The sequence below is a fragment of the Amblyomma maculatum genome, chromosome 6, assembly GCF_055883805.1.
Source record: "Amblyomma maculatum isolate TAMU_Amacu chromosome 6, ASM5588380v1, whole genome shotgun sequence".
Lineage (NCBI taxonomy): Eukaryota > Metazoa > Arthropoda > Arachnida > Ixodida > Ixodidae > Amblyomma > Amblyomma maculatum.
Window position 1 is genome coordinate 78554037 of NC_139349.1, and position 144179 is coordinate 78698215.

At 45.0% G+C, this 144179-nt stretch overlaps 2 protein-coding genes across 2 annotated transcripts in view; both read right to left on the minus strand.

Moving 5' to 3' along the window:
- The window catches only part of LOC146186073 (uncharacterized), a 5560-nt gene extending 1380 nt beyond the window's left edge, over window positions 1-4180 (minus strand). Inside the window, exon 1 of the mRNA XM_084606992.1 lies at window positions 4020-4180. Within this exon, the coding sequence (XP_084463118.1) occupies window positions 4020-4039 (20 nt within the window). The 5' untranslated portion in view covers window positions 4040-4180. The remainder of the gene's footprint in view (window positions 1-4019) is intronic.
- Window positions 4181-38799: 34619 nt separating this feature from the next.
- On the minus strand, window positions 38800-113952 carry LOC146186074 (uncharacterized). The gene is made up of 10 exons (XM_084605622.1): window positions 113861-113952; window positions 78736-78794; window positions 77164-77256; window positions 60781-61064; window positions 59652-59744; window positions 54078-54215; window positions 44663-45239; window positions 43225-43326; window positions 40480-40656; window positions 38800-38861 (listed from the first exon to the last, which is right to left on the minus strand). Exons 1-10 carry the CDS (start codon window positions 113950-113952, stop codon window positions 38800-38802), a joined length of 1677 nt encoding a protein of 558 aa, XP_084461748.1.
- Between the last annotated feature and the right edge of the window lie 30227 nt (window positions 113953-144179).

Consider the following 144179-nt stretch of genomic DNA (forward strand, 5'->3'; position numbering starts at 1 on the left):
ATGATCTATATACCTTCATGGCGAGAGTGCGTTAAGAAAATAAGTGGAAGGCAAGTAGAAAACGTTGGTGTGTATAATTTATGAATGCGGGCATAGAAATAAAACATAAAAATCGATAAGAGAGAAAACTGCAGATCACTGACAGCAAAGTTGTCAATGGCAGATATGAACAAAATAGTGTCGGTGACAGTGCCAACTGAAGTGTGCAGGTGGTTTTATTCGTGCAATGCCTGTCTTGTGAATAAATGAGTAAAAATAGACAATACTTCAACAAAATAGAAGGCCTACATTGTACAGGTGGTTTCTACGGTGTCATGCATTGTAATTTAGATAAAAAGATTTGATTCAGACGGCGACTATAATTTCAAGTTTTGTGAACAAGTTTTAATCGAGGCATATATTGCTTCGTAATAAAAATAATGGGAGGTTAAAAGTAGCATTCATTATTACCACTCTGGATACATGATAATCGTCATGAAGTACGTATCTTGATTCAGATGGTGGCACTAATTTCAGGTTTTGGGAAAGAGTTTTAATCGAGGCATATTGCTTCGTAAGAAAAGTAGTGAAAGGTTAACAGTAGCATTTATTATTGGCACACTGGATAAACGATAATATTTATGAAATACGAATCTTGAGGGGTGATTTTTGCCCTGACTCTAAAGTCTAATGAGGCAATGAAAGCTATGATTCCACACCCAGCATGCATATTTTAATTCTGGCGGGGGAGTGATTTACAAAGTAACGGTTCAAAAAAAAAAACAAAAAAAGAAATAGGCCAGAGAGAAATAAAGGCTCATATCAAAGCATGCAATTGGCATTGCTGACCATGAAGTTTATAAGTCTTCGCCCGGACATGTTATAGGTTATGTGTAGACATATTTATGATGTTACGTGCTCTATAGTGACGGCACGGTGTTTATACATTTCATTAAAGGAACACCACTTGTATTACTTTTTCGTCTTAATTAGTAGAAGTATATAAAATGCAATAGCCATGATTGTGAAAGAAATATTCCGGTCACATACTCAAATTGTTTTCTATTGCTATAGAAAAGAAGAAGCTTAAATCTTGTGTTCGCACAAAGATCATTTTGAAAGAATCCCCTAGCAACTACGAAAGTTAACAGTACTCTCTTTAATGCAATCAAATTCATAATGCCTCCTTTTTGTGGATTATTAATATAATGAATATAAAATGAATGATGAACTGTAGTTTTTATTCGAAATGAATTGCCGGCAATTTTCTAACCTGAATTTTTCAATAACCACTAGAAGAGCCTATAGCATCGATGAAATAAACACAAGATTAAGTAAATGTTTCCTATATTATACCCTATGCATATTAACAATACATTGCTGTATAAATGCGACATTTTCTTAATAGGACACTAATATGTTCTTGAGTTCACTTTTTTTTTTATAGATATTTATTGCCTCAGGGCATCAGTAGGGTACGAGATGAAGGACTTGTTTTGCGTTTTGTTTGGAGAGGCCTTCCTGTAAACGAAAATTTTGTCCAAACTTTTAATGCTCGCTTGCGATCGAATTTAGCTTAAATTTTAATTCAAGAAAGCTCACAAATGTCTTCAACATGTCCGGCGCTGTACGGTTGCTTAATCTCGCTTTGTGCCAGGTCTGTTCTAGTTGTTATTAAATACTTTCGTGGCCATGAAGAAAATCTAGATGCAAAATTAAAGCCTGTTAAAAACAATATTTTCGAAACTGTTATCATAGCACAAACTACATATGAGGTTCTTCATTCTAAGGTCGAACACAACGTTTTTCCTTATTCATGACAGGGAAGAACATTAAGTAAGCAAATGGTTGGATCCCATTTTAAATCCGACTTCTTGAAACAGATGCCGTATTTAACGTGGTGGGTATATTATAACAATGCTAAAGCGCTTTCTACATTTTCGAGGGTTACTGGGGAAATCTTCAACCTGCTTCAACAGTGGCGTGGCTTCACGTTAGCGTAGTTCTCACATGACGACTCGCAGCAATTACTCTATCACTGTTAATTTAAAGTTTCACCAACCTTTATGTAACAGTAGGCATTGTTATTTCTCTGCGGTGTTGCCGTTTTAAATTCCGAACAGCCTCTCTGATGCGCTCAGTGCCTTCGCAGTTATCGCAAAAAGGTAGGCAGGCCTCTCTATAATACGGAAACACTCCGCATGCCGTTGCTAATTTCGCGAAAATAAAAGTAACCAGTACAAAATTAGGCTGAAAAGGGTGATTTCTGGACATTTAGGACGTACTGCCTGCTATTAATTCATTGCTAAAAAAAAATCTTATTCGAAGCCAAATAATATGTTATGGCTGGCTCCTTTGATCTTAAAATAACATGGCATATCACTTTTAAAAACCCATTATGTGCCATGTCTTCAAGCTATAAACAACCTTAAGATGCTAAATTTCTAACTTCAAAGAAAAAAAAAATGGGAACCTTCGAAGGGCCTTCGAAGCAAACTGGGAAGTAAATAGTGGTTTCAAAGAATAAATTACACTCTCCGACTTATGAATCTAATAGCCGCTGCTTACTAAAATATAATATAGATTCCGTCACGCAATCTATTGTCACGAGGAAAGCTATTACTCTAAGATTAAAAATACTACATAATTTCGCTGTACCAGATTTCCTTTGCGCAGTACAGTGTGCTCGTATAAGAGTGTACGAGCATAGTCACTGTAAAGTGTGCAAGACAACAACACAGAGAAAAAAAAATGGTTCTTCTTTGTGAAACATTTGCAGCGGCTAATATTTCGCGCTACTTCCCATACATGTTCAGTGCTACATTTACAAGGCCGGATAGCACATAGCCAAGGCTCCGCTTTTCTTTTTTTCTCAACCGGTGATGCTCATAAAAACGCCCTTGTGATCACCTCTCCCATGAAGGAGGTCCACGGCAGCTGCGCATCTGCGCATGCGCTGAACTGTTTCGCGACTCCTCCGTGCTATAGATCGATTGTCATAGATTTAAAACTAAATTTTTTACTCATAAAATGTAGCGGTGGCGTACATGGTGTAGGTAAAAAGCTTGAATCTGGTTTTTATCTACCGAATAAACATTGAGGATTTTCCTCTACTCTCTTTTCTCTCCCAATCCTTTCTGCCTGAGCAGAAAAAAAATAAACACATAAACGTCTATTTTAAAACATGAAAAGGTCAACACTCAACGTATTCCAATTTTACTTAGTATGATTTGATTTGATGTTTCGTTTAGTTTGTCGAGTTTAACGACCAAAGGGGCCATCTAGGAGGTATGCCGTGTTAAAACTCTCAGGATAATTTTGGACCGCCGGAGGCGCTTTAACGAGCTCTGATATCGTAGAGTACACGGGCGCCTTGCATTTCACCTCCATCTAAAGACGGCCGACACGGCCAGGGTCAAACTGGACTCAGTAGTCGAGAGCTCTGACAGCTGAGCCACCTCGGTGGGTTCTGGTTTTGTTCACTGACAATTTGGCTTCAGAGAATCAGTCGCAGAAGTAATTGCTTTTTTCTTATTCCAGGAACGTATTTCTGCTGACAGGGTCTTAATTAGCCGTCTGGATTTATTACTTTTGACAAGAAAACACAACAAAGCTTCCTAAAGGGAATCGCGTTGGCTTTCTCCTTACGACTGACTTGAATACTGCACGTGCGACCTGAACGAATACATCAGCCCAGTTAGGCGAGCTTAATTGACCAGCCAATGGCCCTTTATATTTCTTCTTGCCCCAGGAGCATACTATTTCCAGTTTGTGGTTAACATCTCACCTGAGTGTCAACCTATTGCACATTAAAGTAGGAACGATGTGGTCTGTTAGTATGCAAACACACACAATTCCCCACGAATGCTCATAGGGTCAGAAACAGACGCAGAATCCAGACAGCACATGCACACTCCGAATACAGGTTTAAGGCTGTCTTCACTTTTGGTTGCCCCCTTGACATTAAGTGCTTTTTTTCTGCACCCCTACGAAAGTCCAAGGACCAACCGCCATAGATGACCCAAGCGAATCCCACTTACCAGTCGCTCGTTGCCGCCATATTTGTGCCAGTTCGGGAGCAAATATCCTCGGCGTTAACACCGCCTCAGCTACGCCATGCCTTTTTTGCAAAGCGCATCTATCTGCCGCGTCGGGCTTCGCAACTACGCCAGTGCAGCGTTTTGTTCACGTGCGCAGCCGACGTGGAAAGGGAAAGAGCAAAAGAGAAAGAAAAGCATCGAACAACGCAGCCTGGTTTCGCAGCTGGAGCGCATCTTTATCAGCGCAGCAGCGGAGGGCACGCGAACGAGGGACCGAGTGAAGAAGCGGGGAAAAGGACGACGGCACTGCCGCACCTTTGTAAACACGCGGTTGCATGGCGGCGCGAGCGAGTGGCAGACCCGGTGGTCTGCACAGCTGGCGAGCTAGAGTCTCGGCTGCCATTGTTGCCTTGTCAGAGGGAATTTCTCCCTTCCTGAGGATCTGTACATACAAACCGAGCGGCCATTGCTGCCTTGCCATTGCATGTCATTGAACGGTCATTTCATATTAGACTATACATCAGGAGCGGCGCGCGGTTGTGTGGCAGATCCGGAAATGCATCTAAAAAAAAAAAAAAAGACCTCGAAAACTCTAGTTTGATGTAAAGGTCATTCACTAAGCGTCGGCTACAGCGAACGAAAAAGCTTTATCTTGTGCTGTGAATGCATCGTCGCATCCTGCCTCTGTTATTGAGTATATGAGTAGTTGAGGGAGGCTGAATTGTATGTCGATGTTGTGATCCCGTTAGGGTTGACTACATTTGGAGGGACTTGATGTATAAAATGTCTGGGAACTTAGGATTCAGAGCACAGCAAGCAAAGGGCCCAGGTTATCGACATTTCCCATGGTGCCTACCACGGAGGCGCGCCGTTAATGTTTCTTTGCCACTGTACAATGCATCTCTTGTTCGCACAGCTTAGCGTTTGGTCGTCGTGCCTTAATTTTGTATAGTTATATCTCGGTTATGAACAAACACAATAAGCCCCGCTGCTATAGCTAAGTGGTTAGGGCGCTTGACTGTTGAACTAAAGGACGCCGGATCGAATTCTGGCCTTGGCGGTCACTTTCGATGGAAGGTAAAAGCAATGCGCCCGTGTACGGTGCGATCTCACCGCACGTTAAAGAACCCCGATGGTCTACATTTCCGGAATCCTTTTCTATGGTACCTGTCATAGTTTGATTTGCTTTGGAACGTTGAACGCTGTAAACAAAACTAAACACAATATTTTCAGTAAAGCGGTAACACACCCGGCGGCAGATGTCAGGTATCTCTCCCCAAATACAGCGCTCCTATGATTGTGTATGCGCGCCCTGTCTGGTACCAATTCGATACCGAACTCATTCATCCCCGTGGTCTTACTGATTGGTGTTCTGTTGCGCTTTCTACCGAGTTTCTATCACTTATTTCATGAAGACACCCATTTGTGGTCTGTACGAGGAAGGCAACAATCAATTCGTGCATGGCGTAGCGTTGTCTCCTGCATGCAGCACTTGAACCGTTATCGCTTCCTAGCAGGCTTTTGTGTCAGAGATAACGTCCGTGCCCTGGTATATTTGGCCTTGCTAGAAAAGAAAAAAAAAAGAGGGACAGGCGCTTCTAAAGTGTGCGGGGTGTCGAGTACAGGGCGTATTGTGCTATATATGCTTCTCGACCTTCTTGCTTTGTGTTGTCGTTTATTTCAACAGTAGGCTTGTTGTAGCCCATGTCAAAAAAGGACGTCTTTCACTGGCCTCCGGGTATTCTCTCCACCAACAGCTGCTAGAAAACACTCAAATCTCATCCGCCCTCCCGACTCTCAGCGTGAACCTACTCTGTAAGCAAAATCAAGCCGTTAAAAGTGTGGGCTTTCCTCTCTATAACTCACATCCTATACAAAGTGTGCAATGGGGTACTGGTGTATTCTTTTAAACGGTGCAGTACTACTCACTGCATCCGCTTAAGGGTGCATTAGTACTTCAATGCACCCTTTCTGGAGAATGTTTCTTATATGCGCGGAAAAGGTGCGATTTTGTATATGGTGTACTGCGTCTACCCTCTGTTAAAAGCCATTCCCCGGCCTACAAGGACAAGTTAACTTTTCTCTCCTTGTATGCCATGCACTCTTTGTCCTTGATTTCAGCTTTATAACTCGGCCATGTAACCTGACCTTGTGAGGTCACACAACCAAGCGCGCAATCAGTGTCAGGCCATGTCACCTGCCAGCAACCCACTTACCGTGTCATATCCGTTATGTTGCGTTGCATTACATGACCGACCCATGCCCACTTCTTGATTTCCGATAAAATATCACTAACTCGCGTTCGTCTCCTGACCTATTTGTCACAGGTCATTTCTGTTATTGCTACATCTATAATATTTCTTTTCCTTAGCTTTCTTCATGGTGATCTGTTTAGGTTGCACTCTTTTCGTTAGCCTCAACTTTTCGGCTCCATAGATGAGTAGTGGTAAGATATAAAGCTATTATATATTCTTTTGAGGGATACTGATAAATTTTTGTTCCTTATCTCATAATAATTTTCGAATGCGCCTCAGCCTAATTTGAGCCTTCTAATTATTTTGTTTTCGCGTTCCGGATCTGTCCTCCGTGATCTGCTTCCGGAGCTCTGTCCTAAGTAGACATATGACATTATAGAGTTGCATCATGGCCCGGCCGCAGAAGACAACGGCAGTCCGAGCACGCCTGCCAAGCACGCGCAGATTGCATTTCGTGGTTTCTCAACTGAATGTCGGTTGCGCGCTGTCCCCTTCCCTCCTGGCTGAGCGGGTCCTGCCAGGTATATTTGTTGCAGACCCCACAATGAATTGCGTCTTTGATTCATCTCCACAACCTCGCTACTTTCAGCGCCTTGCTGCCTATCGCGAAGTGCTGTTTTCTTCCGGAGCTGTTGAGCTTTACTCTGTAGTTTTCTGCACATTTATTTTAAGTATATCTCTATACTTTACCTGTCTATGTCCTTAACCATCCCTTCAAGGTCCTCACCTGAGCTGAATCACCAGAAGCTCAGATTGCTGATGCTTTCTTTATTACCTATTATTCGTAACTGTTCCTAGTCCAGCACTCTCAATACCCCCTCTAAGCAAGCGGTGAACAGTGCTGAAATGGTTGTGTCCCCTTGCCTAGCCCGCTTCCTTATTGGAAGCTAATTACTTCATTTATAGAAGAGCAGAGCTGCTGTGTAGCTGCTATAGATATCTTCCAATAATTGCGCATATGGCTCTACACCCTGATTTCGCATTACCTGCATCACTGCTGAGGTTTGAAGTGAGTTAAATGCTTTTCATAATAAATGAATGCTCTATATAGTGTTTTTTCATGTTCACTTCCGGATTTTTCATTTGCTGGTGAAACTATTGATGATTCCTAAAGTATTGCGTTTGATGAGCTCAATAACTCTCCTCTGATATTTCCAGAGCATATGCCATATTCGCTCACTGCCTCGTCTCCAGTCTGCTTTTGCCTATAACTTGACGCTGAAGTCGACCATCAGTATGGTACACTACGTTTTTACATTCCCAATTGCTGACCTTTCATCATCATGTAAGTTTTGCGCTATCTGGCCATCATAACTTCATGCAAGCACGTAGGTCTGTAAAAGCTTCAGTTTACACAGCCTATTACCTATGATGCCTGTCACCCTCTCATTAATGCTATAGACCTTCCAGTACGTTATCAGCTATGCGATTATTGACAAGGGACCCTACGACTACACTCTTAATCTGGTTTCACGTACTATGTGCCAAAAAAGCGCCAGTTATAACTTTCACTTTGATAAATGGAAGTACCACTTAACACTGGGGCCTTTTAGCGCATATTGGAACCAGATTAAGAGTTTAGTTATCCTAGGTCTGTTAAACCTCGATAGCATAGTACATACCTGCCTTTAAGTGCCGTATATGCTTAGTTTATCCACCTAACCTCACAACGCTCTATGATATCCCATTTAGTGCCCGCAAGTTCCTAGAACAGCCCGGCTAGTCTAGCCTCACTAGATAGTGTTCTCGCGTTAAACGTTACCGGGTCCAGATTAAAATGCCGGCCTGTCCAGAGTCAGATTATTAGCACCTTCCGCTGCGTAACTGGTCGACTTATGGTGATCACTTCCCTCAGCAGCCACTGGGGACAAAGGACTGGCTGTTCATTGGAGTATTCATGTAGGACGTGGTGGTCAATTACAAAACCCCGGTGTCCCAATCCTGTTTAAGTGATGGAGTGCCGCACCAAGAGCTAATTGTGCAATTTGATCGGTACGCGGATTTTAATTTATACCGGGTGAGGATTGCGCGGCACAGCCCCTTGCACGCGAGGCGGATGTTCTATACCTCCACACCACCACGGCACCTGCTAGCTCTGTTACCGCTCATGAAAAACCATCTCGATGGTTTAGTTCATGCCATAACTTGAAACAGGCATTGTTCTTTACAAAACTCGCTAATAAGATTTCAAAAAATGTTTTAGAAATAATAATGTCGCTTTCTTTTGTCAAATATCCATGTTATGCCGAAGCAATACTAAATCAGATGGCACATCTTACGTGCTGAGCTGGTTAACTAAACTCTTCTATTTACGTCTCAGTTACTACTAGGTGGGCAGCGTTTTTTAATTATAGAGCTGTAACTGGCTTTTACAAGAGCCGTATCAACATTCTAGTTTTATCCGTCAGCGTATACAGCTCGTTCGGTCAAAAAAGCGTCGCCCGGCCTTGTTTCGAGAAAAACGTCGGAAAAAAATTATGCTTATGGTATCGTATCAAATTATTTACTCAACCGTTCCTTGTGCAGCGTTCAGCGTTTAGAAAGATTGTTTTTCTTTTCTGTTTTTACACGCCCACACCATGTGGAAAATGTCCGAGGACTTTTCCTCACAGTGCGGGCGTTTCCTCGTGCAAGCAGGGAAAATTATTTTAATACTGCCTTGCATTGTAAAGTTTTGGTGTAAAGTCGAACGAGAATACGCTCCTCCGCCTTTGTGATGCCTTTACAGGGGTTAGGACAGATTGCATAGCTCTATTGATACAATCAAATTATTTCTATGAAAGTGTAGGAGGGATTAGGTTCGGATTCCGGAGCGGTGGGAGACAAGGTTGGTTCCCGGAAAGTGAGCGCGCAGGCTGCGGCATCGGCCGTTTCGTTTCCCTCGAGGCCAGTGTGAGTCCAGATAATCGTTCGATGCGCGGGGGCACCGAGATATCGCTGTTTTGTAAAATTTTGCTGGCAAAGTACGATATATACCCCTACTCGATATTGCGGCAGGCACCCCTCGAGTCGGTTATAGTGACCCGTGAGTCCTGATCATGCGCCGGCTAGCGCGATGACAACCTCTTCCGCGTGTGTTATGATATGTGCACGGAAAGTGGTTTGGTTTGGTTTGTGGGGTTTAACGTCCCAAAGCAACTCAGGCTATGAGAGACGCCGTAGTGGAGGACTCCGGAAATTTCGACCACCTGGGGTTCTTTAACGTGCACTGACATCGCACAGCACACGGGCGCGTTGCTTTTCGCCTCCATCGAAAAGCTGCCGCCGAGGCCGGGATTCGATCCCGCGTCCTTGGGAACAGTAGTCGAGCGCCGTAACCACTGCGCCACCCCGCGGGAAAGTGACTCCGTTTATTACAGTGTTTTGATGGACGACTGCTGCCGTGTACCAGCTCCCATAGAGCAGGCCGGAGGCGTTCACTTAGAAGACTCCATGTTTGTGTCCGTACAGCAGCGAGCCAAGGCTTCCGCCCGCGCGAGACGTCTGCCACTGTGGTCCTCTGATGGAATAGTAAGCGCTATTCCGAATGCGTTGAGTGGTGGACGTGGAGTCAGGCAAGAAGGCGGCGACGCGACAGCGTTTTAGACAGTCCTGTGTATTGGTTCACCAGGTGTGCCTCTCATAATTCGTTAATGGTGTTCACCATCTCCAGGCCGCGTTGGAGGTGTTGACCGGGAGATCGAAGGCACGCGTATAGCTATCGTGCCTTCCTTTCCCCCAAACACCAACCAAACCAAGGGTTTTCAACACTTTGCCAGACTATGTTGTCTCTGCACGCCTAACTACTGCGAAATTAAAATGCGGTGTCTAGGGCGCTGACGCGCCTACTCTTGAGGTGAAGCGTAACCATTCTCATAGTTTTCAAAAACCTGTCGCTCGCCGAATATATATATATATATATATATATATATATATATATATATATATATATATATATATATATATATATTTAAATTTGGTTCAGAGGCCGACAACACCTGAACCGCGCTGTAAAGGAAGGGAGGGAGCGGAGCCGTAGTGGAAGGCTCTGTAGTAATTTCGACCACCTGGGGATTTTTCACATGCGCTGACTCCCCTGATGGGGCTTGGACAGGTGGGTCACCACCGCTTGCGGCGGGGGCTGGCCTGCCACCGAATGTTTATCTGTTGTGGACCGTCATTGCGCCCGCCACCGCTTCGGTGGTGGACGACGGCTGTTGCGGCGTGCGTCCTTCTCTCTCTCTTCCTTTTCTTCGCTATTTTCTCTTCTGTCTGCACGACGCAGCGGAGGTGGTTCAGCTACAGAGCCAGTAGCAGGCCCGTGCATTTTCTTTTCCTTCTTCCTACAGCCACAACAAGAACAACAACAACATGGATGGGATGGGAGGATGGCTGCTCCTGGCCCTGATGGGGCTGGGACAGTTAGGTCATCGCCGCTTGCGTCGTTGTTGTTGTTGTTGTGGCTGGAGGAAAATGGAAAAGAAAACGCATGGGCCAGCCACTGGCTCTGTAGTTGAGCCACCTCCACTGCCTCTTGCAGAAAGTAGAGAAGAGAGAAAAAGAAGAGGTAGAGAAAGACGCACATCGCAACAGCCGTCGTCCACCACCTAAGCGGTGGCGGGCGCTACGACGGCCTAAAACAAATAAACATTCTGTGGCTGGCTAGCCTCCACTGCAAGCGGCGTTGACCTACCGTCCCAGCCCCGTAGAGCCAGGAACAGCCACCCTTCACCACCTCTCTTGCAGCGGGGCTAGCCTGCCACCGACTGCTTATCGGTTGTAGGCCGTCGTTGCACCCGCCGCCGCTTCGGCGGTGGACAATGGCTGTTGCGGCGCGCGTCTTTCCCTCCCTTTTCTTTTTCTTTTACCTCTATTTTCTCTTTTGTCTTCACGAGGCAGCGGAGGTGGCTCAGTTACAGAGCCAGTAGCAGGCCCGTGCATTTCTTTTCCTTCTTCCTACAGCCACAACAACAACAGCACTGACATCGCACAGCACATGGACGCCTGTTTGTTTCGCCTTCACCGAAACGCAGCCGCCGGTGGTCGGGAGCGAACTCGGGATTTCCGGCACAGTAATCGGGCTTCTTACCACTACTTCACCGCGGTGGTATGATTCTTCCACGTTTTACGTAATTTTAAAGCCGCGTGCTGGCTGTGTGCTCACTCAGACATCTTCCAAAACGCGGCAATCCGCGGCGCTCTAAAGCCCCTCAATAACAGTGCTCCTGCCTGCAGCGCTGCTCGCAGCAGCTCACAGAATCCACCGGAGGGGAACGCAAGAACACGTGGCACGTAATATTCAGTGGGAGCCGCCTTTTGTACAATGCGGGAGCGCGAGAAATGGGTGAAACGTGTTAAGCAAAGCACTCAGATAATGGCATTTTGAAAATTCTAAACCCTTTCATGAGCATTATTAAAGGTCAGCTATAAATCTCTGATTGCAGCAGTTCCCTACCACTTACATTTGAAATTAGAATTTCGCTACCCAGCTTGCTGAATAACTGGATTGACTTGTTGCTATTAGTTTGTAGAAAAAGCATAATTTCACCTCATATAGCCCATCATTATTAACTAGTGGCGTGCTGGCCTGAAACACCTCCGACAGATATGTAGTGCGAGTACATTTTTAGTATGCTGCCAAATTTTCGCAGAGGTTCGTGTTTTGGCTACAGCTATGAATTTTGAGTTCCTGAAATTAAGACACAAAAGGCAAACAGCCAACAAGCCGAACGAAGAGGCGTCCGCGTGCTGTGATCCCCAGGTGGTCGAAAAAACTGCGTAGCCCTCCACTACGCGTCTCCTTTTTCTCTCTTTCCACTTTCAGTCCCACCTTCCTCCCTTTCCTTACGGTGCAGTTCAGGTGTCCACAGAAGCAAGTGTGACAGATATTGGCCTTTCCCTTCCTGTGAACCAATAATTATTACTCAGTACCTGTTTTTTTGCGGTGACTCGTTAACCACTAGCGAGGCCGTTGACTTATTGAAGCATGCTCGGGGTCTGGCTTGCATGGGACTTCCGACAGGGTTGGGCGACTTCATAAACTATTCCCGTAGCTCATAACACATGCCGTGGAACATATTTCACTGCCTTTCTTTTATCTTCACTGATCTTCACTGGAAATATATGATCTCAGTCGTGTAACCCTCTCCAGAGAACGCAGAAGTGACAGACGCACCCTACTTGTCGACCACATTCTCGGGGCTGTGGAAACATTGGAAAAACATTCGCTCGGTTATTGGCAGAAATTGGTAGGGGCAGGGGCAGGTCACCATCGCGTCAAGCACAGACAGTTATGTTGGATATTGGAGAAGTTAAGTTGGTAAGAGGGGAACTTTGGAAATGATCATGGCAAATTTTAGATGTAATTCTATCATGCCGGGCATGTTCAAATCTGCTTGGACATCGATGGTGGTGAAAATTGGTCTAAATAAAATTTCGGATGTGAGCGAACCAAATTTGGAGCTCACCATCGTGTTCATCATAGCCGAATATCCTGAACATAAATGTTGATCCAAATCGGCCGAGTAAAACTTTAGGGCTGGGTGGCCCACATTTTAGGACCTCCGGGTACATTTTGAAGGTCTCTTTCGTGTTCGCCATCAGAGGTGGGCATTTGACCTCAAAAAGTGCAACCTCACCTCAACCTCAATAAAAATTTCCTGACCTCACTCAACCTCAACCTCACGCTTTGAGGTTGAGGTTTGACCAGGTGACCTCACCTCAATTTTTTTTATGCAACCACCGACCTCACTCAACCTCACCTCAAACTCAAACTGTGAGTTTGAGGTCGGTTGCTCGACCTCAAAAGTAAAAAAAAAATAGAAAAGCTTTTTCACTTGAGAACACTAACTATAAAACGTCATGGCACAAGTCCTGTGTGGTGACACGCCAGAATGACGACATAAATTTTAAACAACATTGAATATTGTGGGATTCGGGCTTGCTGCGGCTGCCCTTTGCGCGGCCGCCGCCCGCTTCCCAGTTGTTCTCCCCGTTCCCTTTCTCCCGCCTGAGGCGGCGGAGAGGGGCTCGAGCGACTTGTCACTGTCGTTCGGGCCACAGCTCCGCCCTGGCGTCCCAGTGACTGTTCTCATTGGCGCCTTTTGGCGGGAACACGGCACCGCTTCGACAGCCGCGCTCGCGCGACTGTCCGAGCGGAGCTCAGAGAGGGAGACTCCTCCGAGACATCGCAAGGTGCGTACGCTACTGTTTTTGTCTGCCGGCCTTTGTCCGCGCAGACCAGTGTGTACTCGAGTTCGTCTGCTCCGGGTCTTACCTGAGAGCGAAGCTCGAGCCTGTCGATGGTGATCCAACGATCCGCGACAGGCGTACCTTGCGGTGGTTGCCCACACTCTCTCAAAGGAACCCTTTGGTCACTGCGAGAGAGATCACAGCACGCCCTTGCGTGCTTGCGGCGCGCACTCCGTGTCACTTCGTGCGCGCAGGGGAGCCTAGCTCCTCGCGCGCTCCCTTGACACGGTGACTGCGTATGTGTGTGTATGTGCGTTTGTAAATATGTGTATATGTGTGCGTATGTGCGTTTGTAAATATGTGTATGTGTGTGCGTATGTGTGTGTGTGCCGCTGGAGGATGGCGTTTCAATAAACGTCTCCTTTGTGAACTCGGAGGTTTGTGTCCTTGCAGCGAAGTGCTCTCCTCCCGATGGAGGTTGAGTGCGCGCTGCAGTGTTTCAGTGTGCGCGTGGTGACGGCTGATCGGGGCTTCGGCTCGCGCGACGCTCGAACCCGCGGTGGTTCGTGGCCTATGTCCAAGTAGAAACCACAATATGATGAGGCTTACTTGTAAAGTAAAAAAATTGGAACATTTGCCAGCAGAGCTACTGATTCATAGCAGGCTAACCTAATAACGGCAGTACAGTTGGTCAGTTTCAGCTCTTCAAATTTTATTTTTATAATTTGTTTTGATATGGTAACTTTTGACCTAATTCCCGCTGTAATGCTTGTGTGTCCTTGGCGCTGCTGGATGCGAACCCCGAAGGCCTGCAGTGAAACGCCGCACATATCTGTGACCGTGAAATAGTGTTTCCTCTATGACAAGCAAGTAATAATTTCTTGATGAAAACATTTTCCTGCGATTTGAAATCGAATCAGATGACAAAATCACAAACAATCTAATGTTTCTTCAGTGCTACGTCTCTGTTACAAAAAACAAAAACAAAAAAACATAGATCGGCCACTTACGTATATATGGAAGTTGTAGTACCATAACATTCTTTTATAAAATTGGCTTCTGACGTGGGACTTATCACAAGAGGCGGACAGAACAAAATGTTGCCATATGCAGAGACGCTTAGTTGCGAAAAGGTAGAGCGTGCTTGACTTTTGACATTGCGCTACTTTCGGTAATCCTGACGAGTGGGTTGTGCTGTATGGAACAAACGCCGTGACAAATTATTGGAAAAATTGCCCTCCCTTCTACTTATAATAACTAACGGTGAATTTGCAGCCCCAAAACAGTCCTTTTATCATTGATGTAAATTAAAGAAATAATACGTAGGATTAGAGATAATTCGCACATTACCTTGAGATGCCGAGAGAAGCTCAACTGCTGGTTTTCTTGTCCGCACGGCTTGTCGCAGTGAATGCATTCCGAGTTTACAGTGCTTTTCGTTTCTTTTGCGTGGCTATTGTAACGGAAATGGCCTTCGATGTCTTTGTAATTCGACAACTGCGCGCGCACACATCATTATCGGCATATTTAGATTTTTTCGCTATATCTGCCATAACCACACCTGCCATAACCGCAACCATGTCATGCCCCCTCGACGCCACCGAACTCAACAATGCGATAGACCTCAAAGTGCAAACCTCAGCTGGAAAGGGCGGAAACTTCCGTCATAAATTACAGCAAGTCGTCGACCACGGCCATGGCTGCGTCTCTTCGCTTGAAAAAGACGGCCACGGCAAATGGCGAAGAACATAGCATGTTGTTTAGATGCTGCTTTTTTTTTTTTTTTTTTGCCGTTTCGGGCGGCTCACCGACGCTGTTTGGGGGCGACTTCCAAGCAGACGTTCCAGGAACGATTGGTGTCTGTGAGAACGTGGGGCTGAGACACCAGCTTCTAGTCGCGAAGGGAGAACCACGCCCACTGGAAGAATGAAGCGCGAACACTTAACCCATGGAGAATTGTTTCGTTTTTCTTCGACTGCATAACATCCGCCAAGAGAGGAAGACCAGCGGGTGATGAGCAGGGTGGCGACGCGTCTACACGGAGGAAGAGCAGAGTTTGAACACTGACTAGCGTGTCCCTCCTGCGAAACGATGAGATGTCTGCATGGTCGTCAAGCGACAGAAGTCCGCGCAGCCGCCGCGGCGTTCCGAGAAGCGAGAAGGGCCTGTCTTTATATTTCTTTAGACTAACAGGAATACGCCAGTCGGAGGTAACGCACAACCAAAAGCCAAAGAAGCAAAAAAAAAAAAAAGAATGTTGCGAGAGGAAGAATCTGAATTGTCTCTTCTGATTTTTTTTCTTAGGGGGAGGGGGTGACGATTGGCCGTACCGCAGAAAAGCTGCCGGTTGTGAGTAAACGGGTGCACAAACGCGAGAGGGGGCACTGGTAAGTGACTACACAAAACGAAAATAAGAAGTGAGGAAAAATAAGAGTAGTGCAAGTGTACTGAAAAACTAAAGAGAAGAGGAGACGCAGATCTTCACTCGCGCATTCACACGCTCGAGCACCGCGCACACATCTCGCTCTCTCGCCCACACTGCCACTGTCCTTGTAACTCTCGGCCCCGTTGACAGAAACGCACTTAAAAATACCTAAAACTCACAAACTCCCAGAAGGAACCCCAAAACACAGACTGAGGCGCGCGTATGTGCAGTGGCTTACTTTCCAAGAAATGCGGAGGGGTTCCCGGGTCCGCGCTTTGTCCGCTAGTTGAGATCGGACACCGGCTGCGGAGCCGAACGAGCAGAAGCCAGCTTACGAACAAAAGGCGCGCCCGCCAGTTTGGCTCCAAGCTGTAAAACGGAGGGGAGGCCTTCGATAAACAAACATGTAAATGAAAAAGGCGCAAGCTCCCGTAGGGTATGAGAAAGGGATGACTGCAAGCAGTCGTCAGTCACCTGTCTGTTCTTCAATGATTCTTCGAGAAGGGCACATTAAATCCATCATTTTATGTGAGGGTTAGTTTAATGTCTAATGACTAATAATAATAATAATAATAATAATAATAATAATAATAATAATAATAATAATAATAATAATAATAATAATAATAATAATAATAATAAAAGAGTGGATTGCACTGATACAACTACGATCTACCGTCCTATTGCTTTCTTTCGTTTTAACTCGTACCATATACAATAGCAAGAGCAGATTTTATTTACTAAAATACAGTCTTCGTGGGGTGACTTCTCGTCAAGCAATTTATCTCTCGTCTCTTCTGCATCCTTGTTCTTTCCATATGCCTCTCTGAAACCTCCTCTCTCGTGCCATCCTCCCCAAGCAATTCCTTGATTGCTGGATCTTGCGCTTCCCTCTTTTCTACTATTCTAGCTTTTTTTTTTTTTTTTTCGAGAAGCCGACACACCCACGTAGGTCTGGAAACCCTTCGAGTTTGCGCTGACTTTCTTTACTTCCCAAACTCGCTCGGAATGGTGGCGGGATCTTGTTTCACCTTCTTTCGAGTTTGCAGCCGTCGTCCGACCCCACTCGTTTGCCGCGCTGCACTTTACGCCCCCCCCCCCCCCCCTCTCCTTTTTTTTTTTCGTGTCGAACGCAAACGCACAGACGCAAACTGTTCGTTATGTGCGCGTTGGTAGCCAAAAGAGTACACAGGACAGGCATTATGAAAGGTGTTTTGCCGGCTATTTTATCGCTGTGGGAAACAATAATTTCGACCTCACAAGCCGACCTCACTAAGTTACGACCTCACTCAACCTCAAACTCACGCATGAGGTTGAGGTCTCATTTGCTGACCTCACTCAAAAATATTTCAGGTGTTGCCGACCTCACCTCAACCTCACCTCACTCCGTGAGGTTGAGGTCATTTTGAGGTTGAGGTTGACCTCATGAGGTTGCCCACCTCTGTTCGCCATAGTTATGTAAGGTTGTACATCGAGTTTAGTCCAAATCAAGTATACTTAATACAATGTCTTGAGTCTTACTGAACCGCGCTGCAGGCTTCATCAATCGCGATTATAACCAGGATACCAACGTGACTACCATCAAGTTATCGCTATCTCTTCCGTCTTTAGAATGACTTCGAACAGTCGCATTTTTCCGCATATTTCATAAATGGTGTTGTCCTCGTAGAAATACTTTGTATTTGTGGGAGCCATGCCGTACATCTAGATCATTACCTTCACAATCACAATAGCTTCACGCCCATTTTTGGCCGTGCCAAAGCATTTACCTTGTCTGCCCTTCCACGTTTCCATAAGCCATTGGAGCAACCTTTCTTACGATGTTACTAATATCAGTGATACTGAAGCGTTAAGATATGTGTAAACCGACATGGTTGCTTAATCTCTTGCACCTATACTCTCTTAGGAAACATAACGTTTGACATTAAGTAAAATGCACATAAGTGCCGTCTCGTTAGCTTCAATTCATATTTGTGTTCTGTTTCCATGTTGCATTATTCCAAACTTTGCGTAGAACGTTTGACATTAAGTAAAATGCACATAAGTGCCGTCTTGTTAGCTTCAATTCATATTTGTGTTCTGTTTCCATGTTGCATTATTCTAAACTTTGCGTAGATGTTTCTTTTCAAACTAGTGTTTTGTGCTCGATACTTCCTGGTAACAATAGTGTAGCATGTTCCAATTTATTGTATTTGCTCTTACGTTTTGATACTTCAAATGTATGTCCCACTCACACAATACTGCTATGTAAAAGAAGAGCATGAGTTTTATGAATAAAAAGAATGTTAAATTTCAGGTCTAGATGAAGAAACGTTGGGGGTGCCCCGGGCCGAAATTGGAGGTCACCGTCGTGTTCGCCATAGTCAAATAACGTTGGACATCGATATTGGTTTCAATCAGCGAAAGCCAAATTTCGGGGCACTGCATTGGAGCCAATAAATCAGGCTGTGTTTGACCTATCACCTCAAGTCAACGTGATTGTGACCTCCTAAAACAGGTTAGCCAATCAGAGTGACAGACCAAGAACGATCGGACAGACAAGATTTTTGGCCGGTGGTGGTGAGTGCTTTCGCACCAATAAAGCGTGACTTCAGACTCATTGGTCATATTGGCGAAGCATGAACTTCAAAAAAAGACAGGAACGTGAAAGATATACAGAACAAATCGCTTTGTCCTCCGCCTGTCTTACGTCCCTGTCTTTCTTGAGCTTCAGGCTTCTTCAAAATGAACAAAATTCACCAACCAGCCCAAGAAACAGCCCTTCAGACTCACTGCTTGTCTTCGCCCGCTGTTCCTATCGTCGTGGTGCACTTCACAGCATAGAAAAATGGATAAGGTAAAACCAATGACCAAGACAAAGGGAACAAATGAATTGGGAAGCATAAAATGGGCAAGATGAGCGTTCCAGTCAGCTGCCTTGCAGTAGAGAAAGGGAAAGATGCAGTTAAACGGAGGAGGCAATGAAGGCGCATGAAAGACTTCCAGGGCACACGGGGCCACATCCCAAAGACTTCCTTTTTGGCTTCAATCAGGAGCGTGGCTTCAAAATCATCCTTCAGTAGCCAGACCTACTGCATTACTGTACATTATGGCAGACCTCCAGCAGGTGACCCTCAAAATAAAGTTATTTTCGGATACAGCTAAATATTCTGAGGTACTGCTTTCACTCTTTTACAATTTGCATCGTAAGCCAGACACATTCTCGGGGTGAAGAATGTCACAGCTTCCATGCTTTAACCAGATGTTTTGTTCACATGACACTCACCTATATCCCCACTTCGAATTCAAACAAACCTGAAGTACCTAATCTCATCCCTTTACAAGCAACAAACTAAAATGTTTAGCCACTAAGTTGTACGCTTTACGAACTGCTAGAGCTCGTACGTTGCCTCCAGAAGCGGCGTCCATTTCCCGTCCATGTTTATCTGTCTGAAGGTCGCAAAAACCAGCTCACTGTCTTTCCTTTCAAGTTGCGCTGCGGTCGTTGCTTTCAAGTAGAGATGGGTTGCTCCTGAGCGAGCCGGATCTTCGGAGCCGCTCCTTTTAAAGAGCGGGTGAGCCATTTGGCTCCGCAAAGTCGGAGCCGGATCCGCCGGATTCGCAGCGGCCGGAGCCATCGGAGCCGTCGGATCTTTCGGAGAGCTGGTTGCTGGTTCTCTCGTTCAGTGAATCTTTCCGTCACAGGTGGGTGCGACTTCCGCGCCATCTATTAGCGATACGAGAAAGCAACCTCCTCCCCTTTCTCGCAAGATTCGCAATAATAGGTCTCTTCGATTTGCCTGCACCAGCTGCACTAGTTCAAGTAGTGCGGCACTGCCGTCCTCGTTTTGCCAGTGCCGCGCGCGCCGTCTGCACTTCTCTCCTCGTTTTGTCAAGGTGCAAAGGCTAGTTCTGCACGAGTTCTCGCTCACTCTGCACTCGCTCCAGAAGAGGTGCAGAAAAAAGTACAGCATGGCATACCGCTTGGCCAAGAGCAGACGACGCTGCGCATCGTTCTGCATAGCTTTTGTAAAGTCCGTCTCCTTCAGAACCCGGACGGTTCGCTGCTAACGGATCGGCAAATGGTTGCGTATACAAGGTAGTTGGGCTGCATGCTGGTGATTGGCATTTTGTTGATGGAGGAGCGGTATTATATGTAGTTGTGGCCACATATGTAGTGGTACGTGGCCGCGATACGGCACCTTCGCGCGCGTTGTCCTATGCAGTTTTTTTTTTTTTATATCGCGTTGTGACCTCGGAAGACGGGTGGATGCGAACAGAAATCAGTTGCGATCGATCGAGTTTCTGTCGTGTCAAGTGTGTGTGCCACAAGACAGCTTGCGCAGCGACTATGCGACACTTGTCGCCCACGGAGCACATAGAATGTCTGAGAGCGCAATGAGGTACAAACATACGTGCGTCAGCTGCTTTTGGACAGAAGTAAGTTCGTGGAAACCAATCAAGCGTCTTGTTAGGCAGTCTTAATTATTTAAACTAGTACTCGTGGGAACTGCTTACGTTAATTCTCTCGTACCCAGGCGCATGAATGACACCTTCGCAGACCGTCCGATATAACGATCGTGCGCAGTCGCACGTATTTGGTCAATTGGTGTCACTGTTAGTCGTCGTCACTTTCCGATCGAGCGCTGTAGGCCTACGGCAGCTGGCTTCGAAACTGGACGTGATCATGTTACAGTACGCGATGCATGATGCGCGTACGCGTCTGCTAGGTTGCTGAGTCCTACACTTGCGTACTCGTTTTGGCAGCTGCCGCCGAAAGCCAGTGTCGGAACTGGCACTGCACGCTCACGTGACCACCTGGCACCGCTGCAGCACTTTTCAGAACTAGTGCAGCCAGTGCAAGCCAAATCGAAGAGACCTAATGTCTTCGTCCTCGGCTGTATTTTCAGCTGAGTGCGCCGTTCCTTTGGAGAGCGAGTGAGGTAGTTATTTTGCATTTGTTCTGTGGATGCAGATCCGCTAGATGGCTAGAACGCGGTTCTTTTGAAAAGCCGGTTCTCTCTCGTTCAGTGAGCCTTGTCTGTCGGAGTCGGGTGAGAGTTTTCAAAACGCAAAGCGAAAAGCAACTATACCGCCCTTGCTTGTCAGTGTCACAACCAACCCATTGCCTTCGGATCTTGCGGTGGGTACCGCGGGCGCACTGTTGCTGGGGCCCGCACTTCTTTTTTTGTCTTGCAGTTTTGTGGTTTCGTCCCCTGCTGACGAGTGGGGACCAGTACTCGTACTCGTCCGCTGTGTAAAGTGGTCCGCGGCAATCCCTTTGGCTCTGTCTTCATGAGCAGCAGAAGCCCCGACGACTTAGATTTGATGGGGCGGTTCGGGGCCATCCTTCCCGGACGCCCTCGAAGCCGGGCGTCGGGGGATCGACAATATTGTCGTACTCAAAGCGTGCTTGGTACGCGGTGATTTTTCAGTGTCCGGAGCGGAACCATGCTCTGAAGAGGAGAAAACCAGAGCGAAGTGGTCCGAATGTTCCGCATTCTTTTGTAGCGCCTACCTCAGTCGTCTCAACAGGCAGAAACCGCAATTTCAATTACAACCGCAGGCAGAAAGTGATGCTAAATGCCACCGCTTGCTGCGTCACATGAGGACCAAAATTGATGTTTACTTTTTATTACAATAATATATATATATATATATATATATATATATATATATATATATATATATATATATATATATATATAGCCTAAGTAAATAGACGTACTTGGCTACTAGAGGTTACACACAAGTGAAAAATTGCTTCATACTGTTTCCAAGTTTATTTGTAGTCGACGTTTCGGCAGGAGCCCTGCCTTTCTCAAGACTGAGGGTACATGATTCCTGTTCGTCTTCTTATAGGGTTGGCAAAAGGTGATACAAACAGAATATGGGCACATACAGGTGAATCAGCTGGACACGCACAACACACACATACACACACAGGTGCGGAGAGCAGGCTAGGCCCAAAGGGTCATCAACCCAAGGCACCGGCCGCCGGGAGTCATTTGTATACAATACACAATACAGGCAACCGCGGAACAACCTTGAAAAAAGAAAAAAAGGAGAAGAAGAAGAAAACAGGTGGGGATGGTGGTTGCTGCAGATGGTGAGAAAATTATTTTTCTTGTTCTCACTAAAAGATGGGAGCGCCCAGCGTGATGAAAGAACCAGGTGGACATTGCTGGTTAGAAGAACCTGACAGCGGCGAGTAAAGTTCGAGCAACTCGCGACGAGAGATGAACCTCAAAGAAAGAATAAGAAAAAAAAAGAGAACATATGGGACAGTAGAATGGTGAAATACTTTGAGGTTTTCGCTAAAGGATGTGAGCGCCATGCATGAAGAAGGTTTTTACAAGAAGTGGGATGTGGAGGGTATCAAAGAAGCGGGAAAAAAAGAAGGGAGGGGAGGGGGGGTGGGAAGAGGAGAAGGAAAAAAAAAGCAGCAGAAGAAGAAAACAAGTGGGGGAACATGTTTGCTGCAGGTGGAGAGAAAATTATTTTTCTTGTTCTCACTAAAAGATGGGAGCGCCCAGTGTGATGAAAGAACCAGGTGGACATTGCTGGTTAGAAGAACCTGACAGCGGCGAGTAAAGTTCGAGCAACTCGCGAGGAGAGATGAACTTCAAAGAAAGAATAAGGAAAAAAAATATAAAAAATAATAAGAAGAAAAAAAAGAACATGTGGGACAGTAGAATGATGAATTTCACCATTCTACTGTCCCACATATTCTTTTTTTTTTTCTTATTCTTGCTTTGAGGTTCATCTCTCGTCGCGAATTGCTCGAACTTTACTCGCCGCTGTCAGGTTCTTCTAACCAGCAATGTCCACCTGGTTCTTTCATCACACTGGGCGCTCCCATCTTTTAGTGAGAACAAGAAAAATAATTTTCTCCCCACCTGCAGCAAACATGTTCCCCCACCTGTTTTCTTCTGCTGCTCCTTTTTTTCTTTTTTTCAAGGTTGTTCCGCGGTTGCCTGTATTGTGTATTGTATACAAATGACTCCCGGCGGCCGGTGCCTTGAGTTGATGACCCATTGGGCCTAGCCTGCTCTCCGCACCTGTGTGTGTATGTGTGTGTTGTGCGTGTCCAGCTGATTCTCCTGTATGTGCCCATATTCTGTTTGTATCACCTCTTGCCAACCCTATAAGAAGAGGAACAAGAATCATGTACCCTCAGTCTTGAGAAAGGCAGGGCTCCTGCCGAAACGTCGACTACAAATAAACTTGGAAACAGTATGAAGCAATTTTTCACTTGTGTATATATATATATATATATATATATATATATATATATATATATATATATATATATATATATATATATATATATATATATATAATATTGCCACCTAGCGTTGCCAGGTGGCGCATGACTGAGGTGTGAAAGGAGGACGAAGTGGAAGAGGACGAAAAAGTGTCGCTTGCACGTTTGCGTCTGTGCTGCTGTGTTCTTGTGTCTGGGCTACCCCCTGCTATCATTGGTATCCTTAGTCACCGTGTACGTGACATTCTGGTGGAGCTGCTGGGTAAAACGATCGCCTATGCAAGAATCTCCATCTACAAGACGTCGCGCCAGCCCTGTACCATTGGACACCCCCGTGCATCGCTCTAGTCGACGGCTCCAGGGACTGTCTCCGGAGTTTCAGCCAGCACCCGCCGCCATGACATCTAGTGCTCCTGCGCAGCAGGTGACGGGCCTCGCACCGGCCTGCAACTACACCTTGCAGGCCCCTCGGGTACCGAAGACTTTCCATGGGGACCTCTTTGAGGATGTGGAGGACTGGTTCCTTCAGTTTGAACGTGTCGCTGCATTCAACCAGTGGGACGATGCTACCAAACTAAGGAACGTCTACTTCAGCCTTGAGGACGGCGCCCGTATCTGGTACGAGAACCGAGAGCAAGCTTTAACTTCGTGGCGGGAATTCCGTCGTCAACTGCTCGAGGCTTACACTAGCGCAGATCGTCGCGAGCATGCAGAACGTGCCATTCACTCTCGCATCCAAAGGCCGAATGAGAGTGTCCAAGCATACGTCGAGGACATGACGCGCCTCTTCAGGCGAGCCGATCCCGCCATGTCCGAGGAAAAAAAGGTCAGGCACTTGATGCAGGGTTTGAAAGAGCAGTTGTTCGCAGGCCTTGTGCGAAACCCACCCTCGACTGTAAACGGATTCCTTGCGGAGGCCACCACAATGGAAAAGGTGCTACACCAACGTGCCGTGGCTTATGACCGACCTTTTCATACACGCACAACCGCGGAATCATTTGCATCTTCAGAGCGGCATCCCGATGCATTGCGCGAACTGATTCGCAGCGTCGTGCGCGAAGAACTAAGCAAGTTCTGGAGCCCTCTGCAGCAATCGCCATCTTCCGTTTCTGCTATAGTGCGGGAGGAGGTGCGGCAGGCACTCAAGAGCCCTCTTTCGCCTGTAGTTCCGAGCCCGCCATTGCTGTCGGGGACCGACAATCGTCCCACATATGCGGAAGTTCTGCAGAGTCAGGCTCCCCCTTCACCACCGCCCATTCTCGCGTCACCTACAGTTCCGCTGCCCTCGGTGCAGCCAGTGCAGAACTTCGACAATCGCCCGCTGCCCCGACGCAAAGCCGACATTTGGCGCACGCCTGACCGCCGTCCGCTTTGCTTCCACTGCGGTGAACCAGGACATCTCTACCGGGATTGTCCGTATCGACGCCTCGGTCTCCACGGCTTCCGCATCGACTCGCCTCCTCCCCGGTTTGGTCAACGACCCCGAGTTATTGAGGAGTACCTGGCGGAGCAGCGTTCATCTCGTTCGCAGCGTCAGCCCCGCTCCCCTTCGCCAAGGCGCTCCTCCTCGTTCACTCACGGTTCCTCGCGAGAGGACCAAGGCCGCTCGTCTAGCCCTGGTCGGGAAAACTGAAAACAGCGACCTTCGGGGGCGAGGCCGCTGGTAGTCGCTGCGTTGAAGACCTCCCGTCGTCGCCGCTTCGATCCGACCGCGAGCTGCTGGTACCGTCACCTAGGGAAGCAAAAAGCGTTTCTCTGGACATTCCGGTTATTTTAGACGGTCGCACTACGGTCAATGCTTTAGTGGACACCGGTGCCGATTATTCAATTTTGAGTGGTCGCATGGCGACTGTTTTGAGGAAGGTGCTCACTGCTTGGCCAGGTGTGTGCCTTCGAACCGCCGGCGGTCATATAGTTACTCCAAAGGGGATGTGCACGGCTCGCATTCAGATTAGCGGACGTACGTTCGTCGTTAGTTGCGTTGTTTTAAGTGACTGCTCCCGTGACCTTATCCTCGGCATTGACTTTCTGCGGGAGTACGGAGCAGTTATCGACCTGCGAAATAGACTTGTCACGTTTTCGATGGGACAATCTACCGAACAAGATAGTAGCAGTCCTTGCAATAACGCACTTCGTGTTTCCGCTGAGAGCGTCTCGCTGCCGCCGCGAAGCAGTGCTCTTGTGGAAGTTACCTGTGACGATTTCCGTACCGGTGATGCTGTAGCGGAGGCGAACCATACACTCCTGCTTGCTCATGGCATTTGCGCTCCCCGAAGTTTATTGTCGTTTCACAATGGCCGGGCTGCACTCCTTGTCACAAATTTTTCTAATGAGTACCGACACTTGTTCCCGGGGACTGCTATCGCTTTTGCTGACCATGTTGCGCACGATCCGGTCTGTTTTGCATCCACGGCAGTAGAAACTAACGAGCCATCTCTTGAAAACATCGACATTAACTGTCACTTGTCAAAGGAGAAACGGCGGGCTTTAGAGCAACTGCTGCTAGACTTCAAGCACTGCTTTGCTTCTTCCTCGAAGGTTCGTCAAACGCCCATCACACAACATCGCATCATTACTTATGACGACGCTCGCCCAATACGACAGCAGCCTTATCGTGTGTCTGCCAAAGAACGAGAAGTGATCCAGACGCAAGTTCAGGAGATGCTGGATGATGGTGTTGTGCAGCCTTCACAAAGTCCGTGGTCTTCACCAGTAGTCCTTGTCAAAAAGAAAGACGGCACTCTTCGATTTTGCGTCGACTATCGGAAATTGAATAATGTGACAAAGAAAGATGTATACCCGTTGCCGCGCATCGATGACTCACTGGACAGATTGCGACGTGCGAAGTATTTTTCATCTATTGATTTAAAAAGCGGCTATTGGCAAATCGAAGTAGATGAAAGAGACCGAGAAAAAACCGCATTTGTCACTCCAGATGGCCTATATGAATTCAAAGTACTCCCATTTGGATTGTGCTCTGCCCCAGCTACATTCCAAAGGATGATGGACACCGTCCTCACTGGCCTCAAGTGGCAGATCTGTCTTGTGTACTTGGACGACGTAGTTGTTTTTTCCGAAACATTTGATCAACACCTCGAACGCCTTCGAGCTGTCCTGGAAGCCCTCCGTTCTGCTGATCTCACGCTGAAGCCCCAGAAATGCCACTTCGGGTATACAGAACTCAAGTTCCTCGGCCATGTTGTAAGCGCTGATGGGGTGCGCCCGGATCCCGATAAGACTGCTGCCGTCGCACGATTTCCCGTTCCAGCTAATAAGAAGGCTGTTCAGCGCTTCCTCGGCCTGTGCGCATATTATCGGCGTTTCATTGCGGACTTTTCTCAGATCGCAGAACCTCTGACGCGCCTTACAAGGAAGGACACCTCCTTTGTGTGGAACTCTGAGCAGCAGATGGCCTTCTCTTTGCTTCGTGAGCGCCTTCAAACATCCCCTGTTCTGGCGCACTTCGATGAAGCGGCTGACACTGAGGTACACACTGACGCCAGTAGTATCGGTCTCGGCGCGGTTCTTGTTCAGCATCAAGACGGGTTTGAGCGAGTAATAGCCTATGCCAGCCGCACTCTCTCTCGTGCCGAAATGAACTATTCCACCTCAGAAAAGGAATGCCTGGCGGTCGTATGGGCTACTATGAAGTTTCGTCCCTATCTTTACGGCCGGCCATTTAAAGTCGTCACCGATCATCATTGTTTGTGCTGGCTGGCAAATCTGCGAGACCCATCTGGACGACTTGCACGCTGGAGTTTACGTCTTCAGGAGTTTGACATAACCATTGTTTACAAGTCCGGCCGCAAACACGAAGACGCCGACACGCTGTCACGAGCACCCGTTGACACTGGCGATACTACAGCCGATGACGATAGCGGTTTTCTAGGAGCCCTCAGCGCATCTGAGCTCAGGGATCGACAAAGAGCTGATCCAGACATCCTTCCACTCATCGATTATCTGGAAGGGCGTGATACGATTCTGCCTCGACACCTATCTCGGCACCTTGGTTCCTTCTGCATACGGCAAGGCGTATTGTATAAAAGAAACTCCCAGAGCCAAGACAGAACTTACCTTCTGGTAGTGCCATGCGAGCTCCGTGAGGATATTCTCCTTGCTTGCCATGATGAACCAACGTCTGGTCATTTGGGTTGCTCACGGACTCTTGCTCGAGTGCGCAACATGTATTACTGGCCAGGACTTTCCGCAGCAGTGAAACGCTATGTACGAAGCTGTCGCGAATGCCAGCGCCGTAAAACACCGCCCCAGAAGCCTGCCGGATTTCTCAAGCCCGTTAAAGTACCCCGCATTCCGTTCGACCAAATTGGAATGGATCTCCTTGGCCCTTTCCCTTTGTCGCAGGCCGGAAACAAATGGATAGTAGTCGCTACTGACTACCTGACTCGATACGCTGAGACAAAGGCAATCCCTCATGCCACAGCTTCCGAAGTAGCAGAGTTTTTCATGCACAACATAGTCTTGCGGCATGGCGCCCCTTCCTACGTCATTACCGACAGAGGGACAGCTTTCACTTCACAGCTGATCGACCGCATATTTGAGCTGAGTTGCACGACCCATCGCAAAACCACAGCGTATCATCCACAAAGCAATGGCCTTACAGAAAGATTGAATAAGACGATTGCGGACATGTTGGCAATGTACGTCGATGTGCAGCACAAGACCTGGGACGAGGTGCTGCCGTACGTTACATTTGCGTATAATACAGCCTTACAAGAGACAACGCGCTTCACACCATTTCGACTTGTTTACGGACGCGAAGTTCAGAGCATGCTCGATTCCATGCTCCCGTGCCCAGATGATGACCAGCTATCCTCAGATGCCCAGCAATATGCCATCCGCGCTGAGGAAGCCCGCCAGCTCGCCCGTGTGCACATTGGGCAGCAGCAGACCACTGACGCGCACCGTTACAACCTCCGGCACCGCCAGGTTGACTACAAGCCTGGAGATCAAGTCTGGGTATGGACACCAGTTCGCCGTCCAGGCTTGTCAGAGAAACTCCTTTCCCGCTACTTCGGGCCGTACAAAGTGTTGCGCCGTGTGAGTGACCTTAGTTATGAAGTTATCCCAGACGGTGCCACACAACCAAAACGTCGAAAGCACAGCTCGGACATTGTGCACATAGTGCGACTGAAGCCGTACTACCACCGATAGCGTATGGCCACCCGCTGTGACCACTCTCTTGCTTTTCACACCATTTTTACCGGCCCTTCTCATTTTTTTTTCGGAGGGAGGGGGTAATGCCACCTAGCGTTGCCAGGTGGCGCATGACTGAGGTGTGAAAGGAGGACGAAGTGGAAGAGGACGAAAAAGTGTCGCTTGCACGTTTGCGTCTGTGCTGCTGTGTTCTTGTGTCTGGGCTACCCCCTGCTATCATTGGTATCCTTAGTCACCGTGTACGTGACAATATACAAAGGACGTTCAACGTCCGCCGCTATGGCTGAGGGTGGCGCTGGTGAACACTCTCAAGGTTCGTATAAAGACAACATAAATACCTAAGAAAGTAGCAGGGGAGAGAGCGGCCGATGTAGCTCAGTTGGAAGAGCACCGGACGCGTTATTCGGAGGTCGTGGGTTCGGATCCCACCATCGGCACGTTGTTTTTTCTTCTACTTTGTGTTTAATTATCTTTCCCCTAAACAGATTAAATTACTAATTTCTGTGATTATCCAAGTAAACAAAAAAAAAAAGAACAGACATAAAGTACCATTCCCAACGCTTTCCTTGGCCTCGCCGACTGTTGGCTTCTTTCCTTCATGTATTATAATGAGCACCCTCATTTCCCCTTAATTGATCTGCTTGTAGCTTACGGGGGTCTCGGCTCTGGCAGTCTTGAAGCCATAGGTAGCGTAAGAGGGTTCTAGCACAGTTTCGCCCTCGCTCTTGATCACGTTCTACGTGACGCCGGCGGTAACAAAGGACGTTCCACGTCCGCCGCTATGGCTGAGGGTGGCGCTGGTGAACACTCTCAAGGTTCGTATACAGACAACATAAATACCTAAGAAAGTAGCAGGGAAGACAGCGGCCGATGTAGCTCAGTTGGAAGAGCACCGGACGCGTTATTCGGAGGTCGTGGGTTCGGATCCCACCATCGGCACGTTGTTTTTTCTTCTACTTTGTGTTTAATTATCTTTCCCCTAAACAGATTAGATTACTAATTTCGGTGATTATCCAAGTAAACATTAAAAAAAAAGAAAAGACATAAAGTACCATCCCCAACGCTTTCCTTGGCCTCGCCGACTGTTGGCTTCTTTCCTTCATGTATTATAACGAGCACCCTCATTTCCCCTTAATTGATCTGCTGTAGCTTACGGGGGTCTCGGCTCTGGCAGTCTTGAAGCCATAGGTAGTGTAAGAGGGTTCTAGCACAGTTTCGCCCTCGCTCTTGATCACGTTCTACGTGACGCTGGCGGTAACAAAGGACGTTCCACTTCCGCCGCTATGGCTGAGGGTGGCGCTGGTGAACACTCTCAAGGTTCGTATACAGACAACATAAATACCTAAGAAAGTAGCAGGGGAGACAGCGGCCGATGTAGCTCAGTTGGAAGAGCACCGGACGCGTTATTCGGAGGTCGTGGGTTCGGATCCCGCCATCGGCACGTTGTTTTTTCTTCTACTTTGTGTTTAATTATCTTTCCCCTAAACAGATTAAATTACTAATTTCTGTGATTATCCAAGTAAACATTAAAAAAAAGAAAAGACATAAAGTACCATCCTCAACGCTTTCCTTGGCCTCGCCGACTGTTGGCTTCTTTCCATCATGTATTATAACGAGCACCCTCATTTCCCCTTAATTGATCTGCTTGTAGCTTACGGGGGTCTCGGCTCTGGCAGTCTTGAAGCCATAGGTAGCGTAAGAGGGTTCTAGCACAGTTTCGCCCTCGCTCTTGATCACGTTCTACGTGACGCTGGCGGTAACAAAGGACGTTCCACGTCCGCCGCTATGGCTGAGGGTTGCGCTGTTGAACACTCTCAAGGTTCGTATACAGACAACATAAATACCTAAGAAAGTAGCAGGGAAGACAGCGGCCGATGTAGCTCAGTTGGAAGAGCACCGGACGCGTTATTCGGAGGTCGTGGGTTCTGATCCCACCATGGGCACGTTGTTTTTTCTTCTACTTTGTGTTTAATTATCTTTCCCCTAAACAGATTAGATTACTAATTTCGGTGATTATCCAAGTAAACATTAAAAAAAAAAGAAAATACATAAAGTACCATCCCCAACGCTTTCCTTGGCCTCGCCCACTGTTGGCTTCTTTCCTTCATGTATTATAACGAGCGCCCTCATTTCCCCTTAATTGATCTGCTTGTAGCTTACGGCGGTGTCGGCTCTGGCAGTCTTGAAGCCATAGGTAGCGTAAGAGGGTTCTAGCACAGTTTCGCCCTCGCTCTTGATCACGTTCTACGTGACGCTAGCGGTAACAAAGGACGTTCCACTTCCGCCGCTATGGCTGAGGGTGGCGCTGGTGAACACTCTCAAGGTCGTATAGAGACAACATAAATACCTAAGAAAGTAGCAGGGGAGACAGCGGCCGATGTAGCTCAGTTGGAAGAGCACCGGACGCGTTATTCGGAGGTCGTGGGTTCTGATCCCACCATCGGCACGTTGTTTTTTCTTCTACTTTGTGTTTAATTATCTTTCCCTTAAACAGATTAGATTACTAATTTCGGTGATTATCCAAGTAAACATTAGAAAAAAAGAAAAGACATAAAGTACCATCCCCAACGCTTTCCTTGGCCTCGCCGACTGTTGGCTTCTTTCCTTCATGTATTATAACGAGCACCCTCATTTCCCCTTAATTGATCTGCTGTAGCTTACGGGGGTCTCGGCTCTGGCAGTCTTGAAGCCATAGGTAGCGTAAGAGGGTTCTAGCACAGTTTCGCCCTCGCTCTTGATCACGTTCTACGTGACGCTGGCGGTAACAAAGGACGTTCCACTTCCGCCGCTATGGCTGAGGGTGGCGCTGGTGAACACTCTCAAGGTTCGTATACAGACAACATAAATACCTAAGAAAGTAGCAGGGGAGACAGCGGCCGATGTAGCTCAGTTGGAAGAGCACCGGACGCGTTATTCGGAGGTCGTGCGTTCGGATCCCACCATCGGCACGTTGTTTTTTCTTCTACTTTGTGTTTAATTATCTTTCCCCTAAACAGATTAGATTACTAATTTCGGTGATTATCCAAGTAAACATTAAAAAAAAGAAAAGACATAAAGTACCATCCCCAACGCTTTCCTTGGCCTCGCCGACTGTTGGCTTCTTTCCATCATGTATTATAACGAGCACCCTCATTTCCCCTTAATTGATCTGCTTGTAGCTTACGGGGGTCTCGGCTCTGGCAGTCTTGAAGCCATAGGTAGCGTAAGAGGGTTCTAGCACAGTTTCGCCCTCGCTCTTGATCACGTTCTACGTGACGCTGGCGGTAACAAAGGACGTTCCACGTCCGCCGCTATGGCTGAGGGTTGCGCTGTTGAACACTCTCAAGGTTCGTATACAGACAACATAAATACCTAAGAAAGTAGTAGGGAAGACAGCGGCCGATGTAGCTCAGTTGGAAGAGCACCGGACGCGTTATTCGGAGGTCGTAGCTTCGGATCCCACCATCGGCACGTTGTTTTTTCTTCTACTTTGTGTTTAATTATCTTTCCCCTAAGCAGATTAGATTACTAATTTCGGTGATTATCCAAGTAAACAGTAAAAAAAAAGAAAAGACATAAAGTACCATCCCCAGCGCTTTCCTTGGCCTCGCCGACTGTTGGCTTCTTTCCTTCATGTATTATAACGAGCACCCTCATTTCCCCTTAATTGATCTGCTTGTAGCTTACGGGGTGTCGGCTCTGGCAGTCTTGAAGCCATAGGTAGCGTAAAAGGGTTCTAGCACAGTTTCGCCCTCGCTCTTGATCACGTTCTACGTGACGCTGGCGGTAACAAAGGACGTTCCACTTCCGCCGCTATGGCTGAGGGTGGCGCTGGTGAACACTCTCAAGGTCGTATACAGACAACATAAATACCTAAGAAAGTAGCAGGGGAGACAGCGGCCGATGTAGCTCAGTTGGAAGAGCACCGGACGCGTTATTCGGAGGTCGTGGGTTCGGATCCCACCATCGGCACGTTGTTTTTTCTTCTACTTTGTGTTTAACTATCTTTCCCCTAAACAGATTAGATTACTAATTTCGGTGATTATCCAAGTAAACATTAAAAAAAAAGAAAAGACAAAGTACCATCCCCAACGCTTTCCTTGGCCTCGCCGACTGTTGGCTTCTTTCCTTCATGTATTATAACGAGCACCCTCATTTCCCCTTAATTGATCTGCTTATATATATATATATATATATATATATTGTCACGCCACTATATATATATATATATATATATATATATATATATATATATATATATATATATATATATATATATATATATATATATATGAAAGATCCGGCCCCTCCTGAGCGACCCACTTACCTCTACAGATGTAAGTGAGCCAGTGAGCCGTTCAAGTGAGCAGTCTTGCCCATCTGTACTTTCAAGACCCACTGAAAAAAAAAAGGGCTTTCGGCGTGCAGTTTACAAGAAAGAAATTAAATTATTTAGACACCGATAAGCGGATAGCTTTCATCGACTTAGAGCAGAAGCTCTACTACTGTGCAACTTCGGATTTCTCTTTGTCATGTCCGAATGATCTTGACTGTAATTAAGCGCAGATTTCCACCGAAAAGTAAAGCAGATACTGCGCCTTCCATTCCCCAAAAATTAACTTACTTATGGAAAACAGTTCAGCTGCGCCTTTACGTCTTTGGCGCGATAGCGTAGGCTACCACCCCACATATAAAGCCCCGCATTAACTAAGCGTAAGCACGTGCCTGCGTGACTTAGGGGCAACGGGAATTCAAATATCCGGGCAAAATCATTTTGATGTCACCCTCCCATATAAAATTTGGAGGACGCTTAAGCTTCGCCTTCAAGAGTGGAACGCGATAGCGTTATTGCACCTCGTCGAGAAAACTTACTAAACGCAAGGGTATTGGGGCATCCTCGCACCGGTACCCGCGCGGCCCGAAGGGGAGAAGCAGGTGAGCGAAGATAGTGATCTAAAGAAAGGAAAGACGCTTGATTCTACAACCTGTGAGGGTGCACGGCGAAACGTCAGGGGCGAGTGGCGCGCCTCGTGTCGGGGCAGCGCCGCACATTGCGAGGAGGGGTTCTTCTGTGTTTGCTGCAAGATGGCTCTGCATGTACGCAGAGCGCACAAGAAATGTAGCGGAAACGTACTTCGCTACTCGTGTAACTGCGACTTCTGTAAGTAGCATGCTCATAATTACCGATATACACTGCAGTATAACGTTCTACGGCATGTTTCTAAGGCAACACCGCATTCACTAGAAGCGCTTTTGTATCGCTTTCAAGCATCGAACTCGTGGCTGGGTGAAGAGGATGCCAGTTCGACCGGCTGCCAAAACGTTCTTTTTTAAGTTGCACTCGAACACTCTACCCGTCAAAACCTGGCTTCACGAAAAAGGAATCTATGCCCCTTGGACGACAAACTGCCTGCTTTGCAAGAAGCCAGAGACAATTGAACACATATTCTTAGACTGCTGGGATGCAGTATTTCATTGGGATGTGCTACAAAGAACAATTAAAAAAGAGCTACCACTAAACCCTTATGGCATCCGGTTTTTACCGGTGGAGAACGAAGACGTACCCTATGATTTAATAATGCTTCTGGGCCTCTACAGCTTGTGGAAAACACGGATGCAAGTAAGGCATGAAGATATTAACATTCGCAGTGTACGTGAAAATTTTGTTGAAAGTGCTGTTTATCTACGGGAATGTATCTGCGCGCTCCCCGACCCACCACAATGGGCAGAAGTAGTGGATGACCTGGTAAAATTAAAGAAATTTTAACCTCACACGCGTCAGCTCAAGGGCAGCTGGAGTGTTTTATTAAGTGTGACAATTTGTTGTTCATGTATACCTCGGAAATAAAGAAAAAAAAAAACTCGTGGCTGAGTGGTAGCGTCTCCGTCTCACACTCCGGAGACCCTGGTTCGATTCCCACCCTGCCCATCTTGGAACTTGCTTTTTATTTATGAAGTGCATGCCGGGATTTATCGCTCACTGGACGCCGACGACACCGGCTTTTCTGCGAAGCGAGCTCCTTAACGCTACCGCGTTAAAAGGAGAGGCGCGAGTTGGCAGCTCCTGCCAAACCTAACGTCAGGTAACCCTACGGCGAGTCAGTTCGCGGCCATGCCTGCTGACAGCTACCGCCTGACTCAGCCATGCTCGTGAATTTTTATTACCAGTGCCAACGCCAGCGCCGGAGTTCCCGGGTTCGAACCCGACCACGGCGGCTGCGTTTCGATGGAGGCGAAACGAAGTGGCGTCCGTGTGCTGTGCGATGTCAGCGCACGTTAAAGATCCCCAGGTGGTCGAAATTACTCCGTAGCCCTCCACTACGGCTCCCCTTTCTCTCTTTCCACTTTCACTCCCACCTTCCTCCCTTCCCTTACGGCGCAGTTCAGGTGTCCACAGAGCAAGTGTGACAGATACTGCGCCTTTCCCTTCCTGTGAACCAACCAACAACCAACAAGTTGCACGCCATGCCGGATTTTCGGTGAATGGGGACTTAAATGCTACGGAGTTAAAATATTCAGAAAAGAAACTGAATGATATGGCGGTGTCGAAGGCGCTACCGCGTCTGCGCTGAACTCCAAGCTTTAGCGTCTCCTTAAATCAAACAGTCAAACCTTACGCAACCTCACTAACCCATGCAAATCCATGCTTAAAAGAAATTTCGAGCGTATCACTCAGTTCAAGCCAGGCTGAAACCTCTACCATTTTAGTTTTCGTATTTTACTAAGCACGTACTGTATTCGCTGCAGACAAAAACAAAATCGCTCAAGGTGCAGAATTAATTGCCGGGAAGTGAAAAAAAAACAGATTGCATTTCCGTTACTTTATTTTAGCTGAAATTGTACAACATTTATGATATGACCAGTGTCAGTGAAAACAGTGGGCGACCGCGCTTTACCTGCGCATGTCATGGGACAAGAACAGCAGCTAAATCAATCAGACTACGTTTAAAAAATACCAACGAGTTCACTACGATATAAGCTTCGGAAGGAGCTGCGTGAAAAAGTTTTGTGTCAACATGATTATTTTCTGCTTTTTTTTTTCTCATCTTAAGATATCTACATCCTTTCCTTGCGTAAACTGTTCTTTCTCGCCGACCACGTTGTCATGCGGTCGAAGAACAACATTCGCATTCCTTCCATCACGGTCAACAATCGCAAAAAGATTCTAAAAATAGTGTTCAACCTGCAACAAAGGGAAGGAAGTAGGTCTTTTTTTTTCTTGTAGGTATATTAAGTGGTAAGAGTAACTTTTTTTTTTCTACTGTTTCTACGACTTTTCAGGATTGATATTTAGCCAAAGACGTGACTGTACATTGTAAAAGAATTCTGTAACACTTCCAAGCTTCATGGGTACCTGTTTTGTAAGGTTAGAAACAAATCGTCAGTGCCAGGAAATAAATAAAAGATTGTCAATTTACAGGCAGTTTCCGTACCTCACTGAAACAAGTCTGTTCAGATAAACAAAGCGAAAGATTTCTAATAACCAAATGTTTAGCCAACCGGGAATAAGTTATGTTATCAGAGGACAACAAAAGTCTTTGTAGAAGTGTTTGTATATATAGGTAAGTGTTCTGAAATGGTACAGCTTTCATCGATAAACTTTCTTGCCGCCCTGCAGCATAATGTGGTTCGCTAGCATGATTTTGGTGTTCTTGTCCAGCAAGTTTAATCCGATGTAATGTCAACCTCAGTGCTCCCATGTTCATCGCAGCAGCTTTTTCAGAATGAGTTAACCTTCATCGCGTAGGTGGATATCGTTTTATTTGACAATAACCTCAATATATTTTGGGAGGCAGGTGAAACAATATTGGCGTGAATCAGCTTTTTACTTTCACATAGACGAACCTCATTTATCACTACGATGGCTAAACACACCTGCTTTCACTGTCATGGCAGCTGATATAATTGTTATTCTATGCATTTTTTAAATAAATTGCGTTTTTACATTGTGCTCAATAAGTGTAATCTCTACATATTTCTCTAGGAATTATAAGGTGAGAAAAAGCTGGAGAAAGGTTTGCGTAGCTACTTCCTAATTTTATATTTTGAACAAGTGAAAGATGTAACAGTAAAGTTGAAAGAACAGCTGATTGATATATACAAAATAGAAGTAATATTAAAGGCGCCTTTCAGAATAAATTATTAAATTTACATCTTAAGTATATTCTCAATAAACGCCACTGTGCGTCGCCTTTTTCAAAATCAAATTCGAGTCTATATAGTTATATTATAGTAAAGTTGACAGGAAAGCTGATTGATCTCTAAAAATAGAGAGGTAATATTAAAGGCGCCGTTCAGAATAAATGATTAAACTTACAGCACAAGTATTCGCAATATGCGCCACAGTGCGTCGACTTTTGAAATCAAAGTCAAGGCTACAGTTCTGTTCCGGAATTCTTTTACAGTGCATGTCACTACCAACAGTGCATAACACAACCACATGTTTAGGCATATCACGCACACCGTTGAGTAATACGTAGGTGTCGACAAATACGAGTTGAATATCTATACAAATTCGACTGGTTGTGTCTTTAGTCCCTCGTAAATCGCTCTTTTGCTTGTTTCATATTTTCTAGCAAAAAGAGCCGTTAATATTTACGGGCAAGGTGTGCCTTGATAGAGGGAGGAGTAACAGTACGTCTCAACATTTTAACAGGTTTTTGGGGGGAGAGTAGCTAGTATACAGGCAAACGAAGGAAAGGCTCGGCACAGAGGCAGGGCATAGGTTCCTGGACCTCGGTTGGTTACAGGCGGGAGTTCAGGTGTCGGAGAAGTCGGAAGATTCGGTGAAGTGTTGTCACGGGCATCGACGGTCTCGGGGTCTGCACCCTGTGCAGAGGACTTCCTTGGAGCTTGACACTGCAAAAGAGTAAAGAGCAATCTCCATGTGATAAAGCAGCATCTAATTAGCAAGCACTTATAATTCTTTATTCATACAATACCCGCAGCGCCACTAGGGCATTACAGCGGGGGGATGAATTTTCTTTGTCCGTGTCAATCTGAAAGAATGTTCCTTTTTAAGAAAACCTTCTTCGGAAGATGAAAACTCAGGGTCGAGCTCTATCAATGTGGATTAGGCTGTAATGATTTAAACTATAGTTACAGCATAGAGTAAAGTAGAGATCCGATTGATATCCCAAACCCGACCATGACAAAAGCACTTTAGCACTCATTTCACATGTTTATTGACACTAGATGGAAAGATGTAAAAGTGTCAATGTGAGCAGTCGCTTGAGAACTTTTTTTTTATTGTTTCATATGGCCTTGGACGAAGTTTCACCACAATATAAGGCTACACATGGTTTTGGAGAAAACCTATTAAGAATAAAAAGCACCGTCAAATGAGCAAATATCAGAAACATTACAGCTCTAAAACTACCTGCCTTTTTTACTAATTAAGTGTTTGTTGTTATACTGCATGATTGTAGGGATGCGTTTCACCCCGTAAAATATGCGAAAGGGGTTCCATTGTGATTTGGGTCAAAGTGTTAGCTCATGACATAGGGTTTGAAATTTTTGTTCTTTACAAAAAGATTTCCGCCAATACTGAGCTGACCGTGAGTCATGACAGGATGTGAGAAGTTCTGGTTTTTGTAAACACTGCTGATAGCTACTGGCCGAACTTTAAACTTGCGCCGGCTGTGCCACAGTGAAACTTAGATTGCAGTTAGAGACTTGTCGCCATTATCAGCTCAGTAACGTGTAATAAAAGGGCACTCCCATTGCCCTTACGGGCTCTGTGAAACGTTTTCTAGCTGACTTTTCTTTTCCTTACCATGAGCGTATTCGAACACAAGACGAGTAGATTTACTACCCTGATTATTTAGCACTTATTGTTAAAGCCACTGAATATTTTTCAATAACCCTTTAATAGACGGCGGGACGCATGGGTCCGACTTCATGCACCAACTTTCTTTCCACATTGTGCGCAAAACCAAAATGTAATGCGGCATTGAATAAAATGGATATCTCATAGAGGCTTTAGAGAAAACGTTCAGTGCAGTTTTCGGCACTTATGCAGGTAGAGGCGCAAATTACTTCTTTTAAAAGCTTTTCAGTTGTTCGTCCCACTTTGTCTTTTTATGCCTTTTCGGGAAGCTGCGTAAAGTCTAATGCGTTACTTGGTAGCAGAGTTTACCTATTTCCTGCCCTGAAACAGCTTTCAGAAAAGAAGGAGAGGGTATAGGTTGTTATTTTCTGGCGAAAATGACGATGCGTATATTAATATTGAGGCAATGGTGCATTTCAACACATGCATGTCGAAAGTAAATGCATTTTTTTTATTTTGCTACAAGGATATATTTCCTCACACGTCAAGAGGATATCCTGCCGCAACATTCCAATACTCAACTGATGCCTCCTTATGGCTACTTCGTGTATATGATACGAAACATGTCGCCCTTTTGTTGTTAAAGTTTTGATTGCGCATTATTACAGTCAGCGTGAAGCATTTCGAGCGATGTTACAAACGAAAATGGACCTAAGAAGCGTAATTCCGCTACAAGTAAGGAACAGGGGCTGTTCCTTGCCTTAAGACTTCTGGGAGGCCGCGGCCACTTCCTTGTGCTTGATCACCGCTGGAATCGTCTTCTCTGAAAAGGAAGAAAATATGAAAGAAGTAAGAACGGAAGCAGTGAAATGAAAGTTTTAGACGGCTGTGGAAATACTTTATTACTAAGTGTGATTACTCCGAACGAACATATGAGACTGCGAAGGTACCATTAGCATCGTATGCACTAACCGGAAAAGCTTACTATGCCAAATAATGGCCACCTGCTGCGGCCACATGGTTACAACAACTTGCTCTAGAACACTTCGCTGCAGGTTCTAGTTCTAGCTCTACGTGTAACCTTATTCGAATCAAGACAAACCTTATGAAGGATCTGTGTGGACGTAATCTGTTCTCTAGGGGAAGCAACCAAACCGGTGATAATGTTGAAATAATCTCATTTGGCTGCATTCGATCTAAAGTCATCACATTCACTGCGGAATCATTTACCTTTCACAGGACGTAACTTCAGGCGAAGCAACGTCACTTGTAAATAAGTGGTAGGTTTTTGACTCATCACGCTTGATATTATTAGGCGGACCCACCCACCCATAATTTCACCATCTATTGGATTAGCGACAGTCACGCGATAGTGATCGAACGCGCTGTAGTCAAGAGATAGATGAGCAGAAGGAAGAAAAACTACTAAAAAGACCAACCGATAATTGCGCCGTGCAGCTATCGGCCGACCGCATTTTCCCGTGTCAAACCACGAAACATTCTGCTTTCTACGGACCAAAAGTTCACTATACACAGAGTTCCATATTTTGTTGCGGGATTTTAGAAACATTCCTCTGTCATAACTACACGCTAAAAAATCCTAATAAATAAATATCGGTACATGGCCGGATTTTCTGCATTATCAGCATGACGCGGCCGCAAGTACATACCAGACAGGTTAGATGAGCAACCAAAACAAACAACGGGATAGGTATCATGCCATTTGCAAAGCAAGCGAAGTCATGACAGGCTGGTAGGGCAAGTTGCGCGGTCGCCTAAAAGGGTTGCTCCATCGGATTGTTAACATTAAGGTCAGTAGGAAGAGCGCTTTACTATCTCCTCTGAATAAAACACCGTAAAACTGGGACGGTAGCCTTCGCAACAAACTCGCAACTCGACCACACGCCAAGCCAGGCTCTCGGTTGCTTTTTTGCCCTGCAGAAGAAACCTGGCTATTCATCTGCTTCACTCACTTCTGCAAAAGCTGCGCTCACTCCTAAGAGCAGCTTCTCATCTATTCCTGAAATCGCAAGCATGTACCGATGCCTAATTAGATTACCATGGACGTAGACCATAATATGGTACCTTGTGAGTGACGTTTCCTCTTGATTCGCGCACAGGGGCACTTTTAAATTTAGCAGGCAAATAAAGTTTCGTATTAATTGTGGGGAAATGATATAATGCATTGTGAAGAAACCAAATATGCCAATAGTGATGTCTTAATCAGCCTAGGTACTACAAAACATCCCTTCTAACATTTTTCAGTGATTCCACAGAAAATATGTGACTGTTCTATAGAACCATTGCCTTTTTAATCGCCGAAAAAATTAGTGCACTGCAGATTTTGGACGTTTATCATATTACTATGGGACACTTGAAGGCCGCTGTGCAGACAAGAAGAATTTATCTGGATTTCCAGGACCTGGTACGATTGAACTCACTCTTTTCCTCTCGGAGTCGGATGGCGGCGTTCCTAACCCGGGCGTTAGCCAGCTTGGCGGCTTGATGTTCGGTAGCCTCCGGGAAAAGCCGCTGCGGAAGCTGATTTGGACCCGGACCGGTATATTGCGCGCTAGGGAACTCGCGTAGGATGTCCACCAAGGCTGCAAGCATTATATCTGCGTGAAATGGTTCAGAATAGCACATGTTGAAAACACTTTGCCACCCTTTTCACATTGATTTTCACGGCAACTGTGCCACGAAGATTCGGAAGCAGGTTCTTTCCATTCACACTGGGGTCACGCATTCCAACCTTCCGATCCCTGATATGTTGCCAGTCGTTTTAAGTGTCAGCCTCAAATTTGCAGCGTTGTCAAAAAACATACGCTGAAGATAAGTTGCTACACGTATATACTTCGTTGATATGTGAACACCACACCAACAAATAACACCAACATATATTTCCTTTCATTTAGGCACGCAACCAGATATTTACATATTACGGACTATTTCGTCGCAGGCGCTGATAAAAAAAAACGATTAAAGATTTTATATATATCGCACCTAGTGTTTCTCCGCTGATGCATGCTACTGAAGTCCTTACGAAGGACATGTATGCTTCAATTGAGTTAGACCACCCGGTATATCTTCTACAACATGTTACGTAGGGACACGGACGCAACATAACTGCACACATCTCCTAAGTTTTTCAGCCAGAAAACTAACATATGTTGTTATTTATTACCTATAGGCCATCATCGACAGCGCTGGGTTTTTTACGTGCATTATGAAGAAATTTCTTAACGCTAGAATATGGAGCAAGTAATAGTTACTTACGTCCGCTATTCTATACGGACATCGCCAAAGGTGGAGTAGATTTTGTAATATGAGATAGAGATGTTTGTTTTGTAAATTATGCCTTTGAATAAGATGATGGCGCATTCGCTGGCAGAATATTTGTATAAAAAGGGACTTCCAAATTATTTATATTGTATTGTATTGTATTGTATTGTATTGTATTGTATTGTATTGTATTGTATTGTATTGTATTGTATTGTATTGTATTGTATTGTATTGTATTGTATTGTATTGTATTGTATTGTATGGTATTGTATCACTCGTTCACATTTACTTAAGACTAGCAATTACGGCGACAAAGGAAAGCTACGCAGCCTTCTCAAGAACTTCGTGGTAAAAAAAACATTCTCCCCGGGTTTCAAACCCGAGATCAAGACGAACTTTTCTTTAACTACAAAGTTTCTGATAGAGATGCATAGCTTTCCTTTGTAGCCGTATGGCTGTACCTAGGTTACGTCAGAGAGTAATCACCCCCTCTTTAGTTTCTTGCCTACTGATTTTCTTCTCTTTACAAAATAATGTCATGCAGCAAAAACAAAAATTTCAAGCTAAAATCGCGACTTCCAGAGGCGAAGATTCAAGTAAATATTATTATCATTTTCTTCCGGCGGACTGTGGCGATTGCAAGGCAAATGAGTCTCTGAAAGGCCTCTCTCATATTGCTCCAATTAACCTGGTTCTGTGCTAGCTGCATCCACTTGACCCCTGAAAACTTCGTGATCTCATCCGTCCATATAATCTGCCGCAAACTGCTACGCTTACCTTCTCTTGGAATACAATTTTCGCCTTTAGCAATCACCGGGTATCCCCCATTCGTACTACATATTTCCTTCCCATGCCTATTTCTTTTTGACTTCGACTAGAGTATCAGTAACTCGAGTTATTTCTCTGACCAATTATGTACGCTTCCGATCTTTTAACGTTACAATAATATTTTTTCTGTTCCATAGCTCTTTGCGTTGTCCTGAACGTAAATAGAACCCTTTTCGTTATTTCCCACGTTTCTGCCTCATAGGCAAGTACATGTAAGATAAAACTGTTAGATACTTCCCTCCTCAGGGGCACCAGTAAGCTGCTAGATCTGCTGGTACTTGCCAAATTGCGCTCATCTCAACAATATTCTTCCAGTTATTTTTCTTTCGTGGCCCGGTGCTACCTGTGCTACATAAACATGTTCCCCTATCACTTCCAGTGCTTCGCTACCTATTGCAAACTGCTGTTTATTTCCGAAGCTGTTGAATATTACCCAAGTCATCTGCATGATAACCTTTAGGCCTACCTTTCTGTTTTACTTGTCTATAGGTCATTAATCATTCATTGTAATTCATTCCCTTGGACACTCAGAAAACCAATGTCATTAGTGAATCACTCATTACTGACGTCTAATTTTAAGTATGTTTTATAAATAACCTTTGTGCTACCACCCTACTCTATACATACTGGCCACGCAAGGGCCTTCTTATCTCTATTTTCTTTCCCTTATCGTTATCCTAATTCGCTATAATACACAATTAAAAGACTCAAAATCATTTACACATCATGCAGGCATTCGAAACATTAGGGCAGAGAAATAACTGCGACCGTTGTTATAATTAAGAAAGAAAAAATAGATACTTTCAGGCAAGCTGTTTGGGGATGCCCTGCTTTGCAGTAAATGTGCGAGGAACTGATCCGACGCAGTTAACAAGCTGCAAATAGTGTACCTTAAATTCATGCGCGGGTGGTCAAAATAACCTAAACAAATCTAAATTAAACAAAATTAGACAAGCAGCTGACCTCGTCCCAGATGCACAAGAGGCCCCACAATATTTTGTTACCCATTTTGTTAACTACCCCTACAGAAATATATAGAGGACGATAAGGCTTGTTAATGGCGATTTTCCACTTACCAAGAACTTTCTTCTCAACTTCACCGGAGAGCTTGTTTTGCGACACCTCGGTTTCCACAAAGTTTGCGAACCTCGCCAGTGCTTCCTCGGCACTCTGGTCACCTGAAAAAAAGAAAAATTAACCGGAGATGAAGAATTACTGCATGCTGCAGTTTTTATGCTGAACATTTCGAGAAGACTGCAGAGTCTGCAGTAGAGAAATGCAAAAGCCTGAGCGTACTTGCTGCGCACGGTACATCGCATGCCTCTTGTATAGCTTTTGCTAACAAGGACAGGGTTAGTGCCTTACAGTGGAAATTTCCTCTACTTGGCGTGTGTTCGTGCAATACTCTTGGAAGTGTGGGTTTGGCGGTGCGGCGTCGCTCGTCCTTGTGCCCCCTACGTTGCTATGGAGACGTCAGGAACGCTAAATAAGGAGGACACATCTCGAGTAATCTCACGGACAGATCTCGCGAACATCTCGTGCAAGCGAGATTTTCACCATAAGCCAAGCAAGGCTTTCGCCTTGAAACCAACTACGCAATCGAAAACTTGTGAGTGCAGTCCCGAATGGGTGCGCTTGTTTGTTAGTAGCTGCTCAAGAGAGCGCGAGTGTTTCGGCTCACAGGGAACTAGTAAGTTACAAATGAGTATCATTACTTCGCGCACGAATCCACAGCTGCTATCTCCTAGGAGTGAACGAGGAAATAATTGCCACCAACGTTAGACAATTACCTTTTTAAATTTTCGAAACAGTAAGATAAACTCTTGAAGCCTCAACCTCGCCTTACATAAGACAGCTATGAGCCCATTAATGTCTTCAGATACAAAAATGCAACAATAAAAAAAAAAAGCTTCGGTGGATTTTATGGTGACGGTATACAACGCTGACAGCGACGCCACTGACGTGTAGGGAATGTTAGTTTCGCCTCACGCAAGGTTCCCCGTCTAGTTTCATAGCCTTGATTTGGTGACACCCGAATATAATTCCGAAAGGAAAAGTTCGGCCTTTCTGGGCTGCAAGGCCATCGATGTACAACCTCCATGTACTGAAGAGCATAAAAGCCCATTTTATGACTCCACCTTATACCAGAGGCGTACGGAGTTAATGAGAAACAAAATAGTGTATTCTATCTGTGCTCTCGATCGATCACTTTTACCCCTCGGAACGGACGCACTGGCATGAGGCCCCCCACGCTTGTCCATGCATAATCGAAATGCTCTACAACTGTCATGCTGTCACGCCCCTCAATTCGAAAAAAGTTACAACTTGTGCGGCTACGGCACACGTCTGCAGAGAAGAACCTCCTGCTGGGACACCTTTCTGTACACTCCCATTCAGATCATTTCAATAAATATTCCCTCTATTTTTTTCTGACGCGAGCATCACTGCATAGCAGGTCAAACACGCCTGACGAGGCGCTTCTCTTCAGTAAACCGCGAAATAGTGTTTTCTCACCCTTGATGATGCTGTGGGCGAACATATCCTTAGCGAGCCAATAGATGATCTCCTCAAGCGTGTACTCGTCGTAGAGCGTGGATCCACGCAGTCTCTTCAGCGCACCGAGTACGTCCTCCTCCGCCTGCTGCTGTGCCGAGCGGCCGCGCTGCTCTTCGCCTAGCCGCTCCAACTCCAGGACACTCAGCTTACTGGGCGACAGCCCACTGGGCAGCATCATCCTTTCGCCCACACCACCGCGCTTCTGAGCCTCGGCTCCATTGGCTGCCGATGCGGCCTGCGAACGCTGGTGCGAGGGCTCCGATGTCTTGTCCCCTCCGGCATTCTTTTCAGTGGCTGCGGAGCTGGAAGAGCTCGCAGCCTTGTCCTTTCCTCCGGCCTGTGAAGCTTCTGACGGTGCAACTTCCTTTGACACAGAGGACGTGGATGGCGACTTTGGTTTTTCTGAAGGCGCTGCCTTGGAATTCGGAGTCTGCGTCTGGGTGGGCTTTTGTGGGGCCTTGGCTGCCATCACAACTTTGGGCGGATGCTCCATTTCTCTGGTGCTAAGGACTTCACTGAGACGATGCTGCTGCGCCTGCGGAAGGTTAATGAATGTGATTCAGTATGATGAGGGAGTTTTCATAATGTACGGTTTCTCACATGCAGTTACTCGTTAATAAAACGTCATTTCAAGAAAACATTTATTCGCTTTACGTGCAGGGGGAAATCACGCGAGCGCGCTAAAGTATGTACAGGCGATGATCAGGAAAGAATAAGGACGAGGTTGCTAACGAACCTGCTTGCCCTGAAGAATAAAATTACTCCCTTTCAGCCCCGTGCAAATCTACTGCACATACTAAATAGGTACGAATTGGATAGAACATCGAAACGTGACAGAGGTTGACGTGTGTAGTCCGTAAGGATATGTGTAAGACTAACTGCGATCAAACCCTATAGGTAACGTAGCACCGCTCACACAGAAGTCGAAAACTCCAGTACAACGCTGGAGTCTAGAAGTACATTTTGGAAGTGCACAGGTAACTACGAACTTGTTTCAAGACAAGTTGGTGCTGCTCTATGTACTTGTTTTCATCGGATACTATTCGACGAGCACGCGTCGCTCGGTAGTTAACCTGTGAACATTTCTCGAAAAATATTAATCAGCAACGTCTGCAATACGTATCAACAAACTGTTATTGATCGATACTGAAGACCACTGGCAGAAATCAAATCTGTCTTGTGAACATTCAGTTACCGGCAGTGTTTGTCGACTTCCGTCTAGCAGAAGGAGGTTCGTTCTATATGAGGGTTATAACGCTTAATGCATGACCAGCGCCCAACCAGGAAAATAGAGCACTTGACGTTTTCTTGTCTCAGCGCATAACGTGCTAAAATGAATTGTGCTCTCGCCACTTATTTAATTACCGATTTCGTTATTGTGCTGAGCCCTCCTTTGCCCACATTAATTAACCAAGACAACGGCGCGTACTTGACTTCTTTAACCATAACTATGGCTCGGCTGCCACTAACGTCAAAAAACATTGTTATACCCTCAACTTTAACGCGCGCTTTACGCATCAGTGCATTGCTTTTTTCTTTCGTGATAATGAGAGCAAAACATTATTCACGAAAGGATCAAAGCAAGGAAACAAAGACATATTTGCCCCCTGGCAATAGAGCAGTTGGGACAGCAGAAGAATGCAAGTGTATTAAAAAAAAAAATGGGGGGGGGGGGGGGGGGAGAGTATCAATAACAACAACTTCGTAGGGGTAAGTTTATTGCTGCTTAATATTTCTGCGTAATAAAACAGCCCAAGATGTCTAATAAGCCCAATGAGCCCTTTGCTTATACTGCGCTGGATTTCCAACAAAGACCACCGAATAAAGCTTACCGAAAGACGCAGGCGTGTAAACACACGCAAGAAAAAAAAAGAATAACAGCGCACTTAATTGAAACTCGTTAAGTGTGTTGGCGGAATCGCAATCCTTGGGCGATAGCCCCTCTCCTCGCTCGTTAGGATGCTTATTCTCTCCCCGCCTCTGGTTGTTTCAGAAAATCAGAAAAAGCGCGAACTTCTTTTAAGTTTCATAACGGCCTCCAGTTGAGACACTGAAACGAACCTCGCTGCAGGAGCGGAAAGGTTTAGAAATTTCAGGACATGATGCGGGTCGTTATGTCTCGAATGTTAGAATATTGTGCGAACACTTTGTTTAACGGTTCAATCAGCGCTGTTGTAGAGGAAAAATAAAACAAAATATATATGCTGACGTTGAATTACGATCTTTTATACTTTCTACGTTGCTGTCTCCTTTCGTGAGCACAAAACATTGCACTCGTTAAGTTAGGTTCTGGTGTTTTTCGGTAACAGGGGTCGGTTTCCCATGGGTCAATCCTGAAATATTAGTCAAGCACGAAATCTATACGTCACTATAGCCAACCAAAGTGTACTTTCTGGATCACGAACAGTTCGAACACGGACAGATATGCACTAAAATTGTTCTGAATTCGGCTCAGCATTTCGAGGTCTAGTCAACGCAAAATATCTCTTCCATTCTTGTTAAACGCGAAAATCGTTACTGGCGTATTCGTATATATTGTCTTTCGTCATTTTGAAGCTCGGTTCGAACACGGACATATATGCAGTAAAATTGTTCTAAATTCGGCTCAGCATTTCGAGATCTCATCATCATCATCATCAGCCTGATTATACCCACTGCAGGGTGAAGGCCTCTCCCTATTTCTCCACTTAACCCGGTTCTGTGCTAGCTGCATCCACTTGACCACTGCGAACTTCTTAATCTCATCCGCCCACCTAACTTTCTGCCGCCCCCTGCTACGCCTTCCTTCCCTTGGAATCCAGTTTGTTACCCTCAGCGACCATCGGTTATCCTCTCTTCGCACTACATGTCCTGCCCATGTCCATTTCTTCTTCTTAATTTCTACTAGAATGTCGGTAACTTGAGTTATTTCTCTGACCCACTCTGCACGCTTTCTATCTCTTAATGTTACCCCTACCATTTTTCGTTCCATAGCCCTCTGGGTTGTCCTCAACTTAAGTAGAACTCTCTTGGTTAGCCTCCACGTTTCAGCCCCATGATCTAGTCAACGCTAAATATCTCTTTCATTCTTCTTCAACGCGAAAATCGTCACTGGCGTATTCGTATATATTGTCCTTTGTCATTTTGAAGCTCGGTTCGAACACGGACATATATGCACTAAAATTGTTCTGAATTCGGCTGAGGATTTCGAGATCCAGACAATGTAAAATATATCTTTCATTCTTGTTCAACGCGAAAATCGGCACTGGTGTATTCGTATCTAGTGTCTTTTCATAATTTTGAAGTTCATACAGATTTCTAAGAGCGCTATTACCTCTGTACGTCCTCCCTCTAGAAGATCAAAAGCGCCGACCAGTGCTTTCCTTCCAAAGCATCTCTCTTCAGCGACGGTTCGTGAAAGGAAGAATAGTCCGCAATGTAAATAAGTTGCAAGTATTCGCCATTGGTACGAAAAGAAATGCAGCGATCAGTAAAAATGCATGAAGCCAAACGAAAACAAAGGGTAGAGGTTTGCGGGATAAAATGAAAGGACCATCCCACTACTCCTACTTTAAATGTTTCCCTAATGTACGCCTCTTCTGCTATGCTTAAGGAGGCTCGAACGTCTAAAGTCCATCTAAACTGAACCGCCAAAGTCGGCACGCGCTTTGAGTTAAGCGAAAATATTGATAAGATATAACTCACATGCTGCTTTACACGCGAACCCAAACCAAGTCCGCAGCCGGCATCTAGAGTCTGGCACATCCTTTTATTATTATTATTATTATTATTATTATTATTATTATTATTATTATTATTATTATTATTATTATTATTATTATTATTATTATTATTATTATTATTATTATTATTATTATTATTATTATTATTATTATTATTATTATTATTATTATTATTATTATTATTATTATTATTATTATTATTATTATTATGTACTCTATCTTAGCTTGACCGCGCATGCGGTTTTCGAGAGACGGCGCCAGCAGTTCACCGAGGCACACGAACCTAAATCTAATCGATTTGAAAAACGGCAGCAGTGATGCACGCTTACGTGTTGAGTAGTACATCAAGCCATTGTATTTCGTCATCATCCACAAAAAGCATTTCATCGTCGTCAAAACGGCAACGTCTTTTGAAGCATGACTTCTAGTACTGCATTTGTCCGACTTTCTGAATGGAAATGCAGCCGTAACGAGAGTCACAGCAAGAGCTAAGCGTAAAATGGCTCTAAACAACAGCGAACAACAGCCGTCAACGAATTTATCACTTTTCTTTTCGATCACAAATACCTTTCTCGTCTTAGGATCAATACGTTTTCCTCATGTTCCTTCTTCAAAGTGCATCATGCGTTTCAGAGGCCACATCAAAGAATCCAAGTACGTGTTGGATCATTCAGTATTGTAAGCGTACTGGTGTCAAGAACTCCTTAGAATTCGATATACTAGCTCGACCAGACGAGTAGACGAGAAGAGTTTTTACTTTGCTTTCTTCAGCTGATGACGGATAATTAACCTCGTTTTTCCATGACTGTTTCATTTTTACGTAACGAAAACTTGGAAACTAGCTTCCCTGCATTATTGCCCTCACTTAACGTGAGCGTTGTATTCATAACACGAGATAACAGTGCCTTCGTTTCTTGTGGTGATCAGCTGATATCACTTAACTTAGTCAGTTAAAAACATTTCACATCACCGCACTCTGAGGTCTTGCACTGCGGCAATTGGGAATTCAAACAAAGCCAGTTGACTTCAATAGAAGCATAACATTTAAAGTAATAGTCTGCCAGATAGTTTAAACATAAACGTTGTTAATAATCTCCACGTTACAAATCTCCAGTAAGGGTTAGGCCGCAGTTTTTACGTGGCTAAAATGCTGAAGTGGTTAAAAGCTGCAACCGAGGCGAAATAAGTCTGCAATATATATCAAGGGTTTCCAAACTGTTTTCCTCAAAGAACCCGAAAAAGCCATCAACATGCGACAATGACCCTGCCCTTGCAGTCACAATCAGGCGAGGTGATGTAGCATGGACCCGTCCTGGTATTTGTTGTGTTTTAGTTTTTTTTCATCAGTTCGACAATCACCATTTTATTACATTCCTGCTTCTCAATAATGTCCAGCCCTGTAAATTGAGAGCAAGAACGCAGTAAGCTACAGTCACAAGAATAACGCCTCATCTCATTCGCGCTCTGAGCCAAGCCTTGACAGGCTGGACTGCGTACATAATCACGGATGGCCACGCCGGCTTTATTGGTTATCTGCGCTTCTGCTCCGGGGGGAGTGTGGCATAGCCGTATTTTTCTACTTCGGCAGCAAGCATTTTTTATTTTTCGCTTTCCGGCACAATAGGCTCACCGGTGGAAATAGTTCGGTCCGTTGCCCCAGTGCCTTCGAAATTCCCGGAAAAACGTCCATTGAGACACGCACGCTTTCCTGCTTTGACTTGGCTCGGCTAACGCGGTTGTGTGTTCCATGCCTTCAGTCGCCGCGCGCGCGATTACACGTGCCACAACACAAACGTAACTCCCTCGGAACCCAGTTTGAGAACCCGTGATCTTAACAATGGTCGACTCCTCTCTCAGCAACGACGTTCAAAACGCAAAAGTTGCTTCCCCAGAACCGTACCGGCCGTCAAGATTATGGTCTACCCTGGTCCGGTTATTACCGTGCATCTTGCACGGTAATAACTGGACCAGGGTAGACCACGCGTCAGTCAGAATATTCTGACGCGTGGCAGTACTATGAGTCCTCGTAACTAAAGTTTTCGCTCTCTTTTTATTTTTATTTTCAAGCTTCCGATCATTCTGTACAAGCTCCTAGGTTATACACCTTAAGCAAATCTAGTTAACATTCAAGCCTTTCCTTCTTCCCGTTCTTTCTTATGCGATATCATAAGAAGCCCACTGGAACGAAAAGAAGGTGATGTCTTATATGCAAAGTACATATGCATATGCTGCCACCTGCAAAGTGACAGGTGGAAGCAGCTATCTGTCGCATATCAGGTTGGCAGAGAGAAAAGAGAGGTGCAAAAAAATTCAGAGACACTTTTTCTCCGCCTTTCAGGGTATGAATCAACATCATTAATGGATCCCATATATCTGCTGTTTTTGCCGATCCTTTTCCGCGTCCATTCATTTTGCTACTCGCTTTTTCAGTAATGTTTTGCGTACCACACGCATGTCTGTAATTACACAGTAGTAAGATACCGTATCATGTGAAAGACCACTTGATGTAGATAAAAATACAGTCGAGCCAATTTATAACGAACTTGACGGCCACACGGATTTCGTGCGCTGTATCCGAAGTTCGTGCAATCTGTGGTGAGCATCCTTTATCTTCTGCATACTCATTGGCACGCCGTGGTTTAGTAGATTATGTGCAAGAGCACAAATCATAGATATGACGCCCCACTTTACCGAACCCTACGCACATGCCAGAGGGGCCTAACGGTAGCCGGTCTGACACGAGATTCAAGGCAACCGATGGGTGCAACTTCTCCAGTCTCAGCCTCCAACAAGAGTCTTCCACTGCCGCATCGTCGCAGCTTACGACAATTTGATGTCGTCCAATTAATTGAGGAATTGCTTCAATACCACGTCCAGGAACAAACCTGAGAAACACTTCGTTACCGCCGGAAGGCATTGAAGCTAAGCCAAGGTGAAACTGGACTTAAACTGCATAGCGACGTCTCGCTTAGTATGGTGTGCCATGATGAACTGGTGAATAGCCACATTACTTGCTGGTTGTTACGACCACATGACTAATTTAACGCTTTATTATTTGGGTGTCCTAATTATTTACATTTAACCAGTTCATGGCAATTAAAAATTGAAATGAAATTTCGAAAATGATGCGTCGTCAAGTCATATATCGTTAAACAGCTTACATAGAGTATAACTGTGAGAGATAAATTGTCGCTATTAGCTAGGCCGTGGTGGTGCAGTGGTTAAAGCGCTCGACTACTATGCCCGAGGATGCGGTATCGAATCCCGAACGAACTATGGCACCCCTTTTTCTCTTTCAGCTTTCACTATCATCTTCCTCTCTTCCCTTACGGCATGGCTTTGGTGTCCACAGAAAGAAGTGTGACAGACAGTGTGTCTTTCCCTTCCTGTGAACCAATTATTACCATTATTATTATTATTACTAGTATTATAATTACACTGCAACATCGTGACATACTGTTACCACCAAGATGTTATGGGGGGCCTTGATATGGCCAGTTAACCCAGTCTGCTTTATGTAGGACAGTGGGGAATGCAGTACTGCCCAGTAACCACGCGCACTAGAGCGTCGTCGGCTTTGTCCACAATCCCTCAATGCTTCTTTGTTGCAATATACGGTTGAAAAGGCTTAGCATCCAAACATACACCGTATTCGAAAAACTACCGTTCGAGCTTGGGTGTAACCAAGGTTAAACCCTTATGATTTTTGTCTCGGCTGTTTGTTGTCTCATTCACTACACCATTTGTTACATGTTGCTTCGAAGTCTGCTCTTGGAGTTGGCGTAACTAACTTTTTCTGCCCTACGTGCTACCAATACAAGCTTATAGATGAATTTTTCTGCATTATTGTAGTTTTGCTCACAAAGTATTTCTTAGCTGTCCTTACGATAGAAAATTGAGGACGTATCTTTTTATTTCATTTACCGCTGATATAGCATGCCGTCGCAGCGCAGAATGCGTAAATACCTGCCAGGCTACACAGTAACATTAGTTCGTAGTTTAACCAGTTCAATCTTCGGCCAGCATTCCAGTGAGCTCTAATTGCCCCAGTAGGAGCCACGTAGTATGGACGATGTTGGCCCTCAAAAAAGGCGGCCATAGGCCATGGCAAAACACTCACCACTCTATGCAACCATTAACAAAATCGAAGTAATGTCAGAGGAATGGCACTGGTATCGTTATGAATGGCAATATCATGTGGCTACCTGTGCTAAAGTCATTACGGCACAGTTCGCTTTCTTTCGTTACGAGCGCAGTCGCGCTGAGCACAGTGGGAGCGTGAGTGCAATTAATAAACGGCCGAACCTTAAGGAGCAATTCCTAGGCCTGTTCTTGCGCTTTTGCAGCCCTGGATGCTCTTCTCGCACTGAAGGGTGGGTCGAGATGGCCCCATCTTGTTTTCATCCATATAACGCTCCGCTTCTCTCTTGAGTTTGACCTTTCTTTTTTTTATCATAGCTGATGCGCGACAGCTGCTCGTCAGCCTGGAAGCTGGTCACAAAATATAATATAAAAGGAAATAATTGAAACGCTTTGTGCAAGGTATAGAGCACTGTCGCTATAAATTTCATAAAAGGCCGCCGTGATTAGAAATCTTAGAATGTCCTTTCAACCATCTTGAGCCCAAACATTGTTTTGAAGACGCAGCCATCCAAAGTCGACATTGACCAGATCCACATCTACAGCAAATTTATAGCGTCCCAGAAGCAAGGTCGGTCCTGGCAAAGCAATGGCTCGGATGCACTTATTACACGCAGCAAAAGTACACTGAAATTTGCACGTGCACAGTGCTGTAAGGAAAGGGAGGAAGGTGGGAGTGAAAGTGGAAAGAGAGAAAGGGGTACCGTAGTGGAGGCCTCCGGAGTAATTTCGACCACCTGGGGATCTCTAACGTGCGCTGGCATCGCACAGCACACAAACGTCACTACGTTTCGCCGCCATCGAAACGCAGGGGCCTCCAAATACAATGGCATCAATGTTTTCCAAAACACTTTCTTTCTTTGTACTGTAAACGTGCACGAACAGTCTCATAGAATACATGCAATTCAGGCAAAAAATGGCCTTGCCCGCGCCATGATTTGTTCACTTCCGAAGTAATATTCAAGCCTACTTATGAAGACAAAATTTTCACTGTTAGCGGTTACCTTATTTTTTTCCTTTTCCTGTGCAGAAATCCTTCCATACTTCAGCACCTACGCCCAGCCAGACAGCAGCCACCTGCTCGTTGGCGTGCGTGTATCGGCTGTCTCGCCCTATGTGTTCATCCGACACCTTTCGCGAGCCTTTATTAAGGTGCACTATGTTATATGCGTATGTGGTCGATTGTGACCTTTCCCCTCTCTTCCTTAAAACGACCCAGGTGTGTGTGTGTGTGTGGGGGGGGGGGGGGGGGGTGCGTATGTCTCTATGTGCGTGTGTGTGTGAGGGGGGGGGGTGCGTATGTCTCTATGTGCGTGTGTGTGTGAGGGGGGCCAGAACGCGCGCGCGCGCGTTCTGGCTTGTAACAATAGACATTACTATTTAGTTCCTTAGAATCCAGCTGCCTTTCTTCGGACGTGACATTGTTTTTCTGCATATTCGGTAGCATTACCCCCACCACCTCACGTGCTACTAAGCGTGTAAGAAGATTTAAAGCACGCAAGATGGCGCACCTTGAACTCATCCTTCTTCTTCATATTGATGGCCTCCCGAAGCTCCTGGATCTTGCGCAGTTTCTCCTGCTGCGCGCGGATGTAGTTCATCTCGGCTTTCACGTCCTGCAGGTAGACGATCGCCTCCTCCCGAGTCATCTGCAACAAACACGCCGAAAAAAATGGAAGACGAAGGGAGGGATGTTCAGCCAGAACTTAACGGCATATTCTCCTTTTCTTTCCTCTGAGGAAAAAAAACAATCGCTCTTTTACACTTTTTAGTACCCTTTTACCTTGGGATTACGCTTTAAGTACCATTGCGGATAAAACCAGGCTTTTCTTTTTATTTCGGCTATGTTCGTGCATCATCACAAGCAGTTTCGTAAATCGTCGGGGAACAGAAGGAGGCTGCCCCCCCCCCCCCCCCCCTGCCTTTTTTTTTTTTTTTTCATTCGCTTAGGGTGAGGGACGCAGCACACTGAAAGTGCTCTTCGCCCCATCTCCCCTTTTTCGTCCCGGGACCTCTCCGCTGATATCGAAAAATACGAGCAGAACAAGTAACAGGGGGAGCCCCTAGCCTTCCAAAGAATGTTCAGTAGAACCATATCTTCAACAAAACAGTGCTGTCACAATTACAGCCTGCCAACAATCGAATGACATTCCATGAATATGTGTGATCTTATGTTATTTAACTTCAAGTTTGTTTTTCAGGCATCGATTTAATGACATTTAGAGTGATACGTTAAAGGAGATTTAGCGCGTTCAAAGGACGGCACCACGCAAGCCGTCGAAAATTTATTCAGGGTCTCACTTGTTCGGATCTGTCGAGAGATTTAGTCCAGATATGTGGCGCAACAAACACAATCACATGAGAAGAAACATGACACAGGCGCACACTACCAACTCTAAATATGGATCTGAACACACACTTCTTCTTCCTCACTCATCCTCTTCTACATCCAAGTACATCTTCTTCACACACCTCTTCTTTGCCCAAGAGATATAGTAGCACTTTATTCCCCGCAGTGTGTGTTCAGATCCATATTATAGTTGGTAGTGTGCACCTGTGTTATCAGAGAGGTGCAAACTATGCCAGGATAAGACGGCTCTGGTACATATGATATGGACGTGTCCAGAAATAAAAAATATAAATGAACAGACAAAACCGGAAGAATTTTGGGAGACTACTGTTGAGCTCACACCCTGAGACTCAGCTAGGTGTAATCCGACTGGCCGAACACGCCGCCCGGGTCCAAGGGCTCCAGGTCGTCGTGTAGGCGGGTAGGTTGACGCCTACCTTGTATCTGTTGGAAAATAAAGTTTTTACCACCACCACCACCACCACCACCACCACCACCACCACCACCACCTGTGTTGTGTTTGTTGCGCCACATTCTTGGGTACTATGCAGCACCAACTTTCCCCTCAAGCTGTCATTTTGAGAGAGTTAACAGTAAGCAAAACAGGCGCTGACAGGTGCGGCTCTCACCTGGGCAGCACACATAGGACTACTTCGCCTGAGCAGGTCATATATTATAAAACAAATGAAAATAAGTAAAACGTTTTGAGTAAGGTAGACTGCTGTCACTATTAATTTCATAAAAGGCCAGCGTGATTAGAAAACTTAGAATGTCCGTTCAACCATCTTGAGCCCAAACATTGTTTTGAATAAGCAGTCATCTAAAGTCGACATCGGCAAGACCCACCTCTACAGCAAAGTTATAGCGCTCTAGAAGCGAAGTCAGTCCTAGCAAAGTAATGGCTAAGATGCACTTACTACACACAGCGGAAGTACACTGAGCAATTGCACGAATCAACGCGCACTAAGATAGCTGAAGACCTGTCCGCGGAGTACGAAGGGAAGGGGGAGGGGGGGCGTTTTTGCCGTATGGCCAAGGCTCACGTCAAGACGTCAAAGAGAATTTTATATTCACTGAAACTGTGGCGAAAATATTTTAAGTGCTTTCCCTAAAGTGCTTTGATGTTTGGACCCCCTAAATATATCAACAAGCATTAAAAGCATTGCAATTTCCTTGTGACGTATTGTATGCGATTTGCTAAAAAAATACAAACGAAATGCAAACATTTAAAGTGTGCCGCGGCAACCTATGCATTGCCCCTGCAAATTGCGGGGATTTTCTCCACTGTTCACAAAACACAGAAGGAAAAGTACAAGAAAAAGGAAGAGTAAAAAACAAAGATAGCCCCTGAGATCGAATGCTAATTAGAAGCTGTACAGACAGAAGCCCGACTTAATATACGGTGGCCTTTTTTCTTCCTTTGAGACGAAACAATGTAAACGCATGTGCCATATTCTCGTGCTTGGCAAAAATGGCAGCGGCGTATCGAGTTGCTTCTCACTTAATTCGCGTCGACATCCGCGTAGGAGAAATTCATTTGGAGAGCCGCATGAATCCTGGTTCCATCGTTAATTAGGATTTTTCTCTGTCCGAAAAAACAAAGCGGAAGAAAAGAACAAGGCAGGCAGGAAGCAAATCGCTGTTGGACGTCGCGAGAAGCCTTTTTTCTCTATGAAGCTCAGGACCGTGGACTCCACGAACAGATAGGAGCACTCCCTTGACGTTTCTGATTAATTTTGTTTTTCAATTAAGGTAAATTTCTTGCCGTTGCCTCGCATTTTTTTTTTTTCGTGCTTTCTCGAGGTCTTATCTCGTCCAGGTAGTTTGTGCTTCTGAATACAGTAATCGCCGCTGTTTCCTTACCGTATTTAGGTTTTTATCTTTTTTTTCTTGCAATAAATTTTTCTTACAATCTACTGTACTGTTCATTTTGTTTCTTGGATATAGTTTATTTCCTCCTGATCATTTTCCATTAAATTATATATTATTTGGCATTTGCTTACATTAATAATTCCTGCCGACTGTACTGCAAGGGACATTTTTTTACCTCGATAGCAGGAAATCCTCTTCTTACAATATTTTGAAACATTAACTTGTCATAACGGCAGATGTGCAAATAAAAAGTTATCTTGGCGTACATTTCATACAATATTGATTTTCAGCAAGAAACGGCAGTACAGTTGCATGATGTAACGGGCTAGAAGCAGGTGAAAGGAGCGTTTTCACAGGGAGGAGCGTTCTAGTGCCACATCCGTCATCCCAAGTTACGTTCTGCCTTCACCGATTTGTTTGTTTGTTTGTTTTGTGGGGTTTAACGTCCCATGACGACTCAGGTTTGTGAGAGACGCCGTAGTGGACTTCGGAAATTTCAGCCACCTAGGGCTCTCTAATGTGCACTGACATCGCACAACACACAGGCGCCTAGCTTTTCGCCGCCATCGAAAAGCTGCCGCCGAAGACAGGATTTGATCCTACATCATTGGGAACAGTAGTCGAGCGCCGTAACCACTGCGCTAAACCGGCGCGGCTCTTGATCGATCTGTCGTCGTGTGTATTTTGTAATTAAACCTCTGAACAACATGACACATGCTTACCTATATATGCGTCTGTCTGGCTGATCGCCTCTGACAAGCAACTGTTTTCTGCGTCACGTGGTCAGCTGCCCTGGCTGTTGTCGTCATAGTACGCAGCTTGGCGACTATCACTGGCAGTATTGTGACAGTTATGTAGCGGTTTTCTACTGATCACATTTCTTTCTGGCTGAGATTCATTGATTATTTTACTAGTAATGAATTTGTTAATATTTTTTAACGATTGCATTTCTTAAAAATAACAGCACTATCACTACTATCCAAAAATGTCTATCGGATACCTCAGGTAACGGTAATCAAGCTTTTAAAAACAGCAGAATTTCCTAGCCCACTGAAACCATTGAGAAGCGTGTGACCTATTCTGCAGTGTACTTTGCGTTTTTCGGAGCTCAACAAATATTAAAGACTAATCATCTACTTCTTAATCATTCGCTGCAGCAACGGCGAAGCATCAGTGCAGAAGTTGTAGATCGTCTTGAAATGCCACTTACTGAAATGTGTGCACCGAAGTACCGTATACCTATAGTTCTTTGTTTATAGACTTGAAAGATAGCACAGGCAATGAAAAAAAAATCCTCTAAGTGGGTGCGGCGCTGTTTTAGCATCCTAAAACGGGTCTCAGGAAAAAAATATCTTCTTATTGGGAGTGCTGTCATGGTTCAGGGTTTGCTTGTGCACAGGACGAGCGATGTGCGCCAGCAGCAGGTCACATGATAACTATGTGTTAAGGCCGGTAAATAGAGCTGCATAAGTCGTAAGCTGGTACAAACACTTTATTGTTTTAAATAAGCTCTACTACATCTGGATTATTAGCGTATATATATATATATATATATATAGTAAAAGAGAGTAGGCACTTCTTAGATGCACACTTGTTGTCGACGTTTAGGTCGGAGCCCAACCTTTAATCAAGATGGATTACATTGCTTGGGATTGCCATTTTAAGTAGTGAGCATTGCAAAGCAAACAAAACAATAAAACGACAACAGATAAAGAAGCACTAATACCCATGACTAAGTCGACCTTTATTTCAGAAGACATTCCTTAGGGCGTTCTCGCGCCACGACTTATCTGTGCTTTTGTGTATTTTTCTCTTTCAAAGAACTGAGAGGGAGACGTTTTCAATATTCTACACAACGCCGCTGCTAACCCATTTTGTGGTCTAGCCTTGTTTTGCCGACCTGTTCAAGGAAAGGAAGAGGACGGGGACATTTTGACGCATCTACAAAGCGAAATTCCTGCTGAATATTTTCTTCTTCTTTCTTTCGTTATTTTTTTCTTAGGCATTTGACTAAAAGGAGGCTGAGGCTAAAGGCGCGGTCGCCTGGCGTGGCCTCAGCCCCCTGCTATATGATCAGTAAGCATCGAAAATACAATATTGGGGCAGGCTGGCACACAACAGTAGCCTTGATCAGGACATAAAAGGAAAGAAACAAAACAATAGTGACATTTGTGCGCAGTGTGTGCAAAAGAAATATATGTAGGTACAATATGAATATAATGAAGGCACCTAATAGGCACAATTTTACGATGAGTATCACAGGCATACAAAAATAATGAAAGTTGAAGAAATATACACAGTGCAAAACCCTATATCAGACAGGCGAGTTTTTCCTTTTTTTTTTACATTTAAACCATAAGACAAGTAAAAAAATACGCAGTCAATTACAGATTACACTGGACAAACAATTTAAGTACAATAACTCACTGGTAAGCAAACAAAGAAACATTAACCGACAAATCATCTAAAGCATGCGCGGGCGAAGTAATATTATTGAGAGCATGCAATATCACTACACAAAAGAAATCTCTTTTTTTCGGAAACATCACAAAATAGCTGACGCCCAGTACGGCTTCCAAGAAAAAAAGTCGGCAGAACAGGCACTTCTATATATAAAAGATCAAATTATTGATCTTAGCGATTATTATTAGCGAGATAACGCTCAAAAATAATGGGTTGATGAGGCCGTCGTCAGCGAGCAGAACCGTGTATGAGAATTGAGCACAAAAGAAGAGAGAGAGAGATAGAGAGAAAGCTCACGTACCATATTACAAAGACTATAAACACCTTAGCACAGGCTCAAGGCAGGTGGCAGCTCTTCCTAGAGGAGGTGTAAGGACGATATATTTGCCGCTCAACTTACCACTCCCTGCCTGAGAAGCTCTTCGACAGCCATGGCGACACCCTCTTCGTCTCCTGTCCTCAGGATGTACTCAGCTAGGTCAGCCGGCGTGTACTGCGTGCAATGTTGGTGTATCTTATTTTAACAGATCGCCGTGGAGCTCTGTCGTTGTCATTGCTTTTTATTTATTGTGTGCGTAGGAAACGTTACTATTCTTGCTCTGAGACGGTAGCACATGCTCCTGTCATGGGTCTAGTCTAGATAGAGGAGATGAAGTTAGGTACCTAACGCGCTCAACACATAGAATATGCAAGTTCAGTGCTTTTTCTGCATAATTAAAGTCACCGATCAGAAAAACTGTAAAAGAAACAGATTTCACGCAACATTGCAAAATCACAGAGGAAACTTTGGTAACGTATGTGAAACGTCTCATAAAATATCCGACAGAGCTCCTGATGGGATAATAAACAAGACAAATAAAACCACACCAGATACAAAAGAGAACGTTTACATTAATAGAGTTTAGGATAAGACACGCTCTGAAAGCGATTAACGGTTTCTTTTCAATTTTTTTCTTCTTGGTTAGCGGTACATTAGGGGTCAAAGGAGGGACACTCTCTTAATGCTGCATGAATCAGCAAAAATGTTTGCCTATGCTCATGATTTTTATAAGTCTGTGATTAACAATTTTTCATACTTGTTTTTGTTTTACCAAGCCTCTGACTCTACGCCTGCTTCCGCTCAGATGGAGTGGCTTGAGAGTGTGAATAATTGGTCATGATGATTGGGGTTATGATCAACACAATTTTTCATAGTTGTTTTTGTTTTACCGAGCCTCTGACTCTACGCCTGCTTCTGCTCAGATGGAGTGGCTTAAGAGCGTGAATAATTGGTCACGGTGATTATGGTCGTTATGATCAAAAGGCCTTTTTTTTATCTATACTCACGAAAGCTTCATATATTTGCTGCAGAGACATTGGGCGAAATAAAACAGTGCGTGCACTTATATTCTTGGTAAAAAATGAATGTTGCTTAAGATTTAGGCCTGCGACAAGTACGCGCAATGGAAGGTGGAAAGCAATATGCGTCTGCACAGCGACCAGCCGGAGCACAAAAAGCCAATAGTCTTCGCATCGTGTCGTATACGCACGTCGGTTCGGTCGGGCTCTTCCGCGTTCCAGGGATAAGGGAGATAGTTCTTCTTTTCGGCAGGCCCCGGACCCGAAAGCAACTGCTGCTGCTGTTGCTGCTGCTGCGCCGACTGCAGCAGGTTGTTGTTGCTGGAGTCCTCGATCTTGGTGTCGTGGATTCCGAGCGATGGCACGTCGAGCTGGGTGCGTGACACGCTGTGCGGTCTCTCTCCCGGTCCGCGCTGCTCCAGCTGAGAGGTCTGCTTCACGCTGGCCAGCGTCGCGCCGGACTGGGCGTCCTTCACTGCACGGGTCAATACGGAAATAGAGTACCCTATTAATGTCAGCGAGATTATTGAGCAAAGGGCTTGAAATGGACAACAAGACGAGAACAAGGTATATGAAAGTTATCCGTTGCGACAGGTTGTGCGTTCTCAAATTTATTGCAGCAGTGAAATGTCTATGGAATTAAATTTTAGAAACAAGAACGTCAATAACATGAAGACGTCACTACGGTCACTCTTACTTTTTCAAACGTCAATATACTGTCACGTATCGTTTACTATGAACAGTTTGGTTCCCAGAGAAAATTGCCCACCATGTTAGTTTTCCATTATAACAAATCGTGCAGAAAATGTGCATGCATTAATCTATTAAAAGCTCCTGGGGAGTGTTTTTGCACCAGTGCACCTTTTCCTTCGTCTACAAACCCGGCCAGGATGCAGACTGCTTGCGATCTCAGCCTATTTTCCAATGTGTTGTTGAAGCGTACGTCTTGTCTTTACCTTTCCCACATAATCTACAGACAGCCTTGGATTTCTCGCTAAGCTTCCTTATCGACCGTCTCTGCTCCGACAGCGCTGATCCTTCTCTCGCCATGTTCATGCTCCACGGAAACGCACCATTCCGCCGCAGTATGTGACCTGACGGGGCTTAGCTCTTGCTGGTTGTTTCCCAGCACATGCGCTCTACCTTCATCGAACAGTTCCGTGATGTTTCCACTGTTGTCAACTTGACGTCTCTCGTAGATACGAAAGCGTGCGCTGGCCCTCCCATTGGCCGCGTCTCTCGTTCCGTCCATCGCTATGTGGCCACTTGTTTGCTCTGTCAACACCACAAGAAGTCCACCGTTTTGCCTTCCGGGCCCTCTCAGACGATTGACATCTCCACTGATTTGTTCTTCCATGTTGACATCCACAGGCTTGAAGCTCTCACAGATTTTGCCTCGGGGAACAAATGGATCACCGTTGACATCGATTACGCTACGCGGGATGCCATTACCCGAGCCATCACAGCCAGCCGAACTACCGCGTCACTGACTTCCGTCTACATGATGAGGTACTCCATCATGATGCTGCCCGTCAACTACTCAACGAACATGGTCGCTGCTTCCTCTCCAGGGAGGTTGACCATAAATTTGTTTCATCCGTGTTCTGTCCGTAATAAATTCACCACTTCATATCAGCCCCAAACCAAGGGACTCACTAAACGACTCAAAGTTCTCCATTTATGCATCTGACTAGCACCGGTTCTCAGATGTTAGCCTACCATTAGTGAACTTTACCTACAACTCTACTCGCCATGATACCGCTCCGAACCCTCCCTTCTAACTTCCCTTTCGACAATATATATTACTGCTCTTCGACATCTTCCTATCCGCAGCCGATGCCACAACTCTACAGTACTTACGCTCTTGATTCCATCGTCCGACTTGATCCTACCAGCAAGATTCCTCGTGGAGCTCTCCATCATCCCAAATTACATAAATGCAGCTACAACCATCGCTATCGGCATGCCCACTATGCTCCCGCATATTTCGTCTTACTGCGGCCGCCATCGAGACTATTGGCCTTGTGCCAGAAACTTCTGCTGCGTTACAAAGGCTGTACCATATTTTACTTATTTATTTATGTGAAATACTGGTTCTAGCAGGAGGGGCACATTCAAACATTTTGCAATATAAGCAATGACAAGCATATGCATAGAGAAAACAAAATGTCAGACAATCAATCAGTATTGAAAATATAGACAGGCATCGCAACACAAAACAAATCAAAACTCATGAAATAAGGAGATGATGTTCCAACTCTGTTGCAAAATTTCTGGACAAAAAAATATGAGAAGGTAAAGCATTCCATTCGGATACAGTTCTGGGGATAGGATAGGATAGGAAATACGTTAGTTTCTCTACGAGGGTCTTGTGCTAGTAGCGGAAGAGTTCCATCTTCCGTCTTCTCACAGGGTCGGTGCCCCTATTCCAGGGCTCCGCTGAGCTTCGCTGCTCGCTGGGCGTGCTGGATTAAACCTAGTTGGCAATCCAAATCGCCGCTGGAGAGCCGGCTCTCCCACTGTTCCGCACTCGGGTCTTTACGAAAGCTGTCGTTATTTTTACATTGCCACGTGATGTGGTATAGCGAAGGTTTGCTACCACACCATGGGCAGGTGTCTCGATATTGTGACGGGTAAATTTTGCTCAGGGTATGCAGGTTAGGGAATGTTCCTGTCTGCAGTCTTCGCCAGTACACGGCCTCTTGTTGTTTTAGATCCCGATGAGGCGGCGGATAGCGGATCCGTACCCCCTTATAGTAGTTAAGAATGTCGGAGTACGTAGGGCCGACTCGCTCGGGTAGATCGTCCGATTGGGAGGAAGCTCGGCTCGTGTACCCTCGAGCTACCTGATCGGAGTTCTGGGGAAGTAACTATTGTACTGTGATAGTCATCGCCATCGACATGCACCTGTGCGTTGTGCGACGAAGAAGAAGTACGCTGGGCTCGCCGTTGCAAGGTCCTGTCCTCACAGCTCTCCACCTGAGCGTCAATAAACGCCCTATTACAATTGGCGGAGGTGCCGGAAACGATCCCACCCAAACTGGAACTGCGAAGCCGTACACTACCCTCTACGACCGCCATGCAAGACACTTCGACGCAGCCGGCCGTTCCACCCACGATCATGTGTGCTGGCGTCGTGCGCCAGCGTGACCCTTGCCTGTTCAGCGGCACGGCCGATCAAGATGTCGACGACTGGCTGTCATCCTATGAAAGAGTAAGCACCTACAACAAGTGGGATGACTCACAAGCTCAGTAACGTCATATTCTATCTGACGGACGTGGCGAACCTCTGGTTTCGCAACCATGAGGCTGACCTGTCATCTTGGTCGACATTTAAAAAGAATTTCGCGGAAGTGTTCGGCCGCCCGGCAGTGCGTAAGCTTCGTGCCGAACAACGTTTACACGATCGTGTTCAGCGCGCTGATGAGACCTTTACCAGCTACATAGAAGACGTCGTTGATCTCTGCAAACGAGTCGACCCGGCCATGCCGGAAGCAAACAAAATCCGCTACATCCTCGAGGGCATTTCTGAGGACGCCTTCCAGATGCTGGTAGCGAAAGATCCCACCAGCGTTAGTGAACTCGTGAAGCTTTGCCAGAGCTACGACGAGCTCCGCAAGCGGCGCGCTTCTAGGCGCCGCTCCAGTGTGTGCGACGAAGGCGTATCCGCATTAGCCCTGGGTGGTTCGCCAACTTCTGAAGGGAGCCCGCTGAATCAAAAGATCAAAGATTTTATTCGTGAAGAGGTCGCACGTCAAATCTCACTCCTTCCCCATTTTCAAGACTCGGGCCGCCTCGTTCCTGAACTGGCTCCATCTTTGGCCCCTGCTATACGCCGTGTCGTGCAAGAACACGTCGCTGATGCCTTGCCGTCCAACCCCGTGGTGCCGCCTGTGACGGCACCTCTCACGTATGCCCAAGTAACGGCTAGGCCACCACCTTCGCCCACGTCTGGCTCCTATGTGCAGGTCCCTGCCTACCGTTCACCGCCGCCTGCTGAGCCTTCGTTTCAAGCCCCACCCTCAAGGTTCCGCCCACATCCTATGAAACCTTGGCGTACTACGGACAACCTTCCGATTTGCTATGCCTGCGGTCGGCCGGGCCATGTTGCACGCCTTTGTCGCCAGCGCCTCCAACCTTCACAGCCTGACATTCGATTTTACCCGTACGATACCGACTCACGCTCGCAAATGATTCCGCCCGGTTCTCAATTTGTCCCACAAGATCGCCAAACCTATACCACTCGTCGATCACATTCTCCTCGGCGCCGATCGCTTTCTCCAATGCTGCGACGTTCTACCAGCACCGTTGAGGGAAACTAACAGTCGCAGTTCCGGGGGCAAGAACTGCGCTTGTTTCGAATTCCTCAAGTCCTCCATGCCGTCCCGCTAATGTTATCAAAGTTTCTCTAGAAGGCGCCACAGTTCTCGCTCTCGTCGATACCGGTGCAGCCGTCTCCGTCATCAGTGAAGCGCTCTGCCGTCGAATTCGCAAAGTGACCACTCCGATTTCCGACTTTTCGCTCCGCACCGCCTCATCACAGCACATTCACCCCTCCGCATCTTGCACAGCCCGTGTGCTCATTCAAGACGTCTTGTACCCCATCGAGTTTATTGTTCTGCCGAACTGCTCGCATGATATCATCCTCGGATACGATTTTCTATCGACTCATCAAGCCGTTATTGACTGTGCTCGTGCACAAATTGCCTTCGCCCCCCTCTGTGATGCCCCCTTCTGTGATACCCCTCCCCGCACTGCAAAACTTCTCGTCGCCCATGACACCGACATTCCTCCGTTCTCTGCTGCCCTCGTACCACTGTCTTGTGAGTGGGTAACTCCTTTGACTGCGATTTTTACACCTTCCGAAGCCACCTCCCGTCATCCCTGCCTCCTTTTTCCGTTCGCTGTTCTCGAAATTCAAGACGGCAATAGTGCACTTTACGCCTCGAACCCATTTTCTTGCCCAGCAGTCCTGCTCCGTGGCGAATGCATTGGACGTCTTGAAGAGCTTGATCCCAGTCATATCACCACTCTTGCTGACTCAACCCCCTCCTTCGACGTTAGTCTGTGCTCTTGCGATGTTGCGACCGCTTCGACGCCCTCCGACGTTTTCCAACATGCTATTGATGCTGATCTTCCACTTGCGCAACGTGATCAACTTGTCGCCCTCTTGGAGAACTTCGCTTCTTCATTCGACTTTCCTCAAACTGACTTGGGCCGCACGTCTGTCGTAGAGCACACCATCGACACCGGTAAAACTGCACCTTTGCGCCAGCGCCCCTATCGCGTGTCGGCTTCGGAGCGCCAAGTAATTGCTGATCATGTGGACGACATGCTCCGTCGGGGTGTCATTCGGCCATCCCACAGTCCCTGGGCGTCTCCAGTTGTGTTGGTACCTAAGAAAGATGGCTCCTTCCGGTTTTGTGTCGACTACCGCCGGCTCAACAAGATCACGCGCAAGGACGTCTATCCTCTGCCACGCATCGATGACGCACAAGACTGCTTGCAGGGCGCCGAGTTTTTCTCCTCGTTGGATTTACGATCTGGCTACTGGCAGGTGCCAATGGCTGACGCTGACCGCTCTAAAACTGCCTTCATCACACCAGATGGATTATATGAATTCAACGTCATGCCCTTTGGGCTTTGCAACGCCCCGGCCACATTTGAACGCCTCATGGACACTGTGCTTCGTGGATTCAAGTGGCGAACCTGTCTTTGCTATCTCGATGATATCGTAGTCTTTTCTACCGATTTTCAATCCCACCTGCTCCGACTGAAGGACGTTCTCACTTGTCTCGCTACCGCCGGCCTCCAACTGAATCTGAAGAAGTGCCGCTTTGCTGCTCGCCGACTAACAATTCTAGGTCATGTCGTTTCTAAGGATGGCATTCTTCCCGATCCCACCAAACTTCGTGCAGTTGCCGAATTCCCACGCCCAAAATCACTGAAGCAGCTACAAAGTTTCATTGGCCTATGCTCCTACTTTCGCCGCTTCATCTTAAATTTCGCCTCTATTATTGCTCCTCTCATCCAGCTCCTCTCCGGTAGCTCCGACCTCTCCGCATGGACACCTGCTTGTGATGACGCCTTCAACACTTTACGCCGTCTTTTGGTTTCGCCTCCCATCCTCCGCCACTTCGACCCGAATGCGCCAACTGAGATTCACACTGACGCTAGCGGTATTGGGATAGGCGCCGTTCTCACCCAACGCAAACCTGGTATCCGAGACTATGTGGTGGCGTACGCAAGCCGCACCTTGACCAAGGCAGAGTCCAATTATTCTGTTACGGAAAGAGAATGCTTGGCCATTATTTGGGCCATCGGCAAATTCCGTCCGTATGTCTATGGCCGACCATTTTATGTGGTCACTGATCATCACGCTCTGTGCTGGCTGGCGTCCCTCAAGGACCCGTCCGGCCGCCTTGCTCGCTGGGCTCTTCGCCTCCAAGAGTATGACATTCGTGTCATATATCGCTCAGGCCTCAAGCATACTGACGCGGACGCTCTTTGGCGCTCACCGCTGCCTCCCTCTTCGTTGCCTGATGAGATCTGCGCCTACGATTTGTCTTCGCTTGCCACTATTGACATGGCCACGGAACAGCGGCGCGACCCGTGGATATCTACACTTCTGGACTTTCTTTCAAGTCACTCTCCAGGTCGTCTGTCTCGGGCGCTTGCCCGCCAAGCTCACCATTTTTCAATTCGTGACGGGCTGCTCTATCGCCGCAATTATCTTCACGACGGAAGGAAGTGGCTTTTAGTCATCCCCCGTCATCTCCGCGCCGAAATTTGTGCTGCTTTCCATACTGATCCCCAGTGCGCCCACGGCGGAGTGTTGAAAACCTACACGCGCTTGCGTCTACGCTTCTTCTGGCGTGGAATGTACCGCTTTGTCCGCCATTTTGTCCGCTCCTGCCAGTCTTGCCAACGCCGAAAAACTCCTCTCAAGTCCTCTGCTTCGTTGCAGCCGTTGCCCTGTCCTGCCCGTCCGTTTGATCGTGTCGGCATAGATCTATACGGTCCCCTTCCTACAACTTCAGCTGGCAACCGCTGGATTATCGTGGCAGTGGATCATCTAACCCGCTACACTGAGACATCATCATTGCCCTCTGCTTCCGCACGCGACGTGGCTGCCTTTATTCTCAAAAACCTGGTTCTTCGCCATGGTGCCCCTCGCGAACTGCTCAGTGACCGCGGACGCGTTTTCTTATCAGACGCTCTTGAGGCTCTCCTGAAAGAATGCCGCATCATACACCGCACCGCTACCTCGTACCACCCTCAGACGAACGGACTGACAGAACGTTTTAACCGCACTCTCGGTGACATGCTGGCTATGTACGTGAACACCGACCATTCCAATTGGGACCAAGTTCTACCGTTTGTTACTTACGCATATAACACCGCGACACAGGCCACTACTGGATTCTCTCCATTCTTTCTCCTTTACGGGCGCGAGCCACCCTGTACTATGGACACACTTTTTCCCTACCGCCCTGACGTTTCCGAATCTTCCCCGCTATCCGATGCCGTCACGTACGCAGAAGAATGCCGTCAGCTCGCCCGCTCTCTCACAACAGAAAATCAGTGGCAACAAAAATACCTCCGTGATACCGGCGAATCTTCGCCATATCTCCCGGACACACTGGTGTGGCTCTGGGTGCCCTCCACAACCCCTGGCCTTTCAAAGAAGTTTCTTGCTCGCTACCACGGGCCATATAGGGTCCTCCAGCAAACATCTGCAGTCAACTACGTAGTTGAGCCCGTCACGCCCTCTGCGGACTTGCGTCGCCGTGGTCGTGAAACAGTTCACGTGAACCGATTGAAGCCATTCTATGACCCCGCTGTGCTTTCCGCGCCATAAGTCGCCAGCATGGCTCCTTTTTTTACCCGGGGGGAAAATGTACTGTGATAGTCATCGCCATCGACATGCACCTGTGCGTTGTGCGACGAAGAAGAAGTACGCTGGGCTCGCCGTTGCAAGGTCCTGTCCTCACAGCTCTCCACCTGAGCGTCAATAAACGCCCTATTACACTATTTTTAAATGTGTTTGTGCGGGCGAAAATGGGTGCCAGTGAGTGTTCCTGCGTATGTCTGGTTCTCCTCGTACAATGAGTTTTGACGCATTTCGGAAACTTCATTTTTATTTTTTATTGTAGGCAGTGATGAAGCGAGATGAGGCGATTAACATTTCTTCGGGATTCTAGGGTGTGTATGTTGTGTCTTTCATAAGCGTAGGTGGTGAATCATGTGTCCTATATTTGCCAAATATAAATCGCACAGCTTTTCTTCGCACACGCTCAAGTTGTATGATATCTTTTTTATTATGGGGGTCCATACAACCGCCGCATACTCAAGTTTAGCTCTTAAGCAGTTGTTATAGGCAAGACGCTTAGCCTGGCAGGAGCATTCCTAAGTTTTCGCTTAAGAAACCACAGTTTGCGCAGTGCAGCACCTCAAGTTTCTGATATGTGTTTCGACCAAGTTAATTTATTTGTAAGCGTAACCCCTAAGTATTTATATGGCTACACCTCTAAGATATAATTGTTCTTAAGCTGATATGTAAAGAAACACGGGTATATTTTTCTTGTTACTCTTAAAAGTACCGTTTTATCAGTATTTAACTGCATACCCCAATTTGTACACCAGTGGGAAATAGCTTCTAAAGTATCCTGTAATATTTATTGATCCTTTGTGCACGTAATATCTTTAAACACAACACAGTCGTCGGCAAATAATCGGGCAGAAACCTGTGCAGGAATAACCTCTAACAGGTCATTGATGAAAATTAAAAAAGGAGCGGGGCCAAGACACCTCCTTGAGGCACATTAGAAGTAACATCTAACATCCGAGAAGAATAGTTCCTGATGGTGACGTATTGTTTCCTATCACTAAGGCTGGCTTTGATTCAGTGGACAATACTTTGAGGAATACCAGTACATTCTAGTTTCAACAACAGTCTTGCATGTGAAACCCGATCAAACGCTCTAGAGAAATCTAGGAACAACACATCAAGTTCACCGTTCCCGTCCAACACAGATTCCAGTTCATGCACAGTCGACAGCAGTTGTGTGACTGTTGATAGCCCTTTTCGAAAGCCATGTTGGAATTCAGATAATACCTTGTTGCCTTCTAAGTATTACTGAATATATGATGCCATAATGTATTCCAGCATTTTACAGCACGTACTTGTGATCGAGATTGGTCGATAATTCGCGACAGATAACGGTTCACCTTTTTTGTAAACTGGGACAACACGTGCCGCGCGCCATAGTGCTGGTATTTCACCTGAATCTAGCGATAACTGGAAAAGGTTAGTCCGAAATGCCAATCTTTGTGTAATTTGCCTTCAAATATTTATGTTATAACCTTGTCACTTAAGTCAGACTTGGATTCGTTAGGAATATTCGGAATACCAAACACAACTAGGCTACATTTTCTGCTGTAATCTTCTAAATTGACAATCTTGGCTTGATTCTTTTTCAGTGTACCTTGTATTTGAGCCATGGTGTCCTGTACGTCCGTAATGTTTGTAGCCATCGTTTTTACATGATCTGAAGCCTTTTCCAGTTTGGCCAAACGTATATCGAAACGTCTTTCGTGCTCAGTGACCGATTTATGGCACAAGATTGTTTCTGTCCACAAAATATTAACGCACATACAATGCAGGTTAAAATGTTTGGTCGGTTAGAAGTCAAGAAGTGATGGTTGGTTCTTAGCACACGACAAACTAATAGTACATGTACGCACCCAATCCTCCGCTGGCAGCTGCTCAACGAGGTTTTACTTCAGCAAAATCTGTAGAAAAAAGCCTTGTTTCCACCCATCCCTTTAATTCAGCCAAGGAAAGGTGCGCCGACCATCCACCTTTAGCCTATATAGCATCAAACTGCAAACAATAAAGGCTGTTGCTGAGGGAAATACTCCTTTGTGTTCTCTTTGGGTGCGGTACTGTGCTTGAAACACGAGAAAGGCAATGCCAGTTGGAACATCCGCATTTCTCATTATTTTTCATCTAACCGCAATAAAAGTAGATGGTCCCGATAGGATTGAGTGGATTTTACCGTTTACATTTCAAGGAGGCGTAAATACGTTTGCGAAGTTTGGTTAGGAAAAAAACTTGTGCCTTATTGAAAACCTGCATAGTAACAGGAGTTTTATTACCGAGGCACATCTGTACTAGTAAATGGAATATTGTTGATTATGCAGTTGGCGTTACAGTCATGACCACTCTGAACCTTATTTTGAAATTTACCAGGCCCATCACAAATCCAAACATTACCCAGAAAAGTAGAGTATACAGCAGTGCAAGGTCGCAGCGTCGAGCAGTACAAAGGTTTAAAAATTCACCGGGGCATTACCGCTTAAATGTATGAAGGCGAAATCTGACTCGCGCAATGTAACGTCGTGCCACCCGATTCCTATACTTCCTTCTATGGCGCTCGGCACCATGCGACTGGTAACGGGATGCCCTGAGTGCTCTTTCTTTTTCTCTTACGATGCCATCTTCACATTTCCCTCTCCTCAGACACTGCCCTGCCGCAGAAGTAAAGCGAGCTATTTCATCAATACGGCATTTTAGCACTTATATGTGCTGGCAGCTCACTCAGCCTCCTTACAATGAACACGACGGCAGCGCCGCCACGCGACATCGATATTTTGCGACAGCGGCGGCTTCACGCCAGCCCAGTCAGTAAGCACACTATCCCAATTCTAGTTCAGTTGAGCAGAGGCATGCCGTCGTCCCACTTACCATTTTGGTGCAATGTCGCTATGGAAAGCAGCGAGGAACGACGGGATTTTCGTGCCGCTTGCTGCGGACGCTTCCTGTCCACGCCATCCATTAGCCAAGAAAGGTTTTCGCCTTAAAAATACACGCCGCTTCAATTTTTTTAACGCTTATCACGCCCCATTTTCAAGCATGAGTTCGAGCTCTCAGTCCCGGTACCAAAGGCTGCGCTTCAAGTGAGATACATAAATGCCCATGGTGCAAATAAAATACAGGCAGATATGAACCCACCGCCTTTTGCCATAGAACGCCTCATCGCAGTGAATTTTTTTTTTCTCACGTGAATATCGGACAACAAAACTTTGCACACAATGAAAAAACGACAAATAGGTGTTCAGATGTGGCAAGCTTACCGCCTCAAACAGTTATTGTTATTATGAAACTGAAAGCTAATGGGGGGGAACAGTGAGACTTTCTTATATACAAAAAATGATCCCGGCAGTGTAAATAACTGAGGAAACTAAAACGCGCATGCCTGAATTGGCCTTTGAGGCCCCTTTTTAAGCAACGTTTTCACGTCATTTCATTGGGTGACCTATTCCCTTATGCTACGAAGAAAGTTACTCAAATCGCAGCATATGTGACTGCTAAAGGCCACAAGCAATGTTTGCATGTCGTACCGGGCAAGCATTGAACGCAAAGGATGTTAAAAGACAAACCTATCGCCGCAAAGCGCCTTCTCAACTGCTCTAAGTGGTATTTTCATACGGGGTGCTGATTCGCGGCAAAAACCATTCCATCTGGGTCAGGCGCACTAGTGCTTCATTCACTCGTCGGGCTGAAATTCTTAGCGCATTATCTCGGCAGCGCCACTACCGCATACATTATTAGATACCTAACTAGTAAATACATTGGAGGTACCAATGTGATTCATTCGTTACAACCCCGCTCTTAATATGTAAAATAAAAATGATCAAAAAGTTTGTATATTTACCTTACCAATGTATTAACAGCACTCCTTTTAGGACGTCTACCTATGCCATCTCCATTATCGTGAAGGAACCAACAATTTATCTCGAAAAGCTTATTTTTTGAAGATTAGCAAAAAGCCTCATCATGGACACTCTCCATGCTTCTAAGAAAGACGATTTTCTGTTGTTCTTTTTTTCCCTAGTGTGCTCAAATTATATCTTGCTTCGCGCAAGAAACATGTGCAATCATTATAACAATCCCCCACCCCCCCCCCCCCTCCATTCAAAAACAAGATCAACAAAAAAAATGAAACAATTGCAGAACGCATTGTGTGGCTGAAACAGATTCTGGGACAAACCAGAAACTCCTGTGCTTTGTTAAGGGCCCTTCACGGCCTTGCTGTTGGAAAAAAAAAAAGTGAAGAAAACAGGCTCATTCCTCACCCCCTCCCCCGCTCTCCCAAGAGGAAACGACGCACATCCGGTGAACGGATGTTTGAGTTGTGAAGCAAAAGTCCGCCGGACATCGATCGGACAGTGTACAGGAAAGCAATTTCTTCTACTGCTCACTTTTTGCTTATTAAAAGCCGTGTGCCGCAGCGACACTTCGCAGGAAACGAGCACTTTCATCTCCTATTTCGAAAGCCGAGTGCTTGTCACTCTCATATTTTGTTTTGTTTTTTCATAGCTGTACAAGGTTACACAAGGTACGTACGCGAATACACGTATACGTTAACATAAACAGCAATAAGAAGCTGAGCTACTTTGTTTTAAATGTTTCCAAACCTTCTGCCCTCGTTAATATGAGAAACATGCGCTTTAGTGCCTGCCATTAAGAGCCATCCTGTCAACCTTTAGTGTCTGCCATTAAGAGCCATCCTCTCAACATTGGAGTAATGTCAACAGTACTGACAAGTAGCAGTAGCGCCAAAATTAAAAATGGACTGCCGACTGACATGCCGAAGGACGAGGCTGAGTTTGTAATCATTGAATAGCTCCGAGAATAGAGTGCAAAAGCCTTAGCAAAGAGAAAAAGTATCACAAAAAGAAAAGTCTTCCCCTCTCTGGAGCTGGGAAATTCGGCAGGTTAGCCATACTTTTTTGGAAGGGTTGGCCTTACAGTCTCTGCTTGATACATTCAATGAAGTAATTCCGGGAGAGTGGAAACATTCTATTGTTGTGCTAATACCAAAATAAGGTCAATCGCCAGTTTCTCTAACGGCCCTCCACCCTAATTTCCTTACATCTATTATCTGTAAGCTTTACGAACACACTCTAGCAGCTCGCTTCTCGTGGTGGTTGGAATCAAATGCTTGTTAACTATTATCTCAAATCGGGTTCCTTCCTCAAATTGGAACAGAAGACCGCCTTGCTCCTGATGTACTTAACCATTCTCCCCAGAGTCATTTGGTTCGTACGGCGATCGCTTCAGACATCGCAAAGGCATATGTTGTCGTCCTTCACTCTGCAGTTCTTGGCACCCTTCAGGATCTCGGTCTCCTGAATCACTTTCTTCTCTCAATTCTCTCCATTTTAACAAACAGAACCTTTAGTATTCGTGCGCATAGGAAGCCTTTTGGTCACTTTACCTCCAACCGGGGGGTGCTCCAGGGCTCCGTCCTCAACCCCACATTATTTAACGTGGCTTTTATTCCTCTTGTCCGAGCCTTAGAAAACATGCCTTCTGTATGCGTTCTTCTGTATGCCGACGACGCGACCTTGTGGTCCTGTGATCCAGATGCGTCTGTACAACAGTCGGCGCTCCAGCACGCGCTGGATGTTTTAACATCACAACTTCCCGCTTTGTGTCTGTACATATCATGTAATAAATGATGTTTTATTCGCATCGGAAAGAAATCTGGCTTACGGAAAGCAGCCCCTTTCACTTTTACGGTGTATGATTCTCAAATTCATCAAGTAGAAAGTGCTCGTGTGTTAGGTCTTGTTCTTCATACATCTGGTACTGGAACACCTTGGCTAAACTCTACCCGTAAATCAGCTTACGCTACACTTGGCATGATTCGTCGCATAGCTATGCGCTAAGGCGAAGCGCGTTCTGATACTGCTCGTCAGCTCGTGCGCTCCATCCTTCAGCCGCGGATAGTGTACCAGGCACAATTTCAGCGCCTCACTCGTCGTCAATAGGACTCCCTTGAAGCTATCAATTGCGAGGCTATGCGCGTCATAACCTATCTCCCTCGTCTTACACCCATACCCGTTCGGCAAGAGTATGCTCAACTTAATACATTAGCTGAACTCATGAACCAGCGTGAGACAAGCAGAGCACGGAAAATGTCGCTTCAGCTCCATCGCTTACACTTCCTCCTTAGTCGTACTGCCAACTCACAGGCAATCGCTCCACGGCTTCGCCGCCGATATCAACCACGCATTTGCCTCTAGAGTGCATAATATACATCTATGCATCACTCACAGGTCTTCAGGGAGTTACCGCTGCGTACAGTACCTCCCATCCTCATCTTAACTCTCAGCAGCAGTGGAAACGTCGCTGAACCATTGCGATCTTTCGAACATATGACAGCCTTTTTATGTCGATTGTTTGGTTTCGGGTTAGCTCCCAGCAACTACCCAAACTGGGCGATGACAATATCGCACAAAGCTTTTCCACCACGGCCAGGATGAGGAGTCTCCCTCTATTCAGAGGCGTGCAAGGTGTAGAGTAATGCCTCGAAGCACAGTGATGCGTGCGTCAATCCGATGGTACCATCCTCTTATCACGCCTATAGCTTCTGTACATTAATAATCCACGCACTGTAGTTAAGTGCAACGATGTTGGATCAGTATCCTTGTTGAAGAAATTAGGTCAATTGATTGTTAAAATTATCGCTTGATGGTGTATGTAAATCTTGGAATATAAAGTCCATGTTACTCCTTCTTTCATTCTTTGATTTTATTGCATGTCAGTTCACTACTATTTTCTTACTTATGAAAATTTCGCTATATTGTAACTCTAATTGTAGTTAGCATCATTTCTCGGTTTAGGCGAAACCTTGAAAATTAAGTTTGGCTTACGTTTATTGCTTCTTTTTCTCCTTTTTAAATTTAAAAGTTCGAAGCACGGTTGTGATGAACCACTAACTTAGTCATATCTTTGCCACTATATTTTAAAATATTCCTGCTATATTTTCGTTAGAATGAATGTCAGTAGCAAGAGTCAAAGCGCATGTCGCGCAGTGTGTGCCAAAGCATAAAAAATCACAGAAGCTGAAATAGCAGAAAGTTGTTGTTAGCAGTTTTTCAAAGATATTTGTTTATACAGTAGAAGTTGGAGCGCGTAAAAGTTTTTATGAAGACAGTGACCCAATACAAAATGTCAATACACTACCCTAGAGGATGTTCAAATTTAACTTTTCAATAATGGATTGATACTGACGATGAATAGCATATGAAAGCCATTCTCACTAAACGAACAGGCAGGCACTTAATTCATGAATAATCATTGTTCAGAATCTCCCAACCAACTTAAACCAAATATTAAGCTTTTAGTCGCTGCAGTTCGCTAGTGTGCTAATGCTGGAAGGATAGAGATGGGCATACTCCCAGATTACCCCACCTGGCGAATTTTTCGTGTTCTTCTGGGTACCGAGGTATTCATTAAATGAGATTCACAGCGCTACCAAATAGACACTCAAAAATAGACACACAGGACAGACGCTATTTTTGACTGTCTATTTGGTAGCGCTGTAGATCTCTTCTTTTATAAGTAGTGCACCAACTAGCCCGGCAGTTAGTTTTACCGAGGTATTCGCCGTCTAATTTCCAGTCACGTTCCTTTAATAAGCTTGCCATGGGCTAACGGTCAGCGCAGAAAGAACTCCTCCCGAAAGTGCCGTAGCTGCTGATATTATTCCTTACGAAACAGCTACGTTACAACAGGCTGCCGTTTTCACGCCGCCGGCCACCATCTTGCTTGCGCAGTTACCGGAACTCCGTTTCAAACTTTGAGTTCAGTATCTCGCAACGAGAATTGAATCAAAAGGTAAAATCAGGGGTTCCCACCCTCTTCTAAATGACTAATGTGAACATGCAGAGTAACTGCAGTAGCTGAAAATGCTTTTCATTAATTATTATGCTGACGGCAACAGCTACTATTGTTCTGCCAGCATGGTTGCCCAATAAACCAGTAAATAGCCTTTCTGTTTTCTTTTTTTTTTTTTTCGTTCTTTAAAAGAAATCGTGAAGAATGTTTTTGGGCAATGAGTAAGTGTGTTCTTTGAAAATCTATTTATGACTCACATTGTACAATTTCTGCCGGAAGCCAACAAAATAAACAAAATCGTGCGCTTATCACCAACTTTAAGAGATATTTAAAACATATTTAAGTCACTTGTTGAACCTGAGATATTAGAATTTGACATTGGAGTAAACATACCGAAGCTGCATCCAAAATTCGCGATGAGTGGAGTTTTTCTGTGCTGGCCCAACGCCGAACAAATAGTTATGCAGCGGAAACAAAACCTCGTCTTCTCTTGGGGTACTTTTATCACACCCTACCATTTTCCAAATGCAAAGTGTGCCAAACTGTCCCAAATATAAGAGGGCATAACACGGTTTTCTGCAACTTAGATTCGTTTCCAACGTTGTGTTCGAGAACAAACTCTAATGCGCAGTTACGTGTCACAACGCGTAAGTACCGAACAGAAACTGATGTTTAAAACGCACCAGAAAGAACTGCGGGAGATAGGGTGGTGATGAAACGAAATTACTGCGTTGTTATAAACTTCAAAGAGTAAGTATTTCAGATTAGCGGTCAATACGTGCGAAGCGACATTGTTAGCATGTTCTTTTTATTTTTTAGCAAATTTCATCGACAATATTCTTTTTCATTATTCTGTAAGAGAACCCAATGCATCGCCTACCTGTTTTCTCCTTGCTGCTTGACGCTCTGACACGGCCATCCATGTTCAAAACTCGGGACGACTCTGATTCAACCACCTTCGTTCCTTTGGAGCCTGAGCGGAGAAAAATATGCGATGACGACAAACCACATGCTAAGTGCTTCCGAGCAAAGAACTGTCACTCTACACTTGTCACCCCAACTACCGCCGACTGCTCCTATACTAAGTAGATCGCGAATGCGTTAATTTATAAAGTATATTTTATAAATTATATTTTTTTCCACAATTACAAGCACCGCAGTCACACCCAAGACTAAATTTCTTTTCTATAACGCTTTCACTCTTGCCTCTTCAGCTGCTCTTTAAGCTAACCGAGGGATACGATAGGGATCGCGATCGGACGTTACGATGCGCTTGAAGCGAAGATGAGGTTCACTGAGTAAACTTGAAGCAAGCACATTTTCGTCTAAGCATCTTCTTACGCATGGCACGCTCTCTTGTGTATTCTAGACTTAAGCCGAACTTCAACATAAAAGCGAAAAACAAACTACTTGCAGAGCGGTCGTGGGGCTGCCTCTGAAAGAGTGTTCTTGTGTGTAGCGCTTTTGTTAGTTTGATCTGTGAAAGAGAGTTCTCCGTTTTGTTATCTCTAACTTTTACTGTGCTTCCAGCGATGTAATTGAGGCGCACGTTTCATCAAGAACCTGGTCGATTTCCTCTAGTAATCACAAAAGTGTAGCAGCGGACACTTTCTTTCCTTATCCATTCAACGCACTGCTTCCTGTTTTCCCTTCGCTAGCGTGACGAATGCAAATTACATCTTGTTCTTCACAGCGCTCGCTAGTCGAACAACACTACCATTTTCTGTGAGTGTTTCACGGTTTGCTCTTCGGTACGCATAGAGGTGTTTTCGTTACGTTCAAAGAGTAGGGAGGCTTGATAAGGCGAAATGCTGAGACTTCTTATGTTCTTTATAAGAGCATCAGCCCCTTAAAACCATTCAGCTAGAACTACAGGAAGATTGGCACGACCGGAAAGTTTATCCTGTTTCACTTTTGTAAGCCTTAACGGAAGACCCTTAGATTCAAAAGGGAGACTTTAGCTGCCGACTGCTACTCAGTGTTGAAAAATGAGATCAGAAGCGCCTTGTCTCGAATGATTATGCAACGTGCGCAGATTAAGGGTTGCATTCGTATATATGCATATATAGGCTGAGCGAATACGAACAACAAAATGCACAGAATGAACATTAGCGAGAAAAGGCATTATTTTTGCCTTGCCTCGTTACCCAGTCTGGTAAAAAAATTCGGTAATCATTCCTGCTGCTGGAGACGAGGCATTGCTTGTTCTTCCAGTCGTTCAACAATTTTTCACTCGGCTACTGGCATATAATATTTTTTTTTCCCGCAGACCCAGCGTTCTATACATTTCATTCTTTGTCTGTATACCAGTTCCTCAGAGCCTCCTCACTTATAGTCTAAAACCTCCTCTCTATGATGATATACTGGTTAAAATTTATACCTCCATTATTATTCGTTAACACCAGGACGATACACGTCCTATCATCGATGCCGAAGTAAAGCACGCACTTACCTGTCGCCTTTCTGAGCTGATCTAGCTGTTCAACTTCATCAGGAACCTGAAAGAAACAGCTTCTCGTGAAACGAAGAAATTTGGGACGGCGGCTTAAAGTTTGCTTGTTCTTTCTTTATTTCCAAGTGGCATTGCTATCCGCAGATGAAATGAAATAAATAGAAATTAGTATGCATTGAAGATCGAGCCCGACGTTTATGCAAAATAAAGAAAAAGGATTCGAAAACACGTGTTCCGGTGAGGGTGATTCAACTCAAACAAGGATCAATTAAGTAGGCAAAAAAAGGTCCTAACCACGACAATCAGCACAAGCTAAAATCTGCAGACGTTCTGCACACAGGGCAGCTACGAAACGACATGACTGGTGAAGAGTATTTACGCAAGTATAACTTGGCAGCTGGCAAACGTAATATGCTGTCGTAAAAGGGACCTTTACCAAACTGTGAAAACAAGCACCAGACCTTAAACTTGGTCACGTTCTAAGAACAAAAACTCGTTAGCTAGTTGCAGGTAATCGTCCATATAAAAGCTGACATAAAATCATGGAAATCGAAAAAATGCATGCAGATGAACTTTAAGAAAATGGACAGTGATGACAGGTGTGAAATATTGCACTTACGTGTTCTGCTGCGCCAGTCAGAAGCGTTAAAAAGGAGAAAAAGGATAGCGATTTGGTCGTATGCACACAGGGGAGTTCAGCTGCACATAAGACTAACACGAGCTCCTTACAAGCATTTTTAATGCAGCGTCTGCCATGACCAGACATACATCACATTAAAATACAACCAGGTTGTTTTTCTTTCTGGTATTTGTTTTTAAGGCGCCTGAACAATCACCGCTCTTTCACTGTTACGGTCTTGAGGACATTTTTTAGTCCATCGCCTCTCTTTCCAACTACAAGTGCTTCGACGAGTAAGCACGAGGATCACTGGACAAGAGACGTTTCAGCCCTCGATGTCGTGTAAAATGGCACAATTCACGCACAATATAAAAAATGACACCATTGAAGTAAAAAAGGCAGCGCCATTGGTGGTCAACGCCACTATCATGTGTGGGCGTTTTCCGGATACGTTATATTATCAGGCAGACAAAGTAAGACCTTGTTGCGGGATAAACGCTTGCCTTCAAACGAATTCAGGAGACTCGTCAAATATTTCCCTCTCTGCACTGCACTGAGAGCTCGATCTGCTTTCACATGTGCAGCAAGGCCTATCAAGTAGCTCAAAAAGCGCTGCTATTGTTTCGAACGCCACACCGCAGACGAAGCGAAGCCTTCCGGGGCAGATAATCATAGATTCCGCTACCTTTTGTACTTTCCCTTTTTCTTCAAAAATTTCTTTTCACTTTCTATTTTCCCTACTTTTGCCGTCCTTTTTCTTTCTTTCTTTCTTTCTTTCTTTCTTTCTTTCTTTCTTTCTTTCTTTCTTTCTTTCTTTCTTTCTTTCTTTCTTTCTTTCTTTCTTTCTTTCTTTCTTTCTTTCTTTCTTTCTTATTTATTTATTTATGGCGATGAGTTTGCCACACGGCATAAAAGGTGGTGATATAGCATCACAGGAATGTGTGGAGTGCAGCCATGTGCAAGAAGTCACACAAACTGCGTGCATAAATGTTGTTTGTTGTCCATAAGTGGAAATGAGAGTCATTACTTGGTGAAAGTCCAGCTTTTTGTAGAATGGTGTTGCGCATATGCGAAGTTCCTGGGCATGTCCATATTAGATGCCGTACAGTGGTGTCGCAAGCCGGTTCTTCGCAGTGTGGGCATTTGTCGGGAACTGGAATAGTAGTACTTTGCCACTGGTGTCGAACGGCGGGCGTAAGAGCCACTCCGACCCTCAGCCGTCTCAGAGATACCTCCTCCACCCTTGTTAGATTGGGGGGAAGGGGGTACGTACACGGGGAAATTAGAGCACGTGTACGCTGCCTGAGGGATGCTGATGATGTCAAATGGGTCAGGAGTGGATCCGGTGGAAAGGAATCATGAATTGGTTGTGACACATCTTCTGCATGAGGGAGCACGTCTGCTGTTATGGTATTCAAATTTTTGTTGTCTTGAACCCAGTGAATGGTTATAGTCACTGGGTAACGGTGACAAGCAGCATGTATAATATGTGCGACCCTAAGAGTGCCATGGACTTTAAATATTTTAAGGCTTCTTTAGACTGAGTCATTATGAGTACTTGTTGAAACGTAGGGTCGGCAGGTAACGCTTCTATGGCGTTTAAGATAGCTTGCAGTTCGAATACAAGAGTTGATTTGGCGTCAGTAAGGTAACTTCGATTGGTGTTCAGGTGAGGGTGGGTTGGGCTTACAAAAGCAACTGAACCACCTGTTGGGGTTACGGCTGCATCTGTGTAAATAATACAGTTATCATGTGTTGCGCAAGACGTTATTGGGAATGATGATGAGAGCTGCGACTTCTTGGTGAGTAGAGGCTTATTAGAAGTAAGGTGGCAGTAGTCCCATGGAGGTGGTTGGTTCTCTAATTCAAGACGAAGGGAAGCTTTTCTTGCTCTGTTTGTCTGTCTTTGGGCAGTTAATTCTGCCAGCGAGTTAAGGTGGGCGTACTCCTGGAGCAAACGGATAGGAGTTGATCGAGGCAGTCCCGTAATAACTCGCATGGCCTCGTGGTTGAGTGCCTCGAGTGTAGACCAATGCCGTTTTGTCAGTTTCTGAAACTGTGCCTGGTATAGAAGCCGCGGTTGAAAGACAGCACGGACAAGTCGGCGAGCGGTATCTGATCGGGCACCACCAGAACGATTTGCTATTCTTCGAATTAGTCCCAGTGTGTTCATGGCACTTTTGCGTACATCGGATAGCCAAACTATGCCTTTTCCTGAAGAATGTACATGGAGACCCAACACCTTGGTATGTTCCACTTCAAGGAGGGGTGTATTGTCAATTGTCAACGCGAATGGATTAGCTTTGAAACTTCTGCGGCCGACCTTATTGCCCACATGAACATAGCATGTTTTAGTGAGGTTGAGGGATAGGCTTGTGTTGTTGAGAAAGTTTTGAAGGATATTTATGGCATTTTGCAGGGAGTCTTGCTGCACCTGCACTGAGCGGTTTGTAGACCACATAGTAATGTCATCTGCGTAGGCTAGCACTTTAATATTAGGAATTGAGGCAAGTTCATGTATGAGAGGAATAAATGCAATATTAAACAAAGTTAGGGCTAAAACTGAGCCCTGCGGTACTCCACGATTAGAAATGAAATGTCCTGTTGGTTTTCCATTTACACGGATAGCAAACGTTCGGTGGGAGAGGAACGCGTGAATTGCACGACAAAGCTGTAAGGGCATTCCAAGTGATGACATAGTATTGAGGATCGCTGTGTGGAGGATGTTGTCGTAGGCTTTCGTGATATCTGTTGCCACAACTGTGCGGACGAGACGACTGTGAGATGAACAATATATTACTTCATTGGCAAAAAGTTGAAGACCATCTTCAGATCCGTAACCAGGCCGAAAGCCAATCTGTGAAGACGAATATTTGTGATGATGGTCAAGCCACCAGGATATTCGAATGGCAAGTAGCTTTTCGTAAAATTTACAGATAGTTGGGGTAAGAGAAATCGGGCGTAGAGCACCAAGGGTTGTAGGTGGTTTTCCGGGCTTTGGTATGGGAACTACTACAGAATGTTTCCAATCTGGTGGCATTTTACTGGAAATCCAGATTTCATTGAAAATTCTCAGAAGTGAGGTCAGTGATTCACCTTCTAGATTGCGGAATAGTGTATAAGGCACACCATCATGACCAGGTGTGGTGTTTGGGCGGATGTCTTCAATCGCAGCGATCAGCTCAGCCATTGTGAAAGGGTTCGTGATCTTATCTTCTGGGAGATGGTTGTCGAGACTGAGTGGAACCGGTGCAGGTTGGCAGTCATAATTGGGGAAGAACTGAAGAGCTGCTTGCTTGGCAAATTCTTGCGGTGAAAGACGCAGGGCTATTCGAATACTCTCGGCGTAGTCTTTAACTGAGGGTTTCTTTCTTTCTTTCTTTCTTTCTTTCTTTCTTTCTTTCTTTCTTTCTTTCTTTCTTTCTTTCTTTCTTTCTTTCTTTCTTTCTTTCTTTCTTTCTTTCTTTCTTTCTTTCTTTCTTTCTTTCTTTCTTTCTTTCTTTCTTTCTTTCTTGCTTGCTTGCTTGCTTGCTTGCTTGCTTGCTTGCTTGCTTGCTTGCTTGCTTGCTTGCTTGCCTTATTATCTTGCTGCTCTTCCTTCGGTTAGTCTCTATTTCGTAGTTTCCCCTTCTTACTTTCTTATCTTTTTTGACACACTTTTCCTGAACTCAGCTCAAACCGCTGATAATCGGCGCAGAACTCCTTCCTATGTGACGCTGCTAATGCTCATAGCGTTTCATCTGCTGTCAGTGGATGCAGCCAAAAATTATACCACCTTGTTTTTCATAGCTTTATCGAAAACGATTCCACGCATGCGTTCCTTCGCACAAAAAAAATTACAAGCGTTCAACGCTGCTGAGTCAAATATTGAGCGAAAGCATTAGCTGTGAGTGACCGAGCGTTCTTCTTCTCTTTTTCTTCTTCCTCAGCCCACATATAAAGCACCGCTTTAACCAAGCAGTGTGAACATGCCTTAGTGGCCTATAGGGGTAACGTGAATGCCAGGGTCCTGGCAGGCTGATTCTGACATAACCGTCCCATGTGAAACGAGAGATTCAAGTTGGCAGCTCCTGCCAACTGAGCCGCGGCTGCAACCGCGCCACGCCGACCGCTTGAGTTGAGAGCCGATCTCTCGCTTTTGTGTCACGTGGGGTGTGACGTCACAGCATCACGTGGGTAAGACGTGGCTACCGCCGCGCTACGCCGACCGCTTGAGTTGGTAGCCTGGCTCTTACCCTAGTGTCACGTGAGGTGTAACGTCACAGCGTCACATGGGTAAGACGTGGCTACCGCCGCGCTACGCTGAAAACTTGAAACCTAGAGTAGTATTACTTTCGCAATAAAACTAGCTGTGGTTTAGCTTGTCGTTAAACCTGGAGTTACGCGAGAGCAATTTGCATGACTACGCTTAGGCTCGCCTTGAGAGTAAAGATATGGCTTTTGCACATGGTAGCCTACTCTATGGTTTCAGCTTCATTTATGCCATAAATGTTTCTCATACTTCACGTATGAGCACCCCTTGCCTCTCGTCGTTGACCATTCTCATTCGGCAGTAGAATACTTCTAGTGGTATAACATCATCTTTACGTCGAACTCCGGGGCGCACTGCCGTCACAACGTTCGAACGAACCTTCTGTCCTATCAACTCACTCTTGTCCTTCGCCTCTGCCAACTACCGAGTTATCTGTCTTCTTCTTTTCCTCCTTCTGTTCTTCTTCTTCCTCGTTATAATGGCACATACCCACAGTGGAGGATTGGCCAGAATACGTCGTAGGTGACTTAATATAATTGATAATGTTGATTTGACTTTATAATTAATAACCTAATAATTGGGAGTTAGTGTTGCTGAAATAATTTGAAAGTTTGAGGTGATAGAAATAGAAAACAATAAAAAAAGATTAAAATTGTAAAATAATAAAAATAATAATAAAACGAAAAAAAAAGATTACAATTCAGACAGATCAGCGCTATTACACAAATCTTCCAGTAGCAATATTATAATTATGAAGTAGCTCACACACCAATTTTAGGGCATACCCTTTGACGGTTGCACAAAAGGAGAGGAGGACAGGAACTGTAAATGGCAATCCTAGGCGAGTAAGAGGTATTTCTAAATAATTTCTTTTCTGAGTAGCATACCTGCGGCAGGCGTGGATGTAATGTTCAATTGTTTCCACGTCATCACATGACGCACAAAGATTCGATGGCGTGAATCTAGAGCGACATAAATAAAGATTGAGGGAAGGAATTCTACAACGCATGAGCGTCATGGAGACCTCACATTGCCTCGAGGTCTGGCCTGATCCAGATCAGCATCAGCATCAGCATCGAGGTACTACATCTTCTTCTTCTTCTTCTTCTCCTTCTTCTTCTTCTTCTTCTTCTTCTTCTTCTTCTTCTTCTTCTTCTTCTTCTTCTTCTTCTTCTTCTTCTTCTTCTTCTTCTTCTTCTTCTTCTTCTTCTTCTTCTTCTTCTTCTTCTTCTTCTTCTTCTTCTTCTTCTTCTTCTTCTTCTTCTTTTGCCTCTTGTTCTCTTACTTCTTCCTCTTCTTCATTCGCTCTTCGAACAGGCACGGAACGGCGCGGCGAAATGACAAGACTGTAGCCAATGCAGCTTTCGCCACAAAACTAACGCGCTGATAATCAGCGCAAAACTCCTCCCTATGTGATGAACCTGATGCTCATCGTGTTTGGTCTGCCATCAATGGATGCAGCCAAAAATTATTCCCTCCTATCTTTCGCTCAGCTTTTATTCAAAAAGACTCCACGCATGCGTTCCTTCGTAGAAAAAACTTTTCTTGAGACCAAATTCCGTGCACTGCGTACATGCTGCGCCCGCGAATCGTTTCCGCAGAGCTGGAAACGCTAAATACTAATCCTATCAGCTCCACAATGTCATTCAGCTCTGCTCTCCACACTCTGATAGTTTCATTTTTCCCATCCTGCACAAAGAAGCCAGATGCGAAAATATCAGAATTTACTCCATCGCATGGCTTAACGGACGCTTCATTCTGAGGTACCCTAAGTGGAGAGAAATATACTATCCATCTTTCTTCCCTTTGTTCTTCCTTGCAGACATAAAGAAGAAGGGCTCACTTACATACCCCAGAGAAAAATTTGTTCGCCAGAAAAGGATGTTTCTCTGCCACACCATAAGACGGCAGACTCAAGAAAAAAAGAATCATTTCCTGAAGTAAAGAGAAAGCCTAAGTGCACATTTTTACTTTCTGGGAAATCTGTGGCGATTACAAAAAGCCAAATAAACGCAGGTATGCGGGCAAGGGCTTTAAAAGCCTCGCGGCTGGAAATATTTTATTATTCTGTAACACGACTGAGGAAGGCGGAAGCTTCAAAGGAGAGTCGGTGAGAGCCAGTCTGAGGTTGGATTATGTACTTTTTTACTTTTCCCCTAATCAATTTGCCGTCTTCCTGCCTTTAAAAGTTCGGCGATCGTTCTCATTTCCATAGTCCACTGCGGCTAGGGAAATAGATTTGAGCAACTTAAGCTCGACTTTTCTCGCTAGCTTCAATACTTCAGTCTGATAAGTAGCTAATGGTAAGGTGCATCTGTTATACCGCATGCGTCAAAATATTCAATACAGTTTTTTGAGACCAACAAAAGACGCTCCGCTTTTGCTTGTGCCGGTGGATGTTACAGCATAGTGGACACTATTTCTGCTGCAGGGGCTGTATACATGCCCCGGGCTTACATTTTTGTTAATGAGACACTCCAGTGCACGAAGTGACTTACCGACGTGAGTGTAGATGGATGACTTACAAAGAAGTGCTTAAATGCAAAATCAAATCGAATTCTACTTGATATGCGATCAGCCATAATTCTCTTTTACTTAGCTCGATTTTATTTCTAACTTGAGTTTATATTTAGTCATTAGGAAGGAATAGTTTCGCTATGGACCTGTCATTTCGATGGGGTGGTTTCTTTCCTCTCATTCTTCGGCACTTCTTCGCTTTGTACAACTCTCACTATAGGATCTCATTTTTATGCACCCATTACAGTTTGTGACCTAAACCATATTTTCTTAGCTGCTGCTGAGCAATTTCAAGTTTTATCTAAGCATAGCCCACAGTCAGATGCTGTCTGGTCAATGTGCAATAAAGTAACAAAAAATTGATAATGCTAAGTAAAGCAGCTTAGCGCACAAATCATCCTGAGGTGGCTGATATTTGCCGCGAAATCTGTGGAGTGGTGAAAGGCTCAGGATCTAGGCAGGGAGCGTTGAATGCAAGCTTTTCTTTCCATACCTGCTCTTTCCCACATCAACGATGCAGAGCAGCCCGAAAAGTCTAGCGAATGCGGCATTTCCCGGCTACCCCTTGGGATGCGTTCAAGAGTTAAAATTTTGTCTTGCACGTGCAAGTGCCTTCGTGGCCTTGCACACGTCGTCACATCACACTTCGACAACGGAAATGTATTTTCAGTGCCTCCAGCTTTCATACTAGACATTCGCTGGCGCGTATTATTTCGTTCTGCGCATGCGCGAACACATATAAATGTTTGTGCGATTGGACACAACAAACCCCGTCATTTCTGTTGTTTCAATTTAGCCTTCACTGAGTGTTTGTTTCCAGACACGGTTGTAGGCGAACCCGGAGTGGATATCCGTTGATGCAGCTTGCACCGTTTCTAAAAAGAAGATCGCGCACCGGTGAGTGTTATGGAGGTTTCATTCCCTCAGCGCTTCAGTGGCTGCCACGAGAAAGGCCTCTCAAGCGTTAAGAGATCCAGCTCGGGCTACAGCAAAAAAAAAAAAAAAAAAAAAAAAAAAGGAGAAATGCTACCAAAGTTTCTAGTTCAAATTGATCAGCCTTAAGTTATTATTACATATACATAATCACAGGCATGCGCTGGGGAAACTAAAGCTCTTAGCGGGCTACAGCATCATTGCAAAAAATTAAGAGAAACGGTTACACGCTTTGACTTGACAATCAGAAATATGAACATGATAAGTGGTCATTATGGTGGCGGAAAATAACTTTCGGGCCATTTATGTTTTATCCGACATGGTGGTTCTGGATTCGGAACTATTTTTTCATATACCAATTATCTCATTCTCACTTGCCTCAGTGGCGCTAGACTGCGCCAGACTTCCGACCTCTTCGCATCCGCCCAAACATTCACTCGCTCGTTTACTCGCCTTTTTACATAGTAGCGCAAAAAGTAGCGCCACGCTGTGTCGCCACATGGAAGTGGATCCGTGTTCTCTAGGCTCAGCGGCAAAGAGATGGAAAGACCCCGAGCAAATCACGTTGTTCCATTGAGTGGGTGAGGTGAAACGTCACACCCACACGGCTCGTTCAGCTGTCTCTATTTATCCTTTTCTCTCTTTCTCGCCCCTTTCTCAGGCATTCGTTGCTCGCTGTCTGGTACGCCTGGTTTTGCTCTCTCCCACATCTGATCCTCCTTGGCTGTGCCTCGGATCCATTTCGTCTCGGTGCCAGAACGACCGAGCACTGCGCCAAGGCCTAATAACAGCTACATGCGGGCCCGCAGAGCTGACCACGGAGGAAGAAGGTATTAGGCGAGGGAGTCGAGGCAGGATCGTCATTCCAAAGCGCTCGAAGTCTCTCGCCAGCAAGACGAGTCTGGCCAGGGAGCAAAGCTCAACTGTTCCCATTGTGCCGAGCAGCTACTTGTGGTTAAGATCGCGAGTCGCCGAATTATTCGCTATTATGATTCGTTATGAACAATTCAGGAGGTTATGGTGCAAGTAGGAAGTGCAGCCGATGTCAAGTTCTTCAAAACTATTTTCTATAAATAGCTACACATGTGGTTCTTATATTTGAGATATGTCTTCATGCGTAGGCGATTGCTCAGAATAGAGTGACCTGCTTTATCACCCCAACCACCTTCTAATTCTTGCACATCCACCGACAAAAAATGGCATATACGACGCCTAATGATGATTCAAAGAATCGCTCTCTTTGAGATTATCTGATGTTTTTATGGTCATGTCCAGATCTCGTCGCAAGAACCTTTTTCTTGCTCATCAGCCTAGGTGTAGTTAGCGAATATTTCTCAGTTGTTGCATACATGGCAGCTCTTGCAATTGTGTCAAAAGTTAGTTCCTCACGAAGCAAATCATCCAGGCAGTGTACGTTCACAATGTAGTAACCGGAGCACCTTGCTGCATCCATTATAATTTAACCGAACAATTTATTTATCCGCTCTTGTGTAAAAAAACACTGTCCGATACTTCACAGACAGCCTGTAGGGCTGTGTGTATATATATATATATATATATATATATATATATATATTCATCATTGAAAATAAGGACAAAGGTGAGGCGGTTAATACGAATAAGTGTTTAATGGCAGCTCCCATGAAAAGGCTTTCGTGCCAGCTCTAGTTAATAAATTTTACCCAATCGAAGCTACAAGAAAAGTGACTCAGTAATTATAAAATCCAGCCAGTTCCTCCCATTTAAGATGTATAAATGCCGACACAAGGGTTTTAGCTACATTTGAAAGGAAGTTATTAGCATTCCACATCAATGCTATTTTCCTGCGTGGTTTGTGTGTTTCCCGCATTTCAGGCAGTTAAGATTTTCCCGCTCGCGTGCCAGTTTGTTCCAGAATAACTAGCACTTCAGAAATTAAAGACATTTTGTGTCATTTCGCACTACTGTTTTACTCTTCTATGAGCTAATAATTGAAATGGAAAGCTGCCGGCGTGTGTAAAACACACATCGATTTCCAGGAATGTCGTCCGCCAGATATATGAGTTCCTGGCTCAATTTATTTCGGTTAATAAAATATGATGTTGCGGTTCTACCCTATCGTTTGCCATTTTCATGTGTCCGTTTATTGCAGCGCAGAAGAATTTCTTAACGACAATGAAACCGTTCCTAACGCCTCGTCGATGCGTGAGATAACATTCTAAGTCACGCCAACCCTCCTTGCACCCGCGCAGTTCGATCGTGCCGGCTCCAGGCCGCAGCCATTTCTATGGTTGGGACTTGACGAGGGCGTTATAAAGATCGCGGCTCTGCTCTCCCGTCAGACGTTCCCCTCCGCCCACGCGAGGCGCCGATCGAAGCCGTTTGCGTAACGGTGTTGGTTGCGCGAATTTTGCGGGAAAATTTCTTTCATTGCTTCGAGTACCTCAAAGCCTTCCCCACCGGCGAGCGCAGTGTTCTCCCATGCTGGTTGTTTTTACTCGTCCTAAACGAAGCGGAGGCCGTGGCGATATCCTGCACGTCCTCGGCGTTTGCTAGCAACGAGGTTCTTTCGCAAGGCTTCAACGAGCGCCTGCAGGCATGGTCACTGTCTTCGGAACGATCCCACTGCGGCAAACTGCTTTCATCGCGACCTTGTACTGAGAGAGAGCGGGTATCCGGACGGTCTGTTGCGTAGCGAATAGCGAAGACGCTTAGCTGATGTCATCTCGTTTTATGGATAACGGGTGGCTCCAAACTGCTTGGCGGGGCTATTCAAGATTCGTAGGCGTCATTGCCAAACGATGTTTCATTTGCATCCTGTGTGCCCAAACCGCGGACACATGATTGTTAAAGCATTTTAGTGACGCTCAGGTTATGATAGCACTGTGAATGTGAATATATCCCGGGTGAGGTTACACTGTCCGTGCAAAACTGTATTGGAATAGAATTGCTTGAAAAAAAAAAAACGCAGTTTCTTTGCTTTGTTCGAAGCACACAAATCCAGTTCTAAATCGTCAGAGGAACGCACGAGTGCAGCTTCCTAGTAGTAATTAAATCAAGCAAAGTGCGAGGCACCGTTGTAGTGACTATATTTTTAACGTTGAGCCACTATTAAAATAACAAAAAGAGTATTTCGCTCCCTAACACTCGCCTAATGCAGAGTAAGAAGAGTAAGATACGCTCCACTACTGCACCACCTAAATATTTTGAAATTTCTCAATAAACACGATTACGAAGTATCTTGTATACTGACTATCGAACTGAATTGTAGGCTCTCACGACCATCGTCCACTTCTTAGCACAGATCTGCTCCTACAAGAATATATTTCAAACCCTGTGCAACTTGCCCTTATTGAGAATACCACAGACGCGTCACTGTAAGGGCGAGGTGGTCTTTCCTCTCACGCATTCATGACGTCACAAAGCAAATATCATGAGCGATCAGCCTTTATTTGCGCCACCGTAACGCGTGTTAAGTCATTGAACAGCAACCCTGGTTAGCAGTTCTAAGTGGAGTATTATATCTTCACTTAACTACGCTACACGGCAATTTTCAACGTGCGCTCAAAGACCATTAGAGGGACAATGATAGCATCTTCATACAATTGTTGTTGTCGGCAAAAACCGGCTTTCTGCCTCTTTCTGGTCTCATTAGCGTTTCTCTTTTTTTTTTTTTGATGAAAAAGGCATTTATGGCTGCGAAAACTTAACAAAAGGATTCGCCTTGAACTCGATTGAAAGTTGCAACGCCCTCACCAAAAAGGGTCGTTTGCTTCCGTTTTGAACCTAACGTAGGTGCAGGCTGGCCTCCGAGATTCCCTTCGATACCGGTGCCAATGCGCGCAGTTCGCTTGCAAAATAAGCCGGCGACGAAGACGACGACTACATTTTGTTTCTTGTTTTGGTTTATGAAAGTCTTGCTTTTGTTGAGAATGGTTACAACGTGTTAGCCGGTACGCATAGGTATACTTCGAATTGTCCCAAGTGCTCCTGTAAGAACCCACCCTTCAGAATATCCACACAAAACTAAAGCGGCTTTCTGAGTATATACCAAACAAGATACACAAATTCAGGCGAGGCACAGTAAAGTGATTGGGTGCTGGGGACATAGAGTTCCTTACACTACCTAGAGGGAAAGCTAAGGGCTCTGCACTTCAGCCACCATGGGCACGCTAAGAATCATGGGCCGGTGTGCCACTTGTTGCGGGACAGTCGGTTTTTCTCGGGTACGTGGAGTGGCGTTACTGCGATGTTTCTTTTTCGTCATCATCATCATCTGAATGTGCTACATAGACCGCGAAAGCCATAGTAGCGAAGGCGCAAAAGCAGACGTCGCCAATAAATGGTTTCTGTTTCCCGAAATGCCACTAAAAACTTTCTTAAGTGATTGCATAACGATAAATATTTTCATAACATTTTTTTATTTCAAAGTTTGCCTATTAAGTGCGAAATATTGGTATTTGTGCTGCTCAAAACTAAGCCAATAGGAGAAAGAGCCATCGCTTATATTGGATAAATCTCACACTGGCATTCTGTTTATTTCTCTTTTTGTAATTTATAGTCACAATATTCAATCTTAGGACGCTATTTATGGTAGAACAACGTTTATCTTTGCATTAGTTTTGGCCAAAAGTTGTAGTTCTGCTCTCGGTAGCTCTCCGGCCCATGATGCTTTGAGCGCCCATGGTGGCTGAACTGGCCGTCTGAAAACTCCATGTAAACTCCCATAGACGGCAGCACAGCTTTCCCTCTAGGTGAGAGTAAGAAACTCTATGGTGGGGACCTTCGTGACGTTTCAAGAATTTGACAAACATCTACGATGAAAGGTACCCCTAAATTTACAGGTTAATAATTTCCACTTGAATAGTGTCAGTGGAATGCGCCCGCTGTGTTCGTTAGTCTTCTTTTTTTTCTTTTTCTTTTTTTTTTGTTGTGCAATACATTTAACCACATGGCTTTCCATTGGGAATTACATAACCTAATTTTTCAAAACTGAACTATGAAGTTGTCGGATATCTTTCTGAAGTATACACACCCTGCACTACCAATTCGAAAGTAATTTTAGTAACAGCATAGGTCGGATAATTGCCATAGCAACATTGTCGCGATTATTAACAATCTCATGCCAACAGCGGTGACGTCCCAATATTTTCTTGCGTATATGTCGGTTGAAGCAGGTTAAACCCAGCGGTTTTTCAGTGAAGCGTAACTTAACGTATAACTTTAATACTCGGCAGGTGAGACTTCGTTAAAGCAGCAGATATTTTTCTCTTCTACATAAGTAGGATCGGTAGAACTGCGTTATACAGGACTTATTATTTATTAGTCGTTTTTGTTTTTTCGCTTTCTTTGTTGCATCTTTTTGCTTTATTTTTTTTACCTCTTTGAACAAAATTAGGACTCATACTGATAATTACTTTAAAAACATATCGCATGAAAACTTCCTTTATACCCAATGCAAAAGATTCAGAAAACATCCTGCCTAGAATGGTACATCTAAATATTTCTATTTTCTTAACTTGGTGTCAAAATAGAACAGCATGAGGAAAATGTATTGTTATTTTTCGATTAACTGCATGTTTAAAAAGCTTGGTGTAGAACTTCTTTTTCTAATCCGTACATTTGCTTGCTCACTCTATCTACCTAGATTGAAGTATAAGACTGCAATATCAATATATTAATGGATTAATGTTCGATATAAATAAATCAGTAATTTAAAGTGGGAAAAACAACACAGTTGTTCCTTAATGACTTCAACTCCCAAGGGTGGTGTCCTCCACGGGAGAAATTAGGAAATTAGGCAATCAACACTTCCAAACTTAGGTAGTCATGTCATTGACAGAAGGCCAATAAACGCATACGAAACCGCTGCGTTGTTCACATCTCACGTTAATTACTCTATACGTAAAGCGTAGTTCCGAACGTTTTCCTGCCTGATCGGTACGAATTTGAATACCACGGGAGCACATGCCCGGAGATACACATAAACTATTCAGTACACTGGTACACACATCAGGAAGCTATCATTACAGGTATCCACGTGGCCCAATGATCCATTGTTCGTTAGGGGCAGCCCGTTCTCGCAGACTGGAACTGCAGAGCAAACAGCGTGAGGGCACGCCAGCTGCGAGGCGACGCAGATGGACTCTGGAGAGGCCCGAACTCGGTCGGCGCGGAAACAACGTTGGTCATCGGTCAGAGCTGCACATGTCTCTATCGATCCTACTTTCGGCATCGAGCGCTGGGCAATCAATTCGTCGAGGCGGCTGGAGCACCGAACATCCGGTCGAAGGCTGCCGGGATGAGCGGCCGCAAGTTTAATTGCTTCGTTCTCAAAGAACGATGCGAGAATTCTCGTCCAAGTTGAGTTGATGGCGTGTTTCATTGTAGAATTAAACCTAAGTGCACTTACGGAATGGTGCGTGGTGCTTTCTGAGGCTGCACAGCCGTTGGCTTGCAGCCTTCCGACTCGTGCACTATCATTTCCATGATTCATGCTAGCAGCTTCGCGGACACCGTGAATACCAGGGGATAATCGACTGTTGCCGGCCCCCTTTGTTTTCAATCGCCAATAGAAGCAATGTACAGACGGGTGCAGTGTGGACGTCACGCAATGAAAACTGCTCTCGGTTTATGAATTTCTCCATTTTGTTTTGGTTTCAGGAGAATAGCGGGCTTTGATTTCTTAATCAGAAAACAAATGCAGTATGTGGACTCACTTGGCACGCGTGCAGCTCGCTTGTAACAAAAAAAAAAAAAATAGTTGTGGTTGAACTCTGGTTAACCCTGGTTGAATTGCAATAGCAACGGCGGAAGCTTCTTTTGCCTGCTACCTTATTCCCCTATCACGCCCTATCAATGTAAGGTGCTACATTATTGGGGACACTTAAGCTCATCCTTTAAGAGTATGACGCGAGAGCTAAGTTACCAGCCCACATATAATAAATGAGAAGGGTTCAATGCTGCTGAACCAAATGTGGAGCGAAAGCATTATCTTCTGCTTCTTCTTCCTCTTCTTCTTCTGCCTGGTGACCGAGCATTCTTCTTCATCATCGAATTTTTAGGAATAGGAAGGCGCAGTATACTTCGGGTGAACACCATGGAATTGTGGACACGCACACTTTAACTCGTGGTTCTTGGCGAATTTTGGGGGAAAGGAAGGCAGGAAGACGCAGTATACTTCGGGTGGACACCACGGAATCGTGGACACCCACACTTTATTTGTCAGCGTCACTTGAAGGTCAACCGTGGCGACCGGTCCTGAGCTACGTGATGGCTCGAAACCGGGTGCAGTATTGCTATCGCAATAAAATATGTTTTTTTTTTCCTTCATGATTCGAAGTGAACAAGTTTCATAATGATTTAAAGCTGATTTCCACACGTTTTTTTTTTTCTCTAATCTATTTGTATTAACTCCTGCGCTGTCTTAGGGCGGTACTTAGTGCACTGATCACAGTTTATTTTTATCTTTTTCTAATAAAATAAACGCTGAAATGAACGTTCTAATAAAACGCGATAAATTATGCGATAGGCCAAACCTGCCTTCTTTGCTTTTTTCTGAGCAAGCTTTTTCTTTTGTAATCACCACCGCTGTACCTTCATGCTATTATGTGCATACGACTTTTTTGCACAGCGATTTCGCAATGCCTGCATTACTGCCGAGGTTTCGACTGAGTGAAGTGCTTTTTCATAATCGATGAGTGCTATATGTATAAGGGCTGGTTATGTTTCGACCATTTTCTACCAACTGGTTGGTAGTATGGATATAATCTTTAGTAGAGATAGTAGAGAAAACCTACTGGATCATTTAGTTCATTTAAGTCTAAGGCATGATTGCATTTAACTGGGACACCCTGGTGTACACTTTCTGTTGATTGGCTTCGGTTTATTTCGCGATGAAGTTCGCTCAGTTACCAGTTGCAGAGATGTTTAATTAAAGCCTACCTGAGAGCCAGTTACCCCGGCCATGAGACAATGTCAGGATGAACGGATGGCATACACAGGATAGAAAAACAGAACGACTATTAAACGACATCAGCCGACAGCTGGGGGGTTGCGGCTGCTCTTTTGCATTGACGCTTCCTACGCGTTCGCTCCCACACGGTCCTCCCATAGCACGGACTTCGTCTGAGAAAGAAATTCCGAATAAAAAATGACCGATCTCAATGAGTTCTTGCTAGCAGCATTGTTGTCGTATTCCACCGCACATCGCCGTTGATATGCGCCCATCGGTTTCCGGGTTCTCGGACGACGACAAAATCAACTTGGTCTAGTGTACGCCGAGCATCTCGGGTACAACACGCAGGCGTACTCCACATCACCCGTAAGCGCTGCTGGCCGGCCGCTGCAGAAACGCGCTGCTTTACAGGTCTGTTATTTTTTAAGGTGGAAGCATTTATTTCATCATCGTTGTCGTGAGCGAAAGTGTCACGCTTTTGCGGCGGCTCTAATCGGTCGAGACAGGATGACATGCATGGAGGCCTCGACTAATCCCATAGCACCACCACAGTATGCGCGAATGCATGCCTTATATAGCTATATGCCAATCAATGATAAATTACTGGTTAAATACTGACTGAATAATTCGCTACAGATTACTAATAATGACCAATTAAGTACAAAATACTAATTATTAACTGATTGTAGACTAAATGATTAAAAACTTGTACTAACGACAGTTGCGTAAATAATTAATTATTACTCATTAATGCCGCGCACCCGGTAAAATTAACCATTTAACATTAAACGTAGCACTGCGAAAATAAAAGGACCGCGATCTCGTCGCTGCCAAGCAGAATTCACTGCATAAATGCATTCGCAGAATGTGAAAGATTAGTCGCTCGCTTTACTCGTAGCAGCATTCATCGCTACATGCGCAACAGTCGCGTAGCAGAATGCAGCACTCAGGCTTTCGCCTTTCATCACTTTAGTCGCCAAAGTGTCCTCGAATATTTAATTCTCTGACCACATCCATACACAATCATGGCTGAGCTTATTCTCCCCAAACTTATTCTCTTCTCAGTCAGCTACTCGTCTGGGTGAGTAAAAGATTAAGACACAAAGCAAAGAGCGGAATAGCAAAACCTGAAGGCAGTAAACATCGCGGTAACTTGTGTCACCGGAAGAAACCCTTATGAGCCCTATGCAGCGCCGAGAGTGATGGGCAGGAACGATAACGGAAAAGACCTCGGGTTTGATCGGTCAGGCCTGGAGGGCCGTATTCGCCAATGGTTTCCTGGACCTGGGTGAACCACCCTAGTGATCACTTAGTATCAATAAAGTTTATTATCTCTCTCTCTCTCTCTGCTTCGTCAGAACGCAGCTCTTAAGAGCCCGGTCCTGGCTTTAGCGGCGTCGACATTAGCGTCAACGTAACCCGTTGGCAGCTATAGGACGTACAATGTCTTGCTATTCTGATCCCAATGCATGCATCAAATCACGAATCAGAGACAAAATTCGTGAGCAAAAATAAGAATGAAATGTTTTTGGCTTGTAAACATGCAACTTTTCCTAATTTTACCTGTTTTTGTAGAGCTAGTTTTTTTTTTTTTTTTTTCGTTATTGTGACCGTCAAAAAAGGCTCTGAGAAAGGCGATACGTCGATATGTCAATTGCAAAAATTACAATATTGTAATGCGATGTTCTTAGCTCTTGCGATTCATTTTATTTATTATTGCTCGTCAATTTTTTTGCTAATTGTATGAAAGCTCGGTATCCGTACTTAGGGCCCGAATAGACTCTCTTGATAATGTTATCAGTTCAACAATAATCAACGTTAGTTAGAACAAAGTGCATGGCAAGGACTTCTCTTAACGATTTCCAATTTTGCCCGTCCGCTGCTGACTACGCACAAGACTTGTATCAGCGAGCCTTTAAGTTAACTGATTTCCCAACCTAATTTTTCTCTGCCACCTCGCGTTTCCGTTTGTCTTTACTTGGTGCCCTGCTTGCACCTTCATTTAGCAGTACGTCATATATATTTGCTGCAACACTACATGCGTAACTGTCTTTCTTAGTCTTCATTATGCCTACAAAGAAATCAACTAACGTCTCTTAAATATTGACTGATGCTCTGATTCTACGCAATTTCATTTCCGCCTGCCTTTTTAGGTCCTCATCACTTTACTTCGCGTGCTGCTTGCTGTATATTTGAGCTTTATCTTTTTCTTCTTTTCATGCTTCCTTTTTTTTTTTACACTATCCTGCGTTTTGGGCGCTCATTCAGGTATGCTTGATATAGCCTTTTAAAATGTACAGCAATGTTCATTTCCTGTTTATATTAGTACAACCAGCTGCCATCATCACTGAGAACGTCTTCCTGTGCTTTCTTTTTGTTGGTCATAGGAAAGGGCAAACTTGTATTTTTTCCCATCTTTTTCTCATCGTTCCCAGCAGGCGTGTAAACCACACGGAAGCCTGCAAAGGTACAGACAACCACAATGTGAATTATATAGAGGTATAAACCACGAATTACTTTTCGGTGTTGGAAACATTTAGACGAAAAACATGGGAAAATATTTTAGAGAAAATACTTTGCTGGATGAGAATGTAGGAAGCAGCGCTGCGGGAAGCAGCGAGTATAGAGAGGGCGGCCGCGATTATTTTCGCTCCACCGAGTGCCAGCCGATTTTAGCGCATCGTTCGCTTCAGCACTCCGAAAAAGGCCTATCGCAACGTTTTCTGGAAACTGGTTCCTCTTCCTTTTACTCCCGTCACGGTGGCTTGAAACTGTAGAAAAACTTAAATGAAAAGAACGCAAAGAAATCGTGGTTCAAGAAATAATGAAAGCTAGATTTCGGATTGCTTTTCTGGTTTGTGGAAAGAAAAGACTCTCTGTGCTCCACTGCGCAGGGCCGAATGGCCCCATTCTATCGCCATTTCGGAGCGGTAGAAGGCAATTGCGCACGGTCAAAAATGAAGGAACGACCTTGAGCGCTGTCGAAATTTCCTTGACCGTTTTTCCCTGTCATTTTGATTTTTGTTCTTCCTTTCAAGTCCTTCATTATTCGAGACTACGTCGAGTCTTGGCCGACGAAATGAACAATGCATCGAAAACTTCTTGTTTTATCTACTGCAAAGACGGCAAACATGGTACATGGGAATGTGAGAACGTGATAACCCTAACTCCCAAAATAAGCACTCTGACCAGTTTTGACGGGCTAAGGTGATTGTGCGTGTGATAAACGACTATAAGGGTTTGCTTTTGTGCACTTGCTCAAGAGAAGCCACGTGACACTAATTATATTTCAAGGAACGTTCGCAAAGACATCGTTACTGCAGCCTCATGGTGGGACCGCCGCTCTAAGACAACCTTTGCACTGCCGCATAAGCCATTTTACGCCATTTTGGGGCTCATAGTCTTCGTGCTCATGCTCTTGCTACTTCTGAAGCTGAGGATAACGCAGAGAGATACGGAACGGAAAATGGTTGGTGTAACGTTGAGAGATAGGAAGCGTGCAGAGTGGATCATAAAAATAGCTCATGGTATAATGACATTCTAGTCGAAAGCAAGAAGAAAAAAATGGGGAGTACGTGTAGTGTGAAGGGAGGACTACCGATAGCCACTAAGGGTACTAATTAGATTGCACGCGAAGACAAGCGTAGCGGAAGGCTGCAGAAAAATAGGTGGACGGATGAGGTTTGCAGGGTTAAGTGGAAGCAGCTAGCGCAGTAGCGGGAGTAATTAGAGAAATGGGGGAGAGGCATTTGCCCTGCAGTGGGTATAGTCCCGTGGATGATGATCACTCCTGAATGCGATTCCTGGCGGTGTGTCTCAATTGCAATCGAATCAAGAAATCCTGTATAATCAGTACCTTCGAGAGACATGAGTACGGATGGGAGGACTCGGAACACACTCGAGAATCTTGGTGGCAAAAACATTTTGTGGTTTTCCCTGGGGCGAGGGAGAATAAAGCAGGAAAAAAATAAGACATCATTTACGGGGCGCGGAAATATGATAATGAGCAAGTATTTTTGAGAACAATATCTGATTGTAATGAATGAGCATGTCGGAAAACCTTACTAAAGGATAAAAGTGCACCTAGTTTAATATACATTTTTCAGTTTCAAAGTAATGCGGCGATGCGCCAATACATCTTGCGTGTCTATCAGCTGGTAAAAGAAAAGTTAAAGAACATACGTAAAACAATTCTGCCTGTTATCACTGTGTGGTACATGTGACTGTTTTTTATTTTTATATTATTAATTATCTGCTGTATCTTCACAGCCGCGTATCTATACCTAACTCTATTGCTTCGTGCATATAAAAAAAATCTCGTACTCCTTTTCGGCTTTGACAAGATTACACTTTGTATTCCTGAGTTCTAAAAATAAAATGAGCAGCAAAGCGCCAAGCGCGGTAATGATAGAGACCGTTTGAATTTGAATTATAAGCTTCAAAGTTTCAAACTGTCGAAACGAATCAGGCGATGTAGGACACCGTGAAAAAAAGTGTGAAAATACGATGCGCATAATATTTCTCACAATTCTTTCTTTGATGAATTGCCTTATCATCCTGTACCACCCAACTGCCAAACGTCGGTCGGTTAGCGAGTGCAACTGACGAGAGTTCGAATGCGATCCTTCGAAGCTCGAAGGTGTCATGCCAACATCTACTGTTAGCGATACACCTTCCCCAAAGACTTAAATCATTTCTGTCAGCGCCTCAGAAAGCATGCTCTCGCGCTCTGGCGCTGCTCGATAGTCATTCCTGAAATTTATAAATTTTATTGATTGATTCGGTTGATAACGTCCCAAAGCAACTCAGGCTATAAGAGACGCCGTAGTGGAGAGGTCCAGAAATTTCGACCACCTGTGGTTTTTTAACGTGCACTGACATCGCACAGCACACGGGCGCTTTCCTTTTCACCTCCATCGAAAAGCGGTCGCCGCGGCCAGGATTTGATCCCGCATCCTTGGACAGTATAGTTGAGCCCCCTAACCACTGCAACACTACGGCGGGGCTTTATACATTATCTGACACACTCCTTTTGTTCTGTTTTCGACAGCATACCTCAGGATGTCACAGCTTCACTGCACTATGCTTCTGGAGATACAATAATCAGCCGGAATTCTTTCAACACCTTCGTGTAGTGACTTAACAGCTAACTATGTGGCAGCCGCGTCCCGCCTCTTGCAGTGCTACTCCGTGTGCGCCTTATTTGCCACTCTGAGGTTAAGGCAGAAGTATCCACAACCGCTGCCACAGGCCAAAAAGTTGCAGGTTTTTGGGATGCAAAAGCCTCGTGAAAGAAAGCATGTCTGTGTCTGTGAAAGAGAATAAATGAAAGATTATTTCCCGCCTCCTTTTTCTCCACACACGTCTTCTTCTTCTTCTTCTTCTTCTTCTTCTTCTTCTTCTTCTTCTTCTTCTTCTTCTTCTTCTTCTTCTTCTTCTTCTTCTTCTTCTTCTTCCTCTTCTTCTTCTTCTTCTTCTTCTTCTTCTTCTTCTTCTTCTTCTTCTTCTTCTTCTTCTTCTTCTTCTTCTTCTTCTTCTTCTTCTTCTTCTTCTTCTTCTTCTTCTTCTTCTTCTTCAGTAGCTGGAAGCAACTCGCCCCCATGATTACGGCGCATACACAGTAGAGACTAACGACGCCTACCCGAAATGCGCCGCTGACCTTTGCATGGCGCTCGTACTCTATCTTAACCTGTGGTCGACAGCTTCCAGCGCGGTGCCAGCGGGAAGGATTTTCTGTCACATCGATGACACGACGCGATACTTTGTAGAACGTGAAGCAGCCGCTTAGGAGTCTTTCCGACAAGCCTGAGCGACAGCCAACTAGACATCACACCTGCACTCAGTCGCCGCGCTGTATACTAGACGTGCGGGTGTCGTTGGCTATATCGGCTCGCATCTGTTCGTTGTTGCGGCCTGTAATGTTCATACGGGCAGGTTGGTCTGGCTGCATCAGCGTATTTAATAAATTTTTCGGCGTGTGGCCTAACTGAGCACCTAGTGGTCGGATGCGATCGTAAGCATGCATCCAGCATTCTTCCCATCGACAGGGCGGAACGGTGCAAAGTAAGCCTTTCTTGTACGGCTGTGCTTTACGCGAATGTCACGTATAAGAGGATCCCGTCCCAATTCTTATATGCGGTACTTGTACACGCATGGCGAGCATATCCGATATGGTTTTGTTATGTTATAGGGGGCGGCAGAAAGTTAGGTGGGCGGATGAGACTAAGAAGTTCGCAGGGGTCAAGTGGATGCAGCTAGCACAGAACCGGGTTAAGTGGAGAAATATGGGAGAGGCCTTCGCCCTGCAGTGGGTATAATCAGGCTGATGATGATGATTATGATGATGATGATGATGATGATGATGATGGTGAGGCCGTTCAGTCAGCCACTGTGGGTGGAATGCAAGAGTTTTGACATGGTTTATCTGACTCATTAGGAAAATCTGCTGCATGAGCTTCGCCGTGAACACCCTGTCTCGGTCGGTGATGTTTAGGATTAGGTGAGGTGTCGTAGCAAAATGTGGTGCATGAGCAACTGTGCGATTTCCGACGACGTTCTACTTGTCGCCGCCTCGGCTTCCACCCATGCCTTGTCATATAGGCAGTCGCGACTATACTTCACCTATTAACAGCGACTGCGAGTAAAAAACGAGCCCACATAATCCATGGTGGCTCAATCAAATTGTATGTGAGCGACGCAACTGGTCGGAATAGACATGCATCCTTTACGGCAGGTGACGTTCGACGTAGGCACTCAAGGCAACCTCTAAGTAGTGGTGCACGGTGGCAAAAACCTTTCGCCAATGAAAGACGTGGCGCTCTCCCGTTAGTGTGCGTGCCAATCTTAAATGGCCAGAAATGGGCTCATCGCAAAAGACAACCAGAATATCTCCACGGCGGTCTGAAGGCACGTCAAGAACGCAGGCTTGCTCACCGTAGCTCGAGTTGTTCTAGTATAGGATGCTGTTGCGCGTAAAAACAACGACAGATTCCGTGTCGAAACCGGCGGAGTACGCGAGAACCGCGGCCCTTCAGGTGGCCAGTGGCAGAGCGCTGGTCAGAATCAGCTCACTGCCCAGTCATCAGGTCTGAGACGCTAATCATAGTGAGGAAACTGGTGTCGCCCTCCTGACAGTCGTCAGCGAGCTCGACAGGGGCGCGAAGGAGTGTTCTCTCTGCTATGTAAAAGTGAAAATTTTTAATTATCAATCTAAGCTTTCCTTTGGACAAATATAGGCATCAATTGTCATGATCAGGGAATATATGTAACGATGCTTCATGACGCGTACCCTTTACCGAAGCTATACACCAAAAGCGGAAGTGGCAACGCAATCTGTAGCAATCCCCCCCCCCCCCCCCCTCCGATTTCTCTTTTTTTTTCCCCTTGCGAATGCATCTCACGTGCAGAATTACGGCGGTTGAAGCCGAGCAAAGGATTGAGCTAAAGAGTACCCGCGTTTATTTCGTAAGAGGAATACCACTGTCACTAGACATTTCAGCTCAGCGGACTTCGTGAAACCTGAGAGAGTCCGTACGAACGTATGGAAATTTTCGCGCATGTTAAGGGATCCTGTGCAAATTAATTCTTAGTCCTCCAGTAACGCGCAATATAGGCGAATATATAGGACTGAAAAAACTACTGCAGGGGTTATTACTTCGGTTTTTGCGCCACCTATCTTTCAAAGGGCAGAAATTAAACCCTTCGAGACGGAGTACAAAAGGGGCTTTAGGCACACTTTGAGGGCGGCGTTTGTCGCGAGAGTTTAGCGGGGAGGTTAGTCTAATCTTAACCAGCTGTTGACTCATATTGCACGTCCGATTGAACGTCTGTGAAGTATTCATATGTAAAAATGCAGTCCCCTTTTATCCATACACACGATGTTGGAACGAAGCCCCGGACACAATCGAGAAACGCGCTGCCATTCAGAATTCTCCGTGCGCCTTGAAATCTAATCTTCTTTGGCTGCCCGAAAAAACGGACGGATTTCGTTAGCCGCCTACGTACCGAAACTGCGCATGAAAAGAACGGAATGTTTTTTTGCGCCGCCCGATGGCCCTTAGCAGCCTTTATTTACCTTTCGTGTCATCTCGCGTGACGCTCTTCGCTTCGAGCAAATCAAGTTTCGCATTGCTGCTCATACAGGCTGCGAATTTCTTATTCCAGAACGGAATAGCGCAGACAAAAGCGAAAACAAAAGAACCAACCAGGACATGCCACGTGGACGTGCTTTGAGGTACGAACGAGTAACGCGCTGTCTCGAAAATAACTGTGCAGTAATCTACAAGGCAGCACACAAGTCAGCAAACCGGCCGCAACTCGAATATCACCGGTTGATGGTGGAACAAAGAAAAACATGATTAGATATGGTGATGGCACTTTTTCCAGTTGTGATAGTTAATCTCAAGATAGCCAAGGCACCGGCCGGACACCAAATGTTGGACAGTTGCCAAAAGCGCCATGCATTCGACCTCTGGTTAGCTGAGGCGCCAGCTCTTACTTTATACAGCGCTGCACTCTTTTAAAGAGGCAATGACTCAGCAACCTGTCACAAGAGAAACGACTCCTTGGAGCTTTCAGAAATGAAAGCAGCGGCACGTATCGAATTGGAACGGACAATGACACGGAAGCTCGAGAATGGATGAGACAAACACGAATCGGAAACGGAGTCGCGGAGTCGCGGAGATTCAAGAAGAAAAGGAAGAGAAGAAAATGAATACGGATCAGCGTGCTAAGCAGCTGTACGTTAAACAAAACAGAAGGAACAAATGCGTTCCTTCCATGCATCACCCGTATACTTCTCTCTTCATTTACGCAAAAAGAAATAGAACCATGCTGCTTGCTACTCAGTTTCTTCTTCCAGCGCGGCACCTCGGTCACCTTCCTCACTGCATCGACGTATCCCGGTTCGGACGACACGCACCAAGACCCGAGCGAGCGGACGTTGTGCACGCCATATCGACTCGGGGATTCCAGCTCCAGTATAGCCGTCCGTTTGTTTACGCTCGCGATTCCATTGCGTGTGGCAGCGGCCCTCTTTCTGCTATTCCAAGAAAGCACGAATATCGCCTCCTTCTCCTTCCGCATATTCCGATGAAAGCGCTCCCCACGATGCGCAGCCAGTATTCCCGGCACACGAGCAAGCAAAGGACATAACACACAAGCGAAGACTGGTACTTCATGGCTTCCTCTTCTTTTCATTGTGGCTGTGATTTCCTTTTCCTTTGTTCTTGTTAGCACACTATATGGTGGCATATTGCAAGAGCCACCTTATATTTACGACCGAGGAGGAAAATGCAGCAGCTTAATTGGGTTAGCCTCTGGCGCCCTACCGTACGTGCCCCACTTCTAGCATATTTTGTATGGGCTGTGTACATGAACCCGTTTGTTCTGCGGTCGTGGCGCCGGTGGTGATGTAACTTGGGGTGTACTCGCTTTGCCTCAAAATATATGGGCTTATTTGTATCTCATCGTTTGATAGATCTAGGGCGCGCTCCTCCCCTGATTTTTTCCAGGCAGACAAAAAGAACAGTTTAAAAAAGACTTCGACCCGAGGAGGGTCTTTTCAAGAGGATTTGATCTGCTAGTTTCAAATCTGCGTGATAATTACCAGTTCATAACCTCTCGTATCGTTTCGTCTTTGATATTACACGATTTCATTATTCAGGTCTTCAATAACTATGACGATCCTGCGCCAAAGTAAGCATCTCACATTCAATTCGTCAGTGCTCACTTTCCCGTACTGTAGGGTTTACCACCTTCACTCTGTTTTGAATCCAAACTTTCAGAAACGAAGCTCACGTTGGAGCAGTCCTTGCTTAATTGATATGCAACTGAGGAGTACACGCTTAAAACCTCAAGCGCGTCTCTGCGCCGTGCGCTCAAGCTAGCCTGACCTAACGTTTAATCCCCTCCAACTATTAAGTGAGGACTCTGTTCTTTTAGTCATAAATATAAAATATGAAAGGATTTCTCGAGACGCCTTTCGGGGTTTACTGTGAGACTTGGGAAACACGGATGTGAATAATTGAAGGAGGTCTGAGTTCACCGCTATTTTACCAACAGGGGAAAGGAGTAGAGGCACTGCTTCAAGTACTCAGCATAGTAGCTTATATAAATAATCCTATGCATTTCTTGCCCTTGATTTATTATTGTTAAATGTTATCACAAGTTATTTGTTATACTCCAGACATGTGAACGGCAGATGTAAAAGCCAGTGGCGAGCGCAGGAGTGTACTTCTTTCTTACGATGGAAAGAATAACAACAAATTAACTAACTTTGTGCTGTTCAACTTCACTTGTGCTGAACTGAGTGGCCTCAAAAGGGTGGCCTCTAAAAAGTGGACTTTAGTATATCGTTAAACCTTATCGAAGATACAAACGCAAAACATTTGCACTACGTGCGCAGTCGAGAACGTTTGTGGAGTCCTAGATTTTCTATAGTAATCATTGAGGTATAGCCACTATCAAATCAGCTTCGCCATCACACACGAAGTAGGCTCCCGGCTTATTTTCATTATAACACGTGCCTCTCACGTCGGTCATTTCCATTATCCACTGTTACCGAATGAAACGCAAGCAATTGATTCACCCTTTTTTACCGCTTAGACATTCCGTAGAAACGTACAGAACATTCGGCCATGAGAAAGTTTATATTTACCGCACTGGAAAGATAACGAGATTCAATACACCACGATGTAGTAGTGGCTAAACTGAGTTGGAGCTCCCAGACTCAAACATGGCCAAGCAGCCCACGTTTATATGGAATCTAAAGGTGAAAGGCACCCGCGTACTGTGCGATGTTAGCGCCCGTTAAAACGTCGCACAAGGTCGATTTTAATCATGTGCCGTCTACAACGGCGTCTCTTGCAGCCCATGTGCGCCATTTCAAGATGTTAAATGCCAAAATTTTTCACACTCATCCATGAAAAAATGCTTTGTGAACGGTCTGGCAAGCTTATGCACCCTTTAAAACTGACATCACAAAATCAATTGTTATATAATTTCACGCTCTGTTAAGAAATCTCAATGTTGAGTCCGTAAGGTATCCTGGGAAGCTTATGTACGCTTGTAGGAAATTAATTTTAGCGTAATTCTGGCATGTTTTGGAACCCACGAACGGCGCAATCATTTTAGAGCGTAGCTCTGGAAACGTTCTCGCACTGCAAGTCCTAAGCTCATTCACTTGCGCAGTAGACCTTTAGCCGTCGGAACGGGCCTAGCGCGAGTTGCAATTCACTAATTAACTAGTCTAGTTCACATTAGCGAGAGCACATCCTGCCCAAGACACTGCCCGCTTCTTCATCTCCCTCGTCCCTAGCAGCACGCGAGGCCTCCGAGCGATCGTTCCGATCGTGGACACGGAAGCTCTCCTCTGCGATACCACGTGACTAGGCGAGGGGTTTGACAACTGCTTCACCGGCGCTTGGTTGCTCAGTCTCGCCATGGCGGAGGCGCGTACCGGCACAAGTGCGTCAACGCACTATTATAGAGCAATGAGCTATAGCCGCTTGATGAACAATTCCTTAAAACAAGCGGCGGCCAATTTCATATTCTGCAGTCAATCCTCTCAGGCCGTTTACGGGCACCCGGTACAAATGCACATTTAGCATCGACGATCCAATGAAAACACCAAGAATGTTCAAACAGACCGAATAAATCACCGGCGTTCCGGTCTGGTCAGACTTGTAAACACGTCTAGCTGGCTGTGGCTTTGTTCCCACCGGCTCATTGCCAACGGCCGCCTGCTTGCCTGCCCTATGATCGAGGATCCGAGGAGCCAGGATTTATCGCCTCCCGTCAGCAAACGCGTACGCTACCCGGAAGCCGCTATGCCGATGACTAATTCAATTTGTGAGGGGCGCGTTCACTCTGCGATTCAGTCCTCCAACGAGTAGGCGCTGGGTGCTGCCTAGGAAAAACACTGCCAGCGTGCGGCGGTACAGGACGCGCATGGAATAAAACTTGCCTTCTATTTTCTGTTTCTTTGTTTTCTTCAGTTCTTGTGTAGGCATCCGCGGCTGGGAGTGAAAAAGGAAAAGCTTCACTCTGAAAATTAGTCTGGCTTCTCCAGCGGAGCTTAATTCGCGTGACCTAAATACGGAATGTACCAGCCAATTAAATACATTGAAAACAGCATGACATGAAATTAAGTCGGTAATCTCATTTGCTCCAGTGTGAGATTGCAAGAAGCGCCTGTTCTTGATTTCGACCTTCTCATCAAATTTAAACACGCTTCACTCGGACCTAAACGACGGGACTATACTGTGAGGTCTCTATATCAGTTCTGCAGCGCCTTCCAAACCCGAGTGAATGAATTGGCAACATTTTATGGGAATTATTAGAACGGTTAACTTAGTGAGTATGTGTGGGAAAGACTTGCTATAAGAAAACTTGAACGTAGATTATTAAGGTGCGCTTTTCTAGAAATTTTGGGTCTATCTAGCCATCACTCCAAAATAATGCGGGATGTGCGGCAGCTTTAAAAACACTAAAGATGCAAACAAGCAAAAAAAGTAATTCCCTTACACGCGCCTTTGTGTACCTCCGTTAAATTAAATATTTATACCAGTCTGCGTTTGTAGGGATGTCCGCTTCGGTTAGTTTGTGTGGGACTGCTTGGGTGTTTCGGTGTCCACGTCCAGGCGCATTTATGCATCCATCGACGTTGCGCAACAACTTTCTATGTGCTATGGTGGTCATAAACTTTGTTTAATAGGCCACGCCTGTTTTATGAACAGTCGTGATTTTCAAATTTTTATAATATATACTCTCTGACATAAAATCTGTGGATATAATTAAGAAACAGGAACCTCATACCAAGATCTGCACGTGTTTGCACCAGGTTTACAGTGGTAGTTCTCTTTCCTAAAAAAACTGTAGTTTTAAAACAATATGTACCCGTTTTTTTTTATCTAAATGAATTTATTCGTGAGCACTCACATTTGTCCCAGTGTCTGGGTGCATTTGTCAAATGGTAACAAAAAGAAAAAGAAAATATATGAAATCGTGGCTATTCAGTCGGAGGTCCCAGGAGAGCACACAGGATGCCTAGAATAACACCTTAATATGGGTTTTACTGACAGTGCCTTGTCATCATTATGCCGGGTGCGTCAGTGAAAACTTAAACAATTTGAGGTCGATAGGAAGTTCTAGATAGAAAAGAAATCTTTTGCGAGAAAACCCATAAGCTATGGTAAGCATAATTTTACTGCGATCGCAATTGTACATAAATAGTTAATTAACTAAAGTGCTCGAATTACCTCTTGGTTTGCACAGTTATATCATTAGTGTGAATAGATAGTTCAAAGTCGCCCCAGTATACCGCATACCACTCAGTGACGTCTCTGTTGAATCTAAATGTCTACGTCTATACGCATCCCATTTTAGACGTCCATTCCACCAATCGTTCTCAAGTGAAAAACTAAAAACCTACTCATTGGTCTTGACTACTCATAGAGTTTTTTTGGCGACTACCAATAAAATGAGGCTTCGTACGCCAGTTTATTTTTCTTCAGTCATATCTTGAAGGCTCTTCTCTAATCATTTAAATTAATAGGTTCGCCCCCGTTAGAAATCTGTTTTTCTTTTCATTCGCTTTCACAACGTACCAGACAAAAACGGCTGTTGGAAGTGGAACTTCACAAGACTTTTTTTTTTTTTTCAAGTCATTTAATTTGCAGGACAAAGATTAAATTTCTTCACTTGGGCCCACAGTGGGCATATTTGCACAATTACATATCTAAGGTAAATCGCATGGATGTCTAAAATGGATGTAGATCTTTAAACGGGAGGGCTATGCAAACACAGTGGCAGCTCCTATGCAAGCCTGTCTTAGCGCTTTGGTACTAAGTGCTGTTTTTAGTAAACAGTTCATTGTACAATAATTTACTCGACTGCACAGCACAGAGAATAAATATTTAAAGAGCACTGCATAACCTGCACTTGAGAATCGCGAAACCCTGAGCGTCGCTGCTGCGCATGGTGCACCAGGCGTCGGCTTTATATAGTATTTGCTACGTAGGCATGGCCAGGGCTCGTGGCGCACAGTGGAAGTTTCCATTCTTTGGCGCACGTTCGTTGCCCTGCTCCTGAAAGGGGGGAATTGTATGGAACCCTTTCGCTCGTACCGCGTGGCGCTTAACCATTGTTCGCGCGTTTGTTGCAGTGCTACTGCAGTTGTAGAATTAGATGAGACGCCGCCACTCCTGCCGCTTGGCGCTTCACGATTGTTCGATAACTCTAGGTGTCTCCCCTCCGATTTGCGATCACGTGACTGGGAACATTTTTCGTGGACACGGTTTACGGACAGCCTCTGCTTCAGGCTCTGTAGACAACTTTCGCCCTGAAATTACGAGTCTTGCAAGCCATACAAGGCTTTATTCCTAATAATAGCATTGGCGACCACCCGACATAAAGGCCTCGCTTTACCTCGCTGTATAAAAGCGCCTGTGTTGCCTAGAAATAGTGTGCCTGACTGGGCATCCAAGAGCACTGGAAGGTTGATTCTCCTGAAGGTTGAGCTCCTTCCAACTTTATGATATTGTCACGTAGTGGTGACAAGGCCGCACACACCATGTGGTCACTTTATCATGTGAATATCATGTGGTCACATTAGCTGCCGCAGAAACCTCCCAAAAATCAGTGCTGGGCAATGCCAGCTACCAGCTACCCCCTGGCAACGCCATTCCCACGATTTTTCGCTCACATCGTCAATTCCGACAACGCCAACGACAGATTTTTTGAGTAACGAGGTCTTTATAAAGGCCTCATTCTTCAACATTCTTCAATTCAACATTCAATGTCTTCAACATTCATTTAAGCAACGCTGCCAAGCAACAGGCTGGTTCCTATAAAAAGACCCTCCATGGGTGCGTATATGTGTATGTTTTAAGTGTTTCTGAAAGGAAAAAAACTCATTTCATAAAGCCCGACAGATAGTGAAACACAGCGCATCACCCTCACAGGCAGGTGAGTGGAAGCGCCACGCTCCTCTGTTGCTACAGAGGCTACTCATTGCTCTACTTCGCCATGTCGTGCACTTTATTCAACTTCGTCACTCTGAGAAATAACGACCATGCATTCAGCAACAGCTATCCTTTTGTTTGTTTTCCTTGTACCCAGCTTCGAAGCAAAAAATTATCTTGGCGCTGAATAGCGATATCTAAAGTGCGGGTAGACGAAGGAACAACCGCACAAGACATCCCCCTTCCCCTACTCCGTCATTGTTTGCGTTCGAATGACCTCACAGCGGGACTGTTCTCTAGAGGTATAGAAAATCGTGTGTAACACTTTCAAGCCAGTCCTTGCGTAAAGGAGAACATAACGGGCGCGCACAAGCTTGACAACCAAGGCTGCCTGGCCAATAGGCATTCGGGACACGAAGTAAAGACACTGCGGAGGCACGAGCTTGAACCATGACCACCATCAGCGCATCAGGGATCTTCTTCGTTTAAATCCTAGTTATCACTCACGAAGTGTCAAGGGCAAGCGTGAATACGTAAAAAATTGCAGTTTCTTGCTGGGCTAAACTGTGTAAGCACCGGATCCTTCGGTGACAGCAAACGCTAGGACGAGAGTGCGACAAAATATTGCGTTGGTTTAACCCTGCTAAACCCAGTCGAAGCGAATGCTTCGCTTAGGCTTGGTTACGTTTCTTGTTACTCATCATCATAATTTCCAGCACTACTATCGTCATTATCAACGAATGCACCGTTATTGCCATCGCTACTACCATCATTACCCCTAACTTCAGCGTCATTGTCGTCATCATTATCACTAACTGCATCATCGCCATTGTCATCGTTACTATTATCCTCGCTCTAGATAAGGAGGATTAAGATCTGTTTCTCACGAACCTGGAGTGGAGTAATGTAACGAGTTAATGATACATACTACACCCCGCCGTGATCGTGAGAAACAGATCGTTACACTGAGGAGAGGAAGGTAAGGAAGTCTTATGAAGAGTTAGAAAGGTGCCTGTACGATCGCCAGAGATAATTTTCTTCTTTGTTTTACCCGGCGGTACATTAACTATTAATCTATGGTTGAGAGAAAAAGGCTTCTTTGTACCGTTGTCGGTGGACAGCTCAATTTAGCCTAAACCAGAAACCACACACCATATTTTACTTGACTGCTGGAATCCAGTCTTTCTCTGTGACATCTTGTAGAGGAATTTACGAGGGCACCTCCCAGTCACGTCCTATGGTATACGGTTCTCGCCTATCCATAATCAAGGGGATGCGCAATAACGCTTATTCATGTTGCTTTAGCTTCACGGTACTCGGAAAACGAAAATTGCCGTGAGACACGCTTACGTGGATGCTCGCTCAGCGAGAGAGTATTTCATTGCAGGACTCTGGTACCACTTATCTCAAAACAAGCTATAATATTCAAAGTAAGAATTATGGATGCCATTTTTGATCCAGCTGAGTAACCTAGAGTTTCTGAGATAAAGCATAGCCTCACTTTTCCGCACTGCAACCTTCATTGTGAACACGAAATAAAAAAAAAAAATAAAGTCCTGCGTGGAGTAGTGGTTTGGGCGCTCAGCTAGGGATTAAAAGAATAGTGGTTTGATATCCCGGTGGTGACAGTTTTTGTTTTGTGTTTTAGGTGTCAGTGTAGTCTTTACTTATAGCCACATTTTGTCCTCTGATTCATCGAAGATCAAACGTGAGCTGTCGCTGACCTTAGCCTGAGGTCAGGTAGCGAAGCTTCCGATTCAAAAGAACCATCCCTTCACCGCATTCGACATTGTTTCATGTCTGACACCGTAAGACGACTCCGCACTAGGCTTTGTAGTTGTTATTTATTTTCGCGCACGTTTTCTTCATATGTGCAAGGAAACATTACCATGTGCACATCAAGCTAGCCCAATTTGAACCCCTCTTAATGATTTGATTGATTGATTGATTGATTGATTGATTGATTGATTGATTGATTGATTGATTGATTGATTGATTGATTGATTGATTGATTGATTGATTGATTGATTGATTTATTTCTCTTCGTTTTGTGGCTTCAGCTCTTGGTCCTGCACCCGCGCTGTTTCTTCGTTCTCATGAAAGAAAAGACCATTCAGAAGGCCGTCAAGATATAGGTAGGTATTTGATGCTGCCTTAAAGCGTAAGCCACTTTATTCTCGATAAACCAACAAATGCGGTATCATTAATGTACGCCTACCGCAGAAGCAGAGGACAATGCTTTTTACCGGCGCTAATGATGGCTGAGCGTCAAAAAAGAAAAAAGCACGCGATGTTCGTCCTGGAGCCGTCTCCGGGGTGTGTGTGTGTGTGTGGGGGGGGGGGGGGGGGGGGGAGGGGGGTTAAGTGCTGTTTTGATTTTATGAGCCCAGATTACCGGATTTATACGGCACAAGCTATTAGGCGCGTTAGAGAAGCATATAATCGAGAACGGTACATGTTTTCTTTCCTCACAGGGCACAAGGCTTTGTGAGGACGCAAGCTGCTGCCTAATGCTTTGCAAAGCAACGGCAGAATGTTGTTTATGCTCTACTCGAAGAGCGCTGCGTTGATGCGGAAATCTATTAGGCAACTTTATGGAGACTTGAATGGCTTTTGTACAGTGTTACAATGCCAGGAAAAGGACATCATGGTAATGCAGAAGTAATTATCGTTATGCCGTCATCACTGTCGCAGTGTTGTCACGAAATTCTCCAATTTGCATCGGGCTTCGCCGTCTTCTAACATAAGAATTAGTGTGCGTAATGCGCAAAGGTAATTAAACTAAACTAATGAATTATTTCTTTTCTTCTTACTTTTGTCTTTCCAGGGCCAAATATACTGCCTTGTACCAATTATGAACCCCGGTTGGATAAAAAATCTTTGCGCTGACAATTGCTCGGGTGCCAAAAGGGCCTATTTTAAATCGGTTTCTTCGTGTCGCAGGAAATAAGAATTCAGCTCGTGAGACAAACTGTAACCGAAGACAAATGTTTTGCATGCACACTCATCCAATGAACATACGATGCACCGGCGTACGAGGCCAGCTAGAGAAACACGCTAACAGAAAGTTCTTATTAAACATTTCAAGCTTCTACGTTTTGTCAAAACGCTTACCTGAGCATATCCGGCTTGCTATGCATTTCAGTGTATTCATTCCTAACTTCACGGCAAGTTTTTATGAAGAACGATGGACACGCCTTTGCTATTGGTATCATTGTTTTGATTCCAGCACTTATAGTGTGCACGCTTTGTGTTCATTTTTTAAATTAAGGTCGGAGCCTTAACTCTAGCCTCATCAGAAAAAGGGGGGGGGGGGGGGGGTCTAGTGATTCCAGCACATGGGGGATGAAAACGAAAAGGACAGAGAAAGAAGCTGACAGCCTTCTTTACGCATCGTTTTATACAAAAAAGAGATAAATCTGTCGTTTCGATTTTTTAAAGCTGGTTTTTGCTCATTTTACAACACAGATCTAAAACAATTGATCCCTACGTTCTGTCCGTCTCGTCTTTTATGAAGCATGCACATGATTCTAATAAAACTCACTAGTAAATTAACAAAACAGAACAAAAGAAATATTCCGACTATTAACAAAAAAAAATAAAACTTTTTGCCTGTTTCGTGTTCATGCAGCCCCTATACATTCGAGTACAGAAAATATCAAATCCCTTTGAAATACTCCAGAAAAGTTTCAAACCCCTCGAGATTACCTCGACTTTAAGACTTGATAACATATGTCCGAATTGATAGATTTGTCTGGTCAGCTGTTTGAACAATCTACATCGAGCTACACTTCTCCGCTTCAGTGCATGCTTGGTTTCTTTGTAACCACCACCTTTAATCGAATTATATTTGATAAATAATTGATAAACAGAGATAGTGTGTTCAGATGTGAAGGCGGAAGAGCTTACCCGTCTTGTGACCGGTCGGCAGAGCCTGAACTGTGACGCATAGAAGCAGCGCCACCAGCACTAGCAGGCTGGGGCAGCCGGCCTTCATGGTCAAAACTCCTGCAAAACGAAAGAACAAAAAATGTTAGTTATCACGCCGGACAAGTGACCCGCTCACAATATTTCAGGCGTTGTTGTGCTCACGAACCCACAATAACATTAGCGTTTGTTTAAACGGTGGCTCAACGCAATTTCAGCTCTGCACTGGCTTCAAATCACGTGCTCACGTAAGTGGGAAACGATGAGCGCTTTCTCCCCCCCTCTATCCCACTTTCCCTTCTTTTGCACTAACACCTGTACTAAGTGAAGTAGTCTCTAGAAGAAAAATTACTTCGTCCACCTTAGTATGTACCATCACGCTTGTACAGCACAGGACTAATCAGCACAAGAATAATTCTTCTGAATATCAACTACAAAACAAAACAAAAATATCCTTTATATTTACCTTGAACTCAGACTGTTGGCACCTTGAATTGTATCCTAACGAGCCCCTCATTTCCCCTTCAATTTTCTGCGATATATATACACACAAGCACACTGCGTGTGTGTGTGTGTGTGTGTGTGTGTGTGTGTGTGTGTGTGTGTGTGTGTGTGTGTGTGTGTGTGTGTGTGTGTGTGTGTGTGTGTGTGTGTGTGTGTGTGTGTGTGTGTGTGTGTGTGTGTGTGTGTGTGTGTGTGTGTGTGTGTGTGTGTGTGTGTGTGTGTGTGTGTGTGTGTGTGTGTGTGTGTGTGTGTGTGTGTGTGTGTGTGTGTGTGTGTGTGTGTGTGTGTGTGTGTGTGTGTGTGTGTGTGTGTGTGTGTGTGTGTGTGTGTGTGTGTGTGTGTGTGTGTGTGTGTGTGTGTGTGTGTGTGTGTGTGTGTGTGTGTGTGTGTGTGTGTGTGTGTGTGTGTGTGTGTGTGTGTGTGTGTGTGTGTGTGTGTGTGTGTGTGTGTGTGTGTGTGTGTGTGTGTGTGTGTGTGTGTGTGTGTGTGTGTGTGTGTGTGTGTGTGTGTGTGTGTGTGTGTGTGTGTGTGTGTGTGTGTGTGTGTGTGTGTGTGTGTGTGTGTGTGTGTGTGTGTGTGTGTGTGTGTGTGTGTGTGTGTGTGTGTGTGTGTGTGTGTGTGTGTGTGTGTGTGTGTGTGTGTGTGTGTGTGTGTGTGTGTGTGTGTGTGTGTGTGTGTGTGTGTGTGTGTGTGTGTGTGTGTGTGTGTGTGTGTGTGTGTGTGTGTGTGTGTGTGTGTGTGTGTGTGTGTGTGTGTGTGTGTGTGTGTGTGTGTGTGTGTGTGTGTGTGTGTGTGTGTGTGTGTGTGTGTGTGTGTGTGTGTGTGTGTGTGTGTGTGTGTGTGTGTGTGTGTGTGTGTGTGTGTGTGTGTGTGTGTGTGTGTGTGTGTGTGTGTGTGTGTGTGTGTGTGTGTGTGTGTGTGTGTGTGTGTGTGTGTGTGTGTGTGTGTGTGTGTGTGTGTGTGTGTGTGTGTGTGTGTGTGTGTGTGTGTGTGTGTGTGTGTGTGTGTGTGTGTGTGTGTGTGTGTGTGTGTGTGTGTGTGTGTGTGTGTGTGACATAAAATGCTTCATAACGCTACATATGCGCACAACTAATGGATACAAAACGACTGACATTTTTATAAAATTGAGGTCATGCTCGTTGTTTATTGCAATTTTAAAGGTGTTAATAATATGACTGTGTTTTACCTACTCTCTGCTGTTGTGTTCTACAGTGAATGCGTCAATAAATAAATAAATCCCAGAAATGCAAGGCAATAAATTCAAGAAAACGTGATGTGAAAGCTCAAGTAAAAGTTAGTAAGTGATGCCGGCAAAATCAGCACGTTACCACAATTGCAATGTTAAAAATAACTCGCTGCAAGACATGCGATTTTGTACCGAGGGTAAATAAATAAAGGAATCGCGATAACACGGTAAATGCGACATCTTCGGTGAAATGTTTTTCGCTGATGGTCTGTCGTGCTCCTTTCTCGGGAAGAAGCGGTAAGAAGACACCGGGTTGTCGCGAGCGGGCTAGCAAAACGGCAAACGCCGACGTTGTGCCAATCGTCTTCAGCACTGCGTTCTTTGCTTCTTCTTTTTCTCCCATTTCATGTCACTGTTGCTCCTCCCACGAAGAAGGCCCCTTAGCTAACGCTGAAATGTATCAGGTTACCTGGAAATGCTACAGAATTGCTCAACTCGCCACACACACACGCACACTAGGTAAACAATGAAAGACATCCGAGATCGGCATCGCAATTCAGTGACGTCAAAAACGGGAAACTAACATAAAAAGGTGGTGGTGGCAGACTCTTGTTGAATAGCACTACCTGCCGGGCTAGTTGGTTGCGATCCAGTTGTATCAGGGGCGCGCACACAATCAGGAAAACTGAAAGCGACAGCGCTCTATCCTATCTCCTTTTAAGGCGAATGCCTTTAATGCCCCTTCTTTGTCGACAAAAGGTTGTTGAAAGGTTGTTGTCAGCAAAAGGTTGTCAGCAGAGGTGTCACGCTTTCGAGAGCGAGAGATAAAAATAAATTAATAAACCTTGGCGCCACCGGGAATTGGACCTCCATTCCTTGGATCCCCACCCAGCTTCCATCCCAGCGCTTTACCAACTGCGCCACACCCTTTTTTTTTTTTTTTTTTTGCTGTGTGACTTTTGCAAAACAACACAAACAAACACAAGACATTGATATTATAAGCCTACCAGGAGCTGGCTTCGTCGTTCTAAAATTCCTTTAGATCCATCAAAGGTTCCGCCTTTGGCAACCACTCAGGATTATCATCGACAAACTTCACAATCTCGGTAAACCAATGGAGAACCTCGCGGAAAAAAATTCGTGCATAATGCGCATCAGGATCACAGTGATACCCTGCCATGCGTGAATGCCATATATTGTGGAGGCCCATTAGCATGAATGAATCATATGGAACCCCCTCCTCATTTTGCGTGGGTAAGTACCGTATTCCGTAAGGATTAATAGGTAAATCTTTAGATTTTCAGTAGATATCTGTTCCTGCGTGACGTTCATGATCCATCTTTGTTCATGATCCGTTTGTCTGCCAAATTAGGCTTGGACGTGCATTGCCAGATTTTGTTGTGCTAACCGATTGTTACAGGGGAGGTATTTTTGGTTACTTTAGAGAAGTTGTTCAAAGTGTGCGATTTCTTTCTGCAAGATTTTCAAAAGAATATTTATCAACTGTGAAAAAGAAAAAGTTGTACAAAGATTTGTGCGACGTTGTTCTTCCGGAGCCCATCTATAGGGCCATATACAGGGGAGGCCCTGGCAGGAATGTACTGAAGAGGATAAAGAGAATGAAGGTGCCGGCAGCGTATAAAACTTTCTTTTTTAAGTTGCACACTTGAACTTGGCCATTCAAAGTGTTTTTGCAAGAAAAAGGTTTATTTTTTCCGTGGGGTGAACATTGCTTCATTTGTAAACAGCCAGAAACGATAGATCATGTATTTCTTCACTGTTGGGAAGGGGTTTAATTTTGGGACGTACTTCAAAGAACCATACGCTGCACCGCGGGTTGGTTTTTTTTTTATTTCTTGTTAACAATGAAATTCAAATTACAATACCACTACCAAATACCAAAGTACAATACAAAGTACAATACAAAGTGCAATACAATGTTCAATACGAAGTACCATACGAAGACCTCTAGCAAAAGTAAAACTTCACAGAGATTCAAAAACGCTTTAGGTTAGCCAGTTCGCTCAAAACTGGCATCCATTCAAGTTCGGATCGTGTAACGCTCTTCATAATTCCCTTGACTACCACGAGGATGATAGCGGGATTCCGCGAGTGACAGATACTGCTCCTTTCCTTAATTATAGAACGCCGGTGAACACCCATGCGTTCAATGAAACGCTGGTTGTGTTCGATAAGGGGCGCGCGATGTACCGTCACGAAAGGTGATGGCGTCACCAGGCGATTCATGCATATACGAAGCTGACCCCGCCGGGCCTCCGATCCAGGCGTCCGTGCGTCGCCTTTCATTTGCCGCTTCCTCAAACGCCACACCACACGTACAGCAAACAGAAGCAGACCCAGATGTGTAGGAGGCGTTAGCACAGCAGGCATGAGCGGCGTCTGAAATTCATTTACAGGATAGAAAAGGCACAGTATCTGTCACAAATCTCCGCGGACAGATGTACCACGCTGTAAAGGAAGGAATGAAAGAAGAGAGGGAGATAGAGGTTCCGTAGTGGAGGGCTACGATCCAGCGCGCTACGATACAGAAAGCCGTTCGAAATGTTATGAGTGCTCCCCGACTTGGACACACTGAACCAATTTTCAATGAACTTCGAATTATCCGCTTGCCACGAAACTTCACTCTTGCGACGGTATGAAATCGGTGTTCACAATAACAACTGCCTGGTGATAAAGCTGTCAGGATTGCAACGCAAAGAGTCAGTATACACTACACGAACGGCACCCAAATGGCTTGTACCTAAGATCCGAACAAATTATGGTTACCAAATGCTGAGCTACACTCTCCGGCTTCAATGAAATAAACAGTCTGAACAAATGTATAGACAATGAAAAAACGGTTGTTTTATGTTTGTTCTTGTTTCTAAAAGTGATATTATGCTATGTACCACTGCAATGCTTCTGTAGGGTGCGTCGGCCTCGTCAATCCTTTCTACTGGCTTTTTGCCGGCGCACCCAACATCCTCAAGATGTTAAACATTATTCTTACTCTTTTATTCTTATAATGGTTTTCGCCTCATCGCACTTTAGTGGTCCAAAGTGCCCTGTAGAATTTTTTTTCTTGGTTGTGTACGCGTGGATGATGCAAATAAACTTTAGGTGCTGCCTTTCTCCGGTATGTCACCATTGCTGTCCTCATTCAGTCTTTCTTTTTTTCCTTATTAATATTATAATCTTCACCCTTTCTCCGTCCTCCCGAGAGCAAGTAAACGATCCAGCGAAGCGAAGGATGCGTAAGAGAGGACAAAGCAGGAGCGGTACGTAAGGACAACTGAGCGTCTGATTCAGAACCTATAATGCGTGCAATGCATATTTAAGCAAGCCGTTGGTTAGCGAAACTCGTACAACGTGAACAAACCTTCACCAGGGAAGAGAACTAACGTGGGTGAGAAAAAAAAAATGAACGAAAAAAAAAAGACAAGAAAAGTGCGGCCTACTTTCCGAACACCGAGACATGCCAGGCGCCGCGCTCTCCTTTTCATGGCATCTTACTTTCACTGAAAGCTCCGTTGACCGTGCGAGCCAGTTCCGCGAGCGTGCACGTCCTGCGTTGTTTTCTACTGCGTCGATGCCGTGCCGCGCTACAAGGGCGAGGAGGAAGCACGCCCACAGTGTTAACATTGGAGGGAAGGGGACACGTCCCGGGCCCTGGGCGCACGGCCCGGGTTCTTCGCGGAGAAAGCAGGTCGTTGCCCCCCTGCGCCGGGGCAGGCACCTGCTGCGTCGACGACCGGCTGGCAGCCGGGCTTCGTCTATATATATATTTTCCAGCTCCTTCTGGCATTTCCTTTTTTTCTTCTTCCTTGCCCTTGCTTTAACCACCACACGCCCCTTTCTTGCACCCCTCGGCGAGACCGGTGACTCCCGCTAAGCCCGCCTTCTTTTAGCGGTGAGCTCGATATCTGCGTCCATTTTGATTGGCTTGCGTTGGACCGAACCTGCGCCATATATTTTTATTTTTTTTTTTATTTCTCTGTTTCCGCGAGGGAGTAATTCTCTCCGCACCTCCTCCCATTGCTCTTCGCGGCAAGATCGCGCAGTCGTTGCCGCCTTTTCTTAAACCTTTTTGTAGAGAAAGAACGCTCCGTCTCTTGCCCGACCGGGAGCCGTCTTTCGGGGCTTTTACCGTGCATTCTCAGGCGTCACAAATTCAGTCTGATTTTTCCCGAGGCTTCCGCGTACATGCTGTCCGTGCCTTAGGCGCTTCTCCTTAATTTATTCTTCCGACCTGGATGAACTCCTGGTGAAGCTCTCTGCTTTTTTCCTTCTCTTTTATACGCATTGTATTTATATATGTACTTTATTTTCTTTATTTTCTTTCTGGTCTTTCTCCTATAATTCACATTTTTCTATCCATTTCGTCCATCTCTTCTAGAGTTCGTTAGTGACATAGCACAATGTGACAGCAGTGTCGTCGACTGTACGTACATGCGTCTTACGGAAATATTTTAAGTTTACTCGATTCTCTCTTTTCATTTCATTTGGTATTTGTTTTAACATGGCACCCTCTCAAGGGTTCTTTTTTTTTTTTTTTTTGCGCCCGATGTTCATAGAGAACACGTACCCTAATGCATCTTACAGACCCACGGCACTCGTGGTTAGTAAAGGTGCTTTAAAGGCTAAGAAATCAAAAATCAAAACGTTAGCACACGCTGAAAACTGGGCAAATTGCAGCTGTTGCGTGGTGGAAAAATAGCACAAGAAATAACGACGACGAAGGAGAGAGAAGGAACACGAGCGTTTTCTCACGACAGTGTTTCATTGAGAAGGCTACGTTACATATAATGTGAAAAAGGCAACAAAGAAAAAAAAAGGATGAAAGTAAGAAAATGAATTAACCAGTAATAGTCAAAAAGGCAAGTCATAAAATTACTCAAACCACACGTAAAGAAGTATTATCACTCGACAACTGACTCAAGTTAGCAAAGTCGTCAGAGCATGAACTTGAGCTAATTGGCTTTGAAAGGCTGAAAATTCCCGCACAGGATGGAGCGGGATGTAGCGAGACGACACCATGCGCGTGCGTGCATATTTGACACACTGCTGTCTCTGTTGTCGTCTTTCTCCCTCCCGTCCTGTCCTTTGCGCGAATTTTCAGTAAGCAAACTTATTTTTTGTTAAGGAATAGATGCGTCACTTACACTGTTGTTCCTTGCTTTCATGATATGGTACGCTTCGGTAATTTATCTCGTGCGCTGACTACGTCCTTTACTGAGCGTGACAATTTTATCAAAAGGGGAGGGAGCATTTTTACTGTGCGAAGTGCAAATGCTACCGCCTTCTGCCGTCTTGTAGTCTCGAAAACTCAGGCGCATACCTCTGACAGGTGGTATAGGACATGGTCTGGCACTGATTGATTGGAGGTCGACTGGCGCTCCGGCGCGCATCTCTCTTTCGCGCACATGAAAATTGCCAGAAATGAAAATGGTCGTATGATTGTGGGACATCACGAGGCCAGGGAGCATGGTATAGTTGGTAGGCCGAATGAAGAGGTCCTATCATATGGACGCGTGGTATAGGAATGGAGCACACGGGGACCCATGCACCGCCCATTTGAAGCCGTGAAGCTTCGAAAAACAACGGGTTGCATCTGAGAGGTGACATAAGGGGTATCCGCTTATCTGACCACACGTGTATGAGGGTCACATTACGCTTCATATACGCGCCCGAAAGAAACGTCGACAGATACTGAACGTCCAATGTGGCCGAAGCAACCTAAATAAATTTTATCATACAGAGCACAATCCTAAACCAGATTGTTTCAGAGAGACGCATTAATGTCCGCGTCATTTCTTCACATAGAAAATGAAAATCAAGCAGAACGCATTTGAAAACTAATCCTGGCGCGATATGCCTAATGAATCTCACTGATCGTCCGTGAATTTTAACAAGACGCTCTGACTCGTGATGGATGCCGCATTTCTATTGTGGATGCATACAATTTACAGCGCCTTCTTCATTGAAGCTCGTATCAAAAGTCCTTCTTCGAGCATAGTTCGAGGTCTGTCTACCAACTGAGCAATGAAATGAATACGCACATAGAGGACATAGGGTTGGACCCCATACACGGCCAACGAGGTGGGAATAGTAGACTGGCCCGCTACTCTCACTGGGAGGTTTCCCGGCACTGCCATAGCTAGATGCGATGACGACCCTTCCTGATTACAAAAGCAGTCTGCGGAGTGGAGTTCCACCTTTGTGTGGAGCATTGCTCTTTGGAAGGGGTTCTCTCCACCCTATTCCGTTTCAGGCTGGGGGAGACTGTTTGTCGAGCTGTGCAGTTCTTTAGCTCTGCCTGTCCGTGTCGTTCTGTTCTTCGTCCCCGTGTCTCTTTCGCGCTTTTTTCAGCCATTGATAGAGCCTCATTCTGCGCCCTAAGGCATCTCCACATACCACTCACTGCATTGAGACTGCCCTACCACGAGCTTGTGGCCCGGAGCCGACCCGCTTCCCAATACGTCCATGCACGTGTTGATTGACGGTTCGACTCCCGACCGATGCGTGATGAAGCGGCGATTAGCAGCTCTATGCTAGTTCTCACGCAGGTCCGAATAAAACCAGAGCCCAACTTATGCAAACTTCTTCACTTTTCACCACAAACCACATCCGTAGCGCCCCATAAGGTGTGGACATATAACATGACGCAAGTATTTCACCCCAGCAGCAGACAACTGAATAAAGGCAAACTCCGATTTAAGCTAATTCAGTTATCTATTATAATTCTATTCCCCCCCCCCCCCCCTCTGTTCGCTTTCTTTCGTGATTCTTCCCTCATGCCGAGAGCGCCGACGAAGGATTTGCGACAGAGCGGGGCTCTTAAAGCTTTCATGCTAAAATGAAGTCTTCCGAGGCAATGTCCACTCAGGCGTTTTAGCGGAACATCATAAAGGCATTGGTCATGCCATCGACAAGAAGGCGGCTCGTGTAATCGAGAAAAGGAACTCTCTCACAAAATCTTCTTACGGCGTCTCTGCATGTTCAGTATACACCACGTGGCAGTTACTCATACACAACGCAACCTCCCAAATGTACGCATTTGCTGCATTAGAATAGTCGTCTTCATATACTGAGCCGACTCGCTCTTTAGTTTTAGCACGAAGAAATTAATACCCACGTGTCGAAAAAAATGTGCGTCAGCGTCAGTGCCTTATGTACTGCTTGAAGCCTCGCAGTCATGAAAAATCCCGAGCATACTTCCGACTGGAGTTCACTACGAGAGCGTTGGTTACCCCTACTCGACAAATATTGTCCGATGGCATTGGCGTCGACAGTAATAATGACGGGAATGTCTCTGCCCGGGGGTAATTGGCAGGGGACATGGACGGACGCTGATAGGGGGATATCAAATGGCACGCCGACGCTCATCTCTCTTTTGCTCATGTAAGTCACCAGGCGTGCTATCGGTCAGCGGGTTGTATGCCATCACGAGGCCAGATGGCGTGGTCGAGTTAGAAGGCAATGCCAACTCAAGCGGCTGCTTTCCAAGCAATGTGTGAGAAAAGAATGGAACACACGGCACATTTGCACTCCCCATTTGAACCCTCGCAGCTTCGAAAGATCATGAGCGTGTCTCTGGAAGGTGGGACGAGCATCCACTTGATGGCCCCAAGGCTGATATCATCCAATTGTGCTCGAAACCTTCGACGGACACTGAATACCCCTATGCCTATTGCAATTATGTCGGAGGACAGGAGGGGTTAGGGGAGGGCGGGGAGCGTAATTGGTCACACCTAGGGCTTGTGCATTGTGATGTCAGTGCAGATTAAAGATCCCAGATGGTCTAAATTATACGTCATCCACCACTCTCGTATTCTCTCGTAAACTGAGTTCCTTTGGGGAGTCAAACTCCGTTGAACGAAATGTCTGCCGTGCCGCCTCCGTGCAGGTAACCTCGTGGGTTTGTTTGTCGTCTTGCTGCCTCAATTCACTTATGTATTTGACGCCCCCAGACGCCAGTGAAAATCGAATCGGGCAGTGCACAGAAGACCAGGCATCACGTGACGTCAGACTTCCTTTTCCATCACTGCTCACGCGTTTTATGCAACTGCCTCAGGTACGTAATGCCGGCAACAAATGAAACATGAGCTTGGGAATTGAAGTGCGGGTACAAAACCACACTAGCGCCTCACATCTGTGGTTCAGTGATTAGGGTGCTCGAATGCTGATTCCAAGGACGTGGGTTCAAACCCGACCGCTGCGCCCGCCTTCTGATGGAGGCTAAAGACAAGGAGCCTGTACACAATGCGATGTCAGTACGCCTTAAGAACCGCAGGTGGCCGAATTTTGTTACGGTGGACACCACTACAGCGTCGCTCATAGCCTGAGCCACTTTGGGACGTTAAAACTTCTAGATGAAACCAAAACTATATTGGCTCCTAGAGAAAGGCGGAAAATTTGTTCATTAGCGCGTCTGAATGACAGTCATTGAGCGCGGTTAAATTGTCATTTTGCTATTTTTTGACTGCACTGGTTGTGCCTCCCATAACGCTGCTTGTTGCTTTTTGTCAAATAAAAATGCTTTAGAAATGGAACTGGCTTGCGTACGCTGAACGGTAACAAGGTTTCCACGTGTGTGTTTCCCGGCGACCAGACGACGTGCAAAGGCGCATTCCATTCGCTCTTTTCCCACAGGTGTTCACATGATTTCGTTTCGAGACCACATCCCCAGGTTTCGTGTCGCTGAAGCTATTTCTGAAAGGAACTTAGAGGGAGACGGAAAGCATGCACAAAAACATATAGACGAGCAACGTGCAGCGTGAGGAAAAGAAAGACTGCAGTGCAACGCTGCGCGTCAATTCTGCACTCGGCCTTCGTATAGAGAAATCCAGAATGGAGAATCGATTGCGCCGCTATCGGTTTTGTTCGCACTGAATTCTGTACAGTACAGCAGCATCACGAGATCTTCAACGGTATACAGTTCCATTCAAACGTTTGCAACCCGGCCGCCGCCTACCAGCACGAACAGCATATGCAAGTCATAAAAAGAGGATTAGTTTTCTACACCCGCGCATATAGAGAGCTTCCAATGGGCATCCACCCTCTCGATCAGCGAGAGAAAGCGGGCTGTCGGCCGCGATAGAACCAGAATAAATACTTCGGTTCCAGAGTAACCACAGTGAGCTCCCGAGTGACTTTTGGTGGTTAGTGGTTAGCGACAAACGATATAATAACTGATTCTGTTGTCAGGCTACGTGTAGTAAAAATCTCGGTGGCGGCAATCTGACTAAAGCGATCTGCGCGGATTCTCGCTGGTCAGATACCCGTGCCAATCTTTCTCGCCCTTATATAGAGGAGTTACTTCACACGATGGGGAGGGTGTTCGACCATAGTTACCTGGCAATTGAATGAATGAATTAATTAATTGATGAATGTGCACAGTCGCAGGAACCGCAGGAGGTCAAACTTATCGCAGCCCTTCTCTTCGACGTACCTCATTATAACCGGTATCGGTTGGGGACGTTCCAACAGCAACACCACACCTATAACACTTCAAGGAATCAGCGAATACTTTTATTTCGAATAACAATTATAAAACTCATATCAAATCATTCACCTTTTGCCACAGTTTTTAACTGTGATTCGCAGTCCGTTAAACCCTGGATACTGTTTTAAACACTTTTCTTTTCAGTTTTGTAATATGTTACTGGCTAACGCTTGCATGTCAGCCGATTATACGAGCTGCGCTTCCTGCGCCCCCTGATAGCATACGCGCTGCAAGATCCCTACAAAGCCCAGTGATTCGGAGCCGAGCCGTCTGCAAACTCTGCTGATGGCCAGCATGCAGCCTTGTGCGGTGGCGTGTGAAATTGCGCCCTAGCGTTCCCGCTCTGCACGCAGGCCACGATCTAAGGTTCTTCCCCGTTGTGCCTCGCTGGTCGGATTGGAGCACCTGCGGGTCTGCGCAGCCACCGCGTCCTGTTTACCTCACTGCGCGCAACGAGCGGAAGCCTAGTTCGGAAGACACGAAGCCCAATGACTGGTGAAGCGAAGGAATGGAAGAATTTGTGAAAGGTGCATATATGTATCTCACTGTGGAAAAGGGACAACTGCAGTCTATCAAGCACTTTGGTGCCTTTGTTGGTGCCGATTTCGTGATCACGTTGAGAAAGAGTTTTACCTTGCCGTTATTGTATAGCGATATACCTCAGCTACTACAATCAAAAGCTAGCTACGCTCGAATACCGTATCGATTTGGGGAAAGTGTAAGGTTGTGATCTATTGCTGCCGGACTGCCATCACACTGAGACAACAAAGACCTGCCCAAGGTCGCGCTGCAAATAGATGGCAAAGAACGAATGCTATGGCAGAAAGGCATCACCAGAGTTAAAGGCACGTCAGTAGACTAAAAGATAAGTAACAAAAAATAGTCATTAATGTCATAGCTACTCATGAAATGAGAAATGGTGAAATGGTAAAGAAGTAAAGGCAGCAAGGGAGTGACAGGCTAGAGTTGACTGTAAAATTTTTGAAAAATGCCAGCGTGGTCTTTATTAAACCGGAGCTGTACGGTGATTAAAATAGGGGCCAAGCCATATGAGGAACTTTCTAGTGAGCAAAATATCCACAGAGGTTTTCACGGGAACACTGAAGCAGTGCAACATGTTTGAAGAGTTGCCGCAGTGAAAAAATATAGGCTGGGCAATCGCCAGAAGTTACAAATCTTGTTGTTGTTGTTGTTGTTGTTGTTGTTGTTGTTGTTGTTGTTGTTGTTGTTGTTGTTGTTGTTGTTGTTGTTGTTGTTGTTGTTGTTGTTGTTGTTGTTGTTGTTGTTGTTGTTGTTGTTGTTGTTGTTGTTGTTGTTGTTGTTGTTGTTGTTGTTGTTGTAGATGGCACATGACCACACGGGAGATCGGCCAAGATAACTGCAGCATTTTCTTTAAAATTTCTTTTTTTTCTCTCCAAAACTTCCACTCGAGCCACTTTTAAGTTGCTTGCGACAATGAAACTGCGCACGTCTGTAGGCCCGTTCTAGCATGCAAACGCTAAATTAGACCCTGGTTAAGTAACTGTTGTAAGCTCAAAAGTCGATATGTCACAACAGTTTAGGATCATTGTCAGCAATACCTCATTCACACTTTATAAATGATATCGGACAACTCCGCTTGTTTTATTCTTTAAAATTACAACCGAACATTTCTACAGTGCATTTCTATAACGAACTCAAGCATTTATCTGCCACCTTTAGCATCTCGATTTCACATTCTTACAAGCTATTTCATCATACCTCATACCCCCCTATTCATATTATTTTATGACGCACCGTGCCTGCTGGCATAGAAACAAAGGAAGATTAAATTCTTCGGTCAGCTTGACGACAGCGACGCTGAGGACGTTGTGAAAGGAGCGGCCATCGAGCCTGAGCTTGTGCGTGTGTGTGACGCTACTGTGGAAATCCCACCAGTAACCATAACATCGATGTTATACCATAATAATAAAGTCGGTATTCATAATCCAGTATGTAAAACAATATTCATTGATTCGTTCTTTTCACGCACATCAGCTGAATGGAATGCTCTTCGCCGCTTCATTTGCTACTATTTTTTGATAACTAACATTTCAAAACCACTTTAGACAATATTGTATAAATAGAAGCATTCAATTTTTTCTACCATTTACTAAGACGTATTCACTTCAATGCGTGCCTTGCATTGTAACATAATGTAATATAATATAATATAATATAATATAATATAATATAATATAATATAATATAATATAATATAATATAATATAATATATTATATTATATTATATTATATTATATTATATTATATTATATTATATTATATTATATTATATTATATTATATTATATTATATTATATTATATTATATTATATTATATTATATTATATTATATTATATTATATTATATTATATTATGTTTACCAGAATGTCAAGGGTTGATTAGATAATACTGTGTAACTAGAAGCCATGTAATTTTTTAATACCAATTATTATGCTATTATGCTCCGCTTTACGCTCTCGCATTTATGTCTTTAACCCCTCCCCTGAGTCCCTTCAACGATTCCTCTGGCCCCGAGGGTATACAAAATAAATAACTAAGGAAATAAACAATTTTCCAATTTTGTGCTTAGTTTCAACCGCCATTTAACGGTGAGCACATCCACGCCATGCCCGTAGTTTAGTTGTGTAGACATAGGTTCTGTCTTTCGTCGCAACAACGGTAATATTAAGGCAGGCAGGAAATTATGAAGGCAGCGCAAAATGCCGCGCGGGGACCGTGTTCGGTTTGGTTTCGTAACAACTTTTATCACCCCAAAGCGACTCAAGCTATGAGCGACACCACAGTTGTGGACTCCAGAAAATGTCGACATCCTGAGTACAAGGGCGTCCTCGTTCGACAGACTCAACATTGTTGCAAGGGGGAGAGATAATAAGAGATGCCTAGATCCTAGGATGGTATTAAAATAAATTTATACTCCATGAAAAGCGCTAGCGACAGCGCGAAAAACGTTAGATGCTTTGAGAGAGTCGCTTGGGTGACTAGGGCATTATTATGAAATCAAGAAAACTTCAAACTCTTGCCCAAAACAGTAATTATTTCCTTTAAAAAACGTTCCCAGTGTCATGCCCCTCTTATTTATTCATTCAAGCTTTCTTCTTTTTGTCTTGCGGCTTTCCCAAAGCATAGGCCAAACCTGAAGGCTGGAACCACTCTTCGGCACTTCATTATCGTAACACGACCAGGATTGCTCCGCAAGTGAAGCTACATGCAGTCCTTTTTGTCTTATTAATTTTGATATTTAACTTGACGCGGAAACTAAGGCGGCAGCTGCGCTGCAATACGCCGGCAGAGTTACAATAAAACTGTGCAAACGATGTATCATCCAAGCAGAATAGCATGCAGCTCACAGCAGTGCCGCTTGATGGCCGTTCTTCCCTTAGCGTTATGCATGCATAAGCATTAATATTATAGCTGCATTGTAACTAGATGTCATCCTCGCTGGAACAGTCACTGAACTACGCGTGATCGGAAGGTAATGTTCCTCCAAACACTTGCGTTAGGGAGTAAAGAAGAATGAAGAGGACAAGGAAATGCATAGTACGATGCTGCTCTCATGTTTCTTAAAACAGCAAAGGACATCCTTTCTCTCATCATCATTAGGCGGCATGCCAAGCGTGTTTCAAAAATGAGACGCCCACAACCGATGCAATAGCATGGCGCTGGTTTCCGCATCGGCTTATGCAAAAAGCCTTGCGTAAGCCCTATAGTGCACTAACGTTAATGAACACAAGAAACGTACCAACGCAATCTACTTCATAATAGGCGGGGGAAAATGGAGAAAGTGGCTTGAACATTTTGATGAAAAAGAGCCCGGCAATTACAGTGCAGGGAAGCACAATTCTGCATTAAACATTCTACGTGTCACAAGCGAACTGACGGGACTATTTTTGTTTTACTTTTGGAATAGAATGCATGAGAGAAGGCGTGCGGGTGTTCACTTGTTTTCTTGTTCCAATTTTTTTTTTTTAGCTTAAAGACATAGAACAACCCTATTATTGCTTAAGCAGTTCTTCTTTGTTCGTTTTGTAATAATTCTGCATGCATCACGTCTCCGCCGCTGCCTGGATATGCTCGCTGAATATTTAGTGGCGGCGTTGCCAGTATGAAAAACCCTCGGGAATTTTCGGCATATAATAAATGCATTAAGAAGTGTGACGACCACGAAAAACGTAGGGCTCTACAGACACAATACGCTTTTGTCCGAGCTACTGACAGAGTTCGCGCCGGGAAGAGAACAGCGCAGCGGACTGAATGTACTGCGGTATGCTGAAAGGGATTTCAGGAGAACAATGTAGCAAAAGGCAACAAAATAGTTCTTTGAGTTTTTGCTCTTCTATAAAATAATAGTAAAGAAGTCATGCACCGCACGCTCTTAACGGCAAGAGTGTGTGCTGCTCACTACACAAAGAAAGCGGGGGAAACGCATTCCTCGCGAAGCAAAAACAAAGCACGCTGAAATATTTAACGAAGGCTTGATAGAAAACGAAACGCGAGTCGTGAATGTCTCAGCTGGGCCAGCTTGTTCGAAAGGCTCAAGTGAAGTTACTGGACTTTTTGTAATATTGCGTAAACACTTTTTTTTTTTAACTTCTTAATTGTCTGAAAATGGACATATACTTTATTTTTCCGTGTAGAAGCAATAAAGTATGTGCTCCTTCAACGACGCAAACTAGATGCACTGGGACTTTCACGACAGCAGCTACGAGCAATGGAACGCGTTAACGAAGGGCTGTGAAACCGTATACGCGACGCACTGTCGTTCACGAAATAGCGACTCAAGCCTTCTACACGAATAAGTTTCCCATGAGTGGCGCTGAAACGTTTTTTCTTTTCTGCTTGTCATTTCCTTCAAGCGTGCATGCCAAAGTACAAACAGAAGATCGTCGCAGTTCATTTGGTTTATTTTATGCTTTTTAACGTCCTAAAGCGACACAGACTATAAATGGACGACGTAGTGAAGTGCGTCGAATGAGCTCGACCACCTGAGCTTCTTTAACGCGTGCTAGCATCGCTCAGTGCACAAGGCCCTTACGTTCCGCCTGCACCGAAACGTTTCGCTGTGGCCAGGATCCAATTCGGATCCCCATTGCCCAGCAGTCGAGCCATGACACTGAATCATGCGGCGGGGCCGCAGTAAATGTAGGTGCACAGCAGAACGCTTCGTTGCCTTGTCCGGCTATTCGACCGCGTTATTTACAAGTTTATATGCCTGCTTAGTTATTTATTCACTTCGTTTAATGTATTTCAATTACCAAATGAACTACTGCTGTCAACAATTTGCACTGATGATAGCTCTGCTGTTTTTCGTAGCATAGTAAACTCGGCGAGGACGTAAACACAGTACAGAACAGTAAACAAGTTTCAAATGCTAACAGTTGCAACATAAACGCATATTAAAATTTAAAAAAAAAAGTAGAAGCAATCTTTGCGCTGCAAAAACTACGACATCAACACTGTACGAAAAAATGCCAACAATACTATAGCAGGCTGGATAAGGCCCTCATAAATCATTATACACCCATCTCGCAAAATCGCAAAATAAGCGTCCATTTCGCCCGAAACAATAGCGGTAGAACCTGCGGAATTAAGGCGCACCATTTTCTGAATGGCGAAAATAACGCTTGAGTTTAGCACTAATAAGTAAAATAGTAGCCTCCAGTAAACTTCCGTTTGCCACTAACGGTGTGTTAGTAGAATGACAACTGAGTGTAAAACTGCGTATTTTACGAGTCCCAGCCATTCTTTACGCATTTTTCTTTCTTTTTCCTCAGTATCCAGCCGAGTGTAAAAGTAAAAGAGGAACAAAAGAGCCTATAGCTGCTTCGCCTTGTCGCAAGAGAAATAAAATGTCCTTGCTATAGTTTGCGCGTGCGTCTACCGACCTGACTGAGCGCATGCCTCATTACCGCCAATTTTCGCGAATACGCGAAACCGGGCCCCCACAGTGGGCCTGGTTAACTATGGTGTCGTTTGCAGGAACGACAAAGAACTTGCTTTGATGACGAGGATGTCTTTTCTCATAAAGGTGGAGAGAACGTTCTGAAGGCAAAGTACAGAACATTGGCCAAAGTGCTCGTGAAAGTCGGCTCAGCAGACTAATGTCGCTCGCTTGTGCTAAAAACATAAGTATTTCTCCTCTTATATGTGTACATAAAAAGCAACTATCACATGCGACAAAATTTTGAAAGGGATTTTTAAAAGGCAACCACCCTCGCAGCTCTGACTTGCATTGGGCGGAGCTAACAAAAATATTGCATGCAAGTATTCATAACTCACTTTACAATCCACACTCTCGGGAAAATTGTCATTTAACTCGACTGATTGATGTTGCTTGCAAAACCTTTGGCCTTTCGTGTTATGCCGATTATTAGTGTTAATCAACCAAACACTTCTGAGCGATAATGACGACCCGTGATAGCGAGCAATCACTATCTTGGGGAAAAGCTGATATATAGCGAATCTGAAACACGTGTGTAGGTCCGTACTGCTTTTCCTTGGCATATATTTGCTCGCAGTCTTCGCTTGCACGACATACACGCGACTCTAAAAATACTGTAGCGATTCGCGACAAGATATGCTGAAACGAGGTCGCAAAGGTGAGGTTCAAGCTTGAACTATTTTTAGCCTTCGCCCTTGACACCAACAGTCAACGCCGTCTTTTTATTTGCATTATATACATTTTTTTATCCTGTCCGTTTTTGTCGCCTTCTGAAAAGTGGAGCGCGCATCCCCCGCACGACCTGCGTTACGCTCACGGAGATAGAATGTTACTGTTGAGAGGCAGTCGACACACTTTGAAAAATAGCTTTCTGGGCAAGAGAGCAAGAAACTTACAACTAGACTTCAATATCTGTCAGAAGACGCCAGCTGAGAAAACAGGCGAACTTGTGAGCGAAGGGGTTTTCGAGACAAGCTTCACTATGAGGCAAACTATAATAGACTTTGTAATGGAAAGAAAACACGACTTGCTACACGGCAGCGAAACATCTTGTGAACTAGGAAAGAAATTAGCCTACCTCTTGTTCCCGTCGATGTTTCAGCTTTCCCGGAGGCATAAACAATGTAAAGCGGTGACGAAAGATCCTTTGTTTATCTGACCTCTTCGGGATAGCTTCCGGGCGCTTTTATTTTCTTTTCTAATCTTGCGCAAGACCACTGTGAAACTATTGAGACCAAAGATAATTGAGTTCTTCAGTCGTCGGGATAAACCACAAGCAGTGCTCGCTTCCCAGGCGACAACTGCAAAAGCTTTTGTGCAAGGCGGCCTGTGTAAGGCCCAGTCTTCCCATTGTATACACAGAACGTAATTCGATCCCTTGCCTGTTCCTTTTCTTACGACAAGCTTACTGCAGAGAGAATGGGCAAGAGCTAACAAGCGCTGCTAGTAGTAAATGTTGCTTTACACGTATTGTCCTTCAAACGCTTTGTGTTCTTTTTTTATCACAAGCGAATAGTATTGCGCATCTTCCTTCTGCCCGTGAACTGCTCTTTCGTCTCTCGAGTGTGTGAGTTGAGCTGCTCTTTCGTCTCTCGAGTGAGTGAGTGAGTGAGTGAGTGAGTGAGTGAGTGAGTGAGTGAGTGAGTGAGTGAGTGAGTGAGTGAGTGAGTGAGTGAGTGAGTGAGTGAGTGAGTGAGTGAGTGAGTGAGTGAGTGAGTGAGTGAGTGAGTGAGTGAGTGAGTGAGTGAGTGAGTGAGTGAGTGAGTGAGTGAGTGAGTGAGTGAGTGAGTGAGTGAGTGAGTGAGTGAGTGAGTGAGTGAGTGAGTGAGTGAGTGAGTGAGTGAGTGAGTGAGTGAGTGAGTGAGTGAGTGAGTGAGTGAGTGAGTGAGTGAGTGAGTGAGTGAGTGAGTGAGTGAGTGAGTGAGGCATTAGCCCCTCGTGCAAGTTTTACAACTATGTAAAGAACTCGCAGAACTCGAGTCAGCAGTACAGATATAGAAAACAACTTTACAAAATGTCGAAGAGAAAGTTGGACCCATCTTTCCGCCAAACAAAATTATCGAAAATAATAAAAACTAAACAACACTTGTGATGGCATGTCTATGTCAGAATACAAAGCACGAAGTCAACAGTATTCAACAAATGCTCTCGTTTATTTCGCCATACTTTGTGTACATACACATAGTTATGAGAGCTTGAGAATTTCCTTTCTTCTTTCTTTACCTTCAACCTTCACGACCGCACGGCACGAAGCAATACACAGTCTGTACAATTTCTATGTACTAATTCAAGGACAATTTATCCCTACTTAACCGGCGCTACATATCTGAGCAATGACATTACATACAAGCTCTTTCACAATAAACGATGTTATTAATTTATCATCGACTTGCAAGAGACGGCAGTTTAGGTCTTGACAAGAAAGAAAACGAAAACCGCGTAGCATTCCAAATGTGTACGACTGACTCAAAAATATTAATCTTGCATAATCAAAAAACCTTGCTCTCGAAACTAAAACCTTTTTTGACTCATTGCTTGTTCTCTCAGAAAAACAAAAGCAATAATATAAATATTCCTTCTAAACAGCATGCACGTACTTTGACGCAGAGTAATTTGGCATTGGCGTGCGCGCTTCAAAGTAATTACCCTTTTTACAAAACGGCATGTGAGAAGGACCTTGTTATTTCGACATATTTCACAACGATGGCTGATGCTCTACCGCAATTACAACGATGGCTGCTTTGGCCTTTCAAGTTTGGTTACTCGGACAAGTGATACATGACTCCTTATCTGAGAAAGCATCACTCAAATGCATAATGAGCTTTTACTTTTTGCTGCGTAAATGATACGTTTCTCCACCACTCTGAAATTCAAATTTCTCGGTAACTGTGGCAATTATCACAGTTTTAAGCTTGGCGATATAAGGAAATACGTATTATGTGTTCTAATAGAACAGTAATTACTCATTCGCATCAACTCAAGCGACAAGCATACGGCTGGAGAAGAAAACCATACAGCTTCCGCAGAACCTTCGTACTTGCAAAATATTTCATCCCTGTCCATTGTTTGAATCCAGGACGCCCGCCTCACGTGGGCAGTTGGTCTGGCGGTTACGCTAAATTGGACACCTAGTACATGCTAGGCTAGCAGAGTTGTCATTAAGGATGAATAGGTCAGACGGAGCTTAAGATCCAAAGCGCTGTGAATGGACGCCTTCTGAATAGTTATTCAAAACTTAATGAGTGTCCCTGCTCAATGTCAGTCTTAATTATGTGACCGGACCAAATGCTTAGCTCCCAGCCCGGGGACCTCCCTCGCCTGGCTTCGCTAACCGGCTTGACATCAGTCTTCGCCGCGCGCTTCGCTAAAGGTGCTCCTTTGACTTGACTAAGTGCCTGTCGATGCTTTAATTAAAGCTCTGGAAGCTTTTAAGCCAGAAGACTCGATTAATCTGCGCGTTACTGAATACAGTCTGGCTGACTGGCATTGGAATGACTGAAAAAGGCAGTACTGCCCCGCCGCGTCGGCTCCGTGGTTGGGGCTCTCGGCTACTGAACACGAATACGAGGGATCGAATCCCGACCGTGGCGGTTGCTTTTCCATGGCGGTGAAAAGCAAGGCTTATGTGCGTTCTGCGATGTAAATGCACGTTAAAGAGCCCCAGGTGGTCGAAATCATCCGGAGACCTCCATTGCGACGTTACTCATAGTTTGAGTCTTTTCGGGACGTTAAACGCTATTAACCAAACCAAAAGGCAATAATTAACATTTAACGCTTATTGAGGTGATGGATTCGGCCTCATAGTAAGTGGAATTGGAATATAAAGTTGTAAAGTGCCTACCGCAAATATTAATGCATGAAACAAGCGCATTTTATATTTGAGCGATATTATACACCTCGCTCAGTTTACTTTCTTTGCAACCGAGGCCTAAAGTTTCTTATCTCCCTTTGCTTCTTTATGCACTCATCTGGAATGGATAGTACCTTCGTGTTAATGTTAATGACCTTTATTTCAATGGCGAAAACATTTGTCAGTGAAACTTCGCTTGGTAAAGCGTCATGTGAAGACTCGTAGTTGTCACTTTTAACTCATTTTGACAGCAATATCAAACATTTACGACAGGACACCCTAAGTAGCGATAACGCATGCTTAAACCTTCCAGGTGTTATGGGCACAAAGGGATAAATTGCTAGTTCGCTGTTTTATTCGCGAGTGTGCTGCAACTAGCAGTGAGTATTTTCTTTGAATTAAGTTTACCCACAGTTGCTGTGTATATTTTTTTTTAAGTACGCTAGCTACCGTACTAAATGCTAGTTCTCTGAACAGCAGGCTTGGTAACAGATCCCTATACGTTCGTGCAGGAATATTTTGTTTCTCACAATGATATCACATTATTTCGCGCCTTTCTAAACATGAATATTACGCTATATGCATGTTTAGAAAGTTTTAAATGTGAATTCTTGATTTCTGGGGCACCCGCTTAAAAACTGTTATTGTTTTAAAATTGAAATTCACATCCTTTACAAAGTTTTGCACGATGTTTTGTATGTATGCCTTATACAAAGTGAACTTCTTTGTTTGACTGTGCAAACAACATTAGATGTGTTTTTGTTGTTGTTTTTTAGGCCTACATATACTTTTTGGCAACATACAATATCTTCAATGAGGAATTACACAGTGACGCCTGGAAAAGTAAATTTCATGGTGATTCACATCACAGTCTTTTTTTAGCTCCATTACTAGTTCGGTGAACAGACTTGCTACTCCCTAGAATAATTAAAAATAATACAAAGCTAATTTATTCCAATTCTCCTCCTTCCCTATCATCCCCGTGCCCGACTTGAATGCTTTAGTTGACTCATTGTCAAATAGCATCTATATTTTTTTGCGTATAATCAATTCCTGTGCAGTGTTTTTTATTTACATTTTGATGTTCTTTTTTTCTTATGAGGGTCACAGGACCTGTCGTATAAAGGAAACAAGTGTAGCAATTAAGCAGGACGGTAAAACGAGGATTCTACACCTTTTGAAAGTTCAATGTAGTTCAGCGTCAGACCAGGGGCAATGAATCGACCTGCTGCTTCTGCGTTTTATAATCACTTTGAATATTTTTATCCAAACCAAACTAGACGGCGTCTTGTACCTTTTATAACGTAGAATCATATCTGTTGTTTCCAATATGCAATACAAGAAACGTAGAGCATTATATGGTTTAATATAAACCATACTTTATCATTATTTCTTTCAGAAAATAGGCCGGAGATAATTCTCTCCTCGACTGTTCACTATATGCGTTGACTTAGCCATTCGGGCATGCCTTGACCTTTCATGCTTAACGAGATTTGACTATCGGACCCGGACAGGCTTGCTAATGCTTGTGCAAATCCATCTAAGCCCATTATTCTAACCTTACATAACCTCATCACTATATTACATTTCCCTGCACCCTGGTATCAAAAGAAAAAAAAAAGATAATTCGATCAGGGCTTCATTATAATATTGCCATGAACTCTTGTAATTCTTATTTATTGCTACGAACAGCCACAGGCGTGGAGCCTTACCACTTTGCCCTGCAATGCGCTGATCGATCTGGGAAATGCCTCCGATATTTTCTCTGTTTGTGCACGCTCAAAGCCGCTGATTGTGGCTTTAGCGCCTTCTCTGTATCTCGTATGCGCGCAGAATTATCTCGAATGATCCGCGTCCGCTTCAAATTTGTTCCAGATTGTTCTAATTGCGTTCGGTGCCATTGCCTCGATCTATTTTTGCTCTTTAATGAAGCGCTGCCGGGAAAAACGGCCGTTTTCCTAGTTCAACGACCACCGAGCACACCTGCCGCCACAACCGCCGCCGAGTTGCTAGTTTTTTTTTGTGGCCACAATAATTCAAAATATCAAGCTCATGTGAGTGTCACACAAGTCTCTTCATTTGTTTGTGACAGCATTGTCGCCCCCAGGTGACAATATATCTTACCTTGTTATGCGGAACATTTCAGTGGACCTTCGCAGGCATTTTCATCGCGTCAAGTACAATAACGCAATGTATCTTTCTAAAGCTCCCAATCGCTCTAGACGCGAAAGTGCCCGTGAAAAATATCTAAAAACTGAAGTGTCGTCAAGTTATCGGCACAGGACTTAGACATTATTTGTTTGCTAAGCAGGATACATAACGACACAAAATATTAATAAACTAAGGCCTTCAGAGATTGATAACCAGCAGCTTGTAAACAGGAAACAACAAATCATTCTCCGATTTCCACTCGTAATGTATTCTTCTGAAAAGCATTATTATCTTGCATTTATAAAACGCATGCTCGAAAGTGGTGATAATGCTACATAAAATAATTGATACACATTAGCTATTTAAAGCCATAACATTTTATTTAATTCACGTGCTATAGAAACGGAACACTGGCGAAAATTTCATGCTTTTATTTTAATTGGAGATTTATATATATATATGCGAGAACAGGGAAAGCAACAACGAACATACAATCACACCGCAATGAAATGCGACCGGCACCCAAACTTCTCGTGACCAATGCACAATTAGCACACAAGCGTGGCTAAACCTTGTTTCACGTCATTCAGGACCTGTCCAGGATTCAGGATGTGTTTGTGCTTATGTTTGTGCTTCCTCTGTGTCCCGTCTCTTGCGCTGTTCCTTCACTGTCCTTACAACGTTTTGACCACACAACATAAGCCGACATGTTCATGTTCGCAGTGGGAACGCTATTTAATTATTTTCTTTCTTTCTAAATAAAGCGCTTGTTGACATTTACCGTTGCAACTCATTGCATGCAATATGAGTGCCTTCACAGTTTCATTTCTATATTCATCGTTCAGTATTTTCACAAGACACATCAGCTAATCGTTCTAGGTTTGGTGGCCTTAACCAGTCTTCCTGACCTCCTCGCTGTGCTCATCAGTTTGCGTTCCATAGCCCTCGCACAGCTAGAGACAGACTTTTTACAATCGCGCCTCAATTCCTCGAATAACGTTTACTCGCTACTCTCGCGGGGTCGTTTAGAGTAGTGACACATAAAATCAAAAGCTTGGAAAGGCCACATGAGCATAGTGTCCTTTATTTATTATTTTTTTGTTTTCTGCAGCATACGACGCAACACCAAATGATGGGGCAGCTTCAAGCTCGCGCCAGTTCAAGCAAGCTCTAACTAACGCCCACTCAGGTCTGAAAGACGAGCGCACCTCGGCCGTTGCCGCGGCGACGCATCTCTGATCGTTCAGCGCTGCTCGCCGCACTGGCATCCCATAGCGCGCTGTTCGATGAGCGTAAAACGCGCTTCCTTGGCGGTTTCTCTCGGCAACTCGCCGGGAGCCGCCACTCTTCGGCTGAGGTAATCTCCTCCCAAGTCAGCGTTACAGGATGCCCAAGAAGAGAAATAACCTCCGCGCAGAGGAGAGCTCGAGCAGGAATTTTCCCGTCATATATCAGGTCTCGGCTTGGATCCTTGCGGAAGTATCCTTTTAGCTCCTGTTAACGACTTTACATTTTCTGTGCACTGCAGGCGCATTAAAAGGGACGAGATTTATGGGGACATTACGAGAGTCTTAAGCGTGCTTCGAAGCACTCGTCGCAAAAAAAAAAAAAAAATGTTTTCGCTCTTTACGCCTCCTTATTTATTGCTACATCATCCGCATTCATTCGCTGGAGTGTTCGCGATTCCGGAAGTGACGTCACGTTGTCGGGGAGATAAACGCGCTGGGTGCAGTTCAGAGGACTGAATAAAATTGTGCGAACGTAATTAGCGTTCACCGATGAGAGAGTGCACGGAGTTTGCTCTGTGTTCGTGAAACAATGTGCAACATGTCGCTCATTGTTCTACATGTGCATTGTTGCACAATCTGCTAATTCACGAAGTTTACCACCTTTTAAGACCCATGATGAGTAACTGTACCATATTTTTCGAACCACTGAGTATAATTAGGAGCGCTTGTGTAGGAGGATTCAAGAACCAGGGTCTCAGGCTGCAAATAGACAGCATTTAAGGTTTCGGTGTTCAGTTTACAACTGCGCAGTCGCAGTTCCAGTTACGTCTTCCGCGTTTATTGCACTCTTGAATAGGCTGTGCCACTCTTTGCTCGTGCCATGCGTCCGCGGGAAACTCTTTTTCAGTTAGCTGACAGTGGTGTACAGAGCGCGAACGATAATGAAAGGCTGCATCTATCGAGGTGAGCTGTGCAATTATTTTGATGACCAGTGACAACGGAGCACTCATTTCTCTGGTCGCGCAAAAACGCGACATAAAGGGTTGCTATCCAGCAGTATATTGTTCGAGGGACCCGAGTAACGAAGTGAAGATTCGTGATGGGTTGCATGAGTAACGTTTTAACCGCAACGTTTTCGCGACCGTAAAGCATAAAACAAACGCTGGTATGGTCATGAACTGATTTTTATAAACATCTGCCATAAGGCTTCAGGCGCAAGTAAAATATGGTACCTATTACAAAATGGGTAGCTATACATAACAATGCGCGTAGTCTACCGGGTACCTTCCCCATACATATTAAATCTTCATACACTAGGCATGATGTACGTTATCCGTGCTGTGTTATTCACTTCATATGCGATCAGAAGTATTTGCGCCTTGCGAAGAGCGGGGCACCTCGCACAATATTCCACATAGGACAATATTTGTGGTGTTCCTATAAATCAAAGCCATCAAGTATAGAGAACATCCACTATGTTTCAATTTGGTCCTGTTCCACATTCAATTAAGAGTCGGTAAACAAGAATGAACGAGATTTTTTTCTTAATGCGTGGCTTTCACGCTGTCAATTCTTGTGACTGCAGTGTCTAAACAAAAATACAAAAAAAAAAAACAACTTACAAATAGGACACCCTCCGTGGCAGCAGAGTTCCTTAGTCCTTACTTTGTGGAAAAGATCGAAGAAAAACCTTGCAGCAGCTTCTAAATTCCCTCTGCACGCTTATATTTCTTTGCACAAGAAGGCGCGCTCGCTTCGTTCCCGAACACCCAGCAATACATGTAAATTGGACAGCAATGAGAACAAATAAAGACAGTATGGAAGACGAGACAGCCTCGCAGAATCAAAGAGAAAGGCGCGAAACTTGGCGCAGTGTTCTCTGTACATACACTTCTTTCGTGAACTCTCCTGTTGCCCCAAGCGCGCACCAGCGCAGTGCCGAAAATTAAAAAAAAAAAAAAAAGGGGGGGGGGGGGGTAACTTTATTGAAGCAGGGATGAAAAAATTTAAACATGATATAAAATTCGTTTTCCGCTTTAAGTCTGCATAGTGGGCCTCGGACGCGCCGGCACAGTGTTTGCATTGCAGTGAAATGCAATTAATAGGAACGGCCGAGTCTCGAAAGAGGCGCGCCTCACAGAGTACAAAAAAAGAAAAACGCTCACTTATATCGACGCTTGGGCACAACATATAAAGCTGACTCTTTCCTTTTCATTGAATTACTTTCTCTCTAAAGATGTTCTCGTCAAAAAAAAAAAATGAAACATTTCCTTGTGACAAGGCTGTCAAACAGGGCCTGATAAGAAAAAAAGCAATATAAGTGTTGATAACGTGAAGTTAACGACGCAGATAGTATTATGGCAGGAATTCGTCGGAGATAAGTTTTGATAGAAAATAGCTCGTCGGATAGGAAAGAAAGGGAGGCACTACATAACTGTGTCACTTCTCGGTGTATATTTCGACCGCGCCTTGAAGGTAAGAATGAAAGAAGGTGAAAAGCAAAAAAAGATGATGAAGCCAGAGAACGTTCCATGAAGGGAGGAAAAAGAATAAACTGTTTCAAGAGAAGAAAGGATGAGGCGGGAGTAACTGACACAAGCGCAAATATTGTGCCGTCACCATTCTCGTTCCAGAGGCAGAATTATTTATGCCTAATCTGTGAATGTGGAACGGCAGGAAGCCCGCCAGTGGTAGGAAAGGAGCAGGAAGATGCGGCAAACAACCCGAGACTCCTTTAAGCCTCGCGTTTGCTTCACCAGACTTTCACTTCAGTCCTGCGGACTTCGTTCTCGCCTGTTTCTTTTCTTTTTTTTTTTTTCCTTTTTGCTCCTTCCTTCTTGTTTGCTCAAGAGTGCAAACGTGGATATCGTCCCACGCCGTGGAATCGGGGCTCTGATAGATCTATTTATTATTAGTCACGCCTCCGTCGGAGTTCTTGGATCCGGGCTCTTCTCGAGTGTTTGCATGGGAAGTTGCGAAAAGCAAGTGTCAACGCACTCTAGGCACCACTGCGACTACGGGAGAGACTAGAGGGACCCTGGTACAGCACAAAAGCGGGCAGTTTCTGCACCTCGTCGATAATTAAAAATCTCGTTCACAACTACAAACCAAATGCTACTGACAATGAATCGTGTTAGGTGCCGGATACGCGGTAGTTGAAAAGAGGTTTAAATAACGAGCGCATGCTTACGTCAGCTCTTTTTCTCACTCTCGATGCATTGAACTTCCTATATTGGTTCCTTCATGGTTAAGTAATTTCGCTGTGAAATCTAAAAGCGCAGCTTTGACATCTAAGCAGTGTTCCGTGACTTAGCACGCGTCCGTGGTGCAGGCGCAGGGTTGATGTCGATGTAACTGTGCTGAGTACGAAGTGTACTCAACAGAAAACCTGGTCGACGTTCATCTTTTCAGTGTTAGGCCTTAATTCAAACACCTGCTTCTATGTTCTCTGCGGACCTCGCTGTAGCGATTTGGCTCTCTACTTCCGATGTGGCGTCGTGGTCACTGTGTCACTGGTGGCCGCCATCCTCTTTCAGTTTATGACCATCTTCCTCAATAAGACTAGATTAATGACACTGGTTTATTTAAACGCTTTCGCGTCTTGTAAGAAGATAGAACGCTATATATGCTGTCAACAGAGAAAGGTAATAAGATAAGGTACTCGATACAGCACACATCTGAAGGAAACCAATTGCCGTTGGTTTCTTTTCTTCCCTCGCTTTTTTTATATTGTTACGAGGCAGCAAGCTGATGAAGAAAGGACACAGAACATGACCGACCATGATGAAAGATGAGGTATAATGAATGTTGACGGGCCTAGCGCGAGAGCGTCTGCCCACACCAGTGCCCGCTTCTTCATCCTCGTCCGTAACAATATAAAAGTGCTCCAAGTGTAACCACTTATAAGGAAGGCTGAGGGTGTCGGGCTGAATGTCAAAGGTCTTTGGAAAATCTCTTCAGCAAAAATAATATATATATATATATAAAGATATATATAATATTCTGGGCGTCAAAAAAATGAGTGTGGGGAACTCCCACACTCTGCATTTGTCACAAAAAATATACAGCGGCAAAATTACCACAGTAACAAAGTAATGTCACAATAAAAATGGAACCCCCGAAACGATACACGCCCACTCTTTGTAATCCGGAACAACATTGACATATATGCGCATAGCGGAACACTGTCGGCTTTCCTTTTAATGTGGAGCGACCGGAGCGTGAGAAAATCACAGCCTAAAAAGGCAGACTGCCGCCTACCATCAGTAGGTTCATTATAACGCTCCCTACGGTACTCAGGGCGATCCTTTGTTCAGCTTCAAAAGAAAAAAAAATAACAAATCGAAATGGCACCAATGAAAAAGATCAACTTCTTGTTTTTCATCTGTCTTCTCATTCAAGTTTGTTGAAATTCCTTCGAGACTTCGCGTTTTCTTCTCTGCTGTTGTTTCGTTCTTCCTGGCAGCAGGCATAATCTAGAGCCTCGAAATAAGGTACGCACTTTAAGAACTGCTGAGAGGAACACATCGTTTCTTTAGAGAATAAGCAGAACAAACGACAATCACATATTGAAAAGACAGAGGCAAAGCAAACTAAGAAGTTAAGGTGTATGCCGGGGAGGTATAACGCGAGGCCGTTCGTAACTGCAGTACTGGCGCGATGGAGTCGGGCAACAGCGGGAGAACATCTCTACTTTATCCTTGGTATGAAGTGATTTTAAACGCTATATCCAACGTTACCTCTTTCCTGGCGCTTTCTTGTCGTTCTTTGTTGAGAATGGTGCTTTTGTTCAGGGCGTTCTAGCTTTTAAGGCTATGTTTTAATGTGCTGAAGTAGAGCGCCTAAATGGCTGATGCGATACGGTCAAGTTAGGAGTCGCTTACGAACTCTTCGCGGTGCGTTCCTAGAGTTAAGATCGCGGTATTTAGCAGCCGCAACATCCACAAGTGTAAGGTTTCGTGGATCGTATCACGGCTGTATTTCTGAGGGTTGCAAGCTGCTCTATGCCACCCGTGAATAAGGCTGTTATTAGTTGTTTGTTTGTTTTTTTCTTACTCAAAACCGTTGCTCCAGCTCCTGTGGATGCGCTACTGATTTACATCATATCAGCCCCGCCACGTTGGCGCAGTGTCTTAGGCGCTCGACTGCTGTGCCCAAGAATGCGGGATCGAATCCCGGCCGCGGCGGCCGTGATTAGAGAATGCCAGGTGGCCGAAAATTCCGGAGCCCTCCACTACGACATATCTCACAGCCTGAGTCCCTTCGGGACGTTAGACCCCATAAACCAAATGAAATGTGTCATATCATTTTTATATGACTGCTTTTGGCAATTATAAGAAAACTTATTGTTGCCGAAAAGCACAATCACCTTCAAGGCATTAGTATTTACTCCAAGACGAGAATAACTTAAAGGACACTTAAGCTCCGCCGTTAGGGCTACTCGCTTAATCGCTAATCCGCTCATTTGTGCCTCTGTTATCTCACATGTACTCTTTATCACAAAGTCGTGAGCTATATCCCATTATCCGCAAGCTACCATGCCAGCTTTAATCGAGCCTACGTGCCTACGTGACCTAGCAATAACGTGTCTGACACGTGATATGAGAATCCCGGGAAGTTAAATTTCCATCTTACCTTGCCCTATCAAATGCGTTGCCTGAGGTGGCAGCTCCTACCATCTCTGTCACGTGGTGTCGTGACGTCACACAGCCAGAACACCACCTGCCAGGGGCACGCTCGTTATTTTGTGCTGATAATGCCGGCAGCGTCAACGCCAATCACGCCGGAGTTACTCGAAAAATGCTTTTTTTTTTTTTTTTAATGCTGGTGGCGTTAAAAAAGCGGTGATACTGCAGAGCCTCTGATTTCGTCGCATCGTGTGTAATTATTA

What these genes read in the sequence shown, in the direction of transcription:
- LOC146186074 (XM_084605622.1), bottom strand. Translation starts at nt 113,952, where the DNA reads ATGAAGGCCGGCTGCCCCAGCCTGCTAGTGCTGGTGGCGCTGCTTCTA. An exon ending in TCAGCTCAGAAAGGCGACAG is followed by an intron (nt 77,257 to 78,735) that starts GTAAGTGCGTGC and finishes TTCTCCGCTCAG; the next exon opens with GCTCCAAAGGAACGAAGGTG. An exon ending in AGAAGAAGGATGAGTTCAAG is followed by an intron (nt 45,240 to 54,077) that starts GTGCGCCATCTT and finishes AACCTTCCGCAG; the next exon opens with GCGCAGCAGCATCGTCTCAG.